This window comes from Colias philodice, chromosome 12, assembly GCF_061535455.1.
Source record: "Colias philodice isolate Cphi_HAF_F1 chromosome 12, ilColPhil1 Martin Lab GWU primary, whole genome shotgun sequence".
NCBI lineage: Eukaryota > Metazoa > Arthropoda > Insecta > Lepidoptera > Pieridae > Colias > Colias philodice.
Window position 1 is genome coordinate 7007969 of NC_143097.1, and position 120037 is coordinate 7128005.

Sequence of the window (120037 nt, forward strand, 5' to 3'; positions counted from 1 at the left end):
ATCTTCGAATTTAAAACAAATAGGTCTGCCTACGCCCTACACATGTTTCTCTACATATTTACCGAGCCGCAAGAACTGGTTAATCTATATAATATTATCATAGAATACATAAGCTCAACTAAAATTCATGATAACATGGTCACTTCAAATGAAAAGCAGCAGTAATCCAATTTTGTTTATCCCGTATTCATTATCAAATGCCGCATCCACGCTATCTCAGCATCAGTACCAAGGAGCAGTCTTTCATATTTTACATAGAATGCAGTGGACTGTCAATACGAGCGAGCACTCAGTCTCAATCACTCAACTGTGTATCGATTGAACCTTTGCAAATAGTACCAGATAAGATTCTCCGAAGACGATGGATGGACGATTCTTTAACGACCCCTTGCCTAATCAGACGAGAGCTAGATATACCTTTTACTATTAATTTATATTATGCAAATGCTCTATGGTTCTAGACATATTGTGTTAAATTGTAAATTATCAAAAAATCATAAATTATAGATATTCTAAGAAGTTGTTTATAAAGCAACTCTATTAATGGATATTGTCATATTTTGTTCTGGACAATATTTATAGAGACATTAAGAAATACAAAAATATATAGATGCTTCAATATGAATGGATAAAGAATGCTGTAGTTTTGATAGAAAATAGCATATAAAATAAAGCAGAAAATCGTAGAGCAGTATTCATTTAAATGCTCCACAATTTTTATTTTTCAAAATGCAAATTATTAAAAACATTAAACTTGAATTTAATGTTATTTATCTGCTGTATTAGAGGTTATTAATTGGTCTATCCCAATAAAGACGACAAGCGGACACGTGTAGAGCCCTTTCGGGTAAAAAACGGTACCATGGCGAGCGTATTCAAAATATTTCTTTGGGCAGCCGATTCGGAGTTTTTAATTGTTGTTTTTTGTTCAAAATCGGTTTTTTGTGACCGATTCAGCGTGCAGTTGTCATTGTATTCGTTCAGGTTTTGATAACTTTTTTATGTTCATCCATTTATTTGTATGTTTTAAGGAATGACTCGGAGGTTTTTATGTCCTCCATATTGAAATGCGATGCTTAATCAATGTTATAATTTGAGTTTTAATTTGATGCTTTTTTTGGTTTCATTCTCAGTTTAGGGTTGAATTTATACGATCTCTGAGGTATTAATTTTATTTGTATTATTTTAGTAAGTGCAAAGAGATAACATCTCGGAGTAGTAGTTATCTACCTAAATACTAATTCTCTTCTGTTGTTTCTAAAATATGAAATATAAAGATAAACGAACACTACCTCTGATAGAGATAGATTTCGGTAATTAAAAGTAAAAACATATCTTAAAAATTATATCTTATAACAATTTTTCTCATTTCATTAAAAGTTGTCTTGTGTCTTCAACTAGGTACAAGTCCACCAAATTAAAAGATTTAAAGATATTATTTGCATCTAAGCTTTCTGAAATTAGAAATTCTATGCTTGTTACTCCACGTGCTTTCTTTCTTATTCACGCAAAGATATCACAACTCCATTAATTTTTCCGAAATTTCTACACAATTTAGTATAATAGCGTTCAATTTCGTTATCTCGATGCGTTTAATATCCGACAGCAGTGCGACTCATTCCCAGCACATCTATCAAATCATTGACTGCACCCCACTAATGCGAGTTTTCATAATGTTTCATTAAGTTCTAACGCGATCTATTATCATCCATTAGTTAATAAAATGTCTTTTATAGATCTTTAAAAATTTCGTTAAATATTTTTGCAATGGCAAAACAATAACAAGCTTTCGCCTAGCACTAATTTTTATTTTTAGTAATAAATATTCGAGTAGACTTTTTTCAATCGGCATAATATTTATGAAAAGCATTGATTTATTATAATTTGTCCGACATCCATCTTCAAAATAATCGTAAAAGCATTCAAGGAAAAAACGGCTACATTTAACATGGAACATCAAAACACTTATTAAAATGTAAATTTTACGACTAAATAATATTGCGTACGCAAGTGTTATTCGCAAACAGATCTGGGCCAATTTGAATCTAATCGTAACGCCAGAACAAAACATAAACTGTTTTACGATCACCCCGTTGATTTATTTCGTATTCATAATTTGTGTCTGTACATCCGTGGATTTAATAACCTCAGATAGAGAACGCTTAGACGAACGTTAAACGGTTGCCGTCTTGTGTAACAAACATAAAATAAGCATTAAGACGCATTAAAGCCGCCTTTCAGTGCAGCTGAATCTTTTATCCTTAATCTAGTTGTTTTAACGTACAGATTTGCTTTATTGACTGACGTCGTAACAAGTTTTATTGATATAAATCGTTATTACGCTAACATTATTTTATTGGCGCTATTTCGGTTAGCATAAAAACGTAATAAAATATTACTCATCATCGGATACATTTTTAATAACGTCAATGTAGAGCGGAGCGTTTTCTTGGCGCAGTTTCTTTCCTTGAAACACACTAAATTATTTACAGTACGTATCCGTAATTTATACCCTCTATACAAACCAGCAAAAGCTTTATGTTTTCGGAATAATAAATCAGGTTAATAACGTAGTAACGTTTCTACAACTTTTTTAATTCTAATGCTTCCTATATTTCGTGGCATACTAAAGCTCTACAATCTACATGTAAGATCAATTAAAGTGAATCAGTCTTTACCTACAGCACAGGTAAACACTTAATTAACATCGTAAAGTAACAATCTCGCAACACTTATCAAACGTCTATAATAATTTGAGACGCGTTGTTATGGCGAGGTGCAAAAGTGGCTGACCTAACATCACGCCGGTGACCCCCGCTCTACGCGCGTCCCGCTCGCGCCCATACACCCGTCCCTCTCGCACATCACGCCCCCACTTTTCATAATCATATCTTTAAAGTCACATGTTCTTTAGGTCTTTAAATTAATGAACCCTAAATCTCTCGCGTTAAATACTAGTTTGGATTGATTCGGCGGTCGCGGCGAGGTCTCGGGCAATCACCGTCATCTATTGTCATGTCGTCTTCTTCAAACTCTATAAACAATCTTTTATTTTCACTTACGAGTATAATCGACGTGCGCTTGTGGAATTTCTGTGTCTATTCTTATCGGGTGGTCGCCGGTAACAAGAGTACAAAGGTTGTTTTGAGGTGCCACACCGTGACATCTGTGCGCTGTGCGCTGTTCTCTGTGTGCCGTGTGCTAACGGACGAGTGAACTTTCATGTCATGATTGTTTCATTTTATATCTGTTACAGATCTTTTTTATTGTTAACCATTCGATACAGTTACAATTGATTCTGTTTATCATCTTAACGAAAATGAGCATTGACTGACTTAAACGTGTTCCGAGCCTAATCAATATTTAAATATCTTGTAGCCTTAAATACCTTGTGGCAGGCAAATAGCAGTAATTCTCTTCAGCACTATTTCTTTGGTTCACATTATAAATCTCCGTAAATCCAAACAAAGCGAGTATCCAATAGCGCATTATCATTACACAACGCGGTGCAATTTGTCATTTCGTATTTCTTACGCTCCACAACATATTAATTGCATTCTTCTGTAAATAAGTTCTCTTTATTTAATAGTGAGTTAAGAATGCGTCCATAATTTGTAATGAGAAGCGATCGTGAGATGTTCTCTACGGCTTGCCTCTTAATAGCCCGCCTCGTTACTTTGTTCCCATCATAATGCTGAATCCGAAACTTTTGCATTTTATTTGCTTCATATTCACACTACATTTACACGTAAACCAGTTGAATGGAGTCTGTATTTTTCTCGATTATTGATTTACCAATTTACAAAGTAGATCTACTCTACATTGCAACGTTTATATTTACTAAAAACACTTTAGATTCGTTAAACTATACTAATTATAAAATAAATAGTAATGAATAAACTAATTAACTACTTAATGAAACTAAAGACTATATACATATAAATCATCAATAAAACATGTCGAACAACACACAGTTATGAAATAAAGAAACATGACGATGAATATTTATCTTAGGTGTCTAATAAGGATGCACAACAGCCACCAACCGGCGCGCAATAAAAACAATCACACAAGCAATTGTTCGACATATTTGGCTAGAATTCTCAAAAACATCACTCGGTTAAGATGTTTACAAACCTCTAAATGTTGATACAATGATGCCCGTAGTCCTCGTGGCAATTTAAAAAAGCGAGACCCATTAAGAGTGGCACGAAGTAGAAATTAAGTGCAATTAGACTCGCGGGACGGTACCGGGAATGCTATGAAAAAGACAGGAATGCGCCCGCGACGATCTCCGCTACGTGTCGATCGGCGCATACCGACGATTCCTCCTCTTAATCTTGTATGTAATAGAGATTTTCCCCGACGACAGCTCTATTAGAATTATCCGATGAAATTCACTTCTAATAGTTACTGACACTTGAAAGAAAATAGGTTTAGAGCGGAAGTAATATATAAACTGTACAATGTCTGTGAAATCAAAACCTGTAGTTATATTCGATACGTCTGTAATTTGTTTTTATGTTATTCGTAATAATGTTATTTTTGTATTTTTCCAGGTATGTATCAACTGTAAAATATGGTCATTCTGTAAGTAATAACTGTAAGATTAATGGTATCTTGTCCTCATAATTGTGTACTTAATAGTTTTATTGATTATAAATGCAACCATGTCGTTATAAAATATTATTCTATAAGAATATTATAAGTGAGTACTTAAAGGCTTTTAGAATAAGTCTAGAATTAATTAATAGAATCAATTAAATGTTCCTGACAAGTTTTAATTACCTTTAATTAACATATATATAATATCTTCTTTATCCAGTTTAGAATCTATGAAAGAACAAATTCTTCAATTATAATTAAATTACAATCTCGCATTAAACAATACATCGTTTTAGGCACTTGACTACAGCGTATAGCGTATGTCAAACAGCGGTGTTATTGTTCTGGGAGCCCTCAAGTGAAATACTGCCCATAACTGATATAACTGTTAATTATACAGCACACATTCTGCGGTATTTTGAGCACTTTGTCTCGAGTTATTTACGAGGGAACGGGCGGTTGACCACGCGGCGAAGATTGCCATTTCACCGCTCTACACTCGACTTAAAATGTTTATGTGTCCAATAAAACGCACCGGCTTCTTAAAAATAATAATTAGTTACAAATTCATGTACATACCTCAATAGATTTGGAACATAGAGGTTGTTCGATAGCTGGATAAATTTAAAGCGTGTCACATAAATGAAATCTATACCTATCTTCAAAAACGAAAGTTCCCACAAACCTTTAAATAAGTTATATGTAATGTGAGTCGTCCTCGCCGTCTATGGAGAAGCTGTGGCTGGAAAGAATTGTCATTATTTCGGATACAATTTCGAAAGTCTGCACGTCAGACGATGAAAAACCGCACGAGACTTTTACGGCGACAGGAGCATACTTTATGTGCCTGGTGTCAGTCATACGATCATTCGATTAACATTAAAAACTGTAATTAGCGGGACACATGCCGTTCCTTAAATCCCATAAATAGAGAAACAAAGAGTCTTTAATTTACCTACAATGTTGATGACGCAAAAACGGCCATCTTTATTCAATTCAGCTCTTGAATAAACATGTATTATTCACATGTATTTATGGAACATATATAATGGTTTTTAGCTCGACATAACGATCGTGTTTGTGTTGAATAGTGATGTAATATGATTAATTTGAATACCATCAATTAAACGTTTCCGAGTGGACATAAAACAGACTGCTCGTCCTGTCCAACAATGGCTCGGACGCGACCGCATAAAAACTCGTGCGACATAAAATATTAATAGAAATGCACGTGTGTTCATTGTCAATAAATTACCCAAGTGACAGAGCAATAAAAAAGTGTATTTCTTGGAGTGAATGGGAGGCTGTGAGGAGGCTTCGATGCGAGGTAGCCAATAAAAGTGGCTGGCGGTCGGTCGTAAACTTCCGCCGTAGACTGCGTGGCGAGACGCTTGCAAGGCCAACACATCCTCAAGTCACTACTAAAAAGTACTCTAATATAGACAAGCTCATAACATATAACACACATTGCTTCAACATTTTTACTTGCAATTTTTCCACAAGCAACCGAGGAAACACTATATTTTTATGAGTAGAGAATAAATTGTTATATATAGCAAAACAATTGCAGATAATATTTTATTCCTACAACAATTCACGAAAAGCGCTCGATCCCATAAAGTTTAAAACATTATATATACAGCTAAGGTAATATCGAACGTTATTTCGCAATAATATCGATTCATTTTACGATCGCCCAGATTCAGTTCATTATACATTAATTATCAGACTCACAATAGACAATTTGTAATACGAAATGATACTAGAAACATCCGCGTAACATCGCAGTGTCGGACACTTAATTCGGTCCCTAACGTAATACAATAAGAGGCATGAATGTTGCATGAGTCACGTGGAGTGCTTCGAGAGGTTTTTTCCAGAGCCAAGTGCATCAACTAAAGGTCAGGGGACTTAAATTAAATTAGACTGTATAAATAATTTGTAGTGAAACTCGACATCGGATGGACGGCTTGACGTACCACTGAGATATGATCGGTGACCCGCCGGCGAAGCCTCACCTCCTAATCTCCACGATTCATCTTCTAATACCTCGTCTTGTTTCGTTACTGAACAAAAAACATGTAATGCTTTTAATTAGATTAAATTGATTTACTATATCGATCGGTCGTGGCGATAGGACCGCGCTAGAGGTAATTAATCTCTGCAAATAATGATCTTTAAAACTTTCGATGGCCTATTGTTACAAAAAGTCGGGATCTATTAAATTAGTTTTTCGTTTACGGCTCGATACGTTCCGTTGTTAACGTTTCTAATTATGCTGATGTTATCTTAAGGTAGCGTTTACTTTTGTAGTTTTAATTTGCGATACCTGTATCGTAATTAGCAATAACTTGTTAAGTAAACCGTGTAGGGACGGCTCTTTGTGAAGCACCGACAAAGTAAAGCGGTTGCGTGCGTCCTAACCGAGATTAATTGTTTTAGACAAAAGTTAGTTTATGAATAATTATTGTTGAAATATTATACAAATAAGGAAAAAAATTGATATAATCACATCAACAATCACAATATCAGTAGGTAATCATACGTTATTTTTAATTTTAATATATTTTCTACGAAAACTTAAATTACACAAATCATTCGTAGTATAAGTAGAGAATTAAGTAAAAAATAGATAAAAAATCTTTAATATTTATCACAATTTAGAATCGATACATATAATATTAATCATCAGCAAAACATACTGCTCGAATTGTTAGAATAACAAGTTTTATTTATTTTATTTATTTATAAATACTTTATTGCACTTAAAGATAACAAAACAAGAAATACAAACACTTAAATATAACTTACACTAAGTACAATTGGCGGTCTTATCGCTTAGAGCGATTTCTTCCAGACAACCTTTGGTACAATAGAGGAATAAATACCAAAATACATAAATGGGTAGTGTTTTCATAAAATTCGATCAAAACGTACAGTTAAATAAATTGAAATAGAAATATAAACCGAGATGAGAAAAAAAACAATACCACCCAACTTTATTGACAAAGTTTCTCATGTATTTGACGAAACAATACGACACGTCCGTCGAACCCTCCTGATCCATAAAGCGCGAACTCAGCTAATGAAAGTTGAAAAAAATTAAGCACAAACTTGCAAATTTTTCATTCCCCCACATATTAACCACTAACCCAAATCCAACCTTATGTCCATCCACATGAAGTCTTATTTCAAAAAGCTCTCGTGAGTTAAACGCAAATAAATGTTGGTACTCGATATCTACCTGCGTACGCTTTGAGCTTATTGTCTACCTAGGCTTCGATGAATGCAAACTGCGCAGCCGGCGATGGGTCAAATTAGGGTTGCCAAAATTATACTTAATTGTTACTTAATCAAATAAATTTATGAATTATTAATATCGAAAATTACGATATGAAAAAAAAGTTAAAATGATAATACCTACGTAGAACGCCCTTCTTAAAAGCTATTTAAAAACACTTTCGCGATATTACCCTTTTTGCAATATAGGAATTTTGCTTTTTTATCTTACTAATTCAATAAAAAAATATATAGAAAAACCTATTTTTTCAGTATTGAATTAATACAAACTATCGATTTTTTCTTGCTTTAATCTGTAAATTTATACAATCACATTTCATAAAATTTTAGCAAAATCTAAAACTTAAATGTACATCCCTATTTTAGTTCATACGCCTCTAACAAAAGATCTCATAATTATTATTTTTCATCTGTTACGTTTTTGTCACAGTTATCAATCAACGTAAGGGCCGATGCCCTATCGTTTTCTAGCCCACATTGAATCTCATCTAGCCATCCCTCTCCAACATCATCCAATGTAATTATAAGAACACCTGGGCGCAGAAGAATGTCGCACAAAGAGACAAGTAATGACTATCCGAATCTTAGATCGAGAATATTTTGTTACCGAGAAAGCCTTTTGCTTCATTAATTATGAAACACAATACTCTTTACAATTTTTCTTCAAAAATTATGCCCTTTCAAAGCTGTCATTTTATTTGATAAATTACGTGTAGTTTTTATACGTGGTTGAGGAAAAAAATAAGTTTGTTTCGCTTTCCGTGTATGCTACTGTTTTTGATTCTGGGAAGCGTCTATCGAATATATTAGTTGATACGTGCCTAGTGTGAACGATTTCACAGATATAATTCCTAGAGCACAAAGAATTTTTTAATTCCTTAAAAACAATAGTATTACAAACCACTTTAGCATTAGTGTAAGCCGAGGATTTGTCTTCAAAACTCTTTGTTTTCAATTTGAACACGCGTCATGTCTGAATGCAGAGACTGGATTAAAGAAATCTTTATTTACAATTATTGCTAGTATTAACATTTCTTTTGTTTAGTGTTTAAATTGAGAACACTCAACGAGTTTATATTTGTGATGAGAATATACTGAATGGGTTAACTATTCTTTAAAATATTTCCCGAACAATACTATAATACGTATGAGATATTTAAAATATCTTACCTTCTTACTTCCTAAATTATCAAAACCTAAATTGATCAAATGGAATGCAAATGTATCTTTGGAAATTATACCACTTACTTTAGGTATATAAAGCGGATTCAATCTTCTATAATCACGAGACCATCTTACCATAGCATCTTACCTATTTTTCACCTACGTTGCTTACAAAGATTTACATCAAAATAAGTTCCATGCAATCTAATTCAATACGCGAGTTGTAAGCTTATTTAAATAGGATTAAAAATTCATAACTTACGTATTTACACTGAATCCGCGAGAGCAGTAAGATGACGGGAGGCATGTCCTTAATGAAGAAATATAGCGGGCTGATATAAGTCGCCAGATAAGCGTCCGCGCTTCGGGCAACACTGCTAATATTAATTATTACTTGCAACACCAGCCTTGAAATCCAAAACGAAGTATTTTGTAGTATTGTCAAGTGCTCTTGCGAAGAGATTATAAAGTAACATCTGTTATGTAAAGTTTTTTCGTTGTAATATTGAGCTTTGCATCCAGAAGCTTTTAATGAACGTACCATGTTGTGTTAGTCTTACATTTTTGTTATAAGTCGTGTTAAATACAATAAGTTTATGCACATATTATTATCTAAGATATTTATTGTGTTATTGAAAATTCGCCACAAACAAGATTATGAGTGATGGAATTTATTAAATTGAAACTATCGGCGGTCAGCAAATCCCCAATCTGTTTGTTTAGGTCCGGCCACCCTTAAAATATTTATTTTATCTCAGTTTGCCGAAGTCGCGTCAAAAGGTTGTTTCCATTTTAGCCCGTGTTAAAACGAAATGGATTTTCTTATAATTTATATCCTCTATTGGCCGTTTTGTTTACTCGGTCATCGGTTCAGATATGTAGAACTAACATCACCAAACTAACGTTATCTAAACCAAATAACTTCGCAGAATTAAGTAAAGTTGTCTTCTAGGTAATTATTGATTTTCTTCGTTTCTAATATCCTGCTCAAAAAACTGGTGGAGATAGTTAGTTTTTGTATTGTGTGGTTAACATAGCAATAAACGATTGTCCACAAATATTGGTGACAAAACTTTATCTGTGGTTTTCGATGAAAAAGTTCATGAGTCATTCTAATTATTTTCGTCAAACAGTTTTCATTCGTAGATAACATTAATTCAAGCTTTTCTTAAAGTTGTGTTTATAAACACGTGTTAGTCTTAAACGTAATGTGGATTATCACAATTCACAATACAAGATCGCGAAACTCACCTTTTAATGTTCAAACATACAGAAAGATTTGGCTATTCACAGAATCCGCACTGAGAGCAAGTTACTTTTTAAAGTCATACTGTATCCTAATACAAGGAAATAAGGTCCACAATACATTGAACTTTCACGATAGGATACGCAATTATAAAATTGTCATTTCGGTGGGCAAAAATTGCTACCTGAAGCTATTGTTTACGAACAATATTGCGGTTGTGCCTTAGGGAAGTAATCCTCGAACAAACGGCACCTTTTATTTTAAGTTTGTGACGTAAAACCGGCTTTGTTTTTGGATTAAATATTTTTTTGGAGACGAGGAAACAAAAGCTTTGGCTATTGCTTCTACACCGCGTAATTTATTTCAATGGTTATAACTTCTGATTTTATTGTCGACTCTACATTTTGCATATGCGTTCAACGTTAGTGTCATTTATTTTTAAATTACATAATTAATTTTAGTTTCAGCAACTATAAACACATACTATGCAAACAAAACACAATATTATGCTCTATCATAATTACTTACAGACTTTAAAAAAAATAAGAACTATTCCTACTATATTTTATAAACAAACACAGCAATAAATAATATAAATATTGATTAGGTTACATTAATTACTTCTACAAGCAAACAATAAAGACGTTCGTATTTAAAATGTACAGCGCAAATTAATCGAACTACTAAAGGAATTTCACATGCGTAGATGTTATTCAGACAATTTGCAAGCATGTAAGCAATTTTATCATTGCGATCAGAGGCCATGTTTTGTCATCGGCGTCGATTTCACGGTGGATGCGCCCGCGCAAGCAGCTGTCTATTTAAATGGATCCATGTATTAATCCCCTCTGGATCGATTGTTTTTATAAACGCGTTCCTTGTGATAATATTGCACCCGGGCTTGTAGTAGCACTGGGTTATATTAATCTTTTGCTGTTTGGGCTTAGGTACCAGTATTTTTTAAAAAAGAAAATAATTTTAAGGAGATAAAATTATTTTACTAGAACTGTGCGTTTTGTTGTAAATAGAACATGAAGAGCCATTGAACATTTAAATTTTAAATGCATGAAAAAGATTGTTTTGTTGATTGATTGATTTCAATTAAAAGCTTACTTTTCAATCTGATAATGTTAGAAGTAGGTACCAAATAACATAACAGATTTCTATCATAATGCTAAAAATAACTGGCTGTAGCCTGTTAGTTGTTACTGATTTTTAAATGCAAATTTCAAATAAAATCGCCCACCTTGTTAATTAATTTCAATTCCTTTGTACGGGGATATTATTTTTTTAGCGAACGGCCCGTCCATTGATACAATTCATTGTCCGAGCCCGCCCCACGTCACCTGTGCTGAATGGGCATGGCTTACAATGAAAAATGTATTTTTTTCGGCCCTCCTTTGTCGGTGGCAATACTATTTCATGTGGAACAATTATCATTGTCTTTGGCACCTCAGGACACTGCGGTTACAGATATCTCCAAGATTTTCTTTGTATTATTCAAGATTTTTATAGACTATCCCTTTGTTTTATTTGGAATCCCCTTTGTTTAAAAACGAGAAAAAAATTGCACAAAGCTCCTTTTGTTGTGTTTTAATACACACGACAAAAATCACGCTTTTGTATTACAACGATGTAATATAAATTACATATTGGAAAAATATAACTAACGTCATTAGAGACAGAGGGAAAGCGGGATTTAAAATCAATTTAATTTCGAACACAATTTACGACTGGCAATAAATAATGTCCTGCATCGGTTGCGCGCCATTGTCGCCATTTTTTAGGCCATTAAAAAACCTATCAATGACTTCCATTCCGATGACAAAAATCAATCGTTACAATGACCCCGACGTGTTAGCATATATTTGTCCTTTTCTAATAAAACTATTAGTTTAATCCGTGATAGAGACAGACGTAGTGCATAAAGAAATCAAAAAGTATTAACGCGTGGAACAAATTTCAATAAATAAGCAAATAAATTGCCGGCCGATAATGTAGTATTGTTAGAATGTGGGTAATGTTGATTTATATGAATATTCATATAGATTTAATTTAGGCACAGTAAATTTTACAGTTAACGGGTGTACAAGTCAATGTGTGCACATAAAAATATGACGTAATGTACCATTTGTTATCAACGTATTGTGTTGTACGATAATAATAATGTGATCGTTTTATTTCTATTAAACAGTTTCTAAAAATATCCTTACCTACAAACGTGTGTAGGTAGCGTGTAGGTCTAAACTCTATAAATTATAGAGACAAAAATATGTATTATAATTGCTTGCTTGCTACACATAATCTTTCTCACTATGTTTTTTCAAGGATATTTTTAGATGATACTCTTGCGAAGTAGGTATCTCGAAAATATGAACTGATAAGATGAAAACGATAAGTTTTAGATAACACGCTATTCGAATAAAAATAGCCACTTTAATACAAAGAATTATGTTGTTGAGTACAATTTACACACATGATATATGGGACAAATTCAAATTCAAATTCAAATTGCTTTATTTGCAGAATGTAGAATTACAAAGATGTTTGTAGATACAGATAATATAGATCCTTAAACATTCTGCTCGTAATTGAGCGTGCAAATATGTATATTATAAACTACATTAAATACAATATTATATCCCACAACACTTATAGATCCCAATACAGTAGCAGAAAAAGATTAAAATATTAATTTATGTCCCGATATGATATCCATTAATTTTAAATTACTATTTTTGATTTGTCAAGTCACTTATATCATAGAATTGTTTTGTGAAGACAATTATATGTATATTTCCGATAATTTTTCAAACGGTACTTTATATATTTAAAAACATTTATTACATGCAATTCTTACCATACATTAAAACAGACCTTATTACCGTGCATTAGAACTCAACCATGTGCATCATCCCAAGATGCGCCTTGCACATAATGTCATGTCTGGAAGCGATTCGTCTAAACAAACAAGCTTTTTAAATGCTACCTAACTTGTCTTTTTTATATCGCTATTTGAATATTTACATCGTTTCGTAAGCTTCGTGTCACGGCACCGCCGTCACGTGAGAGATATTTATAAAGAAAAGCGGTGTATCGCCGATATAGCGTTATTTCCAATTTAATGATTGCTAATACTAAATCGACTCAGTCGGCACGTCAGCTCGCCTTTCGATGTTTACCATTCGATTGACATTCGGTTTAGTATTGACTGTATCGTCCCCTTGCAACTAGGTAAATTTGTGTAACGAGGTAAAATAAAATAAATTTGAACCAACTTCTTCCTTGCTCTTTTTGTTTAAAATGTTTAAAAGAAAATTAACTTAAGAGTTTATTGAACCAAAGATAAAAACCATAAATAAACAATGTAATTAGCGTCTATTTGATAGCATGCATAACTTATAAAAAACTTGCATGCATTTAACGCGATAAAAGCACTATAAATCACCCCACAACTATAAACAACTGAGCTTCTGAAATGTTTAACCACAAACTCGAAATAAAGCCGTGTCATTCACTATAAACAGTAGAAAAAACGGTTGAAAAACTTCATCAACAAAAGTGACGAAAAAAACCCCGCGATCACATGCAAATGTCGCCGCGCGACTCCGCTCATTACGCCACCATAAAACCATAACAACAGTCATTACGAGCACAATTAAAAAAAACTTCGCTAATACCAACACTCGGTGAGTGTGACGAAAACCGCTTACTGTGCACCCACATAGTTTGTTTTCGACATAAAAAATAACTTCAAAAAACGAGGGCGCCACTGTCTTATGCAAAAAACTTCTTATATATTCACCCCTCGCGATTCTATTTTTAATGAAAGCTCGTCGTTTTTTTTAATGCTACTCGACGCAGTTGTTTTGACGGATTGCAATCTAGCCACTAATTGCTTTTTCCTCCTCGGGGTGAGCGTTTTACCTCGCGAAATTACATTTTATTAATTGAATAATATTAATGATACCTCCTCCAGGCGATCAATCTTTAATGACGTTTTTATTCGTCGCCGGGTGACGCGACTGCCTCTCCAGAGCTCTCGAGTTTTCTTTTTTTATCTAACGACCACGATCGATGTTAATTACGTATCTAATGGCTCCTGTGATACACTTCCATTAATAATATGTCGGACGACATCGTCCGCGTCTCCAACATTTAATAACGTATACGAGATTAATATTGCATCTGTGACGTGCGTTATTAAAAAAATACAATTCGTAACTTCCATATTTTTATTAGATAAATCTCCCGAGTCCCGGCTTTCTCTAATAAATAGGGAAATATCATTCGCATTATAATTCGCAAACGCAAACCCCAGCTTTACGTAACACTTAATTAGAATACGGTAAAGGTTTAGTTATCACAAAAGCAGACAGGCGAAACAAAGTACCTCATTATAATGCAGTACTTCATCTGAGTAAAATTAATCCAAAAATTCACGACAGCTGCCACGTGGAGGCCGAGCGAGCGAGAAATGTCAAAAAGTTTATCTATGAGTCGCTAACTAAACAAACCTTGATTCATTTGAACGCATAAAATGCAACGTATTGTTCTCCAGCCTTTATTATTACTGCTCTTTATTTAACCATTTCATTCTATCATAACTATTTTTTTCGCAATGGATATGCGTCGGTATAATTTCTTTTGTTCCGCACTGACATTGTTACTTTTTTTATATGTTTTATTGCGTCGCGGTGTTGCCCTGGTGTGCGCGTGATTTATTCTCCCTTTAAAAACAACACCCGTGGAAGTTACGATTAGCTGGGAAATGTAATATCTAATTACTATGTGGGAGCACGTACGAACATAACTCGTGCGTATCCTCCTACCGATGTGGTTTATGGAATTGGATCCTCATATTTCGGCAGTTTTTCTGTGTTCACGCACAGTTACTCACTGTCTTAGACATTGTATGTTTCTCGTAATCTGATATTACACTCGGTGCATTCGAAATCTCTCCTCATATGTTATGCATAATTTTCGAATGCGATTCTCTCCCCCGGGATGATATCTAATATAAAGTGTTCTTAAATTCAATCGTCTCAAACAAAGGACGTCTCTCCCGACTAAATGGCGCTTTTTTATCGGATATTATAATTAATGTTCTTTTTGTCGCGTGCTGACGTGCCCCCGCGCAAACAATGGGATTTTTAATAGAAGGAGATATAAATATTTTTTTCTTAGAAACATCGGCTACCTGGCGATAAAACAGGCGACAGGACTGCGAGCGAATTAATTTAGAATTATAATGGGCAGGTATTTATGCATTCAAAGACCATAGCCATAAATATGATAAAACTAAAGTTAAGCTCACGATGGCATTAAAATCCATGATTACACGAAAAAAAAACAATCTATGGCGATTTTTGCAAAGATTTAGTAGGTACAGGGAGGAAGCGTAAGTATTTTGAAACTAATCTAACCCTCTGGCCAGCGTGGCCGAACCCTTCTCATCCCATAAAAGCATTAATAGTTAAATGTATAATATGCGTATATTTTTACTTGTGGGTATAAGGAGTAAGTAATAAAAAACTGCATTATATCACCGTACCCTCGCTATATTACGGTCGTGTCGCGAGGGTCTCTCGATGTGTGTAGGGTTTTTTATATTCGCAAGATATGAAAGTCGAGCATTAACAGTTTCGAATACGAGGAAAGCTGGATATTATTCGATTTGAACAGAAAGCAATTTTGACTAATATCCATTAATAAATATTATTTAATGAGAATATTGTTTTCTTGGTTCATTAATAATACGTATAATTAAATTGTCTCTATTGCACGGAAAATTGTCATTATAATATTTTTTTTGTTTTCTTTTAAAGAGTGATATGTACTTAGATACTTTAATTAACAACGCATATTATTTATTGTAACCATACAAAAATTAACTTACAAAAACTATTGGTTTTAAAAATAAAAATAAATCTGATACAGCGTGTTCAAAACGCGTGTGCGCGTTTTTGTTGGGATATTCCTCCCAGGACCCATATTACTCCGTACCTGGTAGAGGCTAGGTGTCTTAAAATGGAATATCGTAGGCGGTTGCACCTCGCGTCACTCCTTTTTGGAGTGGTCATAACGAAAGCCCCGAAATATCTATACGATAAACTAACCTGGATGGGGGAGGGCAGCGCCTATGACACCCGTTCCTCATTTCGTAAACTTGCCATGCCAAGGAGTTTCACAATTGCCTTCAGGGGAAGTTTCAAATACTCCGCAACTAAGTGTTGGAACAATCTTCCACCACCTATATTAAACTCCAACACATTAAACTCTTTTAAAATTAAATATAAAAAATACCTGTTACAGGAGTTCAAAATCCAACCTTAGTTGCGTATTTCTCATTAGGTCTTAACGTATTTTATTTTATGTAGGTATATTATCATTTTATCTGGATATTAATTACTTTATTGTGTATTGTTATTGTTGAAAAATGTGAATTTTATGTGTATGTATATCGTGTGTTTTTTATTTACATGTTCTAATTAAAATATATATTTGCGAACGTACTGCCGCTCCAATCACTACAGAGAGGGGCCACTGAAAATCAGTGTTGCAACTGTGTCGCAACATATACTGAGTGGCTACCTGGTTTGGCTCCACTTACTTTTCCTCACATTTATTTTATTTTATTGTATTAATAAGATTGTTAATTTGTTACCTATTGTTATTTTAATTGTTTACTTGTTTATCGTTTATTTAACAGTTTTATTTGTTTGAAACTGCTTGTTATCTGTGTTTTTATTATTAATTTAAATTTTATATTGTGGAGTCAAATAAATGTTTCTTTCTTTCTTTCTTTTCTTTGATCGATATAGGTTATTCCATGAAATATTGACTCGGGAAATAATTAATTTTCTGTCCATAATTCACATTGACGTCTCATATTACATATTCTATACAAGTTATACATGATACATTAAAAGCTATTGATTCATGACCCTTTCGCGATGCCCATAAAAATAACGACTGTCCTCCAATTACTAATAAATCGTAACATCAAATGTCTCAATTCCTGCTTTCGCACTTTTTATGTACAATATTATTAATACACATAATAATATACATTATACAGTGTACATAATAAGGAGACAAGTATATAATATACTATTGGAATAAGGTAAAAAGTCAATTACTTACTTTTAATTTAATATTCAAAATCATTCGCAAAATCGTCAAAATTTATTATCTGTATGTATTTTTTTTCCATTGTTTGTCTTTATTTTCCAACATTAAGATAGCTTGACGCGTAAGTTACGCGCAAGAATCACTCTCATTTTACATCAGTATTATTATTAACACATAAAGTCTCCCTAGCAGAATGAAAAGTAAAACCATAAACAGTATCCCATTAAATTCTAGTAAAACAAATAGATATTAAGTCCGAGTATAGCCATTCCGCGCCATAAACATAATCAAATATATTCGTTCCGTCTCATTTGGCCGCGTCTTAAACGATTTCTTTCGTCCGACCTTTATTACTGAAAACATAACTTCTCATTTTCTTTTTTATCCCTCGCCTCCGTAACACACTAGGGGTACTGAATCAATACGTTTAAAGCGATTTTATTGTGACATAAAATAGTATCACCAACGCGAACGTAATATGCAACGAAAGTAAATAACAAGAAAATGACTGATAAATTTTTAATTAATTAGACTTTAGCTCCACTAATTTAGTTTAAAAATAATATTTATTTTAATTTTTAACAGATACTGAGCACACAAAAAGCAATTTTTTATTTGCCGAAGGACGCTCCGACTTAAATAAAGATAGCAATCTCGTTACAATCACGTTATCATAAGGATGATATTTGCTTGGATACGAAATATAATACATAAAAACCCATTGTTTCATTTACGCGAAATATGTACATAAAGTGTTTTATCAGTGGGAGCCCACATATTGCGAGGGGACGGGATTTTTTCCTCATCTAATGCGGTTAATTTCCTTTTTCCTCTTTATTTATAGTAATCCCTTTATAAGGTGATTACGAAAATGTGTTTTTGTGGACGTAAAAGAGCGCAGCGTGGGGTCCCACACATTCTACGGGGCTTTCGTGAGTAAAAAATGATATATAAACAATATTAATTATAATAACAATCACCATCACTATTGGAGAAAGTAGACACCTGTTAGGGCGGCAACAATAGAATAACTTTTTGACACGCCAAGCTCGAGTTCGTATTAGTACTTCCTTAAAACTAATCATCAATATTTATTTATTCATGAAATGTATTTATTGTTGTTGTGTGCGTGCTGTTGTATCTATTATATTTTATAAAATATTTTGCTTAATTGAAATTTCATTAGTTATATTATATATTTACAGATAATATTAATAGTCATCATGGATCATCAGTAGCTAATTCGATCACGTATCGATTCCCATTAACAGTGATACATAGCAAACATTGAAAAAAATGCACCAACTTTTTGTTACCTTAAATTACGCGGAATTCTAGAAACTATGTAAATGAGCGCGAATCGTTGATTCGGTCTGGTCGAAAATCCGAATGCAGGATGGACGTGTATAGTGACGCGTCGGGACTACATAATATGTCCTTGAGCCGCCATTCATATTTATATATGTAAGTTAGTCGCCGCTGGAAAACATCACGTGTGAGAGATTGGAAATTGAGAATGTTCCGTAGTAGGCACCGTATCCAGGTAGTTCAGTTGCTTACGCATTATGTGACCTAACTTATATCAATGATGCATGGAATATGATAAAGATATGGCTGGCTTTTCGAAATGCCTATACGTATTCTTTAACATACGTAGCTGACAATGAAAATTAAGCTTTTAAATCTAAAGTAACAGAGTAATAGTATACAGGTATTATAAAGTTTAAAGGTGCAATATCAATTGTCTTTGTAATTGAATTTACACATACCAACTAGAATTACGTTTGAAATGGAATTATTTAATTGAAGCGTCAACTAATAGAAGCCATACGAGAGCAACAGTTTAAATTTCTTCATAAAATGCTCAAACGCAATTACTTAGCGCTATGTGGGTGTTAACGTCAATGACGTTAATGTATGCCTGCGAGAATTAATCGCGAAGCCTTTCCAAAAGCTGTTATATAAAAATATACGTTGCAAAACAAGAGCATATTCCATTCATGAAGAACTACAACATCCTCCTACATATTAATCATTAATAAACTGTTTCAACACCTCATTAATATACCTCACATTTCAAGCAAGCACACTCCAGCTCGTTATTTCTCATAAAATATAAGGAAATATTACAAACATAGTATTATCTTGACATAATCTTATAACCACAGCGAAATACCTGCTCTATTTACAACATACCATTAAATATCAAATTAAAATTTCATGACTAGACCCCGCTTTGTTTTACGCGATAGCATTTCGACCTTGGTATTATGATTTGCGTACATAGCAGCCATTATTAAAAAATAGAAATGTTATTATACTTTTATCATATTGGATTTGCATGTAACTTTATAATCGAAGTCACTCTGAGCTAGACCAATAAAGAGGTCAAAGTATTAACGTATAAAAATTGCTTTTAGTGGAATTCGATAGGTATTTCGTCCTTGAGCTAGAGTTTAGACAAATATATTTAAGAACATATTCAGACATTGATTATTATCAATTCTTTAAATTACATTATTCCTTCACTTAATTTTTAAGTTATTTTTCCTTCATAATCAAAGCAACTCATAAGGAAAAATCCTGTGTTTTGTCCAAAGCATTACCGATATTCTAATCTACCTTAGCATTTTAAATGTAGTAGTGAAGTGACTGAAATATACCTATTTACACTTTTGGTTCCGTATAACATTAAGATTACTAATTGTAGAACACAAAAATAGATTTTTCAACTTTCCTAATAAGACGAAAAACTCTTAAAAGAAAGTGAGGTATCTTCCACAACATTTTTTCTAACTAGAATATATTACTTTGAATCTTTTTTCTTAAAGACCTTAGTGCTAAATTGTACTATGTGTGTTACACTGTTACGGCACAAGGAACAGAAATAGAATTGAAATGCCATTTTTCCGATTAGCTAAAGTTAAAAATTCATTTATGGGTCAAGGTATACGCTTTTACAATAGAATTCCTCATAATATTAAAGAGTTTAGTAGTTCTAAATTTAAAACTTATATAAAAAATGTACTAGTTCAGAGACCGTACTACAGTATTCAGAAATATATGGACGATAAAAACCCATGGAGGGTTGACGGCTGTCGCGTAATAACCACAGGACAGTTCTTTGGCATATTATTATAATAAATGATGTTAAATATGTATTTTGTAAAATTAAATTGTAAAACTGACATTATTTAAAAGAGCAACTATGGAGTTTCTTGCCGGTTCTTCTCCGTAGATACTGCTTTCCGAATCGGTGGTAAATGTTAAAAATATGTAATGACGTTTCAACAGTGCTTCAGAAGTCTAATTGAATAAATAAATGTTTGAGTTTGAGTTTGCATGTGTGTGTATTTGTACTTAAAATAAATTTCATACAGAAACCAAAACATATTTCAGCCAGTATTAATAGTTCACAAAAACGACAGTCGGATTGTAGTGCCAACATGTGTGTATTTGTATGAAAACACAAAAAGGATTCATTCACAACGCACGGATCGCCGATGTTTCCCCGGGTCCCGTTGTGTGACATTGGACAGGAGCCTTGACCCAATGATACCAACTATTCGCTGTATTTTTTCGTGTTTTTCTCTCCTCGACCATTCCGCCAGCGCGTGCTGTCCTCATGTTTTGTTTTTTATATTCTAACATCGAGTACGTTTGTACGTGAACTACAGTTTCCAATTCAAATTGTGTTTTGACTGCTATGTGAAACATGCCTTGGTATTCGGATTGAAAATCTATTTCGTTCTAGATAAACTTTGTTTTATCTAGATTGAATTGATTAACATTTCGATTTTTAAGAGTTAACATAATCATCGGTCGTGATTGGTTTCCTTTCATTTTAATTCAACAAAATAACATGGACAAACAAACCCTTAATTATTTATTATTTATGTATTTTAATTATTTATTACAATCAATAATGCATTCAATTCATTGCTCAAAAAAAGTTCGTCTTAATAGTAATGCAACTCAAAAATTATACATATTAAATAATCAGATAACAAATCCCGTAAAGCTTACTCTCATAACAGTCTCTCCCTCTGCATAATTGCATCTTCGTTTGAAAAATGTGTTTTGCCTGAAGCACTGATTTACGCATTCAAGGTGTACAATAATAACGGTGGCCGAATATTATCTAACTAACACGCACGAATATGTACCTTACATAGTGAATAAAAGGTACATTTTTGTCTGACACGATTGAAGTGTTTTTAGAGAAAATGTTGAGTAAACGGGGGAGTTACCACTTGGAACCCTCGTTTTTTATCACAATTTTTCCCTCGCCTTAATTATTTAGACGCTAGGTTTGGTGGCGTCTTAAGAAAACTATGTTGGTTATAGCATAATGTTTTTATGATTATACCATATACCACATATTCTTATAAGAAATCATAAACTAGCTAGAATAGTTCACGAAAATAATTAATTCTTAGCTCTATATTTTCTGTGTTGCGAGTAAACAAGTTTATGCACCTTCTAATATTATTTGAATACCTAATGTACAAAGTCGACTGTGATAAAATTGGTTGAAAATATTAAACATTTTCAATAAGAAATATTTTATGCTAATAAGAAATTTCGCCATGGCTTTTTCGTCACCTCACTAATTTAGTTGAAATTAGATACATATATATGAATACTTTCTGTAAAAATACAAAGAGTCTACTATTTCTTGTACTCATTGTCACATTTTCACAATCCCAAGAAACTGTTCAGTAAATACGATATTTAAAATAAGGAGTTTGCAACACCTAAATGTACCTAAAAAATTCTCAAAAGAAAAATATTTGTTCGTTTCTCGCGATCTTTCTTTAGCGGTCGTTATTAAAACACTCCCCTCAGAAAGTTGACTCATAATAAAGGCCGGCATAATTTTTCCTTTTAAAACTTTTTGATTAGATAAAATAACGCAGGGTGGGCGAGGGAGGCGCTGCCGGCTATGCCTCAATATTGCCAATTCTAATTGTTGTTTTCTATAACGATGTTTACGCGTTTGTTAGTAAAGGCCACCTCGTTAAAAGTTAAAACGTATTCGCTTGTTCTCTAAACAAAACATCATTTTTTATCTTAAAAACTCACAAACATTTTAATGATACATTGTCGAACGACTTCGCGATTACTTTTAACATAATTAATTTAAATACTTTGTAAAATCTTTAGGTAAATAACAACTCTTTGTTATTCTCAAATGGCCAGTAGTTACCTAGAGATAAAAGGAAAACTGATCTTGCATTTTTTATCTGTGGAGAGTATGGGGAAAGAAATCCCATATAATTAATCTCGTTTGAAGTTCAAAAATCGATACCAACCCTCCCTTTGTAAATATAAAGCCCTTCAATCGATTAAAATTGAAAAAAGCATCGACAGTTGAGTTTGACAAGCTTTTAAGAATGTACATTGAAAAATTAATTGTGTAGGTACCTACTGCTACATGAAATCTTATTATATTTATTTTCTATGTAAAAAAAATTAGATAAATTGTAACAACTAGTTTTAAACATTAAAAATATAACATATTAAAAAAATTGCCTTGCAAAATACTTGTAATTTACCATATCATAAGTTATATCTAGTATTAATCTTGTTAAGCCATGTCAGTAAATCAATACAAAACATCAAAGCGAAACTGTATTTTCATATAAAAATAAAAACTTCCGTATCACATTAAAATAATTTCGTCGAAAACATAATAACCAAAAATAAAACGTCACGGTATAACGAATTCTCCATTTAGGGTTGTCCCCCGATTTTTTCAATTTAAACCATTTGACAAGCCGCGCGTCCGACGCAGCTATGGCCTTTCCGATTTTGTACAATGGCAGTTTTCAATAAGATTGGTTACACTACACTAAGCAATGCAATCAATCAAAATTGCAGCGGTCGATCGATTGCAGCCCTTACAAAAACACATTGTTTTAATTTTATAACATTTTTTATGTCCCAAAAACGGCCGCATTACACCAACACAATAACCATAACTGCTTAATCGCATTGAAATAAAATATCGACAAGTTTATTTAACGAATATAATGTTCTTTTATTGTTATCATAAAAACACGTATCTCATTTAAATAATACAGTATAACTGTTTAAAAAGTCGACAGCTCGTAACGCCTCTACATTGTTCGAAATCCTTAAACATTCCCATTTAATATAATTACTGACATAGAAATAATTACACAGTCAGCGGAGTGTGAAATATCTACAAAAAGCAGCACTTGTTAGATAGTTCATCAACAATGTTTACCGTCTTTAATGAGTGGATGAACCGCTGTTATCATTCACATAATCTTTCACACCTCGCTGACATGTAATTATTATTATAGGAGTTTTAACTTATTTCTTACCTTTACGTGTTGCCAGTAATTTGTTTGAACAATCGTTTGTTTTTATTATACCCTGGTATTTCATTAAATTGTATAATTGAATTTGTTTTTGTAAAATCAATCGTGTCGATTTGTAACGGTAGAAAATAATTTATATACAAGGTTATTGTACAATGTAACACATGCCGATAATTGTGCTGAGATTAAATTACTGTAACATTTTTTTATAAATTGTGAGCATGTAAAGAAAATTATAAGTCATAAAAGTAAATATTGAACATTCTCATATGTGATTTATATTAAATACTAGCGGCCCGCCCCGGCTTCGCCCGTGGTACATATGAAAAATAGATGTTGGCCGATTCTCAGACTTACCCGATATGCACAGAAAATTTCATGAGAATCGGTCCACCCGTTTCGGAGGAGTATGCAGACTAACATTGTGACAGGAGAATTTTATATATAAGATTATTTTAAATAGACACGGATGAATTAAAATAGAGTTGAATACCTTTATTCACTCAAGGCTGTTTCTGTTAAAAATTAATGCTACTTTAGTATTGGAGTTTGGTTATAAGAGCCTCCTGTCTAAATGTATATCCACTCGAACAGATGTTACTCAATACTCGAATAAAAATAAAAAGTCCAGTAGGCCGGTCTCATTAATACTAATATAATTGTAAAGCTATAATTTGACCCGCTTCAAACAACAAATTAGTAGATTATAAATGTATGAGCACCGCCCCTCAGCGTGTTTCGGTAAATTTTTTCATTTGTCTTTCTGAGAGCGTTTTGTGGATATCGTTTTTGGTTTATGATTTTTTGAATAGATTTTTCGTAATTATAGCTCTACATACCGCTTCTTAACTTGATTATAAGAATTTTGTGAAGGGTATTTTTCTAATCAGTTTTCCATGAAGTAAACTACAGTCTACATTACTTTATCCATCATATATTAAGTACCTTCACGACATTAGAGAAACTATTTTCAACGTTTACCGCTACTACGTTCTAGGTTATCATAGTTATAAATAAAGTTAGTAAATCTACACAATAAACATTTGGTACACACACTTCTACACATACCAAAAGCTAATAGATTTAGCAGCGACAATTTAGAATTGACACTAACAGCTCTCTCCTTAATTACAACACTGACCTGCCTCAACTTTCCCATGAGTTTCCCAACCCTAGCTCATTAATCGTCGCTCCCTAACGAAGCAACAGTTAACCCTACAACACGCAAATTAACCCTTTCTTCGCAACTGTTTAGCCGTTTATTGAATTAGAACCTCAACATTGTTTAGGGTTGGAGGGATGATATCTTGTTTGCAAGAAGATTCCGACATTAATTAATAGCTTAACCCTTTCGCTGCTCTGTGATTAACTGACGCATAATTGTTATGAAGATTTAGGGTAGCGGGTCAGAGTTTATATTCGGATTTATGACTGAGATTAAAATTAAACTGCTGACAGATTTAAACGTTGTAAATTTTTAATTTCTCTATAATAGTATTTTTTTACCGTAACATACATTGGATACGTTGTATTATGTTAAAAATACTCATAAGTAGTTGCCTATAATAATATTCTCAATAGGTTATTAAATATGTGTATATAACATGTGCCTTTGAAATAAATTTATGTTAGAAAAACAAGTTTAAAACTAAAACAAAAGAAAAGCACATTAATTATCCTCATACAATCACACCAACAAAAATTCCAGCAACATTCAACAAAGGCATCCCGCAAATTGATTCCTAAACAAAACAGAGGCCAAAGTCGAGCCGGGAAAATCGGAGTAAAGTTAAATGAGCAATCCACCCCAACTGTTAATTGCTTAATCACCAACGTAGACGAGCTTAATTGCCCAATGACCGACCACTTAAATCCCGACAATCCCCGGCAATTTCCCAACAACTTCCGACAAGTTTAAGCGGCTGTAATTACAAGGCGAGATGTTTAATTACGCTCCGTCGCTTGCTTGGACAAGAAGGAATTAATTAGAAATTCAAAAAGGCAACGGGACGAAGGGAGAAGGAATTTATACCGTAACTTTTCACTTTTGATGCTTTGTCAGTCAGCGTCTAAATATTAATGAGAAAAAACACAAAGGAAGTGAAAACGGGCTGCGTTCGAAGAAAGTTCATAAACGATGACAATGTGGCGCCTAAACCTTATTTAAATACTTTTTACTCTATTCCCGTAATCCCGTCCACCATGTTTTTATATAATTTGAATGAAAAACTCTACATCGTTGTAGTTATAAACGTAATGTATATTAGGATAAGCTATATTAGGATAAGCTATTATAAAAAATATATGTTAGTTAGAAGTGAATTCAGTTAGAATGTAAAATATTGAAAAGTAATAGTGTAAATTTATAATTTTTTGATATCCTAGAAGATTCATTATGTTATATACTATGTAAAGAACTTAATATATTAGCAAAATGTTATAAGTAGTTCCATTAAAAAATAATAGCACATAATATAACAGCGTAAGTAATAAGATCGACTCGGGCGTGCTTAATTTAATATCAATCAAGGTAAATTACACTGCGGATAAGAGAGAATAAAATTAAAAGAAAAACGGATGCTAACAAGTCTCGGTTACAAATTAAACAGGCTGAGTGTCAGCGAGGCGAGCTTGCTGACTTAAGGAGATGAGAAAAATCTAATTACAATAAGACATTTCGTACCCAGTTTAATTGAGAACTTTTAAAGTCACTTCCCCCTCCCGCACCCCCGCCCCCTGTTTGCATTTCCCCCTTATCGCTCCAGCGTCGATTACATTTTTTTAACATTTTTTAATTTCGTTCGAGCTTTTAATTTTCTTCGCGCTCGCCTTTTCTTTTATGCCGCATTTTTCTCTTTCCTTTCTCCGGTGGATATTTCACACCGCCATTATACCGGCCGTAATGAGATTTTCTTTCATTATGTTTAATCTCCCGATTAATTCAAATGTTAATCTCCTCTTTTCACGAAGCTTTTTACGACTTAAACGCTACCGTGGCGAGATAGACGCAATTGTCAACGGATTTCGGCGCGGCGTTTGGAAATAATTAAAAAACGTGACTTTTGTGCATCGATGGTGTTTCTGGGCGCTACGCTGAGGAAGATCGGTCGAGCGATTAGATCGTCAATAATTTAATTCGCAACAAATTCAAAACGCCGGACCCCCAGATAGGTGTTCCCAGACGTGTTCGGAACGCCAATGGCGAGTCTAGGAGTCGGCAAATTGAAAACACCTCCGGGGCTGTAAACACGTCACGTGATTTAGGTTTTAATCAAGTAGGGACGCGCCGCCCGCCGTAATTGTGACAAATCCTCTGTTTGTCCGAAAGAACCTTTAACTCGGCAGCGGAACGGCCCGTTATAGCTCTTCGCACGTGCTCCGGCAAGGGAGCCTGTTTTTTGTCGACACATGTGCTCCCTCCGCCCTGAAGGTGGCTTGATTAATTTTTAATATTTTTTCTTCCAGTTCACGTACGCAATTTTCACTTTCCCGCTTAGACAACGCTGTTTGTTACCCGTGTCGATGGGAAAACGGCGTCACGTCCGCGCAGTAAATTCATTGACTTCCAATTTAATGGTGAACTCATGTCGTTCGCTAAGTCGGGTTTTTATCTGTTTAACGCTAATATGCGACAACTAGTTAAACTGTTAAATCGCCCGCGCTACACCTACATAACTCATTAGTGAATTAGTAAGACTCGCAATTGTGCCCGTAATAAAGTCAAAGACGATAAAAACATTCAGATGCGCTACATTAATCCAACCTTCAGAAAAATTCCTAGCGGAAGAAATATTCGCAACGGGTTATTGATGAAAATAAAAATTTAAGTATCGAATTACTTACTACGTGCATTCAAAGATGTTATGGTACACAACGTAGAGGAATTTTTAGCAATGAAGTATTACATCTGCACATATAGTCTGTAACATCGCGGCAGTAATCTGTCGCAATTATCGCGTGGCGCATATCCCGATTAGACGGCGGGACGGCAATTAGGTCGGCGGACATACGCGTTAACCTGCAATGAGGATACGCCTAAACACCGACTCATTGTACCGAAACGACTCTATTATGTACATTCCTGCCTAAGTCTTAATGAAAAATCTTCGTCGTCAGCGGTCATCTCCCCCGCTCACAAATCAGATCGGCACTCTTTGTAAACTCACCTCCGTAACCCACCCTTCGAGTTCAAAGAGCGCGGGGCAATGTCCAAATTATAAATTCGCATTAGAACGGACGCGCACGGTTCGTTTACTATTTCATTTTGGTTCAATATCGCCACTCTACTTTGTTCCACACACACTCCCTGCCACCCCACGCCACCCGCGCCTTAAGACGCCGGGAAATATCTGCGTTTTAAGCTATATTTCTTTCATCCCTCATTTTTGCAGTTCGTAGCAATCTGAAATCCAACACGTCCCCCGCAGGGGTCTACCTCCTTCGGGTGGCGACCCCCTATTCTTGTACCCGGATAAAAAAAGCGATATCTATTTATAAAATGTACGCACTCGTGTTCGTTACGTGTGTGGACGCGAGCTTCGCGCGTGTGTGCGTATTCGCTCATTTGCAAACCGTCTCCTGAGATAACTGCCTCCGTCGGTTATCCCGCTCTTATTGCCTCTTTCTTTCCTTGATTGTCGAGTGTGTGGAAAAGTTTTAAGATCTTTCGTAAATGGAAATTGATTTTGTCGCAAAACGAAAAAGTTTCTCATATTGTCGATGAGAATGTAAATAGGCTGTGAAGACTCGTTTGGAATATTAAATTTGTAGATGAATAAGAAAGATTTGGTAAAATCGATCAAATATTTTAGGTACAATACTTTAACAGAAATATGTATAAAGGTATATATTTCTGTTGTGAACAATGACCGATAACATTATACACATTTAATTGCTTGGTTATTGCAGCGTAAGATGCAAAGTAAAGAGACCAAATTCAAAGCGTCCTCGTTACGTGAAGTAAGTATTCGAGTAAATAAAGTAAGGTAGACAGCGGGAGGCAGCCGCTTCGGCTCACGTATGAACGTAATTATAAAAATTGAAGGCAAGGCCCGCTCCTTGGGATCTCTCCCTCGCTCCCGCGGCGTCGTGCATTTTTTCGTACATATTAAACTTCCCTCCCCCACCCGCCACTTCGCCCCGCGAGTCCTCTTTTTAATCGATTTTCCCAACACAAGGGGTGAGTCCTCTGGGGTGAATGTAATTTTTTATGCGTTTTTTCCATCGACGGAGACCGTCGCCGGAGGTGCCATTACGCCACGGCTTGTTGAGAATATTTTAATTATAAGGCATTAGCGCGTTTTATGATAGCACTCCCGCTCGAGTTTATAAATGATCGAGAGCTGAAGTAATTAAATATTTGAATGCGGTGAGATTTCCGCAGGGAGTTTGAAGGAACTTGGGATAATGGACGTTTGTGGCCACTCAGGCGTCGGTAAGATGGATATAAAATTTGATGAAATTATTGGTTAATGGCCGTTAAAATTGCTACGGGGAAAGAATAACGATTATGCATTTTTCGCGCTTTAGTAATGGATGTTCCGAGATGTACTTAATCGGTTTCATTTATCGGACATTGTAATTTTGTCATCTGTACTTTAAATATTTTAAGTGCTTAAGTATTCACAATGTCATGGCACACGTTAAGAATAATTGGAACTTTTTTGTCTCTGCAGACCATATTTTAAATTTAATTAACACCTCAAAGGATATTCATTTACAATATGACACCCGCGTAATATTATACTGCAGTGCATTTCCAGAGAAGCCTAGACATTTAAAATGTTAATAAGATTATAGTGGTTAACGCAGGTATTGTGAATTTACACGCGTGCTGAGTTACAATGATGGCTCATACCTGACACCTAGGGTTTCCTGCCTCTGTACTCATTCAAGCTTGAACATTTTATTATATAGAGTACTTCTTAAACTTATTAAGAGTGCGTAGGCGATGTAAGCTCTGCTCAGGTTACACAACACACTTGCATGCTGCATAATCTCATGCAGGTTTTTAACACCTCACAATATAGAATAGTGGTTAAATACTTCATCATTGACACCATTTGAGCTAAATGTCTGAAACACAAATTTATAATCTAATTCAGAGCATTATTTACATGTACAAATAATGTAAATGTAATACACATAACACAACTGACGTAATAAAACCCTCTAAACGTACTAATGTAAAAAAACATATGAACGATAAAATCTCGCAAAAAATACTACACTAGCGTCTAAACAATATTTCTTTATATCTAAATAACAATCGGTTAATCTCCTTATACGGATGGACAGCATGTTCTTTAAACGACGTAAACTGTCCCAAAGCAGCCGAGTCTAAATCACTTCCCAGATGTTTGCGGTCCACTTTAATTACCATCCATCACTGAGACAGGAGTATCGCTACATCGAAATACTACCAAATAGGGGCACATAGTAATTGGTCCAGCTAATATGGTCCTTCGAACCCCTGAAAGATTTCACTGGCATATATTAGATCTTGGAAGTCTGGTAATTATAAAATGGACAGTAGCATTGAATTGATTGTTTATTTAAAGTTCAACGATTTCTTTATATTATCTAAACACAAGTTGTGTTATTAACAATGTTGTATTCAATATAATATGTTGTTTAATTCTTACTTATAACCCATGAGGTGCGAAATGCTAATTTAGCAACCATAGCAGTCAAACAACTAGAGTTAATACGGCGACATATGCGGTTGATATTTATGTGTTTAAATAAAACAAACAAACAGTACGAATATAATTGTTGAAAAGGCAAAAGTCCGTATACATTACGTCCTTAACTCCAATAATAGCATTCTTAATGAGATGTAAATGAGCGAAGAAGTAGCCGACTCGGTTCGCGTTATAATAACGCGTAACGACCTACAGGACCGGATTAAGAAGCCCTTTGACTTAAACCTACTTGTTCGTCCACTGAATTGACCAACTCGACTGATTTCACGCCAACGACATGCAACCTTAGCTACATATTAATAAAGTTGAATATAAGTTTGATAGGTTCATACTTTAAATACGATGTTTCGCGGTGTCAGCAGCACAATAGTGTGGATATTTTGAAACTAATTGGCAGAAAGGGTTGCGAATTAACGTCAGGGCCGAGTGTGGAAGCGGCTTTGTGTCACGGTTAATAAAGTCAATATTACTGGTTTTAGTTGTAAATCTAGTGATGACTTTCTTTATTTATATGACAAACATATCTGATGCCTTACCTATTTTTAAACATCCGATTTGTTCCAGAATATTTATTAAAATTATACATTGACTAGGTACTTACATATTTAAAATAAAGAATGAATATCTTAGAACAACTTAGACTAGTACAAAATCATAATTTTAAAGATTCCCAAGCTTAACTTTCGCTCATATATTCTCAAAAAACATATCTGTATCTAAGTCTGTATCCTACATAACCTAACCTCATCTGTCATCATGTCAGAGTCATTACAGAAAACATTGTAACATATGAACAATATCTGCACGATGCATCATTACGCTTGGTTCAATCAAGCCGATTGTTAACTAAATCAAGCTATGCTCCGTTTCGCACGATATTATTCAAATAGATATCCTTGCATGCAGTTTGAATGGTACTCGCAAAGGAATATGAAACAACGGCGCCAATGGTCTATCGATATGACCTGTTTAGTACAATAAGACGATTGCAAAAATATTTTGTAAGTTCTATTGATCAAAGTATAAAAAATCTTGAAGGAAAAATTTTCAATCAAGATATTTGAGAAATTTAAAAATTTAAGTATCGACAACGAATAGGCTTTTCATGTAGCTTTAAATATTTTTAAACTGCTTATGATTTATGTCAATGCTCTTACTTCTGTAAAGGTTAATTGCTTTTAAGAAATATAAATTTAAATCTATAAGAAATTCTTGCCACATTTATTGTGATTGCATTTTTAATTTTTTTTTTCCATTCGTAAATAAGCTCAGGTTATGTGTCAAAATAGTGACTTATATTTATAAAGGGTCATTGCACTCGATGTTTAAACAAAACGTCGACGTATCAAACGCTATGTATTATGCATTCTTGAATATAAGCCGCATAAAACAGAGTCCGAATCAATTACGGAGGCGGGCAGGCCTCGTTAGAAACGCATCACGAATCTACAATCGTCTGTGAAGTAAACAGTATATCTGGTGATAAGGAACCGCGAACAATGGATCACCCAAATTAGGTCTATATAGGGACAGCAGATTGATGGCGCGCAGTTTTTACCTTGTACGATACATATCAATGTCTCAGATGACGACTCATTTGCATGTAAAATTTTAGTTAGAATTGATTACTGAGAGACTTTGCGATCTAGAAATAGTTGAGATAGAGTTTTCTATCTAGAAATAGTTTAAATGTGGACAAGATACCAATTGCATTTATGTTTATCAAACTGTTAGCGTATAACCGTTACTAATTCATCTTTTTCCGTTGTTACAGGTGCAATCCCGCCCCCCATGCAGCCGCAACCTCAACCACAAGGGTTAATCGTCGAAACTGGAAATGGGGCAAGCGTGCTTCAGCTACCAGCAACTACTTTAGAACAAATCCGGCATATCGCATCAGACCCCGGAGCATCTACACTGCGCTTGCCGCCCTCCGCTACAGAAGTACCGGCCGGGGCCCGCGAACTAGACTACGACCTCTGCTACGTATGCAAGCACTGTAAAGTGGCGTTCCCGTCTCCTACCCCGCTCCAAACGCACCAAGCTCGCTCGTGCTACGCCGGGCGGGACTCCGCTCGAGGCGTCATCCGCGTGGTCCAGCCCTCGCTCGAGTGTAGAACGTGTCCGGGTGAACGGTTCCGCAACGCGATGGACTTCAGGCGACACGCAGAGAGCGAAGCGCACATACGGAACTCCATGCCGTCGCTCCAGCCGCCCGTCGCAGAACCGCTGACCCATGAGATGGAAGATGTGGTGAACCAGATCACGCTGCTGGCCGCCCGCGCCGCGCAGGACGCCACTCCGAAGGAAGCCAACGTGACTTTCTGCGCTCCTGGCCCGCGTTTCCCTCAGCCGGGCGAAATGCCCCTCGCCAGCGCCGGTCACTAATCCTATTCCGAAAGAAATGTATAGTTACTACTATTAGAGCCCCTCGCTCATGTCGTTGTCCGACAACGCAACAGTTCACTATTAGGTCTTAAAGCTTCTTTTCGTTGATCGTAGCCGCGACAAACGGCACTTTCCTAGGTATAACATTTAAAGCTTGTAGTTGTATAAGTGTAGGTTAATGAGAGCTGGGTGTCGGGGTGGGCCCGCGCCCAGCCGGCCGTCGCCGCACACTGGGAGGCGGCGGCGGCAGCCGCGAGGTCGCGCGCGCGCTGCACTTCATATCATACGTTAGACAGGTTTTAATATATACGTTTACCGTTGCGGCGCCGCGCCGCGACCGAGCGGTGGCAGCTAATCCTTTACCATCGTCTCCCAGGAAAGCAAGTTCCTATCTTTATGGCATATAATATTATCGATATTGATAATTACGATTTAATTATTTGTTTAAAGCTATGTAATACATACATATAATCGTTCTAATTTTAGGCATAGATATGTTCTCGTAAGAAGTTCCTGATGCATCGTAAATGTATGAAGATATATATACGTATATGATTTTTTTAACGTGAGGCGAAGTTAGGTACGTATTAGGCAGTAGAGCGGTCCTCCTCTCGCGCGGGTTTCGCTCGGAACGACTCGACCCCACGCAATGGAACATGCGACCCTGTCGTGTAGCGTGACTTTCGACGAAAGTGGCGCGCACACATAGGTACTTAGGTCAGTACGGAAGCAGGAGCGGTGGGAGAGTGCCCTCGCACTCGCGAGCCGCCCGTGGAGACGCGACGGTACCGCGTAGGCTTATCGGTAACGGTTAATTATAATGATTATTATTGTAGCAAACTTTTCCAAAACGAACGAACTCGAAACTCGGGCTGCGCGCCAGCGCTCAGCCTACCTCGCATACAAGTGAGTTTATTTTGGAACTAAGTGTGATTCTTGAATTTTTATTGATATTGTAATGATTATTAGTAGTGGCATAAGTGAATGAAGGCATGGAGGTACATGCGGCGGCGACGCGGCAGCGCTCGTCACAACGCATGTATATTCATAACCTTACTGTGTGCGCGGAGTCCCTTATATTTTCAATGGCACAGAAACGTTATTAAAAATATTTTACATATTTACATTTTATCTAGCGGAGTCTAATACAATATTTTATCTATGAGCGGATCCTACTACAACATTGAGTTTGTTTTTTATAAAGTGCAATGTTTTATTCCACCGGTTGCCGGCGGTCCTTGTTATGCCTATTGTGCAATGGGGCGAAGCTTGCGCGCGATGCGTCTCCCTCTGATCGCTTTACACCTCCCCAGAGGCGTCTGGGGTTACATTAAGGCTTCACAAATTTCATTTCGTATTCCATCTCGAAGCACTTTATTCGACATGACCGTATCGCGACGAGACAGATATTACGGAGACATGTTACTGTACTTGTACTGTACTGTCTGAGCCGCACGTAGAGGGAGCCGCAATGCGCGGACGCAACGTTTCCGACGCGAGGCGCGCGTTTATACTACATTATTATTTTGTTTGGCGGTGTTGATATGATTAGTATTTATTATGATGATAGCTCCTATTGAAGTTTGTTGAAGCGTTCCGTTTGCAAACTCCATCGCGTACGTTATCGGTTTAAAGGTTTTAAATATATTTATTTTGATCGTTTTACAATGAAAGGTATGCAGTAAGTTTGCGTTAGCGTAGGTGGACGTGTCGGTAAAGCGATGTTGTGTCTCCGCGGACGACAGCCCGCGGAATGAATCATGGTTCCTATGTATATTTCAATATTAGCGCGACTAGTTTCATTATAATTTCCGAACAAATTTTAATATTTAAGATTAATTCGGATCAATCTGTTGTATCCGCTACTTGACGTGCCGCCACGGCCATGTTGTTTATTTAGTTTATAGCCTGTTCTATTCTGTTTCGAAATGTTTGTAACGATCAGCACTTTTGTATTGTCGACGAAACTTTTAGTTATATTCTTAATATTTATGTGAGTAGAATTCATTATCTCTAGGTATGTAATGGTTACTAAATACAAAAATAAGTTTTACGATCGTAAAAAGGTAGCGTGTCTATCATAGTTCCTATACTGTATTGTAATACTAAATTATTTTAAAATTCTTTAATAGTAAAATATACCGTTCCTACTATTGTAATCTGTAACGAAGTTTTAACGTGAACTGATGTAGCGCGCATGCGCGTGAAATACACGATGTTTTTAATGTTACTCGTCTGAAATTCTGGTTTGTTTATTGTATGAAGTGAGTGTCACTGATGTTTGCGTTGTTTCCTTTTATCGGTTCTGAGTTATGACATGTGTAGCGGCGGCCTACGCGCAGCTACGCGACTACGACGCAGTCACTCGTAGCAACAACAGATATCGAATACATTGTCAAGTGTAAATGGTAAAAATAAACTCAAAGTTAGTTTATCAGACACTGGAGTTTTATTTTTCTGTTAACCCCTTTTTTACTTCATTGTGGATATTTAGTTCAAGTGCTATCTCAGTATTATGCAGATTAAGAGACTGATAGACAGTCAATTATAGTTCGAAGTTATGATGAAATACTGATATTGAAATGATGAACACAAAAAGATATTGCCTCTATCTATTATATAGTCTTTATATATTTGAAAGAAAATTTTTGAGCATTAATTATTATTTAAAACTGCTTATTTGATTCAGCTTAATTTAAATATATTATTTGAGATAAAAATTAGAAGCAAAGCCAAAATGGCTACTATATTAACATTTAATAGATACTAACTTATACAATATTTAATGTGTAATTAAATATTTTTCTTCAATCTAATATCAATTTACTAAAAATACTGAAACACACCCATTTTAAGAGAATAATAATAGTTAATGTTAGGAGTAAAATTAAGTTAAATTATAAATTATAATAGATGAACAATGATAGGTAAAAATATAGTTATGAACAAAATTTTAACACACAAGATATTTTATACAATATATTCTTTCCTTATCACCATACATTCCAAGAAGAATTGCGCATTCATACAATTCAACCCATAGGTAATCCTTAAGCATCGTAAAACCACTATCTGACTTTATCTTTCGACACGTAAAAGTTTATAACAACTATTTCACGCCACAGATACGATAAATGATTTTTAAACATGCTAGTAAGTAGTATCACAATGTGCTTGGAATATACTCTTTTTAGTGGAAATACCACCCTCCACAGATAGAATCTACAACCTGACATTTTAATTATGTTTCTTCGATAAATGTTAAAGGTCAACACCCACTTATTTCATTTGATAGGATGCTTGATGGAAAGTTGTTTTCAATAAATAAATTTTACTTACGCTCTCTGTTTTTATGAGTAAAATTATGTAAATTTTCCATAATTATCAGTTCTATATAATTATAGTAAAGGCAATTTAAAGAAGCTAAAGTACTGTAGACTTATTTTTAACTAGCTTCCGCCAACGACTTTGTACGTGCATCCCCGTTTTTCCCGTTCCCGCAAGAATTTCGGGAAATCCTTTCTTAGCGGATGCCTACGTTATAACATCTACCTGCATGCCAAATTTCAGCCCGATACGTCTAGTGGTTTGGGCTGTGCGTTGATAGATCACTATAACAGTCACCTTTGAGTTTTATATATATAGATAACATTTAATCGATAATTTATAGTCACAATAAGTGTATGTCTGTACCTACATACACTAGTTGTTTGCATAACTCTTTTTTATAAACCTAGTTTAATTTCATTGCTCGAAATTGAAATAATAGCTAGGTACTTCATAAGAATACATGGCTGGTAACCAGCTGGTGGGCACAGGACTTTATGGAAAAAGCATCTCTACGAGGTAACCTGAAAGCAAAGACATTTCAAACGGTAATTAGTAATTACATACAAAATTATTTAATAGATAGTTAATAAAACATTAAATGATATCACATATATCTCAAATTTTCAAACACCTTATAATTGTTACCTTGTTCTGAGACAGTACAATTAGATTTAGTTGACTATGAACATTCGTACTGTTGAACCGATTAATAGGAGGAGGAGTATTTCATATAACGTAGGTACATTATAAAATTAATTTAAACCTTTTCCTGATATAGAAAATAACACATAGATACTAAAGAAATAAAATATGTAGTTGATTAGATCGCAAATATGCAGCATTGGATGAATTTTAAATAGAATGATAGGTAATTAAATTATTATAATTTTTTAATATTTTAGAAAATTCACGTAAATTGAAAAAAAACACTGTTTAACTAAGCCAAAACATCAAAGCTTGCCCATCACATCAGTGTGAAATTACACATTGAAAATACTTCAAACAGATTACGAAGTCTCTAATCAAGCGAAATTTGAACAAAAAACAGAACCCTTAGCGCTTCGATCCTAGAGCTGTCGCACGGCCGGATGCAAAGGGGATTTGTAAGTTATTGATTATATCGGAATGGGGTGGCAACACCCTTGGAGGTGGCTTAAGATATATCGGTCGCATTATTTTACATATATGAGACATAGTTGCAGTGAGAAATATCCCGTGTGGACGAGAGGAATCTATCGAGACGAAATATACTGCGTATTTGCGATGCTCCACTGGAATTCGTCGGTTTTATGTAACGTTATTGCGATACAATGCTTAATACGAATATTAAATTTCAATTTTGCAATGCATTTTCTGTACAATCTTCATACTTAATTTCATATAGTTATTGGACATAAATAATCGTGAATTCGTATTTTCTTATATTTTAAAATCCATATTATTGACGATTCCCATAGCTTCTCAAATTTACTATTACAGTTTAATTCAATTCTTCATTCTGCTTCTTTTTGTCATTGGTGGTCTTTCGTTTATCTGAAAAAGAAAACAACATTGTTACAGAATACCTATCTAAAAGAATTAACGCAACAAATAGATACAATAGGTACAATTATTTCAGATTTACGTAAATTTGTATTATATACGTGGCCAAGATTTTCAACTTGGCATCATTAGGACTTAAACTTGAATGAACAGAGAACTGAAGCTTAAGAAATTTTTAAATCTAGTAGTAACTCAATCAATATTCGTATTTAATAATATAAATCTTCATATGTAAATAACATTCCATTAAAATTAAATTGATAAATTCCCAAACAGGCACAATTCAAAACATCTCCCGAACATTTGAGTTGCCTCCACGCCACACGGAGGGGCGGGCACGCATGGCAACCCTTCACGCGTTGGCGCCAAATCCTTAATGCGCGATTTAAAAAGAAAACTGAACGGGAACCGATTGAGATGGTAATACCGAATGTCCCGAACCACCGATAACTCCCATTATAACGATGGGGAGGGAATTTTAATGTTCCGCCATTTTGGCGCAATGCTCAAATTTTACGACCGCCGAGTCATTATGAGGGAAATTATTGGCGCTCTGATTGCTTTAGCTGTGATAAAAATTCTCAAGTCGGCAATAAGGTGGAACTAATCCAGAGTTAGATTGAAATGGTGGAAACTTAATGGATGTACTCTATAAATTGCGCGTTAAAATGGAATATTATTCATTTTTCGCGGTTAGGGGAGACCGGATTGGCCTTACCTTGGACCTTTATTAAGAGTGATACTACTCTGATTAATTGGATATTGTAGTCATCACGTATTCACATAAAATAACAAATATAGGTAATAAGGTAAGAAATATTATCATACACGGAATTTTCCTAAACCTAAAATCGCACTGTTTATAATATATATTATATAGCTAGTCGCTATTGAGTCTACTACCTATACTACCTACTACTTTAACGATAAAACTTCCATATAATTCTTTATTTACTCATCCATACCATTACCCAACTAAATCCTAAGATAAACCGTCTTTTAATATAGTCCGTTTACGCAAGATATATTACATTTCAACTTACTTAAAACTCCAAGTCCATCAAAAGTTGTGAACAAAGCTTAAAAGTTAAAAGAAAATATCTCAGTCAGGTGGAGTCTTGAATAGACAAAGTTTTGCGAGAGCCGTGATTAATGAGACGCTGCTTGTTTGGAGCATTCACAATGAGGATTACAGGCTTTGCCTCACATTAGCTACCGAGTGCTTTGCGGAAAACGCTCGTATCGTCTGTCCTACTAATGAAACAATGTAAGCTGTGTACGCAATCACTGCTATTTCATAACGATGCGATTTGTCAAGTGTTATGTGTTTTGTAGGAACAAGTATTGTAAAATTAAACATGTAAATTGTGATTTTCTAATTTACCTTATTAATTGTACTATCTGTATTTAGTAAAAGTTATAGACGTGTTAGTTGTACAGTGGAATTATGAAAAAACTATACAATTCAAACACTCATTGTCTTTCATTGCATCGTGGTAATATTTTTTTATGAAGAATACGAGAAATTTAGCGTGTGTATTAAAATTTTAATCTTTAAGCTTAGGCAAAATATAACGTACCTACCTAGATGATTCTCAGCAACGCATAAGTTAAAGGTAAGGACCAAGTTTTTTTTCTTTACTAGTATATTTAATAGTTAGTCAAAATCGCGTTACAGAAGGTAGAAAGATCCACTAAATACATATATATGATTTTCAAGTCATCAAATGAGCACAAAAAACGCATCTCGCATAGAAACCAAGAATGAAATCCAATGAAACGTAAAGCCAATTCCGAAGCGCTCGGACCAAGGGTTGTGCATTTGTGTAGTTGTACAAATTGATCACCCCGTGTTTATCTCGACCTCCGACCCCTTTATCTACAACCCCTTGCATTGACTTTGTTTCGATTTACACGATTTCTAATGCGTACTGCCTTATCGGTTGTGATAAGAATTGTTAAATATTTGTGGCAAAGATGTTAGAGTTGAAAATAAAATAAATTATTTATATGTAGTTACGTTAATTTATGACTGAACTGCTGATATTTCGTATACCTACTCAATTACTTTGATAGCACTTGAACTTCAAATTTTGAATTTAATATTGTCAATAACAAAACGATACCACCATTTATTTCTCTTTTGACAGAACCTCCAATTAAGATTACTGTTTCAATGTTTCTTCATAGATATTTATAAAACATCTTAAAATGAACCTTTTGTTGTGCATTCGATAAGTATTTAATATTCATTTTTAAATAGACAAAATAAAACAAGGTTAAGTAAAGTTGTGTTTAACATTATTAATTTTTTGGCCTTTAATTCCGCTCAAAATTTAAATACTTACCTACCTAGGTAATAAAATACGAGCAGCCTTGGGTATGTATGTGTAAAAAACATCGGAATTTCTTGTAATGAACTTTCGGAAATTGTTTATTGAAAATTTTAACTAATTGTTGTGCAATCTATCTCTATTCAATAAATTTGATTAACAGAAACGAGAAAAAGTTTACATAATGTGACAATATACCAACTAACATTATTCCATTTTCTTTGCGACCTTAAAAAACATACACATAGCCATACAGAATACAAGATGGCGTAAGCCTTTATTTATTGCAGCTCCACATTCATCGATAATTTGAGTATTAATAACACAAGAACACAACCCTACTCACATTCGCGGGCATTATTCGCCATCCCAGTATAAACAATGACTTAATTCGCAAAAAGACTACGCGTTGTACACAATGAGCGCGGCTAAAAATAAAATGCCTATGAATAGCTTCAGGCGTCGCATTAATAGCAATAAGCGACACCTTGTCAGATAACAATACACAAATGTAACTATCGAGCGGCCGTTGAATCTAAAGGACCTTATTCGTCTACAACCATAATTCTACGTAAAAGAAAACGGCTGTTATCGAGGTCGCATTGACACTTTAATGCCATTGTTTGATTTAGAGGGCTCATTAATCGCGGGAAGAATGGCGCTCGTGATCCGAGCTAACCTAACACCTAACGATTATACTATTCATAATTTGTAAATGTACTGTTAGACGGTGGGAATTCGCTAATGACGCTTGTTCAATATTATTTTCAAGGTTTTAATATCTATAGATAGTATTTATTAAAGCGATTTGTAAAAAGATGTTGTTGGACAAACAATTACCTAAACTAAACCTTTTTTAGAAATTTGGACTTAATGTTGAAAACTTACCCATAATTATAACAGCTGTAAATGGAAAGTAGTACCTAGCAGCAGTAGTTAGATATTATATAAATTGAATAAGCTTTATTAAGATTAAGATCTAGAGACAAGCAATTAACGTGGTTAAAACTAATTTTCTAATCCACCGTTCCTGGAAAACTGCCGACTTGTAATTACTAATACTTAGTTGCTAATTGGCCCGTAATCACGGCCCTTTCTCAGAACCGAGATACAGCACTCGTCTCTCGTAATAACAACGGAAAATTTTACGCTCCAGGACAATACGATAGATATAAAATTATCTGTTAGATCCAATAATCGCACGGAACAGACGAGAGCTAATGCTGGCCAATCATTAGCTGTGAGGAATAACGGAGCCCTCGGCCACGATGGCCTATTAAACTTTGCAAGAGTGTAGCATCTATTCCCCGTGACCAAACGTCAATGCAACGTAAGATGGAACCCTCGGGCTGGATCTTCGGATCTCCAGACAAAGGAATGACTTCATTGTAACTCCGAACAAATTCGAGACTGGAAAACTTTTATTGCACTTCGTCGAATTTACATTTCTCATTCGCTACATATAATTGCGGCACGTACGTTGATCCCTGAATTTGCTGTTTGAACTACGGCTTGATAGTCTTGTGTTTTGACATACCCCATTTTGTATTGCAGATAAACGAGGGAAGGAATCATTATGTAAAGGTTAAATTGTATATACGTGTTTGTTATTGCAATCGATTAAGATAATCTAACACGATATATTGGAGTTTTAGGTAGGTACCTCACAAATAGTTGAGCTTTTTAGTAGATATGTAAACGGCAGAAGGAAACAATGTTTCCATTACTAAAACTTAAATATTTAAATAATCAATCAAACCTACATTAATTAAATAATACCCAGCCTTATTCTGATACCGTTTTAATGCCGAACAACACTGACCTATCGAAAATGTTCCGCATGCGATTATAAATAACCGTAATTATTTAATCTCGATTAAGCTGATCAACGGTATTGGCACTATCATTAGTAAAGGAAAGCGATCAGTTATTTACGCCGACGAAGCCGTGTTGGTTTACAGCACAACCCCCGAAGGAGATGCATTCCACCATTCCAGCGCTCACGATCTCACGACTGCACAACAATAATTACCCGTGGGTGTACGCCATTATACTTCGCGAGCGATTATTATCAATCGCTGCACGGCTAGCGCACGGTCACCGCTTAGAACCTGATGTAATAGAGCTAAATTATCGTAATGTTATAACAAGAGATGCAAAGCAGATCCGATAATTACGGCGGATAAATCAAAATGGCGCAGGTATAGCTCACGTGCTTGATTGAGAATGACTCGCGACGTCGCATGCGCCTAGGGCCGCTGCGAATTGTCGCTACGTTACATGGCCATGGTTCCTTGCAGTATTGTACGGGCCGAGAAGCGCCGCCGGCGACTCATTCTTCACCCCAACTCGACTGGGACTTGCTAATTTTCTATCATTGCTGCATCAACGAACTTTATAGACCTTTAAATTTTGAAATTGAGGTGTCAGTGTATTGTATTTATTGCCCGCTGTACCACTTATGGCAACACAGCTAGAACTTTCATAAAACCACTAATCACGGCTCGGGGCTAAGTTTAACGTTATCTCCGTTTACCTCAGTATAAACAAAGAAAATTAAAACTGCGATCTGTATAATTTAATACCACAACAATTTATGTTTATAAAATCTAACACTGGGTCATGAATAAAATATGGAATACGTTAAGTGAATTTATTTGAATCTCTTTTTTATAAGATTAAACCATAGTTCGGTCTGGTAGTACACTTATTCTAATGAAAAAGATCGCATCTTCAGCTTACACAGAATATGCATTCTATCTCCCACAAGCTATTATTCCATGTACATTAGAAACCGATCCTGTCTCTTTCATGTAACCTAAATAACACACTAGTGATATGAATTCTTCGACAATTTCCCACTGCTATCCGTCACTATGGCAGCGTGTTGTTTGTTGCTATTATCTCAATACTGGAGCGGTCTAGGGCCACGCTAGGGCCAACAAAATACTTCCAAATGCCTTTAGGAGTTTGTAAATTGTTGCTAGAGGTTCACGCTCAGCTCATTACCGCGGCTCGTAATGTGTTCCGTCATCGAGATTAACTCTCGTCTAATGGAGGCAACTCTTATTTATTTCTACGGCGTCACTATTACAATTGCTCCTAATCGAACTTTGGTCGCTTTTAGTAAAATGGGCAATTTCATTCTTAATGCTGTTTGGTGTGTTAGCGCTCAAATGTATTTTATGTCTCCATTTTGTATACTCGTATTATGTTACACAATATATAAACATTTATAGAGGTAGCTTTCTTGTATTTCGAACCGAATCAAGATTAGCCTTCAATACTTTTCAGTTTTTCAGGTTTAGAGGTGTAAATAAGTAGAAAATATACATTTAAAGTCAATAATATCTCTGCAGCTATGGATGAATCATTAGTTCGTAGTGATGTCATCATTAAAAGATGTAACTACATAATTAAAATGACCAAACCCCTAAAATACCTAAACATTATTTCACAAAAATAGTAAGCTATTGTTTTAATTATTCAAAATTATTTTAGTATCGAAAATTGCCGTTTCAATCGGTAAGTCGAGCTAATTGGTAGTTAGAGAGATCGATCAATAGGTGCGCGCGCGCCTGAGGCCACGTGCTGTTTTACCTACAGTGACGAACTATAGGGTTGTCATGCAAAAAACTGTAAAATTAAATTTTGTAAAGTATAATGTCGAAAATAAACATTTACATACCTACGTAATACTTAAAACTTTATTAACATGCAACATTTCGCTAATCTACTTCGCCGTACATAATAGGTACATTTTAAATAACTTAGTTTTTAATAATTCTTTAAGAATTAAAATACAAAATGTATTGAAATAGCCTTCAATTTTTGAAATTAAATTGTAATAGTCATATTTTTGACATCCCTACATGAAACCGTAACAAAATAGAGCGAAAATTGCTGATCTAATAAGGCATAGTGCAAAAGCATGATATGAAATTTACATCAGCCTGCAGCTAGATTAACTTATAAACTTCACGACTATTAAACCCTTGGAGATCATAATTCACACTACAATACCCACTCGTCACTATTATGTGAATTGAAGATGGAATGCATTATTATTATTACCTACTATACTTCTGAAGAATGAAGTTAGATACAACTGTTTAGGATATGGAGCAATCATAACGTGCAAAATATTGTAACATTAGAAAGAAAGTAGTTTCGATTCAGTTCTGTTTATTGTTTGGTATCATATTTGTTTGTCCTTTTTTAAGAATATTGTACATGACAATTTATAATATTATTAACTACATATATATATATATATGAAACTGCATCTTAATGACTTTTATGACTAATGATTAAATACAAAAAAAGTTAGTCGATTTGTAAGTTTTAAATAATTTTACAACAATTCTTGTCTTTTGGTCTAATCATATTTTAAACAACTTGAAAAACTTATTACACGTGATGTGTAAATATAAAAATGAATCGCAAAATGTGTTGGTAAGCGCATAACTCGAGACTTTTTTTATTATATTCCTTGAAGTACGAGGATGGTTCTTATGTAGAGAAAAAATTAATATTATGTACCACGGGCGAAGCCGGGGCGGACCGCTAGTTATTAATATTTATTTAGAGTTATCGTCTTTTTAACGGATACTTCCACGGTTTCTAATTGAAATTTAAGAAAGATTTTCTGATTTTGCATAGATATCATTTCCATAGCAGGATAATATTTTTAAACGTAAATCAGAAGAATAATTTACGACACGCAGCTGTTGATAATTGTTCGAAATTAATGGCAATTGACGCCCAATTATGAGCCGCGTTAATAATGACATCTTCAATTGACAATCAGACAAAATCTATTCATTGATGTGTATTCATTTGTTTTTGTGTCGAGGGCATTCTTCGATCGGTAAGGAAAATTTGAAATATTAAAGCAATGGATAGTATGAAATGAATACAGTGATCGTTAAGTTGATGGCTTACTGGAAAACTTTTTAATTGCAGAGGTTAATTAAAGAGCGCAGAAGCGAGATAAATTATGGTATTATTTTTGGTTATTTTTTTTTTACCTTTATTCACGTTAATAGGTATTAAATAACAACGTAAATAATTGAATCCTTGGATTATCTATGATACATATAATGTATGTGTGTCTATTACCTATATTATTCAAAAGTTCGACACAATCAAGGCTGATTGGGTCAAAGAAAACAAAAGTGGCCCTTGACGGAGGATCAAATTACAGAGCTAACTACGTTTCGGATCTCTCGAGGAATTCATAAATATCTCTTAACGTGTTTAACCCCAAATCACTGTAAATTATTATTGGAAGTTTACATTATTAAAATAATGAAAATGATCGCTCCGGGCCGCCATGCGTGCCTGGTTGCGAACATAAAAACCACTTGGGGCTATTAAAAATAAACAATAATTGGGCCGGCCATTCACGCATGTACACTCATTAAAACAATTAAATCTTGATTGAACAGAAATTATAGCTGTCGATTCTTAAACATAATGTGATGGTGCGCGTTCGCCGGAATCCGCTCCGAAAAGATTATCTTTGATTTTAATATGAAACAATTATTTACGTATGTGTGTCTTCATCCCACGCTTAAGTAGTCGGTTCGGCTAATTCCGCTTCTCTTGTATGTAATTAACAAAATTGCTAACGACGTTTTTTAGAGGCCAGTTTTATTTTTTGTTGCGTACCGAAATTAAAGGATTAATTTGATTTAAATTTTCTTAATTTGATAATGACGTTAACAAAAAATTACAATGTTTAAATTATAGAACAAAGTATACTCAAAAAGTTAAATAATGTTTATATTTCATTAGCAGCAATTAGCATCATAACAAAACAAAAACACAGTAAGAACCGATAATAGTTTAAATAAAACAGCAGCCTTTATTCACAAGAATTTAACATCTTTACACAACTTAATGAATAGCGAGGCCGAGCTGCATAAAATAACAAATATCTTGATATCATTTTATACACAATACCAACATATGCAAATAATCAAACAGCTTCAGCTATTGAATGTAATATGAGTGAGAATTCCATACATTCCCTTTTTCCATAGAAACATCAGCTGGACATCTAAATAGGCGCGTACGCATTGTTAATAACGATTGTGAGATTTGTACGTCATTACCTCTTAGCAGCATCTTCATTATATTCAAACAGTATGCAGTATAGAGCGGCAACACGTAATAAATATATCATTCATCAAAGTCCGATTTGCTTTCAAACGATCGAGATATTTGATCAAAGATTATATTTGTATGGAAGTTTTGTCTGTACAGAAACACAATACCTAATTTTATAAATCTTAGATTTAGAAAATTAATAATGCTCTCATTATCTTCTGTTTCGCAAAATTAATACATAATGTTTTGTGTAATTCAAAAAGTATAATTTTTACGATAGTTTTTTTTCCAAAAAGTAGGATTGAAAGTAACATTACACGAATAATAATTTATTATTTTCTTTACGACCTGTAAATTCAAGTTATTTTTTTATTGGGATCTCTTTGCATTAAGAGATATTGAACTGTTTTTTTATTAATCATTATAAAAACATTTCAATGGTTGATATATAAAAAGCATAAACGAACTCAGAAATGTTAAAATCGTAACCATTTGCCTTGAATCTTGTATAGTTTGGTATAAAAATGTATGCAAATATTCCTAACTTTGCATAATATAAACATAGGATCTTATATTAAAATGTAAACTAGAAAACTTTAAATAACCAAGGGTTTAGAGTTAGGCAATTCAATTCAGTTTCGTAGTGCAGTTGCAAATCGCAATTTGTAACAGAAGTGAGGCTCGAGCCGCTGCAAACCAACATCATTACGGTCCCCATACATCATATCTTATGATATTTTTAATTCAATTTTCCCCGCGAAACTTCGCAACCTACTCCGTTGAGTGTTGAAAGCTATCCAATTTGCGTAATACTACCAAAATATCTCATTTCTACGCTCACTGCCGACAGTTTTTATTAGAACGAAGTATAGACGCAGCTGGTACGAGGAAAAATGTGACTTATATCCTGGGAACAACGTTTCAATTCCACAAACACGATTTGCGAACGTTAAGCCACTTACCACCACAATTCAAATGGAGTTTTGGCAATTCCATAATGCGAAAGTGGTCTGTTCAAGCTTTTGACTCTATGAAAAAAACGCGATTCGCGAAAAACGATAGAAAAAAGGGAAACATTTATATTTTCATAGAGTTGTTATTTATGGTTCGATAAATACGCGTAAAAGCGATATTTAGAGCGCCGGCACTCTGCCGATTAGCACTGTAATGGGATCTGTGCGGCGAGCTTTGTCGGAATTACGCCGCTTTCGGCAGCTCTGTGTGCGCCAACCCTTTCAGCTTTGAGGCTATCAAAATTATTTCCGCGTCGCGGTCATACAAATAGAATTCCCTCCTTAAAACAGTTAGAAACAATTTCAAATATTAATTTGCCTTAACGAGAAAGTACAGCATGATGAGATTGAATGTAAATACAATCTATAGAAATGCAAACGAGTGACAGTATATTATAATTGCTTTAAATAAAGACAAATTTCATTTCAAATATATAATGGAAAATTCGCGACGGATATTAAGACTTTTAATAAATTCATCACATGTGAAAGATAAATTGGATTTATAAACGATATACCAAGTAATAAGCTTATAAAATTATAGCTACTGCTTTTGGCGTTTTCGCCCTTAAGTATTAACATCACGTGCCTCTCTAATAAACAGATAAATGAATAGAATCCCTAATAAACAATGGGCCAGAAGGGATACAATAATATTAATTGACATACTGACTTCATCATTGAAGATAAGAACTACGGTTGCGTATTAATTGTTACACATAGCATAAGTAGGTAAGTGTATGCCAAAAATATAATTACTTAATGTTGAATACAAAAAAGAAAACAAAATTGAACATAATATTATTATTCATTAGGTGTGGGTAAATTTATTTTAGCAATCGGGCGTTGCATTGTGTGATGTTTCTAGTGCAAAAAAATATAACACAAGATTAACTTTTTAAACTACGGACGTATATTATCTGCAATTTTCTTCAGTTCACATATTTTTAGACTGATTTGTGAATAATAACAAAACTCTACATCATATTATCTCTATATCTAAACAGAATAAGGTATCAGCAAAGTACAAGGTTTTGAGCAACATACTATTGTATGTTAATAGGTATATTACGAAATATTTTTCGCAATTAAAATTTGTTAGTACCTGCTAACAATGTAATTGTAAAGATATCAAACCAGAGTAAAGGAAAAATTCTTATTATTATCTGGACAATATTAAAAGAATCTATAAATATAATGCACAGGATCGCAACACCATATGTCCACACGGGTTAATTCCGCCTGCTTCTCTATAAATGATGACCCCTTTATTACTTATTAAGAAGCCTCGGCTTGCCTTACCCCCATACAACGTTATTTATGTCGTCTAATAATAATTTGTATTAAATCACTTGCTTCGGACAACAGGATTTGCTATCTTTGTTGTCGTTCCTTCGGCTCACAGAAAAACGTTTCCCTAAGAAATGATATCGTAAAAATAAGGAATTCGAGGAGAATTGCTTTCACGTTTGAATTCATTGTGAGCGACGTTAAAGGTACAGGTAACGTGTATTGTCGTGCCTTTTTAAATTACAGTCACAACATTTGACGTTTAATGCAATTTGTTCGATAATTCGCTACTGTTAGAGCTACTTTCTTGATACTTGTTAACATAACAGATTGAAAGGTATAATTTAGCGTTTATTGTTATTACGAGATAATAGGAAAGTTGTTTAGTTTTTAAAGTATTTGTCGTAAGCACGAGAGTTCAAATGGTATATTTTAAATAAATGCTTGTATAAAGGCTGTGTCTGGTTCATTTTCGATTTATTCTCCCGTCTTTATTAATATCCTATCCTAGTCCTGTTTATCTCTCTTAAATATGAATTGTGAATTAGAAAAAAATATATATTATGGCCTCAGTAAGTTAATAGACAAAGATTTTCATTTTATCTTATTTTAAGATTTATGTTAATGCAAATGCACTAATACAACTTATTAAAAGAACTTATTATAAGAACAAGTATCAAAATTGGATCATCTATGAATCACCCTGCACCTCCAAAAGTAAACTGACGAAAAAAATTAATTGCAAACAAAAGAAAGTAATGCCCAAATGACGAGTTTCCCACTATTATGTTACTTTTGATTTGTCAGCAAAAAATTGCGAACATTTTCTTTAGTTAAATTACCCGTTTTTAAGGCTCTATCAAAGGGTGTTTAATTTACGGACGTATAGTTACATAATATATAAAAAATAAATTGAATATTTATTTTACTTACTAGTTTTGTACCCGCAATTCTTAAGTTAGATACATTTAAAGAACTAGATATATCAATAAACAACATACCTAAATTATATAGGAAAAAGGCCCAGTACGTACGCAAGCCCATACATCACCACATAAATAAGCAAAACAAACGGTCAGCTTACGGTAAAGTCTCGACATGACAGAGCGAGGTGTAAATCTCATGCCCTTATCCCAATTCGAATATATTACGCCTTGAAGACACTCCGGGCGACAAGATTTGCATTTTAAGCACCGGCTGTAATTATTAGCGAACCTTAATTATTCGCATACGATGATCTGCAAGGAATGCGTCGTAATTTGTTTTTGTAATCTCGAAGCGTTGGAAGGAAATATGCGGAGATTATTGCAATTATGCACGGCGATGTGATAGTAAATAAGTGGGGACGACAGCTTAAGGTGAGAAAAGGTGGGTTTAATTAATCAATAAAATATGCGATGTTTATTCAAGTGCCAATTTTGTTTATCTTTATAACGGTGTGGAGGCTGCCTCGTAATGCGTGCTGTTTATTTATTTGAATGCTTTGGTGGTTTAAAATACCTTGTTTGAGATAAATAAATCAAAATCAATTAGTTATGTATATTGATAGATGCATATCTCATGTCTATTTACCTATACGATAGTTACTATTTACTAATTAGGTTTAGTCACACTTTTACTTACGCTATGGATCAATCAAATTTATACAATAAAACAGTTGCCATGGTAAAGACAAGGTTTCTTAAACTAAAATACAAAGTTACCCAAAATAAGAGACTTTCAAACGCCGGTCTTCTTTGAGGGGAACAACTTTTGCTTAGAATAATAAACTTAACTACAACGTTTTATACGTATTATGGCAAAAGAAAAAGCGGGAATTAAAAAAGAAACAAAGGCATGCGTCCGCGCATCACTCAAACACTTGGAATACGACTTTCAGCACGTTGCCGCGCGTCACTTTTGTTTTTTAATTATGGAACCTCTAACGAAGCCTCCGTTTATTAAAACGATCCGATTAAAACGAAGCAAGTACAAGAACAGTTGATTTTATTTTGAACACTGTTGGTGGTGGAGATAGAGTTCAATCTTCGATTAAAAAATTTGCACGTTAAACATTTTGTTTTTTCATCTCCTGCAGACTGTCTACAATCATTGTGGTTTAACTTAAGTAATGAGATATGATTTTAAGCCTTTATTATATTCTCAAATGCAATTCTACTAAACTCTGCATTAAAAGACGCTTTGATGCATATTTATTTAAAAGGTTTAAAAACGTAGATGTCTGATTACTTTAAAGATGAAAGACTGTATGAATATTTTATTTACGAAGCGGACATTGAGTTGCTTTATTATTAAAAATTTAACACAATCTTATTACTTAGCTCTGTAATATGACTACTTTATTTAATTTTCTACTTTAGCAATTCAATGAAAGATAGGTAATACAATTTCATTGTCCGTTTGAGCGTTGATAGGGTAAAGCCATTTCCCTTATTTCCACATCAAAAATGAAAGAAGAAAAATGTTTAATTATTGTACATAGCACAATGGCAAAAAAATGACTTAGTTTGAAAACATGAGAAATAGCAATGTGAAAAAATAACAAATATACAGGTAGTAAATTAATCAGTAGGTAATTTGCATGTATACAGATTAATAAGGAAACTTTATTAGATTTGAAACTAAAAGCAATATAGCGTAAAAGTTCCTTACAACTTGCAAAGCTTCGTTATTAATGCAATACATCATGTTTATCTTCATATATTTTACATTAAGAAGAAATGAGATTGTATCAAATAATTTAGCCTTAATATAAAAGTGGTTAAATGTTAAAATTGCTCAACAATATATATGTAGGTACAATTGAATAGCAATATTGAAGTGAAACATCCCATCACGTTCTAAATTGAATCCTTCATAGCCACATTGGCCGCTTATCCCTTTGTCTTATTGTACTCAAGCTTCAATTATTCGAATTATATTTAATTCATTTCCATCACGATACCACGGTTCGGATTTAATAGAAATTGTGGTATGGATTTCTTAATGCATTGGAACTATAGTTTAATGTTTATGTATATTATGCATTTTATGTTAATTATTTTTGCATTTTGATTTGCATCATAATATTTTTTTACCAATATAACCAATATATTTTACGCAAGTAAACAAAATCTAAGACTCTAAAATATAATAATTAGTTAACTTCAATGACTTCAATGATAAAATGATAAAGCAGTAAGTAACTTCAAGTCTTCTTCTACTTACAGTCCAATATGATTTTGGAATTGTCTACGTTTTACTTACTATAACAAAAACTCAGTTCTCACATATTATTAAGGAATAATTAAAGCACAATTAACAGTTCACATTCCTACAAGAGCTGGCACGTACAAGTACTATGCAGATCGGAAAGGGATAATGATTATTGTTAAGCTTAATTATTTTAATTAGGGCAATTTTCTACACTTGACTCAAAGCAAAAATGTTATGCCAGTGTGCGAGATAATTACAGATAATTGCGGCATTAAGTACTCAGAGTGATGTATTTGGCGAACTCGATACTCACGAAATATGTGCGCCGTATCCGAAATTACGAACATCTTACATATTTGCAATTAAATTTGAAGAGACGCGGCCATTTAGTTCTATAAATGTGGTTACGCAGCGAAGCAGATGTCCAGCTGAGGGATTTTTATTAGAAACGTGATGACTGTAATCACGCCGAAATCACTGATGATCGTAGAACGCCTCGGTCGTACGTGATCACGACGACACCTTCCGGCCGGTGTGAAAAATCATTACTTTTTGATATCTCAATAATTCAATCTGTAACGTGTAATTGCCCCATTTAGCGGTTTCGAATCCGTCGAAAAGATAATTTCTCGGTTTCTCTCACCCTTTGTGACTGATAAACCGATTTCCTGCCGAGCTACGTGAAAATTTAAGCCGGTTTAATCCCCTATCGAGCTTTTAATGACATTTTCTCAGAACGCACACCGCGAGAAAACGGCCGACCTGCACGATGGTTAGCCGCAAATCATAGAAAGATTTGCTGCATTGATAAAAATAAACGACGGGCGAGATTACGAAATCAATATAAAATTGCATTTCCTAATGTCAATTGTTAGTTACGGAGTGCAATAAAGTTCCAATAATCATGATATGAAATAATTCCTGGGTGATGTGCTTGTGTTGCAGCGGGCTCTTTCTGCGCGGTACAGCGCAGTACGTCCGTCTCTGTCGTCGCCCGAGGATCGCACGGGGTATGATGAACTCGGTAATGATCCAATCAGAAGTGAAGTGCATCAAGTCTCGCCGCTGTGAGAATGCGGTTGAGGGTGCAAAAACTACGAGCACGGATTTAAATTAAACCGATCGTTTGCTTTTGTTTTAAAACACCTCGCTGGTACAGCGATATGTACAATTATACAATAATAATTAGTATGCCTGGGAGCCAACTGGCGTACACGTCTGGAGTATGTTTAATTCCAGACCAATTTAACGATTAATAAATGATTTGCAGGTACCTGTAAAATTCGAAACTATTAACCGTTTATCGTGTATGCCCATAATATAATGAAATTACATGAGCATTACATTGGAGTCTCATTAGTCACTATACACCAAAAGCCTCTAAGTGTGTGCTTTTAAGGCATTTTTTGGAATTAAAAATAAGTAATGGTCTCAAAACACTGGCTGTTACGTTTCTCCGATGGCTTGTAATTATTTTAAATGTCCCGCGTGCGCCGGCGCGCCATCGCAAGAGCACCGCTTCGGGCGACTGGCGCGTGATCGAAAACCATATTGAACTGAATTAGGTATATAAATTAAACATTATATTGATGTTTGTTTTTTAGGTAATTACTCATTACTTGCAAAAGCCATCTTTTTTGATGATGTTTACGTACCAAACAGCAAGCCGTTTTCAATTAATCAAATTGTTTCTAATTATAAAGTAAGCTGCAGCGTAGTCAAATGTTTCACAAAATGAAAATACCAAAATTGAAATAATAAAGGCTAATTGGCAAAATCAAAATACCATAATTGATAGATATGATAAAGGCTAATTAGTAAATACCTACTCACGTATTAACCTTATTTGGCTGTTATCATTACAAACGAGAATTAAGTCTCGTGTTATCAAACCACTTATCACCTCACATTATCTTGTAGGTAGGATATCTTGCTATCTTCATGATATTCACGGCTTATTTTACTCACTTCACATTCATTCTCGTGATAAAAAAAGCATTTCTAATAGATTTTAAAAAATGGAATTGGCAAGACCGGCTTACGCGTTCCATCGACTCAAAATTCCAAACGTGGAACGATCAGTAAGTACCGAATTTTGGTTTTTTTTTCTGTGTTGACAGCCATATTTTATTTTTAAATATTTATCTAGGTGTTGTTACGTTAATTACGTTCACAAAATATATGAATTTTATGAAAATTTTAAAATTATACAAGTAGTTAGGTATGAACTATGAAGAGACAACTGTAACATTTAAAAAATATTTATGAATAAAAGTAACAATATCAAATTAAATAACTTAGATAGTTAAGTAGGTACATGTTTTAAATTATTAAATTGAATATGAACAATACTTTCTAATAAATCTAGGCAATATTTAAGGTTCGTCGTCTTAATAATGTAATAAGCATATTTAGTAAATAATATTATTTACATCATAAAAATACGTTTCAAGAATTCGAATAATTCTGAACGAATTTATTTTGTTTTTTTTTTTAGTTAATTAGTAATTCCTTCCTATGTAATTTTATAAATCCTTATTCAACACTTTAATAAGTAAGTAGTTATTCTAAAGTTATTGGAAGATATTCTGAATTAATAAGTTAGTATTTATATTCAATTAAACGTATAGGTACGACATTTAGCCAGCACTACCTTCGTAAAAATATTTTTTTGGGGCGGCCGGCCCGGGTACCTAAGTAGGTACCTACTTCAAAATCACCCGCCTGTGTTCTTTTTTTCTCTTTTAAATCTAGTGTGTAGTAATTTTATTCATTTAAGAATTAACTATACTTATAAAATTTACTAATGCTAAGGTACGTATATTAGTGATATAAACTTTTAATTAATTATACTTTTAGTTCTTAAATTACAAGGAAATTGAAAAAAAAATCTTAAAAAATATTCTATCAACGAAAATAGAAATTTCAAATAACTCACTGCTTTGTTTAGTTTTTGTCTTATTTCTATTGTAACTGCTGCGAGTGATCGGTTAGCTACATGACAGTGAACGGACGGTCACGGTCAAGGCCGAACTAATTCTAAATATTAGCCTGTACTTTAGTCTATTTATTGAGATACTACCTACAGTCCTTTCACCAAGCATTTCCAGAAGTTTACAAGTGAATATCTAAGTAAAAATATAATCTAAAAGTTACTCACCCAGTGGAAGACGATTAAAACAATTTAAGTGATACTCGATTACCTACAGTGAAAGCAAAATGATGAGTACCGTTCTTCGAGAAATTGTTATAAGAGGTGCTTTGGAAACTAAACAAAAACGGGTTAGTACCTATTTTGTTTTTTTAAATAATTCAAAGTCCTCTTTTGTGGGCACTCTTGACTCTACATTATTATAATAATTTTACGAAATGTTCTATGATATCATATTCAAGTGCCCATCAATGCATATTTATTGGAATGAAGATTGCAGACTTTCCTACAAGTGTTTAAATTTTATACATTTTATGGCGCTCAAAAATATAAATTTTTAAAGAAATGATTCATAAAATAGATTTCCAAATAAAAACTTTACCGGTCTCCCAGAATACCTTTTTCAATGCACACATACGCCCTCTATGCTTATCAAACAACATGTGAATAATTCTGAACGGTGAACCTGACATTGACATTTGACACATGATACCAATAAATCTACAACTTTCATCGTATTTTCAACCAAATATTATGGTATTCCATTTAAATTTTTACCTTTTTTAGTCAAATATCAAAAGATTATCAAAGTAATATCATCTGGACCAAGTTTAAGATTATGTTAAGGTTATTTTTCAAAGGTATTTGTGCAAATTCGTACAGATTCTTTAATGTCAGCATTGTTGTTGTTTTTATTATATTTACTGACTATTCATGAAACCTTCTCGATAAGTTTTCATTACAATTGTTTAAAAACATTCTCCTTCTCTTATTGTGTAAAGGAATACTCAGAAGTCTGTCCAAAACATGAACATTTCGAAATAATTGATTGGGAGTTAAACTTACCATCAGAAAGGAGAATTAGATATGAGGCCATGGCAAGTAGCTCTGGATTAAATGGATTGTATAGACCAAGAAGTGCCCTGGCTCGTGCGATGTATGAAAAGCAACGAAATGATAGATACCTTCAAGAGTTTGATCAAAATGAGGTAAGGTTTTAAAGTTATTACTGATACATATCCTCAATAAAGCAAACAACCATAAAAACATTATCTTTGTTTTGACTTGAATAAAACAATTAGGTTTTCTGATAAGATATTACAATTTTGATACACATGAACTTTGTGCGGAGTATCATAATTTCTAAAGCGGGCTGCTTTCAGTATTGCAATAAGGGAATTGGAAATAAGCTCAAAATACATTTAAATATTACTTCAGATATTTATTAATAATATATTATATTATTTAACTTGAATTGCATCAACCCATTGACCACCGAGCGCCCCGATCGGGCCACGACACAATAGATTTTCTATTGTGTCTGTGATTCCGGGGCCTGATGGATTAACTATGTAGTCAGGAAAGTGTCATACACAATGTTTACTTAAGTAATTTTTTACCGTTACCTTTGCTTCGCTATGCTTTATTGTCTTGAATTTAGTTGAAATAACCACCAATTAGTTCAACTAATACATAAAAATAATTTATTAATTATTGTTAAACATTGTTCCTATATAACTATTACCTCTTACAATGGATGTATTTAAATCCCATAATCATAAATATGTTATGTATTGAAGTATATTGTATAACTGCTAGGTAATATATGCTTAAGTGAAGTCCCGTGTCCCCAAGTGCGGTAAGGGGCGGATGCATTATGCATACATCTGTTTCACTGATCCATTTCCTTTAGGGACGAGTAGGTGATCAGCCTTCTGTGTCCTGCCAGACCGAGGCCACTTGACCGCCTCCTTGGTACAGTGGTTAATCCGTGAGCGTAGAACTGAGGGGTCCTGGGTTCGATTCCCGTTGGAGACGAAGAAAAACAAGTCTCGGTCTGGCAGGACACAGAATATATGCTTATATACTAGAATATTCATAATGGTTTTATTCCCAATGGTCTTCTGCATTATTACTCAGATACTTGAAGCACGCTTTAAATATATGCATTTTGCTTCTTCATTCCAATAGAATTTGTATATTTTGTTTGATTATGTTTAGGTTAGGTTTTCTCATAAACTTCATAGAACTCCATATCTTGTAAAATTTGGAAATGAACTAAACTAAGTATAATTATTTTTTTTATTTTTATTATAGTCTTACACTGAAGTTATACACTTAAAACATAATTTAAGTAATCTAATTAATCAGTTATACACTGAAGTTATATAGCTTCAGACATTGAAAACATCTAAGGAAAATTGATTTGTTTGTATTTTCCTAATTTTCTTCCTAAAATAAAATATAAAGCAACTACTTAATAATAACAAAATCATTCAATCTTATATAATACTTTGACGATGTTCCAGAATTGAATATTAAATGTTTTTCTGCATATTACAGCTTAACAGTTAAAGCTCTTGATGCATTGCATACATATAAACTACTTAGATAATAACTTGTAAATATATAAGATTTGTTCTTCATTTATTCGATTAGTTATTTATAATATGTATTAAGTTTTAGATGAGCTCATGATAATATCATGACGTATCGATTTTGTAATGTAGATAGTTAAATAAATAATAAAAGTTCATAATAACTCCATAAGAACCTTCCTTGTGCCTAGACAAAAATTTTAAAACCATTTAGCTGAATTGGTTGAGCCGTTCTTGAGTTTTACTCATAGCTCATAACATTATTTAGAGCTACATTTTTATTACTTACATTGCTAGGTATTCATTAAATTAATATCAAAAAGTTTTTGAATTTTAATACATAAACAATTATACTTAAGTACTTACCCTATATCAAAATAAATTATAATAAATAATATCAGAAATTTTTTTAACAATTTAACAATATTATGTGTTCAAACTTATTTTAATATTTCAACATAAATATTAGACATTCTACAATTTTATCGTTTTTTTTTACTAATCACTGATTAATATACTTACTTAAATTATGTTTTAAGCAAATAATCTCCTTTTAACTTTTTCTTCACAAGTAAAAAAGTCCATGATTCACCCCAGCAATATTTTAACCAACCTACTGTATTTGTTCACCAATTCTTGTAAGAATACCAACCGAGCGATTGTTTACCTTAGATACCCAATCTTTGCATATTTAACAACATTTAAAGCGAAAGAAAAGTCTAAGCCCTAGGCAGACAATAATATAAGCAAGTCGAATGGTTCACAAGGCGCACACGCAATACTCTCACGTGTGGCTCAGTAACGAGGATATATTTGCGTATGAAAAACACGAAATACCTCTGAATTGTGGAGGGAATAAGACATTCAACCCTCTCCTCCCATTCTAGCCACCCACCGACCCTTTTAACTTTCATCTCAGTCGAGTGCTCCGTCCACATACTTTTGTTCTATTTGATCAATGTTATTAAAATGTCGCCGGCTTATAAGATTATACATATCTGACTGTCGCAGGATATGTAGAATTTGCGATTTTAGAGCGCGACTTTTTGGTAATATTCCGGAACATGATGTTAATTTACTACGAATGACATACGTCGTAATTAGTAGATATCAAGCTACGCTTGAATGAAAACTTCCTCTCAATGACCTCTTTTGGTCCGCAATGGAATGGATTTTATGGAAAAGGCTTTTCACGCAGCTACTACTAAGCTTAATCGTAGAATTTTTTCACCATTTCTTTCCTACCTTGCACCTGTCTTAATTATGTAGCATTTATGGTGTTCACAAAACTTAAAAAGTTAAGAATTAGGACATTATGATACTTTTCTTACATTCCATTTCATCTCCATCTCCATTTTTGTATTAGTTTTCAATTGATGGTCAATATCAATTAATCACCTTAAGACAGTTGAAGCAGTAGAGAACCAGAGACAATTATAAAGCAGTGTTTTGTGTACGCACAGGTCACACGATCGTCAGCGTCGCCCGTAATCACTGCTATCCATTCTGTTAAAACCACCCGGGGTTAAATTAGTTAAGTAGACGCTTCCGTTAATCGTCGGTCGGTCGGTGCCGGCCGGCCGCTCTAAATGGATTAATTTATACTTTATTATTATGAACGAGGACGATTTCGGTGTCATACGAGGATGGAGTGATTGTGTTGTGATTGCTTGCGCTTCCTATGAAGGCATCCTTTATGAAACGATTCAGCCTCGATTGCGCGCCCATTAAAATCATTTACACTTACAGATTGGTGTGGTGGCGTGTGGTGGCATGTTTTTGCTACAGTGTTAAAATAGAAAAAGGACTTAGACAAAAGCTTCCAATTCACAATAACTGATAGAATTACAAGTGTTGACATAATTATAATTTCCCTATTTAATAACAATTAGCAACATGAAGATTTCAGATCTTACACTTAAGATCTGAATAGGTGCCATTTTCTCGCCATTTCATCATGCGCCACTTTATTTTGTGCAAATACCTACGAAGAGATCTATTGCACGCATTTGAAAATAACATAAACACAGAATAAATAAACGATCTGGGATTGTTTAAGTGACCCTTTCTCCTGAAATTTGCTCTATAAAAGCTAACAATTTTTCGAGCTGCAATCTATTTCGTCATTGCTATGATATTTCTTAATAATATAATTAGATATCCTATTAAATTATACAGTTAGTATAGTATAATTTAATAGGATAAAGTTACGGGTATTTTATAAAAATATATTTCATGCAAAATTTTGGTTACGTAGCTATGTACGAACCTTTTATGCAAACCTGATTACTTATAAAAATTTTAAAAGCAATTATATCAAAATCAAATAACACCTAGTTACTGCCAATGCTATTTCACATAATGGCGTAACAGTGCAGTCAGAAGTCGACAGAAAAGTTTGGTCAGCCAAGTTGCACATCAACAATCGTCACTACACAGCCAAGACACCTGAGTCGCTGGGCGCATCGCTCACTGCAATCTGTACATTATTTCTCCATTGTTCGCGTAACGAGTCCCTCCCGGCCCCCCCTCCTCACACCTCCCGGTTCCCACACCCGGCCCCGGGGCGGTGGGACTCGCTCGCGCCTTTCTTTTATCATTCCTCTCTTTATTTCCGAATGCAAATAATCCTCCACACGTGTGAGAATCGAAACCATTGTTCTCGCCACCCGACCCCACCGGGGACCTTGGTGACGCAATCTTTTTCTTCGCCATTTAGGTAACTCTAAGAACTTATTGTGTTACATTTGCCTATTCGGAGTGCATAATTGACTGTTTATTAGTGGTATTCATGCAAATTTCATCAAGTACTTACCTACATTAAGCTCGCCGGTATAAGTGGTTTGCGTTCATTTTCAAAAATCATCGATTGCAGTATAATTAATGTATGCATGATTGAAAGAAATGGAAAATATGACTTTAATACTACCCTAATTATGATACCTACCTTTCTAAATATTTTAAGAATATATTTTGAAGAATACGCTACATGGCCTTGTTACTGAATTCCTCGGATTCCGAGTCGTTGTTAATAGTCATTAAAAGTAGATACAAGTCGAAGAAAGTTTCCGTCACGTCTATTTCCGAGGTTTGTTATGAGCGAAGGACAAACACCTCGTTAAGCATTTGCCGGACGGAAGGGTGGAGCGGCAAGATTCCCAAGAAAAAAGCTAAGTGGGAAATCAATACATATTAGGCGCGATATCGGACCGGCCCGTCACTATGATGGATGAACGCACCCAAAGTTTCCGCATCGACTTTAATAATGACAATATACAAATTGACGTCCGCTGACTCTTCGGAAACGCGATAGCGCACTGTCGCCACTCACATTATGTAAACAAACATGAAGAAACGGATCGGTCGCCTTCAATTTTTATAATAGAAATCTCAATTACGGATATGTTTTTTACGTCCCATCTATCATATGGCGTCCTAGAGCCGCGTTGTCAATTGTCGCGCCGAATAATGGCATCGCCTTCGTGACGTCTCAAAGTGCGATATTGGAAGAGATCGACAGGAGGGAGTAAGTCGCGCCTCCACATATTGAAAGCTATTCGGAATTTGCAAATAAATACATGCACACGACGCCAAACCCACCGCGCCTCGCGCATCACTACTACCTTCTAAATTGAAATCGCGTTTGGTGACTGAATTGAAGGTATATGTTTTCTCCTATATAGAAAACTATCTGAATATAATTTGCACATTTCCATTTTAAAAGGATCGATGATAGATTTTCGCATTCTTATCTATTATCGATATAATACTGCTTTGGAACGCTTTTGTAGTCTCCTCTATTCCAGCATCATAATTCACATTACGTGCAATGCTATTTATGTTTTGTGGAAACCGCGCAGTCCAACAATAACATAGAACAGCTTTTTGCGACGCACCCACCTGGGACAAGCCAACCCTATCTCGTTTGCTTTGCAATATGTCCGTAAATTTAGTTAATAATATAATAGAAAATATTGCGAACAATTTAGCTTTTATATTTAATAAGTGTTGTGACTATGGTACATTTCCTAATTTATTAAAGCTTAGTAAAGTTATACCTCTATTTAAGAAAGGCGATCAAGAAGACTGTAACAACTATAGACCTATCTCGATTTTACCAACATTAAGTAAGGTATTCGAAAAGTTAATATTAAACCAATTGACTAGTCACTTTGCATCTAATAATTTGCTGCACACCAAACAGTTTGGTTTCACAAAGGGGCGCTCAACCACAGATGCTGGAGTTGCACTACTAACACATATATATAAGGCATGGGAAAACTCAAAAAATGCTTTGGGGATATTTTGTGACCTCTCCAAGGCATTTGACTGCGTTGAACATTGTACTTTATTGCGTAAACTTAGTCACTATGGGATTAAAGGACAAGCTCAGAACCTCATAGCCTCATACCTGCATGATAGGATACAAACTGTAGTTGTTAATGGAGAACGTTCTGGCGGTGCGTCAATTAACATTGGTGTTCCACAGGGATCTATTTTAGGACCCTTCTTGTTCTTGGTATATATCAATGACCTACCTTATTATTTACAGGATAGGTGTGAAATAGTTCTGTTTGCAGATGATACCTCATTAATTTTTAATGTGGATAGGCATGACCCAAATGTTGACGAAGTGAACAGTGCTCTTTTACACATATCCGACTGGTTTACTGCTAATAATTTATTATTAAATGCCAAAAAAACAACTTGTGTTGAATTTTTACTACCAAACGTTAAAAAGTTAAGCAGAAATATTACCTTGAACGGGGAGGTATTACACCCTACAGAATCGACTGTATTTCTTGGGTTAACATTGCACGTGAAACTACAGTGGGGAGCCCATGTCAACACCGTTGCAGGTAAGCTCAGTTCAGCAGCATATGCAGTCCGAAAGGTAAGGCATCTCACCGATGAAGATACAGCTAGATTGGTTTATTTCAGCTACTTTCATAGTATTATGTCCTATGGAATTCTACTATGGGGCAGGGCAGCAGATATAGAAACTATATTTATCTTACAGAAAAGAGCCATTCGCTCTATATATAATTTACGTGCTCGGGACTCACTAAGAGATCTCTTTAAGAATACTGGTATCCTTACTGTACCATCACAGTATATATTTAATAATATTTTGCATGTACACAAAAACGCCGACTTACACACAAGAGTAGGAGATAGGAGATAGACATTGTTATGGCACAAGGAACAGAAATAGAATTGAAATGCCATTTTTCCGATTAGCTAAAGTTAAAAATTCATTTATGGGTCAAGGTATACGCTTTTACAATAGAATTCCTCATAATATTAAAGAGTTTAGTAGTTCTAAATTTAAAACTTATATAAAAAATGTACTAGTTCAGAGAGCGTACTACAGTACCTATTCAGGAATATATGGACGATAAAAACCCATGGAGGGTTGTCGAAAAACCACAGGACAGTTCTTTGGCATGTTATTATAATATATTATGATGTTACATATGTATTTTGTAAAATTGTAAAACTGACATGATTTAAAAGAGCAACTATGGAGTTTCTTGCCGGTTCTTCTCCGTAGATACTGCTTTCCGAATCGGTGGTAAATTTTAAAATATGTAATGACGTTTCAAAAGTGCTTCTATAAGAAGTCTAATTGAATGAATAAATGTTTGAGTTTGAGTTTGAGTTTGAGTTTGAATACATTAACTCATATACACACGAAGTATCATGTATCACTCTTAACATATTGTATACAGAATACATATTTTACCTGATCATTTACTGGGGAGATATTTGAAAATTGATTTTAGTTAATTTAACCTGATCCATGATGTTTAATGCTTTCTCATCGTATAGTCTTACATGAGATTAAGTCGGGGTAGTTGAAAGCTCCGAGTGTGGGGGGGTGTATTTATGTCACCTCTGGGACATAGCGCTCGCCCCTCCCAATTATACCGCAGTAAAAGTCATAAAAAGACACCCGAAGTTTTTACACGAACCTAGAAGAGGCTCACGCGAAATTAAGAGGGGCGCCGAAATGTGAGATGAGCATGAATTTTTTATAAGAGCAGATGATGGTGGCCCGTTTATGATATCTTGCCGTGGATAATGCTCACGCTGCACGCGTTGTTTGTCTTGAATCATTGATGAGCCGCTTTTATTACTACCACAAGCAACATCAAATAATTAATTACCTTCTTTCGAGCTGATGACTATTTCACGGTCTCAGGCGGCCGAAATGTAATCACGTTCGCGCATTGTTTATATTCGCCTCGGGCGTGCTGCAAATATTTTAATTTTCCATCGCAAAAAGTTATGTAATACCTTTTATTGCAAGCTCCAATCTGTTTTAATGTTCGAAACAACCAAAGTTCAATGAATAAATACGTATCTGCATAATTTGCGTAATATCGAAACTTTCGGCTGTTTCGAATTTCGTTCGTGGCATTCGTTCGGTAACATTAAATAATAATTACACATTGTTCCAGATTAACTAATATTGTGTTTAAATATTAAATCAAGTTTTTCAATGCGCGGTCGTAAATATTCGTTTTATTTAATGCAATTTATGTTCGCAAAAGCAGGTCGAAAACGAGCTGCGAGCTGGTTAACTCAGCGATTTTCGTTTTGTGTACGCTTGTATGAAACAATACATTCTCACGTTTAATTTCTTTCGGCTTTCAATTGATTCTTTTACGAGTGTGTTTATTGAGCTCACGCAAATGCAAAATACCAATTGCTTATTATTTTCGTGATGCGATATTTGTACATTTGACCTAATATATCGCATCTATATCATTGTATAAATTTATTTTTAGTCAAAGAGCATTTTTAAAAAACATCCATATTTCTGAAGGCTAGGAAACATTAATTACCTCCTATCTCACAATTCCGTATAATGTGTTCGATGCACCCAAAGCAAATAAGATAAATGCATACCTGGACTCGATTCGTTGTATAATTCATATTGGAAACACTTATTTTAACACGCAGAACTATCGTCGTTCTATTGTAAACGTTATTTAATGTCGCTATAGATACATTAAAAAGTATAATAAGGTACTTGGAAGCTTGGTAATCAATTTAAAGCGTAATATATTTACCTTTATTTATGTCCCTCTGAAAATTATTTATAACAGCCGAGTAAATATATGATTTTACCTCAGCGAGAAATTATAATAACGCGCTTATTTAACGTTTATATATTATTGCGTTTATAATAAAATCGAGCAGTTTTAGGCCACAAGTTTGCAAACGCAAATATCGCGTAATATGTAGCACGATTTGGAATGCTTTCGTAGCTCGAAATGACAATAAAAGGTAGCTGGAGGTAACGGTTATGTAACGTATGCCGTACAGCGCGGGCGGTTGTCGTGTAGTCACATCGTAAAGTTTGAATGGGAGCGAGGTGTCACGCTCGATCCGCAGCGCCCTCGTCGCGTCGGAGGAGATCCTGTGCGTGCCTGACCGGCCTCCGGTCGCAGCTAATATGATTATGACAGAGCTACGTGCCGCTGCTTCGGGGATCCTTACACAAATATTCATTAATCTTTCACGGTCCGACGTCCTGCGATGGAGATTTAATCAGATTAAGGATCATCTTTTTGCGGGAAACTCGTGGACCCTTTGTTGCTACTCGCCCGTCGCACTTTTGTGTTGAATTTATGATAGACGATGTTCGCTCTGAATGTAAATTACTATGTACAGAATAGTATTACGTTAGATGATATTCTTTTGTAGATAAGTAAAATACAAGCACATGCCTTTATCTGTTTATAGACGGCTCTGAGACGGCTGCGTGCCTGTGGAGCGGGTGACCTCGCCATGCAGTCTGCTGCGATACAAACATCTCGAACCCGCGCGTAATGCGAACAACATGTTACCAAAACAATTTTTAACTTAGCTAGAAGCTGTACAAAAAGCATAAATATGCACGATTATCCAAAAATGTTTACACTTAAATGGCCGAAGTCCGTTTGATTCATAGATAGGACGCGGAAAGTCGTATAAAAAGTAGAATTAACCGCGGCGAAACGCGCGTAAAATTATTTTACCATTGTATGCAAATCGACGCCGCTGTGATTATTTTATTTCCTAAGAGCCACGGAATATAAATCTTGGGTAAAAAACGAAACAGGCTGCAGAACATTTCTTAGTTTATATGTTTTGTTCTTAAATAAACAAGAAACGCAATATTTAAAATATTTATTCGTACTCACGTCTATTATAATCACGTGATATAATTAATAACGAATGATATTAGATAACTAAATACAGATTTAAAATTCAAACTGTTTATTTGTAAATAATCAAATAATAACTTCCATCGCAAGGTACGTATAAGACAAGTTATAATTGTGTTATAATTAATAATCGGTATGTCAATTTGATATCCGCCATCTTGATTTCAAAACTCATTTATTAAGGCGACGCCTCACATCGGTCTAATGAAAGGCGCGCAAAAACATCGCATCGCACGGAATGTGTCACCGACGCGCTCTGGGACGTATACAGACTATAAAAATACCGACGGGCCGGCCTCTATCCCTCGCAGTTTCTTTTACAATCAATTCAATCAACAACAGTTCAAGTGACTGGATATTTTCGTGTGACATCACGTATTGTGGTGCAGTTTGGAATTAATTGTTGGGGCTATTTTGAGTTAGTAAGAACTTTAGATGATATTGATAGAGGAAATTAGTAAAGCCGTAACATGCAGTGCCTTAAAAATATTATGCTAAGAGAATTAAATTTAATCTTATTTATTAAAAACATTATAAGAGAATATTTAAAATAATATTATTATCATAAATAATTCATCAAGTTAGTGTTGCCCAAATGCAAGAACAAGACGAGACTTAGCCAGTCTTGGTCTTGGTCTTGCGCCAATACACCTGGTCTTGGTCTTGGTCTTGGTCTTGCGTTCCCAGTCTTGGTCTTGGGGTTGGTCTTGCAGCAAGAGTCTTGCAAGTCTTGCAATTACCTATTAGTCTATTACTATTTATTAAAGTTTACTTTAAATCTTAGAAAAACGTATTAGAATTGGAACATTGTGAGCTTGAATTAACATAGCCATAGTAAAGATCAAGCAGATTAATAAATAACTGAAGATTTGATAAGAAATTCGAAAAATCAACTGACCATATAGGTATATGTCGTTTTCCATGGAAGTACATAACTGTTTCTTAATAAACATTTATGATTTATAAGCTTACATTTGCTAAAACATGTAAAAAAACAAATTAATTACAATAATCAGTGATCAGTATAATGTATTCATTTTCATTCTAAGCACTGAAACTTATTTATTCTTTGGAACACCTGTAGGTACTCTTAAAAAAATTCGAAATTATTTTGCATGAGTATACCTACGCCCTATGGCGGCAATCAAATAGTGTCAAATGTTATGATTTCGGCGTGGCGGCAACGATTGTTTTAGATTTCAAAAGAAGCCGCCGGCGCGTGTATCATAACCATGTACTTCCGAAAAGCGGCAAATTTCTTTGAGAAGTAAGTACAAAACCTTTGATGCCGCATTATCAAAGTGCCGATGGTTAAAACATAACTATGCATGCACTCAGTTTGATTTTAATAGATATTTTTTTATTAGTCGTAATGCGCATAGGTCCAGTTTTTCATATTCTTTGATACAGTTTTTTGCGTCTCATAGAATTCCTAAGCGTACCTACCTATACACCGAACTGTTACACCTAACTACTCAGTGAAATAGCGCTAAGTCCTAGCTGCAAGACGCAAGAGTCTTGCAGGCTATGTATTGTTCTTGCTCAAGTCTTGCACGGTCAGTCTTGGTCTTGGTCTTGCTAAAAATACGCGGTCTTGTTCTTGGTCTTGGTCTTGCAAAAACGCAAGAACAAGACCAAGACTGCAAGACCAAGACTGAATTTGGGCAACACTACATCAAGTACTTACAGAATAGCGGAATAGACATAGAAAAGCATCCAAATCAAGGTGAAATGCAAAATACTTAGTAATATTAAAAGAACGTTAAGTGATCCGACCTTTTGCACACCCAAATAAAATGAAATCATCAACAAAATTATAATTTGCCTAACATGAATCACCAAATTCTGATGTAAAGCCGTTCATTATAACGCAAGATACTTCAATAGATATTATTTTAACGATTTCTATGTCGTCAAAGATGTCAAATTTGAACTTGCTAAAGCATATTACGGATCCATGCGTGAGAAATTAGGAAAAATTTATAGAATAGTCTTTAAAATTGGTTGTATCATGACAAATTTTAGCTCAATCAATGCAGAACATGACTTTCTAAACGTACAAACTAAACAATAGCATCTAAACATAGATATTCAAAGGCCAAAAAACGTAATTTAAATGTTTGAGTATTAAGTAAACGTGCAATTTCGAAGGATTTTGGCGTCCATTTTTTGTCGGCAGCGTTAATTTGAGCGGACAATGGGTATCGCGAGCGGATCGAGCTCTCAAAGTAGCGTGAGCCCATTTAATTGACCACCTTTCACTTAATTCAATCCATACAATATATATACAAACTGTTCTTCGGTAATTAGTAGGAGAAATATGGAGGATACCTTCGAATATATCCAGATTTGGAAGTTCGGTTTAAATGAATTAACGGAATTATTTATGCTATCAGATGTTGTGCTGTGCCTGTGCCGCAGAGGCAGTTACTTATTTATGATCATGTTCATTTTATTTTTCTAATTCTTTTAGCAACGGTTATATAAGATCTCAGATTACGTGCAGACTATCGAACTTATTTGTAATCTAGTATAAGTACAAACTATTTATTCTTATCGAGTAGATTCTAGTACTAAACGACATGAAACTGGCCTGCATGAATTTCTTATAAGACCTCTTGACGCTCGGCTACTTGGATCGGACAGATATGAAATTCAACGCAAGATGGGAAGGCTGGCAACACCCATAGATAATGTCAAAGTGTATGTAGATTTGAATAAACTTTAGAACAGGCTTACACGTATATGGCACGAGACATGGTCTTCTGAAGGCCTTGCACTTGTCGATAGCTGTCTAAAAATGCATGTTTGTAACGCCCTGTGACTTCAAATATCGCTGTGATGCTTTCACAATGTATTTGACACAGACTATGGTGTAAATTCCATTAAGTTTATTATATTCTTTCTTATTGTTAATTTTTAATATACCGAAGCCATCAAACTAAATATAAAAGTTTGTATTCTAAAACAAGTACATTGTCATGTTCGAAACATTTTTTTTACATATAATACCTTGATTTCTGCACAAAATAACAATACATTTTTAAATCTCTATCACGAAAATAACAACTACAAAGCTAACAGTACAATTTACAAAAATACGTTCGACCCCAATCCGTTTTTTTGTGTAACTGTAATTGATTTCATTTCTTTGTTTACAATTTACATAGATCGTTGCTACAACGCTCGAGTGATGAAATGCGATGTTACAAAACAAAAACAATGAATTCAATTATCCCAAATGTTAATTCTGTTGGCCGACAAGATTAATCTTTGATTAAAATAATTCTCGAACGTTCTAAGTCAGAAACGCGGAAATAATAGTGGGAGTGAATTCTAATGGTATTTCAGGTGGGGGTCACGTAGCGTCATAAATCGTATCCCTCGATAGAACAATTAAAAGACGAGCATAAAACAATTATGCAATAGTAGCCCTCCGGCTCCTCGTGATGTCATAGATTAAATCACAGACGCGATATTGGTGCATAAAGATAAAGAAATAGGCGGTAGAGCAAAAATATTATGGTTAAAAGTCGAGATGGAATTGATTTTTATTTGTCATCAATAAATTAGGAATCTAGGCGAGGTCTAGAACTTTCAATCACTATTTTTTATTTCAATTCTTATTTTAGTAAAATTTTATGCCATACATGTTCTAGCCTTTCTTCTCCTTCTTTTTGACTGTTTTATCATTAATAATAATATTATTAGATTTATTTTAAATCACTCATTATAAAATAGTTGTATTTCATGTGTGTTGCATTCTTAATAAGTAATTCTGAATATATCATTATTAATTCTAAGTATGTAATTGCTAAATTAAACAAAAGAAAAACAATGTATTGAGTCAATGAGGACATCGTTATGTATAGTAATTGGTTGTCTTAAAAAATATATCGAACATCATATTCTATACATTCTGCTAAAATGTTTAATCTTTGATACAGCCGTAAGGTGTCGAAACAGAAATCAATTATGTATGTATTTATAAAGCAAGAGTATTTTATCTCGTGGTAGCATTGTCGAGTTATATTAGAATTCAATTGTTTTATGGCTATAAGTCTTTGCAATTCTTAATTGAGATGGCAGACGTTGAGGCTTCGGGCTAGAAACATCGGTTTATGAATAACCAATGGTGACTATCGGTGTGATTTATTTGTCAATTCTTAGTAAACTGTTATTATTTAAACTTGGTTAATTGTATTATAAAAACATTGATTGCTTACACGTTTTTCACGAACCTGTGATTTCATAAAATTAAAATTAAGTTTTATAGTTATAACACATGTGGTGAGAACACGTAACTTAAGTCTCCAATTATAATATTTTTTATAGTGTAGTATTTAAACTCAATTTAATGTTAATATGTTCTAGTCACGTCATTGAAGCTATACAACATAGTGTGTTCAAGCTAAGTGGCGCATAGGATCCCGGTGGATTTGGCCGTAAGCGGCTCGGAGCTTGTTTGCTCGGCGCTCCATTAAAATGGGATCAGTCGGATGCAGATTGCCTGGACCCGGCGATCACGCAGAGCCAAGATAGGTTCTGCGTTCTTATGTAATTTATGTATATAGAGTCGCTAACTTTGGTATTCTATTGCTACGTTAGACGACTTCCGAACCTATTTTATGAGCTGGTTTCTGAAAAATGACCATTGATCATCAATTTTATATTTTTTTATTTCCGTCGTACAGCAACAATAACACGTTGAACTCGGTATCAAATGAATTCCAACAGAATAAGAGGTTGCGATTGCAGTGTAAAAATGCCAATAAATTGACGTGACAAATTGTAAAATTGGCCTTTAAAAGAAATATGACTTGCATTCAGAATTGAGTCACAATATGTCGGCGGTAGTCATTAGCGGTTCGCACACCGTCATTTATTTCGCACATTTAAATGAGAATTAATCCGGCATTGTGCTCAAAGTTAATACTCCGCTTCGTATTGACAATATGCTCGGTCTTTGATTCATTAGTAGCGAGGCGAACGACCGCTGCATAAAGGATCTGCATCCATCCATTCGTTCCGTCAATGCACCTCCGTTGACCTTCGCGCTAACGAGTCATCTTAGGATAATGATCACACTCAAAAGACTACGAATGACAAGGAAATAAACACAGGCATAAAGCCATTTATATTTTCTTTTGCTATTGATTCTATTAGACCGCATATTTGTAAGAACACAATAATCTGTGGAGAAAGAGGACGCTATTAATCATGTCATATTTTTGTAGAAAGTGTATTAGGGTTGAATTCGCAGAAATAACTAAAATCTGCTAAGAAATTATAATATATCATCTTTCCTTTATATGACCCGTTGACCAATTCGCAAAAATTGCTAACCCACATAACATAAATAAGAATCATTCGTCCTCGATAAGTCGGCGGGTCGAATAAATCATCCGCGATTTGTCTTCCTTAACAGGTAGATTTTTAAAATGTGGAAATTGTTATTCATGCAAATCTACCTTTACACGAGCTGAAATTGAATGCTAAACACGATTCTCATAAATAATAGAGGCGGGAGCCTCTGTTCTACATAAATATCGCTCAAAAACAAAAACACGGAAGTCATATTCGTAATAGATCGTCATCTATATTTGTACAAATGTAGGATTTAGGTGGTGGCTTTAGCTGACAATGATCTGCATTTGCATGTATTTAAATGGACTGTGGCCATAATAGCATTGACGTTGATGCTAAAGAATAGGTGTGACTAATTAACATCGATAGTTTCACCGCTATACGGCTATAGTTTCTCATTTTGATTTACGTAGAACAATTTTGTTCCAAATATAATCATCTCAATAACACTTTATTTTTTTTTTATTTGGAATATCACATTCTGCTTATAGTCTTCAAAGTGATTAGTAATTACATAAAGCAACTAAAGCCTAATATGTTTCTTCATAAAATATAAAACTATACAAGCCAAACTAGTCGTTTATCATAAGAAAATCTCGTATCCGTATCCTTTTAAATAAATCATAGAAAGCAAAAAGGACGCACAATCGTTAGCGTAACATTAGCAATCGACTGCGCTAGGAATAATAAAAAATTAGATCAGTCTTCACGACAAGTCTAAACAGTGGAATATTATGAATAACTTCGGCATTCAAAATTTTCCACAATTTGTATTCTATCTGGAGTATTCCCCTCGTCGGGTCCCGTAGTTCCCGATGCAAGTCATTTTAAATGCAAAGACGGCGCATTGCATAATCACCGATGTGATTCTCTATCGGTATTCACTTCTTATTAAACATTTATTTTACTCCATTTTTATTAACTGTATCGTCTACTTAAACATCCACCAAATGCACGTAGAGTATACTTGTTCATATGAATAACATTTAAATATATTTATATACAACAATGGGAACCAAAAACAAAATACAATTTTGTCTAATGTCTTACGACTGAAATGCCGTATCAATTTAAAAATAACTTGTAGAATAGATCAAACTCGCACGGTCATTATATTAATGAACATAAATTAAATTAAATTATTTGTAATTACCTATACGTAGATTAACTCAAGATACAATAACAGTAGCCGCGTCAATGGTCATTAATTTACAACTCCGAGAAAAGTGGAACGTCTTATCAATTTTTTCTTATATTCAGAAGCCAGCTTCGATTTGATTTTAATATAAAGACAGATCGGGCATTAATTAAGTCGGCTTGATGAGTTCGTGGCGTCCCTCGCCCGCCGTCATTACGGCTACATGTAGAGGCGAGAAGTTTTTTTAATTCGTTATTATTCTCTGGCGTAAAGAAATGTTAATTCGAGGCGGCGTGAAATTAACAGCCGCCGCATTGCCCTTTGTGGAGTCGGCGGCTGACTTAAACACACAACGAGTGACGAGCTTTCATACGACTCTTATAATTTGCACTTCATTACGGCTTTTTATATTAGATTCTCGAAGCGAACGCTGCTGGAACATCAATTTGTGATTGTGCGTTACGTGCGCTTATTTGTCGCGTTCAATGCGCTAATGAAGCAATCTTGCATATTACGTTGTGCGATCATTTATAATGCGAGATTGTCTATTTAACGTTAGTATTGTTTCATTTTTTTAAAGACGTCGAGTAGATTGCTTTATATTGCAACGTGCTCAATCAATATTGTTTTTATTGTTTTTAAAGTTCTTCGACTGCAAATAGCTGTCCATTTTATCTCGTCTATACAACAAGGAAGGAAGAAGATTATAGAAAGGATGCTCAATCAAATAACCTTTTAGATAAATAAGTATACCTGTATAGTGTATACACATTTCAAAATACCCTAACAACACCCTCTATTACAGTGGTATCAAGTGGACAAGAACCAGCTACCACCAGAAGCGCAAGAGAAGTTCGTTCAGCTGCACCCCGATAAGGAGACGCAGGAGTTCCTCACCGCCTCCGTGGACAAGTCATCATGGGTCTGGACGCAGCTGTGGTACATCCTGGCCAAGTCCTTCCTGAGACACTTCTGGACCACTACTGATATTAATGGGTGAGTACTTAGAGTAAGGTATTGCATATATTATTCCTGATTGGTCAATTTTGATCCGTTGCAGCATGTATTGGTAAAGTCTATGAAAATTAGGTTACTTATCTGGCTAATGGTCAAGTTAAGTTAAGATTCCAGTAATACTCTACGTAAACAGAAATTTTGATGCGGAATTTTATAATGTAAAAAGTCAATCTATAAAAAGATAATCTATTGAGAAATTATAACTAAGAGATCCCAAAAAGATTGCAACAGCATAAAAAGTAGGAAAACATACAAATGTAAAAATATGCGCTGTTATAGCAAATATAATATGTAAACCTGGCTCGGACTATTTATAGAACAAATGACAAATATGCAGACGTGCTACTTTGTAGCTCGGTATTAAGGTAGCTGCGATTATATCGTGAATCTTATATCTCTATGCTTCATTATAATGTATTTGTCAAAGCTATATTGATTATTGTATGATGACAACAAAATTATTTATGTTTTAAATAGCATTTAGTGTGAACGAGAAGACATTTATAAATACATTAACTATTTTATTGACTTGTTTGGTATAGTGTATAGTGGCTGAATAGAAAAAGTTACTACAAGGTACAAAAAAAATGTTGTGTGGTTTTATGAAACCACGGTAAAAGTGAAACTGTTCGAACGGTTCCGAACACCGTCGCGTGTCGGTCGGCTGCCGAGTAGGTATACCTACTCGGCAGCCGCGATACACGCGACATGCGCTACACAGACCAAAAAGTTAGAGACGATGTAATAAAAGTTTCACTTTAAAAATTGAAAAAAAAAACATATGAAAATACTTCTAAAATTTGTCGTATAAAATATGGGTTAACACAATGCCTTATTCACACAAACATCATTCACGCACAAATTTAATGTGTACTGTATTTTAAATTTTACATGATTTCAAAATCCCATGCATTCAATATTGATGAAGCAAATTATACATACAGTTACAAATAAGTAAACGATACCAAGGTAACTAGACTATATCTATACAAATCTAATCAGATAAAATGAATTGAATTTAAAACTAACGAATGATTTCTTTTACAAACGATGAATTGCCATTTGAATCACTACAATGGGGCATTATTAAGTTCGTCCAGATTCGTCCAATTACGCCAATTACAATATCCCTGTAGATATTTATGTATGTACGAGTGTATTATTTCCTCATCCATTGTGTCGTATCTGCACAAATTAACTAATTCGAATCCACACTAGTGTTGCCTTATGGGAATATCGATAAAATCTTTGCAATGACTTATCGATATCAATCAGCTAAACATGACCCAAAGAATCTGTAGATTTCTACAAGTTAGGATGGATTAAAAAATTTAATGATATATTTATATTATTTATTCAAATAATTTAAATAGCGTATAACAACTCAAAAGACAATTAATGTCTGTCTGATCCTACTTCTAACTTGCCAAGACTTTCGCACCGATTTCGTCATACCAATTTTGCCGTCCAAATTCTCAACAAAAATTGTTTATATCTATGTATCAATAATATCTAGAATTCTTCATCGAGCGGTTACCACATGTTCATCGATATCGATGTTTAATTATAATGGTCCACACAACACTAGCGTCCGGGGCGGCCTGTGAACACTGAGCAGATCGCCGTGCGGGTGTCTATAGCCGGCCACTAATAAATAATTTAAACAAATTGACGGATGAGATTTACTCATTGACTGCTTCCGTCTCTCAATTACCTACGCTTTATTTATCACTTGCTACTGATCGAGACACTCGATGCGCAGGAGCAAGCAATGAAACCACCCCGAGCCAATCATTGCGAAACGATCAAATGCGATCATTACTGACGGTAATTAATTTATAAATGCTGATATTCTGTGCACGTAAAGCCCAATTGATCTGAAGATTGACAATCAATGAGTTAATTGTGTTTAAATTAAGAACCAGTTGCGTGAACATAAATGAAATGTAGGTATAGATTGTCTAATCTAAAAATGAACGCCCCTCCACTAAACTTAATTGTTTCAATGTGTGAGGACAAATAATTATTGAACCACTTTATATGTGTGCGCGCGTCGATTCTACTGCAAACTTTGACACTCGCGCACTGATTTGTCAACTAATCGGGCGATCAGTTCAGGTGCCTAGCATTGTATGGCGGGGAGAGCGCGCTATGTACGGAATGACACGTCCGTTCTGTCGTGCATCGCGTCATTTATGCACTAGTTGGCCAACTGGTCTTGTCGTTCGGGCATGGACGGGACTGGAGGACTGAACGACCAATGAGGCAGACCAATTTGTGTGTATTGCGTCTATACACGTACTTTGAATGTGAGCGTAAACACAGTGGAGGGGCGTTCATTTTTAGATTAGACAATCTATAGTAGATATCTGGTATTCATACGAAAATGAAAGATATAATGTATCTAAACAAAGTATAACTAAATCAATGAAACACAATTTGCACGTTAGGTAGAAAAGGATAGGACTGAAAAAGTTTAAAAATACAGTTACTGGATAGATAAAGACAAAGAATGCCATATCGAAATAGAGTTTTCCAATTAACCGCCATTTCTATCTGTGTAACCTTTTGCTATCTTCAGCCATTAAACCCAACGTTACGTTAGATAGTAAACCAATTTGATCCAAACCATATAACTATGTATGTCTAAAGTATTACCGATTACGTTGGCCTCATTATTCGAACACTAAAGCAATTTAAACTGTGCTCGAGATAATTGATTAACTAGAGTTTGTTAGCGTTAAATTTGTCAGATAATAATTAGATTTAGTCAAATCTGGCTTGGACAATACTAACACTGCGACTAAATCACAGGTCTAGATGAGATTAATAGGTGGAGATGACACTTTGAAATGAGCTGGTCGTACCAAGTTCTGTAATTTTGCTATGAATTTTCCTCTTAGAATTTGTGCATTTATTGCAGCTACAATAATTTTTTTATCAAATCTTACTTGAAAATTTAATTTTAAGACTGTATACTATCAAACTATACGTGTTAATTCTATAGTACTGATAATATTTCATCTGCATATTCAGAATTTCAACCATTAGAAATACCATAAATCAAATAACGAACATACAAATTGAGAATTAATTAATTTGAACATTTACACCGGAAAAGTCAATAGCGTCCGAAGCGAGAGTTCATTGAGTCATTTATCGTAACTATAGGCGCAATGATTAATATCCCGGATATTTTGCTTAAGGGGAGCTAATAACGACGTCATAGCGGCTTCCTGGACAAACACCAATCAAGAGTGGCCATTCGATTACACTTGCAACATATTATGTACTTGGTCTCATGTATAATTAAATTTAAAATAGTCTTACTTTCAGGGCATTTAGATCTGGCTCTGTAGTGGTTTTCTTTGTGTTGTTATTTTAATCGATCAATACAGTAAAACCTGGTACTTCTTCTTTAACTGTTTTCTCTGCTCTATTCAAGAGCCTTTGATAAAGTCATGTGCATAATCGTCATGCTGCTATATTTTTTTACTAACAACTTGTAACAACTCTATTTGTATAATTATGAATTAATACTAGTATAAATGTTGTTTTTACATGTTTCTAAGCAATAATAATAACCAAAATGTATACCTACTTGCTTTGATTCCTCGTCAAATGGCTAAACCAAACCCATAAAGCATGTCTTATGACTTTATGCACTTAATTGCTGAAGAGATTTAAAAATTCCGGACATTAAAGACTAGAAACTAGATATTGAACATTTTCTTCCATTAAACGATGGTCGTTATTTCTGAGCAATATGCCGTTTTACGAGTCAAGCTGTACATTAAATCACAGTAAAGGAAGATAATTATTCATTATATCGGATAATTTAACGAAATATTAAGCCAATACAAGGCATAATATAAAGGCTATAAAGTATACGTGTTTGTGCAATGAAACAGTATACAAAGGGTATCCTTAAACCTCCATTTCGACAAACTAATTACAATGACCTTTTTTAATTGCACGCATACTCGCAAATATCTTTTTAATTGCGTTCTCGACGGCATAAAAATCAGGCCGTTTAAGTTTTATAATTGCATCTTACATCAATTACGATGCGATTATGTCGATCTTGTTTTTATTTTAACATGTAAGTAAAATTAATGTTCCCAAAATGCAAAATTTATTAAAGTGTTCCAAACATGTCGTGTGTTTTAACATATTGGATATTTTTAATTACAACTTTCAACTGTACTGTATCAGAATAATTCCCTGTTTAATATTTACGAGTTCTGTAGACAAATATGTTTGAATCTGTGCTGAGTGTAAAAAGTGTCGCAGCATCTTAACCTATACATTAAACATACAGAAACAATAGGAAAATGATATGGGCATTGTGTTAAAGATGTGTTTGGTAGCTAAATGTTGGATCGTATTTATTTATTGCGGGTAGTAAACTACAGTGTGGTCCCTATTCCGAGGCGGTCTCCACTTTTCAAGGCTCGCGATCGTTCGATAATGTACCATTAGCGCCAAGAGTCGCGCCGGCATCCAATTGTGCGCTTAGATATCGCATACAAATGTCGATCGGCTTCGCGAGGCCCGCGCCCCTCTGCCCTCATCTGCATTCAATCCCATTGTTGCCTTTATTATTGGATATGTGCGTAATCGTTAATTTATGAATCACTCTACTTGTGATTCGATCTCGCTAATGGTCACTTTTGCCAGCATTACTAAGGTACTTAAATTACGTACGTGCGTAAGCTGTTAAGATTGCTCCCTAAGACCTTATAAGTTACCATATTAAAACTTTTATGATTTGATTTTTGAATTCATCTTTTATGCTTTAGGATCGAAAGGAGTAATTAAAGCAAAAGCTGTAATTGTAAAACTTAATCAGTCTTACATTGGATTAAAGCGACCATAATCAGGATAATTTTAGCTTTGTCTGTCTGATGTTTGTATTCATAATAATGAAGCAAACTTTTAAATAACCAAAGTATACATGTTACTTATTTAGGCCAACGATCAAAACATGAAAAACTTATAAGGTCGTTATTTTGTTTATATCTAGCCATTAGACGAACGTTGAATGTTCGGTTGTTTCGTTCGGTATTCGTTAGAATAATGCTTGTATACACTTGTAAAGGAGCAGCATCGCGCTCCAAGAATCATCGACATGTGATTGCCGTGCGCGCGTAATTATTTACAACAAAAAAGCGACAGAAGCGTAATAAGGCCTGAAAAGACGCGCCGGTCGCGTCGCCGCAGTAAAAAGCGCAAAGAATACACCTCGATATGATCGCACAAAGGCCGCTCCTTCCTACCTCAATGCTAATTTCCACTATCGCGCTCACCCTCATTCATTTTCAATCGAAGCCAGGCTCCGTTTGCTTCTATTTTTTTAAAATCACATTAAAGAATCGAATATAGAGGACGTTTTTTTAGGTTACCCGGTGCGTGCGACGCGATTTATTTATTTGCGGGGTTTTTTAAAACGACATTCCGACTCGCTGTATACTTGTGTCTACCCGCAATTGGCATTTCGGACTAAACGCGAGCTATACAAAGTCACCGGTTTTAACGGTTGTTTTTAACGCTCGGTCCCTCTCGCAAGGAACCGAGGATACAAATAAATTATTAATCGTTTGTCCTGTCTCTTATAAATTAAAATCCGTTCTTTTTGTGTCGGGCGCGACCCGTTCAAGCATTTTTTGGCCGCGCCGAGCTTAGTCGTCCGTCCTCGAATTTATTAAAAAGCTTAGCGCGAGCTGAGCAATTAAAGCCGTGACAGAAATTAATACGGAACACCGGGGTGCTGCGACCGGTCCTTATCCGATATTCAACCGACCTGTGCTCCTTTTATTTGTTTAAAACATTTTTAATAATAATTAATTACGGCTTACAATCGAACTTGAATTTTTAATAAGTTGATTAATCTCGGGTCGCTCCCTCGAATAAGTGAACAATATGGAGGCAATGAAGAGGTTGAGTAATACCGTTCGTTAAAAATAATTAAGCTTGACAGGACAATAAATTGGTTCGCGTGGGTTGCGCGACGGAGAAATGTAAAACTCTGTGAAAATTATCTAATTACGTGTGTTGGAGGAAAAATCGTAGGTTACTTTTCGTAACGGTCTGGAAAATTACTCACATAAATCAGCCGAGTGCGCAGGGATAGGCTGATTTTTCTATCCACCGTCTTTTAACTTTGTTATTATTTTGATTTACCGCATCGTGTAACGGAAGCGTACATTCCAGATTACGGCTCGCGATTCCTTTGTGCTAATGATATTGTAGACTCGAATAAAGACTTCAAGCTGCTTTTATTTTCAGCATAATATTCCTAATACCACAAATAGGTTTGCTGAAAAATAAATGTTGTGGCTAAGCCTACTTTATGGACGTGTTGGCATATCGCAGGAGTCTCCTTAACATAACATAAAGTGCAATTCAGGACACCGCACATCAGTCTGCGGCCATAATTATGTTATAAATATTAAAAACTTTCGTCTTCATTGTAGGATACTTTCCCAAGAATACAGAAAGATTATCTATACTTATAACGTTGAGTTTCAAAGTGTTTAAAGTTTGCTCAAGCATTACTATCAAACGAAAGCTATATTGTTTATGCTCAAAATACCCTTGATTCCTGTATCAAAAATTGCAAATAATTCGCTTCCTCAACCGTTCATAAATCTGTTACAAATATTTCACCGAGTATTTCTTCAGAACTCTTACTCCGTAAACTAATCGATTACGACACTGCCTCTGCAAATGACACTCCTCATGTACACGTTTTTATTACACCCGATACCTGCATTTGTCAGAAAATAATTGTAAAGAATGCGGCTTAGAACTTACTAGAAGTTTTGCTTGTGTAATTTTTCATATAACATACAATGGGTCTTCCCGTAGCAACTAACTTAGATATTTTTCAACTGAGATATTATTTCTGTAACATCTGTTTCTTTTTTAAATGTGGATAATAATTATTAAGCTTGTTATAGGAAAAAGATATAATTGAATGATACGATTTTTAATTAATTATTATAGCATGACAGTACAGTAATGCCATTAGATGAAGGTGAAACAAGATTATTAATTCCTAAAATTACATGAATGCTGGCTACCCGATATTATCAATAAAATACAAAAGAACCTTCAAACGTTCAAAAGAATGCGCCTAATGAAATATCTTTAGTCGCAATAAAATTTGAATTCGGACAACCGTCGGGGCCATAAGAACGCTAAAACTTTTAACGGCAGGCCGAACATTTCTTAATTAGCCACTTTTTATTGTACAGCAAATTCGGTTAAGTCTAACAAAGGGGTCGTTCAAATAAAAATAAAGCTCCCACGTGACGAATCGAGGTGTTTCGCCGGAGCCTTTTTGTGACCGCGTCAACTAATCTAGTGATGGCCTCCGAGTTTTAATTAACGATCATGTTACATAGCCTCACGTACGTATAGTCACTTCGCATTATGAACATAGGGCTGTCATGTTCATGTTATTAATTTGAAATACATAGCAACATGCTCAAAATTTACCCAAATTAATGTTTAATTAATATTTTCAATTAATTAATATGTTCAGTCTTTCAGTTTTCATAGGAACATACAGCTCAATAAACACATTAGTTTTTAATTACATTGTATAAGATATTATTAAAATAATTCACTTGCTATCGTCTAGAGATACTATTATGACAATCAGGTTATTTTGGGAGTCAAACTAAAAATCATATTTTAACATTATTCGATACGACAAGGCTACTCAAAACAAATTTATAAAATTTATCTTTTTGGTAATTAACGCAAGCCAACTGCTACAGGCCTTGACTTAAATCTATAGGTTGAGGGTTCGACATTTATTAAGAATTTTTAATTAAAATTATCGTTTACAATTAATCACTTGTCAAAACGGTAAACACATTGTGATGTAATCAACATGTTCTTGGACCAAAACTGTCCACAGATACCTGTGTGCCTATATTTTACATATTTTCTTATTAAAATCATGCTACATAGTTTGTTACAAGCATGAAAGTCGCGTCTTCTAGTTTATTCTGTGTGTATTGACGAGCAAAGTAATCTACGATTTCTTCTGCTGCAGTAAGCATAGGACACTTGAAACTCTTTAAGTCGCAACATTAATCCACTGATGACTGATTGAGTAATTATGTTGCACTCAATATAATATTATATCAAGAGAAACTATACAGACATGTGACTTATACCATCGGAACCAATTCATTGAGACACTAGATACACATGATGTGGCAACTGCCAGTAGGTATTCCTTTATTCATTAACACGTTCGCGGACAGTACTGGTTTACAGGTTGCAGCTACTGAGACACTACTTTTTTTTCATACATTGCCCAGGGGCGTAATGTTACAACACATGGTTAAAAAACCATATGATATGACAGAACGGATATAGGCGTAAACGTCGTAAGTACTCAGCGTCAGATTCATAGTCACCATCATCCAAATGGGTATGGACTCGATTCAGGGGTAGACGCTGCATCAAACAGGTCTTGAAGACGTTTTTGTTCTTTTTCGAACGAGTCTCGAGACGCCATTTGCAAAAATATTCGTTACAAATTTAGTTCAACAAAATCGTGTTCACAACAAACAATAGCAACATAAATATGTTGTTTATATAAGCAACTAGACTTGAATTAGTACATCCAGTATGAGTAAAACAATTAAATTACGTTGGAAACAAAATACTCACTTTCTAAACAACAATTCACACGCGGCAGGCGGGATCACCGCAGCGGCGCAGTACTCGACTAACCGTATGCAAACATGACGCCCAGGGGCGTAGTGTGCGCGGGGAGAGGGGTAAAAAAATATGAATGTATGCGTGGAAGTACCTTCCTTTGACGAATTTTTGTAAATAATGCAGTGACAGTACAAAAGTCGTAATTATACCTGTGATGACAGTACAACATGCCGTTCTTTATGATAGTATGAAAAATGGCTCGTCGTTTGGCGTACTGATTTTATGCAAGTAAAAACTGATACGTCGACAGACGTACTGTCGTATCACTTTTAGCTGTCTAGACGCCAGTGGTCGTTACTGTCCGCGAACGTGTTAACTAACATCTTTTTTATTTCTGAAACTTAATTCTGTTAAAATATTCATTCAAAATATAATTTTGGATAACCCTACGTCCACAGCGTACAGTAATTAGTTAGAAGCCCAATCTGGCCGTATGAATACCCGCAACAATGAAGCCGGTAGCCGACGCATACGTTAGTAATTTAATCATTAAACCTTGAAAATTGTAAAGTGTTTTAATGGCGTCGAACATTGCTGTATGCAACAGGTATAACTGTGTTTTTATAACTTTTAATTTGAACGTATTAATTTTGTGCTGTGTTTACTTTTTAACGTTCATGAGGATCCTTTAATGTAGAGCAAATATTTTAATTTAATGACTTATTGCGACAGAAACAGTATAGACTGTAGACTCTACATAATATACGAAAAGTATGAAAGACTACCTAGACTTAAATAGTATATAAATTCTCATAAGATTAATTGTAAATTACCATACGTATTTTATTGAATAATGTAACTAATATTTTCTAAACCAAGCTCTGTATCAATCCAGTAGCCCGTTTCCGACAAATTGAAAAAGAAAGCACACGTGTAATCCAAGAAACATCGATCTCCGATTCACGTTCAAAAAAATTACATTAACAATAATAATAGTCGAGTTGATTACCATCTATATTGAGTGGCTGACGATTATTTCCGAGCGGCATCTCGATTCGAGAGGAATGAAATGCGTACGCGCACGCGTAGCTACCAAGTTACGCTGTCGTTAAGAAATTACCGCGTCGACGTCGCCGATTTTATCGATGGAATTTATCGAGCGCACTTAGCCGCGCGCACGCCCTTCCCTATCCACACTAGAGCACTCTTGTACCTAGTGTAGGCTAGTGTAAGAGCAATAATATCGATGTTATCGCACCCGTAGATAGCATTATACGATCGAGCTTTAATCAGTTTGTTAACTATTTGAATTTATTTATTTTCGTTTTGTAGAGTTCGCTAACTAAATTCTTCACGCAGAAATTCAAAGGTGCAAAGACATGGAGCTCAATGAACTATCTCCAACGAAATAGCTACACAGATAGGTAGTAGTTATGCATGCAACATTGCTTCATTCATTTCATTTGATTTCGGATGACGCACAAAAAATCACAATAAGAAATTAATCGTTTCATAGAACCGGCATTAATTTCCTCGCTCGGAAATTTAACAAAAAGCAATTTCCTAATCTCGATATATAATTAATTTGAAATCGTAATCTCGGTAAAAGATGTCAAAACAATTTGGGGCGAATAGCTCGGGTCGTGATTGTCGGTCACGTAGCGTAGAGAGAAGCGTCGCAGAGGCAGAGGCAGCAGCACGGTAGTAACGAGTGTATAATTATGAACAGTGCGGCGCCGGTAGCCGAAAGGCCGACTCATCGTAATTTGATGCCGACGACCGCCCCGCCCCGCCGCCGACAAAAAACTAATTAACGGAGATGGAGATCGGCCTCGGCTGACCACTTACTGATGCATTCGACGTATAAATTAATACAACTAAATAATCGCCGTACACGCAACTCTTTTTGTGCTCCATTGATTTTGTTTCACGAATTGTGGGAAATAATGAGTCAGATTTCGAATTATAGAGAACGAGATTTTTTTAATTAACACTATCTCAGATAAAATACTTTTGATTAAACAATATATTATTGTGCCTTATTCTGTAAATGTAAAACAAGACTACGCTGTAGGTTTCACTTGCTGAAAAAAAAGTTTCACATTAACTAAATAATAATCATTAGCTCAGTCATTTTTATTTTCTAACTTTTTATGGAGGCATGTACAATTGTACACAAGAGTTAGGTAGGCACTAAGAATTTTCATAATAGTTAATTATAGATCCTCACAAGTCGATAGCATCTAATTTATTGCGTCTTTGGTACCTGATATGAAGCAAGTGCCCACTTTTCATAAGCATAGCATCTTACCCGTTGTTACATTAGTTCGTACTAAGACGTTCAATTCATTAATGTAATCAATAGATTGCAATTTAAATAATATTTCTTAAATACCCTCTTCAGACTTACATTCAACCTTTGTGGAATGAATATTTAAAGAGTACAATGTAAAAACACGTATCTAATTTAACAACGTTTGGTCCAAGCCCGAAAACTTTAGGATGATGACGGCGAATGCAAAATTCAGCACACACACGATTAAAACAGCTATTCAAAATCCAATCACGTACTTTCTAATTTATTTGACTACATCCGGATAAACACGAATTCCATTACTAGACTGATTGTACGTTAAAACGTACAACAAAGCTCTAATAACAATGGCTCGTATCAAGAATGCATTGGAAAGCGCAACGACAGATTGTCAGCGAGATTAATAGCGTATAGAAACACGCGACACTAGATACTTGATCCTATATGTATGAGATGCTAGCTGGAAGTGTTTATTTTACTGTTCGCGGATATCGAAAATTGCATAAGGCTACCTTTATGAAACGGAATGGTTCTTTAAAGACGAAATTTGCAGCGCAATAACCTATTATTACGGACAAAAGAGAAGAGAAAATTTTTAGTCTTCAAACGTTTAAAGAACTTAATAAACTTCCAAGCGCACTTATCTCTCGTTATGCAGTGGAAGATTAAAACTGGAATGACATTTTAATACTAGAATTATCAATGTGCAAATGAGTATTGTAAACCGAATCTACCCCAAAAGAGTGATTCATATGAAATGTTTGTCCATCATAGTCGTCCATTGAACTGTCAACAATAATGGACTTTTTTATACGAGTCAAAGCTCAGTAACGCTCTAAAAGCAGCTTAAAACGTCGTTCCCGTGTTAAGTGTGGAAAGTCATCAGTTGAGATGTATGATCCGTAGCGAATTACATTTCGGCGGTGTGGACACGGTCCGCGAAACCCGATCGCTGGCGTAGCGTCAACAAGCCGAGGTTAATCCTTTTCATACTTATTTAAACGCCCCAACTTTATGCATCCACTGCTATTGTTTACGGGGCCTATTAAAATTTTATTACTCAAACTTTGATACTTTTAACACTCACCGTATTTAACTCTTTATTATATCGCGATTGTGATCCCGGGGGTGAAACCTGACGTCGATCGATGGTTGTGATCAATTGATTATAAATAAAATACAGACCAAAACAAACTTGATCGAAAACTTTCAATATTTTTCTTTCCTTGTACGAGAAAAATATAATTTTATATTCATACTCCTCTAAGAAGAGGAATAAAAATTCCAATGATATTGCTAAAAATTTTGAACAATTTTAACGAATGCATACATGGAGCCGTAAAGAGTTCTGCACTTCGAGGTTTAATAAATAAGTAGGTGAAACCCTAAAAAGCCTTTGGAATACTTTGGTTCATTTTCATATATGCATCAAATTCTAATTAATACAAAATTATAATGATAAAACCGTGTCCGATTCTGGCACTGGAAATAGGACGCTTGATTAACACAAGAATTGGCGAGCCAAAGAAATGGATCTAAATCGCCTTCCAAGAAGCATAGCGCTACCGGAGCCGAAAGGGATTAATAAACACAAAAGGATTATAAAAAACTGTGACAGAATTAAGAGCCGTCGCGTTAAAAATTGCGGTGCGCGAAGGCGACGCGAACAAGTGAAACATAATGCGTGAAACAAAGCAGCCGGAGCGAATGCCTTAAATCATTTTTAATTATGTTATGGCGTGCGGTGTTAAGGTTATCGCACATTTATGTGGGACTATGTCGCGTCAGTTTCGACGGCATACTGTTATAGCATTTGGAAACATTTAAATAGGAAAAGAATGGTAATCTACACATACGACAGATAAGTGACGATAGTGACTCTCCGATATTTTTACCAAAAATTTTAATGAAATGGTAATTGGTTTTCAATAATAATTAGTGAACAAACGCTGTAAAAAATATTAAGCGTTCCTGTTCTTAAATGTCTAGACTCTAGTCATTACTAATACAATTTTGCCCTAATAGTTACCGCTAATATTAAACAGGGATCAAAACATAAACAACTTGCCTATGTCACTCAGGAATAACGTAGCTTTTATTGGTAAAATAATCAAATCAGATCAGAAAAAAATCAGTTTAGAATTTTTTATCCATTTTAAACAAACAAAAAAATAAAACTCTCCCATTATAAGTAAACAAAAGTAATCACAACACACAACTTCAAACTCCCCGCGGCACGATACATCCATATGTGCGCTTACCACAATGCGTAAGGGTTAGGTTACACTCGCGGTGTGCAATGTGCAGGAGTCGCGCCGTCACACGCCACCTACGTGTCTGACCGCCAGCTACGATATCTTCGGTTAATACCTTTGGATTACTCGAGTGTAGTCATTGTAATGAAGATATTGGTAAATTAATTATGGTCATGGTAAAAAGTCGTTGGTTTTGTAGTTGTGATGTTTTAGCCTTTAGGAAGGATGTAATAAAAGTTTGGTATAGAGCGACTTCTTTTGTTCTATTTTCTTTGACTTTTTAGAAGAAATAGCCTTGTCGATTTTAGTAAAAATTAATATACATGTATATACAAAGTAGGACAACATGAAAACATTAGTAGATAGTCCGATGAATAGTTTCGAGGAAATGCGTGGACAAAAAATGTAATCACATATTTTATACCTGTGTTTATACACTATACAGCCTACGGTCCCAAACATTGTTATGCTTCTGGGAGCTGTAGTATATTATAATGTAGCGGTTACAGTAATTATAATATCAAATACATATTTGTCGATTTAATTACCTCAATTTTCAAGTCCGTTATTCAACTTTTTTATTAATGTACGATATTGGTTGCAATATATGATTTAAAAATCATGTATGTAATATTAAATTAAAATATAAAGTTTACTTTAATTAATTATATGATAATTGCTTACCGTTTTACCCAAATTCATTATAAAAAAGTTAAAATCGACTCGAAATTATACATACAAACCGGTTATATGCAATTGCTTTACCAATTAGCAGCAAGATATTTTTATAATTATAGAGTACAGGACACATTGCCCTTAAGCTTAAACGGCGTTCAACGAGCGCTTTTTGCTTCTCACACGAAAACATAAGCGGTGGTGCACGTAAAAAGGTGAATCTTATAGCTTGCATGAATTAAGGAAAAAACACACTTGACGAATGACGAATGATTGTGCTAAAAGCGATGACAGCGAGATAAAACAAGTTATTATTCAAGACGGAACAGAGGCTCATTGTGGACTCTCATTTCACGCTGGATTAGCGCACGGTGGCTGTGTGTACTCGCTTTATAATATACATATGTATATGTATTTTAAGGGCGTCTCTATTAACTGTCATTATAGTGTTTGTTAAAGTGTAAAAGTAATGGACTAACAAAAATGTGTTTTCTCTGGGTTAATTTTTATCTGGTTAAGATGGTTACGCAAAAAAGATTCAAACATTTAGGTACATGATTTTCTTGGTAAAATTAAACAATCAAGATTCAAGGTACACAGAAGTTAAACTGGTTTTCTATACTTACTTTGTTGCAAACTTGCTGATGATGATGGTGGTAACTTAATGGTAATTTATTACTTTCTCCCTTTTCCAAATAAAATGCAGTACTACTTACCAACATTGAAATATCCCACATGACAAGTCTCAATCCGCGTACACAAACAACGGCAGTCGGAATGCATGACCGATGCGAGCAGGAAAAAGCGTTCGGTCAGCGCTGAATGAAGCGATTACCGCTGAATGGTGGACCGGCACGCGGAACCGAACGCGCGTCACGAGCGCCACGCAGCGGCTTTGTCTCATCGACTTGACCCGTGCCCCGGGCAAAAACGAAACTAATAACTGAAGCGATAATTGTAAAAAACCTAATCGAACACCGCTCTTGCTCTTATTCTGTAACGGTGTCGTTGACTGCGAATGAGACGCTTTTGTATAGCTGGACCAACAATAATGTTGAGACTTGAGGCGTTCTGAAAAAATACATATCATTGTACAGGCTGTGTAAAACTTTTTTAACTGCAGTATAAAGCATCTTAAAAAAAAATCGACAAACGGAATCTTTAAAAATCAATCATTTTTTCTCCTCTTTAAATTTTAACGTAAACAATACCTGAAAAATCTGACAATAGTTTCTCATTTATATCCCGTTAGCATCGAAGCTCAGTAACGAGGTATTTGTTAACGCTAGCTCGGCGGAGGGTTCGTTCGGTGCTAATTTAAGCTCACGATGCGCAGGCGCAGACCGCATCTCATTTACCTTATTAAGGTGGCGCGCCGCGGCCGGCCGTGTCACTCAACGTCGGCCAAGCATTCCTAGTTGAATAAAGTTGAATAAATGCAAACCTGTCTGACGATCAAAAATTAATGAACGTTGAAAATAAGGGTTTTTTTGGTGGTAATTATGTCGTTGCATATGCTATAGAATATAGATTAATGTATTGTATCGATTAAATGAGACCTTATATTAGTGTATAAATATTCATTTTTGCAAAATACTGTTTCCGTTTAAAAAACCCTTTAAGCTAGGCTTAGCGTTAGAATGTTTGAAACGATGTTATATACTCGAATAAAAAGTACCTATTCGAGATACAAATCCACATAATAAACCGTCTGGAACTTAAGTCTGGAGTCGTACATCCTAACGTATCATAGATTCATTAAAAACGCTAACAACCGAATATATTTCGAGAGCTATATATAATAACTTGGTCGAGTCATTATCGTCTGATGCTGGAACACTCGAGCCTCGCATTTCAAATTGCACGCCACAGAGAGGCTCTGGCTGCACTCAAATTTGAAATAGTTTGAAATCTAGAGGAGCCTCCGGGTGCACTGTAATGAGCTAATTCGGTACATTTGTAGTAACTATAGTCTATAGCTGTGCCTTAATAGGGTGACAAATGTACAATGATTGTGTTTTACACAATGGATGTTGTAGGTTATTATTTTTAATTATTTTCAGTACATACCTTCATTAAATTTTACACTCGGATGACGTCAATTAGTTTTTATTCTTAATCTTTTGCACAGTTATGATAATTAGGTACCTACCTATAGTAAACGAATATGTATATTTTAACTATTCTGAATTTTCCGACTGAAAATTATAGGAAACATTTGATGTTCGATGGCATTCAGTTTTTCATTTCTGAAAATTGAAACTAATTGAGCAAGATTATCAATTTTCTCGATTATTTTGCATACATTTAATTTATATTTACGAATTTAAAAAAGGAAATTCAAAGCACTACTATCGCTTATTCATTTAGGTACATTAACATTTTCTATACCTAACATAAAACAAAATATCTAAAATTAATCAAAACTTCTACAAAATCAACCTGTAAGTAGTAAGTACTCTGTATAATACAACCAACGTGTTTATTTGTTTGCTACTTTTTACCCTAAGTAGCTGTAAACATAGTCTGAAAGTGATTACAATTCAGCGCGTATATTGTCGCATAGCTTGTTCCATTGTAATACAGTTAATTCCCTATGCATTGTGCGGTACGGAGAGATTATCCTTGTTTGGTTGGGAGGATAAAAAACGACTCTAGTGAATATACAAAGTGCTAGGAGGTATTGGGGTTATTGTTTTCTATAAGATTTTCGTGTTAAAACACGTGGTAATTATCGTGTCATGATATAAATTACATAGGTAATATGTACCTACCTATAGGTATGTCTAAATTTACAAATTTCCATTTCAAGTAGGTAATGTAAATAATGTTCTGAGAATAAAACGTATAGTATAAATACTAAATATGGTTTACAAAATAAAATTCTCCACAATCACATTCATCCTTCAATACCTCGCGAGACGTAAACAATGAATTAAACGTATAAATTATCAAATGCCAAGCAATATTTCATTTAAATAGAAGAAGGCGCGAAATAGAACCTCCCATTAAAGACAATAGGTATTGTCTCTATGTAAATGAGAGAAGCGTCGTCCAATAGCCGTCGCTGAAACGTTGGGCTAGCTGGCGTAATTAAAAATTCAAATTAGTACAGAGCTCCCCTCGAGACGTGGTTGGTGATTACGCAGCGTTAATTACTATCGACCAATTAAAATGGGGCGCGACAGAGCGGCACGCCAGCCGGCCAATGGGAGCCCGCCACTGAAGTGAGGAGTAGTAATTAAGACGAAAGGGTTGAGATTTTCCGGGCGTGCCCGACGAAGGGCGTTTGATTAATCACTCCCTACTGATTTAGATGAGATACCTATTTGCACTTTTGACATTTTTTGTAGCCACTTACTTAACAAAATATTTGGAAAAGATAATTAAATTGAATTCGTGAAAATTTTGCTAAATAAGAAAAGTGTTACATTAATCTTATTTTTTTATCATTTACGCTCAAAGGAAATTCTTTCTTTTACCTAATATGGGTACGCTGTTTTTTTGCGATCGAATATCTTAAAACAGTCATGACGTAATTTCAAAGCTATCGAAATCTAAACATACCTATAACAAATATGTAATTGCAACAGACACGTAAACACAAACACGCGCGTCCATCACAAAAACGCGCGACTCAATCCATCGCAGTACCCTTCAAAGAAACAATAACGCAGGTTTATTTGCATGCAGCTATTCATCGGAACGTAAAACAGATGTAGGTGGAAAGAATTGAGTTTACGTCCGCGTCGCTTCCCCCGCGTTGTAAATGGGCTTTTCACGCACCTCACTACGGATCTAAATGCGCCACTATTTGCCTAAACGAGATGTTTTTATTCTCTCCCACTCAACATTCAATTCGTATTCGAGCAAGGATTAAGCGAATATAGTTTTATTTAAGTGTTATGCGTATTGACGATCGTTCTAGACGTTTCCCCAATTCGGGATATTGATTTTTCTTTATTTGCATACGGTGATGTAATGTTTTAAATTATTATGTTAAACAATTTATATTGAAACATTGGCATTTGTAAAAATGTTATTACGTATTGTGGTCTTCTGAATTAACATTGTAGGTAGTCTATGAGTAAGTTCTCTGAGAATATCAAGTTACAGTGGGATCTATACCTAGATTGTTGTGTGCATTATTTAAAAAATAATTTCACCAATATATTTTGTAGTATCTATGTAGGTACCTATATTAATCTTATAAATCCAAATTATAGACCTAAATTTTCGAAGTATGACATGGCCACGCTATTAACAACCATATTTTCTTCAGCATCAATTATATAATCAATTACAAAAATATATAGAACGAAAGAAAATGCTTATTTCAAGCTTTCAATAAAGAACCTTATACTCCATATAATCCGTCTTCCATAGTACCTAATTCAAATTCCTTATGCAAGCAATCCATAACAATAGTTTATTAAGGGAATAGATGAAGTGTAAATGATCGGAGGCTTCTGAAACCGAGCCTCCTCGGCCTCCCCGAGCCGTCACTGGCAGAAGAAAAATGCTAACGCCCCCGCGAAAACTATTAGTTATTTCGGCACCCCCGTGGCCCACCGTACGTGGGATATGGTTTATTTTAGACGTTTTTTCGATTACTAATAGTAATAATGGCTTTGTTACATTTATGTGTCCGGTTGTTCCGAATTTCAGTAATGTACGCCTAGTCGCGATGACACGTCTGATTAATTACGACTGATATTTGTCGAACATCAGCAATACACAAATTATGTAGTTTCCTTTCGTACGTAATGTATCATATCAAAAGAAGATATTCTCATCTTATTCTAATCCTATTTCCTGTACGTTAATTATGTATGCATGTGGACATGTAATGACTCATGAATATGTAAGGAATTGCGCGCAACGAAAAGTTTTCTCATTTTTCTCGCGTACAAAACAAGACTTGAGACTTCGCTCCACGAGCCACTATGCAGTTGAACAAGTCGCTTCCACAATAATGGAAGCTTATGAAAAATTTAACTAGCACGAGCGCTGTGTATTACATAATGGGAATACAAATGGCGACACCGACGGAGCGACCGGACACAGTTTGTACGTATACAGCAGACAAAGCACACAAACATGAGGTCATCTCCCCTCATTAGGTGGTTAGTTTTCCGGGCGTGTCCGCAGACTCAGGGCTGCAGGGTGATGCGGCGGGCGCGGGGGAGGCTAGCTGACGGGAAGTTACTTAATTAATCCCCGAGCGGACGCCATTGGCCGGCCGGGGCGGCGGAACTTCGCCCACGCGTTAATTGGGCGGAGGAGCCAGGATTACAGCGCCGCGATTAATGAGCACCGTCTTATGCCACCTCGTATACAAAGGCTATGTTTAGGTACTGCGGAATAGAGTACATAGGCAAGAAACCTTTTAGTAATTAGTAGATATATGATACAACAATGCGTAAGATTAGCTAGAGCTTCATGTCTCAATTTAACCAAGATATACCTAAATTTTATTGCAACATGTTAATGTTATGAGTAAGATTTTGTTGAAAGTTCATCGCGATAACCGTTTTCATAGGCAAGATATCTGTTGTGTTAGCAGCAGCGAGTATATTGCTCAGGCAGAATGGCGTTAATAAATATCGTTGTTGGAGAGGAGTTGGCTGGAAACTAATATCGCTCTCGTCGCGTCAAGTGAACGTATAAAGCTCAGATTTAGCGAGAGCCGAGGGCTGAGCGGGCGCGAACCGCCCAGGTAAAGTACCTACTTACAGCGCGATATACGAGGAAACGTAAATTATAATATTGTGTGTGCCGGAGCCGGCGCTAACCCTCTCGCGTCGCCTTACCCCGGCGACCGTGTGTGCGCCCGCTGAAAGAAAAGCAATTTCCTCGGGCGGGGGACGGCCGAGGGGTGTGGGGTCTCGCGCGAATATAATTTTGTTCATTTTTTCATTCGGGCGAGTTAATTCGGCTTCGCGGCGTAGTCAGCTATTGATTAGGGCGCGTCTTACGTTTTTAATTTGTTTGCGCGCGCAGCTACGATGCACCCGTCGAGATGAGCTCCCATCCTCTCGCGACCCCCCACCCCGCTCTAATGAAGCCTCCGCTAACTACGGCTACTGTAATAATCACGGTCCTTTTCACAATCACGCTTTGACGTCGAATGTTTGCTCCTAGCCGGCTAACTAGCTCTCTGCGATTCGCCTCTTTTGAGGAAAACATTACCTACATTTATTTTCCTTAACGAAATCAGCCAGCGACTTGCAAAATTTCGATTGTAAACGTAATTGGCGTAGCACGACGTACCGATAGGAAACATGTATACAATTATTTTCTTGGTATTTCGTTTTTATTAACTTCTATGTAATATCGAGCGATAATTAAGATGACATATGTATAGAGTAGAAGCATTCTTATTGGTCATTGAGTCTCCCCGTTCACCCCAGAGGGGGCAGCTTGTGAAACAACACCGCCTGTATGTGACACATTAGTAAATGAGACGACATTCGTTACAAGCGTGGAGCATTCTCATTGAAAGCCTTCCTAGCTCGAGCGACGCTTCTTACAATAGGTAGGTACTAATGTTTATGGCTAACTTGTGTTATTAAATTGTGATTTTAAAATGTTTTATTTTTAGTAAAATTGTATGTTTGAATAAATACAAAAAACAATAATCGGTATAGGTAATAATACCTAATAGGTAGTAAAAGCATTAATAATATTATATTCATTTGGGAATCAAATCAATCTCTTGAGCTCAACCCATGCTGCATGCACGTATAACATATTAAAAGAATTTATAATAGATTAAATTATCACTTATAATACCACAAGAGCTTCAAAATTATCGGGTATTTTCCGATAGGTTCGTTGCAAACAAATGAAGGAGTCAAGTTTTTAGTCAAGGCTAAAAAACTTGACGACTTTATTTGTTTGCAGGGAACCTTGAGGGAAATGCCTGATAATTTTGAAGCTCGTGTGGTATTCGGGAGATTATTTTTCCGTCCCAAATGTCGGCCAATAATTTCACAATTGAATTGAACCTGTCAGTTTGACGTCAACGACCAGAGAAAATTTTCAAAAAATTATCAGTATAATACCATGTAGGTTGTACCACGTGACGTCGAATGGTGCAATTATATTGGTCGATATTTGGATCGGAAAAATAATCATATTTAACTCTTTTGTTATTTCAAGAAGTAGCAAAATTTATTTTTCTATATAGTATTAAGTAAGCAGTGCTTTTATTTTATTCTTTTTGAACGCTGATGCAGACGATGAGTCGGCAGGAGCGTTCAATAAATCGATACACCGTCACCTCCGCTCAGCCATTAAAGTTCAATAACGAATGCTCTTCATTGCTTACTTTGTTTTATCACTTTCATTTTATTGTTTTAATTTGTGTGCGGTGGTGCTATTTGCGTGTGCGCAGTTTGTCGCTCGCCCCGCCCACCGCGCGGCGGCCAATCGCGCGCCGCCCGCTAACGAGACGTCGCCCGCGCGAGCGCATAGCGCGACAATGCTCATTGTTTTAAACTATTCTCATTTTGTTTTACTCCGGTCCATCTCACCGCGTGCGCCTCCCACCGAGCGATAATTTCAATGTCACCACATTGTGATATTGACTGAGATTCCTCTAAGAAAATATTCAGACGACGCGTCGGAGCCGCTCAATAAGCTATAAACCATCCACCTCCGAGAAGTTATTTCGAGTCAACTTTACACGTTTTAAAGGTTATTGTGTTTAAACGTTCATTGTGCCCGTCATAATCGACGACCGCATCTCGTCGCATTATTTATTTTAAATACATATAAGATTATTATATTATACATGAGACGGTGATAAAAATAAATCCTTATTATACGAAGAATGAAGCACTCGAGACCGTAGTAACGAGTAACTAACATGATTCATGATTCCCTCGTTACAAGAAATGCTGGATACTCCAGACCACATTTCCTTCGAGTATTTTATTCTTATTATGAGATCGTTTCGATTTTCATAATAATTGAATGAATCTAGAAAAAATATGTAAAGATTTCCACTCGAAAATAGCTTTGTTATTCAATTTGTGCTTCAATCGTACCGTGAGAAATGCTTATTTATTTTCCGTACAGTCTCTATAACTATTACAACTTAATTATTGGAATGGTTCGAGTGAGTAATCAAAAACGAAAGCCACGGACGCAACTCTTTCCTCGCATCCCTCGGTCGTGTCGCCCGAATAACATTAAAGGGGAAAACTAAGCAATTGATAGTAGAAATGGGCAACGAAATAGAAAAATATCGTGGAAAGCATTCGTGGCGTGGTAAAATATTCAATCGAGGCAATTCGGGTCCGCGTATAAATTCGGGCCGGCCATTATTTGTAGCGCGTCGTCGCGACCGAAAATCGCTACCCGCATTGATAGTCGTCATTTTTCTACTCACTATCGTTAATATTTTACGGGTGCGTGTCAACGCTTTATGGGCCCACTCTTAACACTAAAACGTTTTCGCCGTGCTCTCATTGTTTATAAATTTTTACTGTCCAATTTTTTTATAGTTTATCGACTGTTCGAGTGCCATTCACTGTTATGGCACGTATAACAGTTTGAGCGACCGATTATGTCAATTTGATTTTTATTGAACCCTAATAGCTCTCGAAATTTGAATGTTTTGTACGGGTTTATAGAATAACGGGTTCACTTATAAAGTATAATTTTTACGAATCATATTTAATCGAACCTAAAACTTTTAAGTAGGTTTTATTATACCGTTGCCTAATACGTTTTGTAGGTAGACATAATTGAAATATGTTATCGAGTTATAAAGAAAAATTACATCTCAAATTCGTGGTAAAATATAAACATTTCATTTAAAGATAAAACGAGTCTCGGTAATTTTCCATCGCATTAAACAACGGAGACGCTGAAAAAGCGTGTCATATACTTAATTTATATATACAAAATGTCTTGAAAGACATTAAGGACGAATGGGTTCGTAGCTACCTAACTGTAATTATCCATCCAAGTTTGCGAGCTCAGGAAAAGAATTGCTCTCCTTTGTATGTGAGGGGTGGCGGGGGTCGCGTGGGGGGAGGTGGGTAGGCTCACATGGGACGCGCTCTAATGAGGTGCCTGAAAGCGACAATGTCTTTGAGCAAAGCAAATGTGTAGGTATCTACATACGGAGGGGTGGAGTTCCTCCTATTTCAGCGACGTAGACATAGGTGCTCGTTTCGTATGACGACGTTAACTTATACACTGTTCGCAAATTAATATATATTCTTACTTTTAAAGACACTTGTTTATGTCTTGTTTACGCAAGTTTAAACGGTTAATGTATTGGATCGCTTCGTTCGTGACCTCGACGGTGCGGTAGAAATGTGTAAATATTTTTACATAACATGATTATGAACAATATATTCGAAGGGTATGCTAGCTACTATCGGTTTGTAGCGATATTCTTTATTTTATACAGCTTTAATTTTTCTTCCATGAATAATAATTAATAATCAATGACATTAATGATTGTCGCTAATCGCCATAGAGCTTTCTTTAACTTAAGCTTGTCATATTTTTAATGGGATGCAAAAATTAAAAATACAATTAAGATTATCTCTACAGACTTTATTCTTAATTACTTTCATAAACTCATACATTAGCATATATAGCGCATACATTATCCAGTCGCAAAGTCGTACGAGTCCTGATAATAGTTGATGTTCTGTGGAGCGGTGGAACGGGGAGACGGATGGAGGAGGACCGAGGGTCGAGCCGCTTCCGCTTCGGACCCGGTTTTAATTTCCCGCGCGAGGCGGGCGTTAAGTTTAAACGGAGATGAGCACACGTACTAATATCATGCACGACCCGGGCCGTCGCCATAGCGACGCACACTCAAATGACGTGTGTGGCACGGCGCGGGTGTGAGACCGGGGGTAATATGATTTGAGCGGCCCCGGCGACACCCCGCCCGCTTGTTTGCTCTCCGATGCAATCGCGATACGGCCCCCGCCCTGCGCCCTGTACATCTCTCGCCTCCTCAATAACCGCATCGGATTCACTGTTGCAGGCCACTATTCTATTGGAGATACAGACCTAGACACCTAGATGCGATGCTTGCCGCGAGCTACTTTGTTGCCGCTCTTAGTTTGCATACTTTTTGCGCGGAACGGGAAAAGAACAAATGTACGCTACGTGTGAACTGAAGACGAAGATCCTAAAATAACTTTTTCTATGTTCCCTCGTATATGTAGTATTTTAATCGGAAAATTTTGTAACTAACAACTTTCCAGGTGGATTCAATTTCAATATAGTTTTAGAATTATATACTTCTTGCAAACACAGTAATTCTTGTTTAGATTTATTTCAATGTTTTTTACACCTCAATCAATACAATCTGTTCTTAGAAAGATATCATCCTTATAAATTAATTACATATCCGTGAACGGAGTGTTAATATGTTAGTTAATCAGTGAAACGACAAGTGTAGCTGCACGTTCACATACAATTGACGATGTTGAGTGTGGTCGTTCGGTGACAATTACACAGTGTCCATGTCTATAAGTCTCAGACGCGGATGCCTCATGTATCATGTATAGCACGTTGTGAGCACTGAACGCCACGAAACGGGACAATAAAGCAATCAATTCGCAGCTTCACTGCCGCCGTCCACTGTCGCAAACGAGCCAACCGACTCCATGTTACCGATGACGTACATACATTCTCACATTTATTACGCTCACGACCGAAATAAATAACGTTTTAAATGATACCTCCAGCTTAAAATTACAAGATCTGCCGGGGCACAAAGGGAGCAATTTCCTTCGCTCGTGGAATTGTCGGGCGATTTTCACTTACATGTATTCGATCTATAAATAATAAATCTGCGGTGTTACAATATGCGAATGTAGAACGTCTAAAACAGTTTGCAATTCGCGCGATAGTAATTGCGGCGCGAACGCCAGAGGCCCTGGTAATGCCGGGCGTGATATATGCTCCATTCACTAATAACAGAGCTCGGCTCTTAGCCGATTACTGCTTTACCTGGCCGAAGCGATCGGTATCGATCGCTGCGACGTTCGATCTCAACTAATGAGTAGAGGATTCGCTAGTCATTATCCACTTTCGACGCTAGCCCGGGGCTGGATGAAGACGTCGCGGCCTGCAGGGCGAGTCCTCGCTGCCGAAGGCATTTAATTTGCTGCGCTTTAATACTTGAACCCTTTACTTCGAGCTTTGTGTTTTATCCTCAGTAATTGCTACTCCATCGCCGATAACTTTTAAAGCCACAACGCTACAATTGTCAGTGAAGTATAATGGTCGCATGGTTTAGATGCCGTTTTCTTTGTCAGAAAATAGCTTTCGAGTTATTCTAGTTTAAATTAATAGGAAAGCCGATCCAATTTTGCTGTTTGAACAATTAATTTGGCCGAGAAGATTGATAGTTGCAATGGAATAGCTTTCATCGCGTCGGTAATACTGGCAGGTCGTGCAGTGAAACCGCACACCCTGCTCTCAGCGGTTTGTTATCTTCCTCCACGAAATTACCCCTTTCATACATTCCGACCTGTTGATGTATTAATAATGTGGTTGATGATATTCAGTACATTATTAGCACAGAATGCTTATAGAGTGCAGGATTTGTTCTCACCACCATATTAACACTGCTGTTTATTTTACTTTTGAATATGTGTTCGGTGCAATGACCACCGAACAGCCTAGTCAGCAAATACTAGGTATCGCGGGCGGCGTTTAACATAAATTCATGCAGTCCACAATCAACAGTCCACAAAATAACATATTACCGTCGCGACGCGTACATAACATTAACATTAAACATATTATAACATAACATAAGAATCTAACAGAATAATAAATATATAATTTAACAATTATTAACAATAGCATTAACAGTAAAACATTAGCAAGTAAAAGTATAACAGTGTTTTGTACCAAACAAGTAGAACAGTGATTTTAGTAATAAATTAATTAGTGTCAATTTTAGTTTAATTTTATAACAAATCCCTCCAACACTAGCCACGCAGCCCATCACTGGGTCTATCGCCCTACAATATGAACTGTTTACATTTCGATGTAACTTGTAAATGTAACTCTATCTGAAATGTATTTTAATGCAAATTAGTTCATACTCAAACTTTCTACTCTATCAATTAATTTGATTTAGCAATTTTGTTGGATTAGCATACGCTTTACTCTATACATATCATAAGGTGGCTATCGCCTATCGATATTAAAACCTAGTATCTATCATTCCAGCTGGCTGGGACGAGGGTCGATGTTCGTGCTGTCATCAGCTCAAACCCGGTTACTACTGAAGGCCGCTCGCTCCGGCCAGGGCAGCTCGAGCCCGGACAAGTTGTCAGCGCTCGTGGATGTTGGCGCTGGGGACGGGGAAGTGAGCAAGCGGTTCGCTGATCTGTTCACTGTGAAGTATGCCACGGAGATATCCGCGTCGATGAGGAAGGTGTTGAGCGGGAAGGGATTCACGTGAGTAGATTGTTTTCTGAACTTGGGTAGATATAAGATGTTGTGAATCAATTGTAGAGCTCAGTTGATAAGATGGTTAAAATAGCAGTTTCAATTTAGTTCTATGAAGGTTCATAATTCAATTAGGTTTTATTGAATCGTTCAAATTATGTTAATTTACAGCTTTCAATTTTACAAGCCGTATGTAGTACCTTCCAAAATATTAAAAATTTTCGTATTGTACCCAATAGAATTACCAGAAAGCCTTAAACTATGTTCAATGATCACCATTCATATTCGCGTTCGCTCAACATTTAATTGCTAAAAATGTCTTCAAAAATCTATCAAATAAGGATGCTAGAAACAATCAGATTTCTGGCTTCATTCACTCTCTTACATTCGTTCAAATCCATATATGATAAGAAAAGAATCGAGAAAATTTTACTATATTTTTACCTATTTAGTTTTTATCAAATAAGTAAATAAATAAATAAAAATTACTCCGTAGCGTGCTAGACGCGGACACATGGTGGCAAGAGCAGCGGTTCGACTGCGTGTGCATGCTCAACCTGATCGACCGCTGCAGCAAACCGCGCACCATGCTGCGGCAAGCACGAACTGCTTTGGCGCCCAACGGCCATCTAATGTTGGCTCTTGTGCTGCCTTACAAGCCGTATGTGGAAGGTCAGTTAATAATAAAATATGGGGGTTTAGTAGAATTTGAGGATAGGAACAATTAGAGATGGAAAAAGTGGTAGAAAAGTCATGAGGTGGGTTAGATATGATCGATCGCTGCAGCAAACCGCGCACCATGCTGCGGCAAGCACGAACTGCTTTAGCCCCCAACGGTCATCTAATGCTGGCTCTTGTGCTGCCCTATAAGCCATATGTGGAAGGTCAGTAGTGAAAGAAATTAGGGGTTGGAATATGGGAGTAATTTATTGTGGAAAAATTGTCAGAAAAGTCATGAGGTCGGTTAGAAATGTTCAACAGCTGCAGGAAGCCACGCAACATGCTGCATGTATGTCTATTGTCTTTCTTATAATTTGTCAAACTATAAAATTTCTTAACATTTAAATCGCACACTAAAAATATACGTCATAGCGGCTTGTCTATAAAGAAATATTCTTCTAAAATTGTATTTCTACTTTTTCCAGCGAACTCAGACCACAAGCCAGAAGAGCGGTTGCCAATACAAGGTGCCACTTTTGAAGAACAAGCGGCTTCTTTTATCACATTTATGAAGGAAGAAATGCGCTTCGAGTTAGCTGCCTGGTCTCGGGTTCCGTACTTGTGTGAAGGGGACTTTGCTCAAGCGTACTATTGGCTAGACGACTCTGTATACGTTTTTAGACCTATGCCTGAGTAAAGTTTCCAGATAGTTTGAAGTGTGACGTCATCGGATCAATTACTTTATTAAATGTTAGGCAAAAAGTTACTTCCCTTTCTTCTATTTTACAATATACGAGATGCGCTTCGAGCTAGCTGCCTAGTCTCATGTTCCATAGTTATGTGAGGGGGACTTTGCTCAAGCGTACTATTGGCTAGATGACTGTATACGTTTTTAGACCTATGCCTGAGTAAAGTTTCCAACTGGTTTGAAGTGTGACGTCATCGGATCAATAATTATTACTTTATTAAGGGCTGATTTTTCAATCCTTGGTTAAAACTTATTCGTTGAATAATGTATAAAACTACCATTTTAAAAACGTATTCTAATTGCCCGTATATTTTGACAGTTTACGTGACATTTTAATAGTATCGTGTAATACTTTATTGGACGGATAAGTTTTACCAAGCATTGAAAAATCGGCCCTTAATGTTAGGCAAAAAGTTACTTCCCTTTCTTTCTTCTAGTTTACAATATACGAGATGCGCTTCGAGCTAGCTGCCTGGTCTCGTGTTCCATAGTTTTGTGAAGGGGGCTTTGCTCAAGCGTACTTATTGGCTAGATGACTCTTTATACGTTTTAGACCTATGCCTGAATAAAGTTTTTAGCCAATGTGGGGACTTGGGGTGTGACGTCATCAGATCCTGTTTTACAATACTAACGTTAGAGAAGAAAGAGCTAGTCAAAGTTAATATTAAACAATGTACTGTTAATCATATTACGAATCCGAAATGCGCTTCGAGCTGGCCGCCTACCGCCATCTACGTTTTGTAAAATATTCCTAACCCCATATATAGGTCAGAAAAAGGAAGTTTACCTTTTGTTTTTCTACTTTATATTATACAAAACAAAAAAAAACGTGTGTGCCGAGCACACTTGTCAGAAGTGAAGCTTCTTTGGCAAGATTCAAAGATACCAAAAACGTCGCCTTACAGGCTTACACCATAAGGTGACGCTGTTGATATGACGCGCCCTTGAAACTTTACTCTCAACGCGCCTAGTTCCACTTTAAAAATTGGTTACCGGTGTTTTTTTTAACAAGATTTTTTCTTCTGCTCTTGATTGTTTATTCACTTTCGTTATCCATACTAATATTATAAATGCGAAAGTAACTCTGTCTGTCTGTCTGTTACTCAATCACGCCTTATCTACTGAACCAATTTGCATGAAATTTGGTAAAGAGATATTTTGATACCCGAGAAAGGACATAGGATAGGTTTTATCCCCGATCCTACGGGAACGGGTTTTTCTTTGAAAACGCGGGCGAAGCCGTGGGCGAAAGCTATAATTCGGGAAATGATATTCCCTTTTGTGTGACAATAAGTGTTATAGAACAAAAGAGTACCTTAAAGATCGAAACATTTGTTTATAATTCAATGAATAAAAGGGAAATAAACAAGTTTATCTAATGACGTCACGTTACAATATAGAACTATTTATGGATTAATAGGATTAATGTTTTTAAAGTTATGAATTTTACTTAAATGTTGTGAACTCGTGAAGGAAAGTGTGTTTAAATACTAAATGGTGTACAACGCACAGGCTTATGGTTCTTATTATTTTAAGATATTGAGATTTGAAGATTGTTTAAAGTAATTAAGACCAATTATACATACAATTTAATATAATATATTATGTACAAACGTATTCTGTGAATAAGTCATGCATATTTCAATACTCATATACTTTATAAATTAACTGACTTCATAAATTATTAAATAGATAATAAACTAGTGGTTAGGGAGCCAGGTGCAAATTTGGTTAACTATTTCCTCTCAAGAGATAATTCGTCAGACGCATGAGAGTATAGTATTATAAAGCCTCGTGAACGTCAGCTGGCGCTCGGTTGGGGGGGTGAGCGGTTGTAGCCTCCCACGCACATAGGAAAAAAAATACATTCATTCATTCATTTCCTCTCAGCTAAAAATTTGTCAAATTGTAGCTAACCCAATATCTCAACGAAAAAAAATAGTCAGCTGGTTACAACATGGTGTATTATACGTCAGCTGGTGTCTCGAACATGAAAGTTAAATTTAAAGAAAAATTTATTTTCCGTTATTTCCTCTCAAACAAAAATTTACCTGATGATAGCTTATATGTAACTGTGGATAAATATATATGTCAGCTGGCTGTATCTTGGTGGATAAACCGTCAGCTGATACGGGAGGCTACAACCGCTCTTCCCCCCAACCGAGCTCCAGCTGACGTTCACGAGGCTTCATAATACTATACTTTGATGCATTTTACTAATTACCGCTTGAGAGGAACTTGGTCATAAAATCTGCTGCTGGCTCCCGGACCATAGGTCACAAATTGAATAAAACTTACCAGCTTTTCATAAAAAAGCTAAATAGTTGAAAATCTAAACGTCTTACTTAATCATATCTACAACTGAGACACTTATTCTAAAATAAACCTTATATTATGTAGATATAAAAAATATATTTAAAAAATTAAATAATAAAATATAATATTCATGTACGTATTTTCCCCATAAATAATTATAATTTTCCAATTTGTAGATCACATTCCATGTTAACAGTATTTTACTCACAAAAAGAAAAAGCAATTGAAAACCTTTTTGATAAAGTTGGATAGAATGTTCACTAGAGAATAGAACTAATAAATTCTACCTCAATATCATCTATTCGATAAAAGTAGCTTCAAAATCACTAATTTTTTTCACTCACTAAAATTTCTTACAGGAGAATTCAGGTCTGTTTAAAAAAATTTCACAGATATCTGAAAGAATGTTTTGTTCTACATAACAATATATAACTTGAATTTTCGGACTTTAAAAGGTAATACCATAGAAATCTAAATAACAAGACACATAGAAGTGCTTTAATGTCATAATTCGTATGAAAACCGCTGTCGCCAAAATCAACACATTCAAACCGAAAGCTAAACAGTACACACAAGTAAACTATGCCTTTTATTGGACAGCTTGATTTTAGTGAAAACTAACTTATCTATTAAATTAAGCCTTTGAATATGTATCATAACGCACGAATTTACGGTTTATTTTAGAATAACATCCCTAAGTATATGAGACTTTTTGCTCCAATACGAACAAACGTGATAATAAGAATGGTCGACTGTGTCATTCATTGTTATTTCGATTACTATGGTGACACTCGTAATACTTGTAAATATTCTATAATTTTAAGGAAAAACGGCATTATTTCTAAAAAAAAATATTTTCCGATGAAATATTATTCCTTTATAAGTATAATTACAACTTGTGGAAGAATTTCCGCAATGGGAATTGCTGAAACACACCATGTATACACTCATACGTCTCCAGAGCAACTGAACAGTGACGAATGCACTGGTGATGTGCAAATCACCTGAGTGGCGACAAGGTCACGCACGCTTACGACTTCTAGTGTCTTGTTATTTAGATTTCTATGGGTAATACTAATATGTAATAATGATTCAATCATTTTTAATTAAATAGAAAAATTGTCAATTGTGACACTGGTGGCTAAATTAGTATTTTATTAATGTCTAGTATGTGTCTTTTAAAGTGTATATCTATGTTTTTTAAATGTATTGTCGTTTGCTCTTTGGAATATAATCCAAATTTTTAAGGGAATTTTGAATCCCCATAAACGATGTATGTGGTTTATTATGAAAATTACTTTATACGTAACTTTATAATCATTCCTTAGCTCATAAATTTTATAAATATTCAATATTTCATCGCTTTTATATGACAACGAAATTGTACAAAAAAAAGCATTGTTTACACCAAATCACAGAATACATAATAGTAGCTAAACGCTACAGAACGGACACTCTCCGCCTCCCGCCAAAATTAAACTTACCTCACCCCCGCGCGATCAGACATAAAATGGGCCATATTTTTCTGAAAGGACGATACGCAACGAAGATTGACAACATTAATCAAATTGACTTAAAGTAATTTTATTATTTTGGATTTGTGATTATCGTTTTTCGTAGAAAATGGTTAGATATTGTGCTGTTTACGGATGTATTTCATCAGAAAAACGAGAATTTTTTTTTACGCTAGTCACAAATGTGCCAACCATAAAGCGTTAACACACACATTTGCAGTCTCTACAGTGTGACTGTCAAAACGATCATTTTGTATGGAGTGTCCGGGGTGTGACCAAATGCTTGCAATGTATTTTGTCTATATTAGCGTGAGTGTAATTCCATTTGGATGATCTTGTAAAGAATTTATGCTTTAGATGTTTTAAAAACTGTAAAATTTAATATGATGCGGTTTACGGTTCTAACGATTTTTGAAAATGTAATAGAAAATGTGTGCAAAGAGGATGTTTCAGTTTATACCTACTTATTTCAAATAATGCAACACATACCTCTAATTTTAAATTTGTTCCTATCCTATACATATTTATTTAAAATAATTTTATTTAAGTAGTTAGGAACATATTTGCATTTAATTTATACATATACAATATTTATGAGTCATTTGCATTTCAGTGTGTGTTCAAAATGAAACATCTCCTTTTAATTTTTCATACTAGATTTCTACTTAAGTGTAAGCAATGAAAACTTAAGTGTATGTTGTAATTTTATCATGATGTTATTTGTCTATCTTTGTACTTTTCAATTATGTTTAAGTGTAATAAAAAATATCAAAATGAACATTGTGTATTATTTCCTGTTATTTTTCCCTTTTCACATAACATTTTATCATGAGCTAACTCAATGTGAGGCAAGTAGTGCAAGTTGCCGTAATCTGTAATTCTTTAACACGTAACAAGTAAAAAAATCTAAAATTTCAAATTATTTGTATTATTAAAAATATGTATGTTAATATTGCTGTTGCCCATTAAAAATGTAGACTACTTAATGCAAGTTTGAGATGGTATCGAAAATTTTAAATGTCTTAAAACAGCGACGATTTCAAATTTTCCTACAAATGAATGACCTATAAAATAGTACTCAGGCTTTGATATTCAAACACCAAGAACAGTTTAACAAATATGTATGTAATATAGATAGCGACTCTTGCTACTAAGCGACAAAGTGCATGAATTGTACGCTCCAATCAAACAGTGTTTTTAAGTGAATAGCGTGCTCATAGCGTCAGCTCACAGCGAGACGCGACGCGACATGACGCTGCGCGCACACTTAAAATGAGCGACTCAAAATACAACTTTTTTTCTCCACGAAAAGATACCCATTTCATTTTGAGAATTTAGAATACGTCGCACCACGCAGAGCTCCGCCTCGAGACTCCGCGCGGCGCTGCGGTGCGTTGCCAACGATTTTACTACGCACCTTGCGACGTTGGCGCAGCCCGAATTCACTGGCCTATTCCAGTATAATCGCCTCTCGGTGTCAGCTAACCCATAGACTCACTAGTGAATCGTAACTGTAAGAGCGTATACGCACTATGCGGGTAGCCGCATTGCGGGTAGCCGTCCGGCTGACCGCAATCACAATTATGTACGTAATATTCATTTCTATGCGCACTGCGATGCGGCTACCGCAGACCGCACAGTGCGCATAGAAATGAATATTACGTACATAATTGTGATTGCGGTCAGCCGGACGGCTACCCGCAATGCGGCTACCCGCATAGTGCGTCTACGCTCTAACCGTTGCAAGTATTGTTACGAAAAACGCGCAGTGTAGGTACGTTGTTCGTAAACATACAGTGCGCGTGTGCCGAGCAGCGAAAGATTTGCATCACGGTATATTTAGATAGTACTACTAGTTATTATTCTGTGGTTTAGATCAAACGAGTGAATGTTCATCCTTACCCCACTACGCCAAATTATTTTAGTGTAAACAGGCGTAGAGCATTCATCGTTGTTTTTAATGCTTTCGAAGAGACTATGCAATGTTCTTGTACTGAACAACACTGAATAGGATTTTTCGGTTACAGATTACGAAAGAATGCTCTAGCTCTATGTTCGTTTGGTCTGAACTCTGAATGCACCGTCAAATGATAGAACCACAGGACAGAACATATCGATTGAGTGATTTTAAAACCACCGAGCGAATAGGTGGAAAATTTTACCGAGTAAACAAATTTTTCTTTTTCTCCTTATCTATGTAGTTATATTCTTATTGTTATGCATCGTTCCTAAAAATGATCATGCATTTTTCGTTCAATTTACCAAGGAAGGACAAAAAAGGTTTGAAAATAGAAATAAAAGAAGTAATGAAATCAATCCATTTATTTTAAGCGCTGCTTTCACTGTTTTACATTTTTAAATTTAAACGACATAAATTACATGGCAAGGCCAAATACAATTAAAGTTACATCTAAAACATAATACATGAAAAATTTTGACATAAAAATTCAGACCAAAAATAAAGCCAATAAAGTGTACTAATTACAATTTATCACAGTTTTAGTGTTTCCAGATGCCAGATCATATAGGATTTATAGGGAAGAACACACTGTTTCGAGACCTAAGAAATAAAATGTTGAATACAACACTAAGCTTTGTTACCAAAATGATAACAGAACAGAACTTATATAAAGGCTAAATACAAACGTACTAAAAACAAATATCCAATGGATGATAATGTATAATATATTTATGATTGCTACACTAAATTATAGCACATGTACACTGGCTAAAGAATAAAACTCAACATATATTCGGTTCGGAAATGATACTTTGTGCGAGATCAAGTAAAATCATATCTACAAATGACAGTTTCTATACAACTGATATGTTCAATATATAATACGTTAAAAATGCCAATTCAAATATAAACGAAATTTTGACTAGAAATATTCATATTAATACAGAGAGATTCGTGTGATTTTTCATAATAATACTTCAAGTTACTGATAGTACCTTAATCTAGGCGGTTAGTGTTAGATTACTAAAGCCTCCTTATTTATTTGGCTACAATAATCGAACATTTGCCCCGTGGTTATTATAAATTTTCTAAAATGTACAAAAAAATAAACTTAACTAATAAAATGTGACGAATAATATATGTGATGGTAAAATTATCAAATACAAATACCGAGACCAATATTTAACAGTTACAACCTCACCACTGCACTCGTTTCTCTTACTTTCGATTCATGACTTACATTCCTAAGATACAAAAAATTTATTTAGGCTTTGCCTTATTATTGCACTAACGAGCTCACGATATTTTCATATTACGTGATGTTTTGGAAGATAAAAGCAAGACGCAAGCGTTACAACTAGTAATTACTTATCATTAAAACATACATGATATATCGCTGTAAAATCGGGTTATAAAATATAAACCAAACAATAATATAGGGTTTGAATAAAGATAAACTTACAGTAAAAAAAAAAATAGCTAAATAAAATACATTATTGTAAATTACAAATAAAACCGTTTCGAATTGTAAATTAATTAAAAATAGTAACCTCACCTACATATTTTACACGATAAACATGTATTATATTATACATACACACAACTTTATAAATATATTATTATATACAGCGTTAGCCTTCTAACCTACGCGTGTTTACTTGCAGTCTTCAATACGATACTATTCAATACATCACGAGACAAGACATGGCAAATTTCCATTTTACTGACTAAATTTCATCAAACTCCCACCGATCTTAACACATCGTAATACTTTAAAGTTTAAACAAATACATAATCATGAATCAGGCTAACCTATTTGTATAAAATTGACGAAAATCATTAAAATATCAGTTTCAATAAAACCTACAGTCATCATATTGTGATTTTTCGTAATGTTATTAACATATGAAGGCGACATCAATTTAAAACTTGTGTACAAACATTTTGGTGGCTAAAATGTATTCCTATAAAAAATTTTCGCCAAATATAATATTAAATATCCTCAATAGATATACAGAAGCGAACGTTTTAAACAATATAATGTTACGATAATTTAGTTTCTAATACAATACAGATTTTATCTTTCACTGTAAAATATACCAGAGAAATTTTGTCAAAATCAATCCAAAACACGAACACAAAAAATTAATCTTTCGCACACATATAATTTAAAACTTTCGCTCGTCTGTTATATTAGATATAGGTATAATTAACCTAAAACTACTTAAAGTTAAGAAAACCTTACACAATACTACCACACTATAACTATTACACTTCTATCACAGTGTAAATAATGCACATAAGATACTTCAATGAGATTACTTTTACGCAAGTAGAATAGCATTATATAAAAGTGTATTTGAATATAGTACACAAAAGCTTCATAATTAAAATATATAGAAGCAAATAAATAAATACTTAAATATTAAGAAAATATCTAAACATATAAACACCAACACAACATAAAAAATACAAAATGTAAATGATCAGATACGGATTCCCGCGTAAAACAGACTATAACAAAACATAGACAAGCATTCAATAATATTTGTATCGCTATACAATATAATTGAAATAATAAAATAACCATAAACAATGAGAATACTCAAATAAATCTACAACTAAGCGAGACATGAAAATATAATCTTAATTAATTATCTATATTGATAACAAAATAATTTGGATATAATCAATACAAAATATTGATACAATAGGAATACATGTATAACTGGCCGAAAGGTTATACGAATAAGGGCCGATTTTTCAATGCTTGGATAAAACTTATCCGTCCAATAAAGTATTACACGATAATATTAAAATGTCACATAAACTGTCAAATACGGGCAATTAGAATACGTTTTTAAAATGGTAGTTTTATACATTATTCGACGAATAAGTTTTATCTAAGCATTGAAAAATCGGCCCTAATACTAATTTCGAGGATGAAACGACAACAACTCCACAGTTGCCAATAGTAGGAATAAAACACAAGATAGACAATATAAAGCATTGTCATGTACTGGGAACACTTCAATCACCGTCCGACTGCTAGTTGCCACTCACTATTTTACGACTCTCCAATTCATCCATGTTATTCGAGCTGAAAATAAAAAATCGTATTTATTTTTTACTAGCTTTCCACCCGCGGCTTCGCCTGTGCAGTCAAAGAAAAACCCGCATAGTTCCCGTTCCCGTGGGATTTCCGGGATAAAACCTATCCTATGTCCCGGGGTAAAAAGTAGCCTATGTCCATTCTCGGGTATCAAAATATCTCTATACCAAATTTCATGCAAATTGGATCAGCAGTTAAGGCGTGATTGAGTAACAGACAGACAGAGTTACTTTCGCATTTATAATATTAGTATGGATTTCTGGTATAAGGGTGCTTATCCACAAATAATGTGCGAAGATGTGTAGAGATAATTGTTTTTGTAAATAACCAAAACTATCGCTTCAAAGTTCAAACTAAATAAAGCTATATGATTGGTTATTTACAAACACATTCCTCACTACACGTTCTCGCGCCTTATTTGTGGAAAAACACCTGAATAATTATATATATTTTTTTAAATTAGATATCAATAGAATTCATTCTTATATTTTAATATCTATATACTTTGAATAATCATAATTAAAATCATTATTTGACTACAATTTTTTGATTAGACATTATAATATGTACATTTAAAAACATTTACTTAATAATAATAAATTTAAACATGTAAGTATATTCATGTTAGTGTGATGGCTATTAATTTTAAATGCAAAAGAAAATAAAGCTCACCGTAACTTGTCGTCGTTCTTCCAAGACGTAACTTGGATATGTGGTGGCGGCAAATAGCTCCGAAGTGACTGTACTAGTTGAATTGTATCCAGAAGAACTGAAAATAAATTTACATAAAAATATTTATACAAGTAAAGAAATGTTTTTTCATTATTTTTTTCTCTAAACTCTGTTATCATATTTGAGTACCTAAAATAATAGTAGTAGTAGTGTTATTTTATGTAGTTTTACTGGGCACGATGTGCTCACTGGTTTTAGGAGTTGCACCGCAAATGTTTTGTTCTGGTGAATTGTTCTTAGGGCTATTTAAGTGACAACTTCGATTTGTGAGCCAAATAAAAAAAAAAAAAAAAAAAAAAATCATCTCTAGTTTCGCGCAGCTGGAATGTACCGGTCCGATGGGTTTGGGCATTGTTCTTATGAACAGATAATCTTAAAAATAAAGGTACGTTCGCGTTGCCAGTTTGAGGTAGTTTGCCAAATAGTTTAAAGAATTCGTGTTATAAGAAATAAAATGCGTTTGGAATTTTATGAAAAATACTTTCACGTATTCAGTATATGTAAAACTGAAAGTCCCTTTGAGCTTAGTTCACCGACGGTGAGACAGCCTGTATAAATGTCTGTGTATGCGCATGTGTTGTTTATGTATATGCCTGTATGTGTCGAAGGCGCCGGGCGAAGAATAGGGTTCTGTATTTCATCGTCCGTGGTGAGGCAGCGTAAGACGTGTTCCAATCACGTCCCCACCAGGGATGCCATGACCGCCTCCTTGGTACAGTGGTTAACGCGTGAGCGTAGAACCGAGGGGTCCTGGGTTCGATTCCCGGTGGAGACAAAGAAAAAAAAATGTCTTGGTCTGGCAGGAAACAGAAGGCTGATCACCTACTTGTCCCTAAAGAAAATCGATCAGTGAAACAGATGTATAATACATCTGCCCCTTAGGCCTTACCCCACTAGGGGACATGGGACTTTGTTTAATCACGTCGCCCCCAGGAGGGTAGAGATGGCAGACCGCCGTGCCGCTCTAGGTTGCACTTGGCTCGGAGACGGGTTTCCACCGAGGGGTTTCCATCGCGAATGTTTTTGGGAATTAATCCGCTATTACTGAAAGCGTTTCGACAGAAACCAATAGTTTGGTCAATACCGACTGAACTCCACCACTGATGCAATAGTGTCCGATAATAATTAACCAGCACCTCGATGTTCTTGAATATATGAAAAAGCATGTTCTACTTTAAAAAAAAATGCCGGTATGTGTGCACCACGCTGTGTAAAATGCCGGTATGTGTGCACCACGCTGTGTAAAATGCCGGTATGTGTGCACCACGCTATGTAAAATACCGGTATGTGTGCACTACGCTGTGTAAAATGCCGGTATGTGTGCACCACGCGCTCCTGCCGCTGTGTAAAATGCCGGTATGTGTGCACCACGCGCTCCTGCCGCTGTGTAAAATGCCGGTATGTGTGCACCACGCTGTGTAAAATGCCGGTATGTGTGCACCGCGCTGTGTAAGATGCCGGTATGTGTGCACCACGCTGTGTAACATGCCGGTATGTGTATGTATGTGCAGCTCCGCGCTGTGTGTATGTGTCACACTCACTCTTCTGCAGCTGCTCGCTCTGCTTGCCGTACGGCTTGCACATGGCGGGGCGCACGCAGGGCCGCATGCGCTGCAGGTTGCGCGCCAGCTCCGCGAACGCGCGCACCACGCGCTCCTGCCCGCCCGCCGACCCTGAACCCGAACCTGCCGCACCACCGCTGCGCTCGCTGCCAGATAGCGACTCGAGACTTTCCAGATTCGCTCTGTGCAATTAAAATGTATAAAAATTACAATTTATAATACTCATTTTAAATGCATTAATTGATTCTGTCATCGATTCTGAACCTTCTGTAAAAATTTAAATACTGTTGAAAAAACACCCTGTATATTAAAAAAATAAAATACGAACGATTTCTATGTCTGCTCTGTTTCATTTGAATATGTACATTGTACATGATTCAGCTGGCAAACTTATAATTAATACAAAAAAAAAACGATCTCAACAATATCAAAAATTCGAAACTATATTTCATTCTCCCTTACAAACTCTTAGAGCGTATACGCACTATGCGGGTAGCCGCATTGCGGGTAGCCGTCCGGCTGACCGCAAGCACAATTATGTACGTAATATTCATTTCTATTTTCTATGCGCACTGTGCGGTCTGCGGTAGCCGCATCGCAGTGCGCATAGAAATGAATATTACGTACATAATTGTGCTTGCGGTCAGCCGGACGGCCACCCGCAATGCGGCTACCCGCATAGTGCGTATACGCTCTTACCTTAGAAAATCTGTGAGCTTATGATCATCACTGTAATGATGCTTGGACTTTGAATCCAAACTGGACTGAGAAGAACGCGTAGAATATTTGTCGATAGAGGACTGGTGGCCAAGGGACCTGTTCTGATGTTGCAGCAACATTTGCTGATGCTGCGACAACTTGTCTGCCGTACGTCTATCTGACTTGTCACCCGCCAAATTTGCTACAACGAATAATAATTTCTGATTACTATCAACATTAGCATTTTGAAATAAAAAATATGCAATGCTTTAGACATTCAAATTACTGTTACAACTCAAATTACAAATAAATTTAAAAAGCAACATTTTTATAAGGTGTTACCGATAAAAAATGACATATTATCATTATTAAATCATTTATCATCCTTAAAATTTTATACCAAAAACGCCAAAAACCAGATAAACAAATAAGCAACATTATGACAATAACTTTCATACATATACTCTAAAAGTCTAAAACATACACAAATATAATAGTAATAAAAGCGATTTTTACTTAACAACTCACTGAGAGCGGCGAGGTGCGGTGCGAGCGGCAGCTGGTAGTCCTGCGGCAGTGCCGCGCCGCGCAGCAGACGCTCTACCGCTTGGCTATCTGATAGGTTCGAACTACCTGCGTCTGGAATCCAATATTTTCGAAAATGTGTGTGTTTGTTTGTGTATTTGTCTTTCTTTCTCATTAGCAGCAGCAGATTTTAAAGAATATTTTTTTTGGCACCCTTTTAAGAGGATTATTCAGTATGAGTGTTTTTAAACTTAATTATTGAATACAGAAATGGTTTATAATTAACTTATTAAAAGTCTACACATTTTTTTAATGTGATTCCTATTAGAATTTCTCAAGTTATATTCATCTAAATGCTTAAATGAGTGATAAATGCAAAAATTTAATAAACAATGTATAAATACCTGGTATGTAAGTAGGTTGCTGAGATAAATGTTGTTGTATCGATTTCTGTGTCATTTCCAACTGATTCTTATAGTATCGGCAAGCTGGGTTTGGACAATTTTGTACCACTTCTACTATAAATTCTTTTTCCATACCAAATTGCTCTCTGCCAATTGTATATGATTCTACCACCTTGAAAATAAGTTATTTAGTTTAAGTTGTATATATGTTTAATGTTTTTTTTTTTTATTTTTTATTTATTAAAAAGTATTGGTTGTAACTTACAGCTCGTACAGTGGCTTCTAATCCAAGATGCAAGCCATGTGGACCATTCATGTGTTTTAACATCACAGCATTAGCAAAATGCTCATATGGTAAAATTATCTTGCCATTTTCTCTATATATGAGACGCCCTTGGGCATCTAATCCTACCCTTGAGGCCATCATTCTGAAAATAATATTTATAACACATATTTTGTATTCAAAATATTTCATATTTTATATTTTTGTTTAAGATTTTTCCAAAACCTTTCTTATTGGAAATTTACTGATGTCAAGCTTAGATAAAATATACCAGATGTATATTAGTTTATCTTAAAAGATCTGATCAAAGTTAATGAATTTCATTTTAAAAATGTAATAAAAATGTGCACCCACTGTAAATAAGTTGCACTTGGAAGCATGGAAGACTCTTTGAGATCACTGAAACACTGTAATAACTCTATACTGGGGCTCCATCCTTTATTTTGTAAATAAAGTTGCAAAAGCATGTAAAGCTTTTCGGTTACGTAGCCCTCAGCACCGTGTGGTGCCGCCGAGCTCGATCCGCTCGCTGCAGTGGTTCCACTCCCGCTACTCTTAGCCAATACGTTCTTCATGGTCTCCGCCAAATCCATCTTGTAAATGTCTAAATAAGTCCTCTTTTGGGAATCCTGTACAGTAAAATGATAAACGAATGCTATAGAGATCGATAGCTGCTAAGAATATTACTTCAGAATCAACACTGTGATTATGTATATAATCACTCACCAGAATGGAAATATCTTTTCGCCCACCACAGCAAATGTTTTTACTTTAAATATCTCCTTAAAAATATTGTAATTTATGTTTAATTGGATAAAAATAAGAACTTTCTCTGAAAAACAGGAATCAAATCAAAGCTTCTTCTCTTGACGTTGTCAAAACTGTTTTTTTTATTTATTGTCTGTAGCATTATTGTAGACTATATAATATAATGCAGATATTAAATAATTATATTTAATTTTAGAAAAAGAGCTACGGTACTACTAATATAGTCTTTATCTTCCCGAATTGAATTTATTAAATTCTAAACAAGTGGATTGTAATTTTATTTTATTGTAAAAATTAACACATTGTACATAATACAAAATAATATAACAACCATGCGAAGTCTGTACTTAAATTACGAAGGGTAGGTTAACTCTGTGCTATGGATTTGAATCCTGCTTAATTACACATTCGTGCGAATGATGGATAACGAATTAATGAGCATTAAATTATGTAAAACGCGCGTGTACACGAATGTTTATTTAAATGCGACAAAAGATTCTCTTACCTACATGTATTACTTACCTGTGGATTTTTATATGGGTTGATTGATGTCACTTGACTTTGAGTTTGACAGAATGTCATTCTCAGTTCTCTTTTGAAATTTGAGGTTATGTTGTCATATAACATGGTTCAGGCGTGTGAATTACATTTGAACTAAAAAACGAAATATTAATTGAATACATATCAAAAATAGCAGCAATGGATGAATTAATTGTTGGAACATATGAAGGATTTTTGTTAGGTTACTCTTTACGGCCTGAAGATGAGGTAAGAATATAAATAAAAAAAAATAATAAAAAATAAAAATCTTTATTTACCAAAAAAGCAGTACATTACAGTTTTATAGGAGATCCAAACTAGGCTGTTGCCTGTGTCTTGGATCTAAGAAATGTTATACAGGTCTCTAAAATGTCTAAAGTTTAGTTACATAGGAACACTTTGACATTAAAATAGAAATATTATTTATTTAACAAAAAGTGTGATTGTGTATAAGAGGGTCGTGTGTGATTGTGTATATGAGAGTCGTGTGTGATGTGTGTGTGAGTGTGTTTGTGATTGTGTGTGTGTGTGGTTGAGTGTGAGTTTATACTTCTGTGTGTGTATTTGTACTATCAATGCTTTATATTTTGTTCCAAAAACGGACGAGAAGAAAATTTATTAATTGCTTTGTTTTCATTCTTACGTTTAAACCAGGTCTTCTGTGTCGCTATACGTTAATTCGTGAAGCCAGGATTTCATTATCTTGTTGCATTTGTGCAAGTTACAATTCTTCAGTGATTTAGTTTTGCAGACATTATTGTAAGTGTGGATGAGTGAGTAAGATGGACTTCGTCTAGCTATTTTTGAGTTGTATGCAGGAAGTGGGATACGATATTTTCTTTTCCTTAGTCTTTATATTATCTTTAATAATCTCAAGTTCCAAAGAGTTGTAATATTTATTTTACTATTTTATTATATCTTATTATCTTTTCTAGGCAACAAAATTAAAGCAAACATTCGCTACTCATTCACACACTGCGTCTGTAAGGTGTATTTCTATTGCCGGGAAATTTTTAGCTTCTGGTGGCACTGATGACAAAGTTGTTGTCATAGATTTGAAAACGCGAAAAGAGCATACTGTTCTTATGAACCACGATGGAACAATAAACGCAGTAGCATTCACACATGGTGGTACACACTTGCTAACTGGGAGTGATGATGGGTCTATAATTGTGACAAGAACTGGTAATTGGCAACTTGAAAAAGTTTGGAAAAAGGCCCATGGAGGTAAAAGCGACTTCTTTATATAATTATAATTAGTAAAACTGTACAATATACTGTACAAATAAGGTTTTTTTCTTAGTTTTAAACCTGTTTAATTATTTTATTTTAAGGGCAACCAGTAACAGCCATAGCAGTTCATCCATCAGACAAATTAGTCCTCAGCTTAGGAGGAGACAAGACTTTAAGAACATGGAATCTTATTAAAGGAAGACCAGCTTTTACCATCAATTTAGCTAGTAAAGGTATAACACTACCAACAGAAATTAAGTTCTCACCAGGCGGGGATAGATTTTCCCTTGTCTCGCAGCAAACTGTTGATTTATGGAAAATAAGTGAAGCAGGATTGGAAAAGCATATTACATGTAATTCTAAACCAACAACAGTACAATGGAGCACTGATGAACAAGTCTTTGTAGGGCTAGAGAATGGAAACATTTTAAGTGTAAGTGTATCTGAAACACAAGCACAGACATATCCTGCCCATAGAAAACGAGTAAAATGCGTACATTTTGAAAACAACATGCTGTACACTGCATCAAGTGCTGGTGAAATAAAAGCTTGGTCAGTTGATGACAAAAAATTGAAAGAAATCTGTTGTGCCAATGCAGCATGTCGAATCACATGTGTTGCACTAAATAGGCAAAGTCATTTGATAAAAAAAGAAGAAACAGATGAAGAAAATGACAATGAGAAGAAAGAAGTTGAAAATGAAGATAGTAACAGTGAAGACTCAAATAATGATGCTCCAAACCCTCCAAAAAGGAAAGTTGGTGCTTTTGTTACAGTCAGCTATGGTGACGATGAGGACAATAAAACTGAACAGCAACCTCCAGCTAAGAAGGCAAAGAAAAAGCGTAAAAATAAGAAATCCAAGATTAAAAATAATGGTTAATTGAACAGTGTTTTTTATTTTCTTATACCTTTATGATTATCATGAAATGAAAGAAACATTTTAATGTATGGCTTTAAAAAAGCTAGGCAATTTTTTATTCAACAATCAACAGCTTACACTGATAACAAAAATAATAATCTAGGTTTGCTTATGAGAAATTAGGAATAAATCTATATATATAAAACTCAAAGGTGACTGATATAGTGATCTATCAACGCACAGCCCAAACCGCTGGACGTATCGGGCTGAAATTTGGCATGCAGGTAGATGTCATAACGTAGGCGTCCCCTTAGAAAGGATTTTAGAAAATTCATCCCCTAAAGGGGTAAAATAGGGGATAGAAGTTTGTATGAAACTTTTTATTCCTTAGATGTATTTGCATCAAATTTAGCACACATATAGAGGGTAACTTTGATAAACACATGGCATAGGTTTTATCCCGGAAATCCCACGGGAACGGGAACTATGCGGTTTTTTCTTTGAGAACGCGGGCGAAGCCGCGGGCGGAAAGCTAGTGTATTATAAGTTGGATGCTATTGATTCCTATTTGTAAAGATTGTACAAAATGTGTTACAAATGCCAAAAAGGCATAATACAAGATTTTATACATTTTAAAAGTTTTTAACTATGTAATTCGATGTTACAAATCAAGAAAAATTTCTGAACAAATGTTGGGTAGAAAAATAAAAGGCAAATTGATTTCGACTTTGGTTTCTTTATTATTTATAAATAAAAAATCTTTTATCTGAACACACCCAAATACATAAATAAATTGCAAGTAGGTACATAATAAATTAATTTGGTCCCAAAATAAATATTTCAATAATTTAAGAAATTATATTAAGAAAAAAAAACAACAACATTAATAAAAAAAGTACACATAATTTTGGCAATTGTTAATGGTTTAAACTAAATCGATACATGAATGTTAAATCTTAATCAATACTTAAACTGAGGATAACAAGCACTCTAGATGTCTTCATTCAGTCGATATTGGGACTATATTTACATTGTAATTGCTACGAAACCAAACACGCTCATTTTATACGCAGACAAATCGAATACATAAACTAGTTGTCTAGGAAAATAGTAAAGCTTGTCAAATCAATAAAATCACACGGAAAAAAACAATCTCTTTGATGCTAGTCCAATAATAAATAAGTACGATTAGCTTATAAGAAAAGAAATGCCGTTTAAGAAAAAGCAGTAGTAAAAAGAAGTCTAGCTACAAAGAGTGAAAAGATTTATCTAGTACATAAATATAAAAGCTGGAATGTAACACAATCATGAAGATTACGAAGTCTAAAAAGCCTTTTCTACGCCAAATAGTAAATCGACTAGATATTTTTTCCAAAGTTGAATGTAATAAGATATGATTAAAGTAATAATTATCTATTTTATAGCATGCAATGTAATCATATTTTTATTTTCAGGTTTTTAGAATACGTGTAAATTTATCGTATATTTCTAGCAGTCGGCGTAAAAAAGGTTTGGCATATATGGCATTGAACGTAGTGTGGGTGACAGTTACAATCTTTTATACTTCATGAGATCACCAAATTTAATGAATTATCCATTACTACACGTAAAATTTTACATACATTAATTATTATTAATATTAGTGACACTTCCAAACATACAGTCACCTGACTACTAAGTACATTTTGTGCAATACAATTTAAAAATAAATGCTGTACTGAAATCAATTTGCGTGTAATCACTAATGAGTAAGTATAGTCGTAATCGATTGATGAATACACAGATAATAATTATACTAATACACAATGAAAGTTACATATAATCCTAGAGATTTGAAAATTCATCGAGAGAAATTCTAATATTGTATATTTCATAATTTGCGTTAATCTTACAAGTTGATCTTATGACTAGATTGAGCCAGTATCCTTCACACAATTCAACTCACACCGAAATCAGAGAGAAACTGACACAATTAATACAAAATGTAGGAACAACAAAGAAGTTCAGTATTGAAAATATATTAGGGTGTTTTATTTATTTATATTATGTAGCTTTGGTAATGTTATCTATTTCCATCAATTGGGTGTTTGATTACAATATATTATTTTATTTATTTTCGTTTTACATTCGTTTTATCGATCAAGCGAGTCTAACGTCTCTAATTCACTACAAGCTAGTCAGATGGCACCGCTATTGGCCAGCCGTTTGATTTACCATCATTGTTAAATGTCAGTCATATTCACTATAACTATAACAATGATTACTCGTGTATAATGATTTAAAAAACGTAAAACAAATATCGAGTAATATCAATCGACATCGAATTCATAGTTTTATTTTCATTCGCTCTGACGATGTATATTTGACTATATCTTAATCTAAGACATTAATTTAGGAGACAGTTCACACGACAATACACTGTTTTACACATATTATTTGAAAACAGTTACAATTTACGATTTATTTTATAATTTAAATTTAATAGAATGTTAAGAGCGATTTTGACTCCTTAACCAACTAAAGGATAGTCGTTCACTACTAGTTTTCAAGGTTTTCATTGGATGGCAAGAAAGAGCTTCGTAAATAAAATTTTCTATAACTTTGCCTACATTTTACAAGTTTGTCATAAAGCATGTGCAATAATAAAAAATGTATTTTAACGGTTTAGCTCTGTGGAGAAAAAACTAGTAGTGCACTAAACCCATAACGTCGAACTATATCATACCTCTCAATTAGGAAATCGCAAATAAAAGTCGCCGCCA

General features: G+C 35.0%; 3 protein-coding genes across 7 annotated transcripts; 2 read left to right on the plus strand and 1 right to left on the minus strand.

The window, feature by feature from the left end:
- The first annotated feature begins 55308 nt into the window (after positions 1-55308).
- LOC149484126 (protein-L-histidine N-pros-methyltransferase) lies at positions 55309-101825 on the plus strand. 3 transcript variants are annotated; one of them, XM_089701662.1, is made up of 6 exons: positions 55309-55396; positions 55642-55848; positions 72767-72957; positions 99136-99366; positions 99854-100029; positions 100503-101825. In XM_089701662.1, the coding sequence occupies exons 1-6, from the start codon at positions 55346-55348 to the stop codon at positions 100712-100714; spliced, it is 1068 nt and encodes a 355-aa protein (XP_089557788.1). In that variant the 5' UTR covers positions 55309-55345; the 3' UTR covers positions 100715-101825. The 3 variants fall into 3 exon arrangements, with proteins under 3 accessions (XP_089557788.1, XP_089557789.1, XP_089557787.1); XM_089701663.1 differs by having other exon boundaries at positions 55338-55500; XM_089701661.1 differs by lacking the exon at positions 55309-55396 and having other exon boundaries at positions 55531-55848.
- A 5086-nt stretch (positions 101826-106911) lies between these two features.
- Positions 106912-114757, minus strand: LOC149484127 (uncharacterized). 3 transcript variants are annotated; one of them, XR_016316385.1, is made up of 10 exons: positions 114599-114757; positions 114227-114501; positions 113855-114017; positions 113590-113761; positions 113177-113299; positions 112661-112862; positions 111941-112143; positions 110340-110436; positions 109227-109655; positions 106912-109176 (listed from the first exon to the last, which is right to left on the minus strand). XR_016316385.1 is itself a non-coding variant. In XM_089701665.1 (9 exons), the coding sequence occupies exons 2-9, from the start codon at positions 114463-114465 to the stop codon at positions 109604-109606; spliced, it is 1239 nt and encodes a 412-aa protein (XP_089557791.1). In that variant the 5' UTR covers positions 114466-114501; positions 114599-114757; the 3' UTR covers positions 106912-109603. The 3 variants fall into 3 exon arrangements, 2 of the variants coding, with proteins under 2 accessions (XP_089557791.1, XP_089557790.1); XM_089701665.1 differs by having other exon boundaries at positions 106912-109655; positions 113189-113299; XM_089701664.1 differs by having other exon boundaries at positions 106912-109655.
- Positions 114758-115234: 477 nt separating this feature from the next.
- LOC149484128 (p21-activated protein kinase-interacting protein 1-like) lies at positions 115235-117301 on the plus strand. Its single transcript, XM_089701666.1, has 3 exons — positions 115235-115408; positions 116116-116407; positions 116515-117301. The coding sequence occupies exons 1-3, from the start codon at positions 115340-115342 to the stop codon at positions 117294-117296; spliced, it is 1143 nt and encodes a 380-aa protein (XP_089557792.1). The 5' UTR covers positions 115235-115339; the 3' UTR covers positions 117297-117301.
- The last annotated feature ends 2736 nt before the right edge of the window (positions 117302-120037 follow it).

What these genes read in the sequence shown, in the direction of transcription:
- LOC149484126 (XM_089701661.1), top strand. Translation starts at nt 55,531, where the DNA reads ATGTCAGCATTGTTGTTGTTTTTATTATATTTACTGACTATTCATGAA. An exon ending in ACCACTACTGATATTAATGG is followed by an intron (nt 72,958 to 99,135) that starts GTGAGTACTTAG and finishes CTATCATTCCAG; the next exon opens with CTGGCTGGGACGAGGGTCGA. An exon ending in TTGAGCGGGAAGGGATTCAC is followed by an intron (nt 99,367 to 99,853) that starts GTGAGTAGATTG and finishes ATTACTCCGTAG; the next exon opens with CGTGCTAGACGCGGACACAT.
- LOC149484127 (XM_089701664.1), bottom strand. Translation starts at nt 114,465, where the DNA reads ATGGATTTGGCGGAGACCATGAAGAACGTATTGGCTAAGAGTAGCGGG. An exon ending in AAGCTCACAGATTTTCTAAG is followed by an intron (nt 112,144 to 112,660) that starts GTAAGAGCGTAT and finishes TTAATTGCACAG; the next exon opens with AGCGAATCTGGAAAGTCTCG. An exon ending in GAGCGAGCAGCTGCAGAAGA is followed by an intron (nt 110,437 to 111,940) that starts GTGAGTGTGACA and finishes ATTTATTTTCAG; the next exon opens with TTCTTCTGGATACAATTCAA.
- LOC149484128 (XM_089701666.1), top strand. Translation starts at nt 115,340, where the DNA reads ATGGATGAATTAATTGTTGGAACATATGAAGGATTTTTGTTAGGTTAC. An exon ending in CTTTACGGCCTGAAGATGAG is followed by an intron (nt 115,409 to 116,115) that starts GTAAGAATATAA and finishes TATCTTTTCTAG; the next exon opens with GCAACAAAATTAAAGCAAAC. An exon ending in TTGGAAAAAGGCCCATGGAG is followed by an intron (nt 116,408 to 116,514) that starts GTAAAAGCGACT and finishes TTTTATTTTAAG; the next exon opens with GGCAACCAGTAACAGCCATA.